The 144,179-nt window shown below is 43.5% G+C and overlaps 5 protein-coding genes and 1 pseudogene across 11 annotated transcripts; 3 read left to right on the plus strand and 3 right to left on the minus strand.

Annotated features, from left to right (window-relative positions):
- Positions 1-772: 772 nt before the first annotated feature.
- Positions 773-31,507, minus strand: LOC129859424 (polyunsaturated fatty acid 5-lipoxygenase-like). 2 transcript variants are annotated; one of them, XM_055929215.1, is made up of 15 exons: positions 31,417-31,507; positions 14,342-14,475; positions 12,655-12,853; positions 12,386-12,467; positions 12,033-12,155; positions 10,135-10,241; positions 9,826-9,998; positions 8,097-8,243; positions 7,802-8,005; positions 7,592-7,678; positions 5,068-5,246; positions 4,361-4,482; positions 3,710-3,810; positions 2,875-3,045; positions 773-2,765 (listed from the first exon to the last, which is right to left on the minus strand). In XM_055929215.1, exons 1-15 carry the CDS (start codon positions 31,490-31,492, stop codon positions 2,586-2,588), a joined length of 2,085 nt encoding a protein of 694 aa, XP_055785190.1. In that variant the 5' UTR covers positions 31,493-31,507; the 3' UTR covers positions 773-2,585. The 2 variants fall into 2 exon arrangements, with proteins under 2 accessions (XP_055785190.1, XP_055785199.1); XM_055929224.1 differs by lacking the exon at positions 31,417-31,507 and having other exon boundaries at positions 14,342-14,988.
- Positions 29,045-41,571, minus strand: LOC129859433 (solute carrier family 25 member 16-like). Of its 2 annotated transcripts, none has more exons than XM_055929246.1 (9): positions 41,157-41,571; positions 40,601-40,735; positions 36,299-36,391; positions 35,838-36,035; positions 35,558-35,679; positions 35,365-35,431; positions 35,091-35,253; positions 34,837-34,905; positions 29,045-32,395 (listed from the first exon to the last, which is right to left on the minus strand). In XM_055929246.1, exons 2-9 carry the CDS (start codon positions 40,695-40,697, stop codon positions 32,239-32,241), a joined length of 966 nt encoding a protein of 321 aa, XP_055785221.1. In that variant the 5' UTR covers positions 40,698-40,735; positions 41,157-41,571; the 3' UTR covers positions 29,045-32,238. The 2 variants fall into 2 exon arrangements, with proteins under 2 accessions (XP_055785221.1, XP_055785213.1); XM_055929238.1 differs by having other exon boundaries at positions 41,205-41,570.
- Positions 41,572-41,928: 357 nt separating this feature from the next.
- LOC129859411 (methylcytosine dioxygenase TET1-like) lies at positions 41,929-94,696 on the plus strand. 2 transcript variants are annotated; one of them, XM_055929194.1, is made up of 12 exons: positions 41,929-42,217; positions 43,156-45,792; positions 72,007-72,057; positions 76,949-79,229; positions 79,435-79,525; positions 82,031-82,124; positions 87,558-87,766; positions 87,977-88,127; positions 88,611-88,838; positions 89,619-89,795; positions 90,280-90,430; positions 90,675-94,696. In XM_055929194.1, exons 2-12 carry the CDS (start codon positions 43,321-43,323, stop codon positions 91,847-91,849), a joined length of 7,080 nt encoding a protein of 2,359 aa, XP_055785169.1. In that variant the 5' UTR covers positions 41,929-42,217; positions 43,156-43,320; the 3' UTR covers positions 91,850-94,696. The 2 variants fall into 2 exon arrangements, with proteins under 2 accessions (XP_055785169.1, XP_055785178.1); XM_055929203.1 differs by lacking the exons at positions 41,929-42,217; positions 43,156-45,792 and adding an exon at positions 71,260-71,501.
- A 4,129-nt stretch (positions 94,697-98,825) lies between these two features.
- LOC129859458 (eukaryotic translation initiation factor 4E-like) lies at positions 98,826-116,568 on the plus strand. Of its 2 annotated transcripts, none has more exons than XM_055929285.1 (7): positions 98,826-98,934; positions 101,104-101,204; positions 110,471-110,566; positions 111,092-111,155; positions 113,963-114,076; positions 114,442-114,581; positions 115,360-116,568. In XM_055929285.1, the coding sequence occupies exons 1-7, from the start codon at positions 98,917-98,919 to the stop codon at positions 115,472-115,474; spliced, it is 648 nt and encodes a 215-aa protein (XP_055785260.1). In that variant the 5' UTR covers positions 98,826-98,916; the 3' UTR covers positions 115,475-116,568. The 2 variants fall into 2 exon arrangements, with proteins under 2 accessions (XP_055785260.1, XP_055785251.1); XM_055929276.1 differs by having other exon boundaries at positions 98,846-98,949.
- Positions 116,569-125,779: 9,211 nt separating this feature from the next.
- On the minus strand, positions 125,780-139,528 carry LOC129859441 (transmembrane protein 150A-like). 3 transcript variants are annotated; one of them, XR_008760165.1, is made up of 8 exons: positions 139,279-139,440; positions 135,638-135,685; positions 135,198-135,260; positions 134,795-134,862; positions 133,702-133,832; positions 128,204-128,381; positions 127,029-127,806; positions 125,780-126,051 (listed from the first exon to the last, which is right to left on the minus strand). XR_008760165.1 is itself a non-coding variant. In XM_055929259.1 (7 exons), exons 1-7 carry the CDS (start codon positions 139,341-139,343, stop codon positions 127,619-127,621), a joined length of 741 nt encoding a protein of 246 aa, XP_055785234.1. In that variant the 5' UTR covers positions 139,344-139,440; the 3' UTR covers positions 126,081-127,618. The 3 variants fall into 3 exon arrangements, 1 of the variants encoding a protein (XP_055785234.1); XR_008760168.1 differs by lacking the exon at positions 125,780-126,051 and adding an exon at positions 126,081-126,568 and having other exon boundaries at positions 139,279-139,528; XM_055929259.1 differs by lacking the exon at positions 125,780-126,051 and having other exon boundaries at positions 126,081-127,806.
- Positions 139,529-141,218: 1,690 nt separating this feature from the next.
- LOC129859295 (NFU1 iron-sulfur cluster scaffold homolog, mitochondrial-like) overlaps positions 141,219-144,179 on the plus strand; it is a 6,260-nt pseudogene continuing 3,299 nt past the window's right edge.

The raw sequence follows: 144,179 nt of genomic DNA on the forward strand, positions 1-144,179 counted from the left end.
ACACATTCCCCAAGACGCTCTGTACAATTAGACAGAAAAAGTGCAATTACCTTAGTTGACCTGGTCAATTCTCTAGTACTGTCGCTGTTTCTAATCCAGAGGTTCACTCTCTGGATACAATATTGCTTAAATTGTTTGTGTTGTATTTATATTTGCGTTAAAAGATACCACTTCAAATTGTGATTTTATGCAACTAACACTATCAGTATCCAATTCCAGACATAAGCTATTTGAGCTTTCTCCCTAGAAATCAATTCTACTTCTTCTGTACGTGACTTTCTCACACTGTCCTAGTTATTGTCAGAGACAAGAGTCTTTGAGAGGGCTAGACTTAATACAGTGAGGCCAGCATTCAAACTGCACTGCACTTGACTTTTAAAGGTAACTTACACTTCAGCTGTCATCTATAGTTCTACCCCTATAAGATATTCAGCCAGCTTTTATCACCACTGTACCCAATGAATACAATGGATCCAAATTATCATTGCTTTTATTGTATTGAGAGAAATATTTGAATGTACATGATTGATAATTTTTTTTAAATTATTGATTTTTGATTATGTATATCTGGTTCTTATAATTGTGATTTTGAGAGAAGAGACTTGTTGATGTTGTCCCTTCAGGCTTCTTTGCATTTTTTACCTTAAGACTTTCATGGACAAGGCTTTGCTTAGCTACATGAACAGTTTTTATTGCTAAGCTCTATAATAACTTTGTAATGGCTACAGTCTCAAAATTCCAGCAACTTTAACCAAATTCCCAGGTTTTGTCACAGATGAAAGATTCCCGGATTTCTTGAAAACCTGAGAATTTTGGGAAAGTCAGCAACATTTTGCAACCCTAAGCCATATTGTATAACATTACATTTTATTTTGGGGATGACCCTGTCAGAGGTCTGTGTGTTCTTTCAAAGTCATTTCAAATGTAAAAGAAAACACAGCTCTTCTGCAGAACATGACATAGGCAGCCATTCCATCCCCCCTCATAATAACTCTTGTTGTGCTGAGAAAGTGTTACTTGCATAAAACTACAGTGCTTTACTACGGACTCGACTTGAACAAACAAGACTGTTTCCCTCCTTCAGATATCATTCCACACGTTTGTCTGAGTTTACTTGTGAATGGTAACTGTAAATATATTTTTTTTAAGTACTTGTTTTTTAAAATTTTTTCATTTGTTTAATTCCCAAATGTTTGAACAAAGTATGTAGAATGAAAAACCAACCAAATAAAAATGAAAACCTAAATGTCTTCTGGATATGCTACTGGATATGCTTATATTTTCATTGTCACCAACAGTTTTACACTACTATAGGGAGAAATAGAAAATAACATTTTGAGCATTTTTATTTGACATTTGAAATGTACACCAATGAAGTTTAATAGATAAATCCACATTATTCAAATGTGGGACTATCTGTAAAAATAGTTAGCAAAAAAGTTGAATGGCATCAGTGGGTATGTGCTTATCATAGCAAACGATACTTAAATCACAGTATGTAAGAAACAACACACTGAGTATACAAAACATTGGGAACACCTTCCTAATATTTAGTTGCACCCCCTTTTGCCCTCAGAACAGCCTCAATTCGTCGGGGCATGGGCTCTTAATCTAGTCTCAGAGCATTTTGTATTATTCTGTATGTAAATCCAATCACATTTTTTATGATATGTTATGAATTATAATTTGCATTATGAATTTGCAAAAAGTACAATATGTTTCATATTTGAAAAATGTATATGTTACGAATTTTAGCTAGGTGGCTAATGTTAGCTAGGCTAGGGGTTAAGTTTAGGAGTTAGGTTAAAGGGTTAGGGGAAGGGTATCTAAAAGGGTTAGGGTTAGGGGAAGGGTATCTAAAAGGGTTAGGGTTAGGGTTAGGGGAAGGGTATCTAAAAGGGTTAGGGTTAGGGTTAGGGGAAGGGTATCTAAAAGGGTTAGGGTTAGGGGAAGGGTATCTAAAAGGGTTAACTGACTTGCCTAGTTAATTAAAAAAATACTTAAGTAACCATCTTTCTAATGTAACCATACCAAACGTATCATTCTAAATGGAGTGTCTTGAGGTTACATACAGAATAATATGAAATGCTCTGAGACCTGGTTGGGATTCTACAAGGGGTCGAAAGCTTTCCACAGGGATGCTGGCCCATGTTGACGCCAATGCTTCCCACAGTTGTGTCAAGTTGGCTGGATGTCCTTTGGGTGGTGGATTATTCTTGATACACACGGGAAGCTGTTGAGTGAGAAAAACTCAGCAGCATTGCAGTTCTTGATGCAAACCACACACTGTTCAAAGGCACTTAAATATTTTGTCTTGCCCATTTACCCTCTGAATGGCACACATATCCATGCCTCAATTGTCTCAAGGCTTAAAAATCCTTCTTTAACCTGTCTCCTCCCCTTCATCTGCACTGATTGAAGTGGATTTAACAAGTGACATCAATAAGGGATTATAGCTTTCACCTGGTCAGCTTGTCATGGAAAGAGCAGGTGTTCCTAATGTTTTGTACACTCTGTGTATATCAGACAATATAGCTATCCCTCCTCCTTGTTCCCTTCCTTGCTCTCTCCCCTTCATTCCTTTCTCAGACAGCCACACTGTTAGGGATGCGGTCGGGAGAGAAGTAGTAGTAGGGTAGTTTCTTGCCTTCGTTACGAATTTTGATGACACTGCTGACCTCTGCCAGTCTCTTCCTGAACGACTCCATGGCCTCCTTCACCGGCTTCTCTATGAAGTGCTCATCTGGGTACATCCCCAGGAAGAGCTGACAGAGAGAGGACACACAGGAATTGGAGGGATTTCTTTATTATTAAGAACAAAATCAGACAAACACCATGTGTGTTTATCCGTACGTGGGCATGTGGTGTATGTACCTCATTCTCCTGGAACTGACTGAGGGCCCAGACGGCCCCTAGGTGCCAGCAGGACCGGCCGCGGTCAGGGAGACTCTGGATGATGAACTTCACATCTACCACCCCCTTCTGTCTGGGAGGGGGCTTACGCATGGTGGGGGGTGCATTGGGGATCCACGAGCACCAGTCATACTGAAATACACAGAGTAGGCAGACATTAACATCTAAGGGAAGCTAGGTGGTGCTCTTGACAATGTACAGGCTCTTGTCTGCAAGCACTGATCAAGCTCATCTACAGGAATGTTGACCAACTGTCCCAAGGCTACCTGACTATATATAGCCTACCTGAGCAAATCTTATATTTCCAAAGCTTACCTGACCAAGTCTTACCTGTCCAAAGCCTACCTTTACAAGGCCTAGATTCAATCAGATCAAGCGTTGCAGACACCAACATAGCGGGTGTTTGAGGTGGAACTACATTGGAGCCGTCAAATTCGGTGAACAGTTGCTAACGAAACCACACCCGCCCCACTTGCATTAAAAGTTCAGAATGAGAAAGTGTAGGCTATATAGACATATTTATGCTCAAATTGAAAAATCATTAAACAAATAATGAGGATTTCAACTATCCTAATTGAAGTGTAGATTAAATCTCACATTCCAGTGTTCGAACTTGGAAACAAGGCTAGATGGGATTTCTTTTAATGCGACTCAGTGCAGCCAAAGCCAATGTCCGTTTCATAATGCCTGGAGCCACTTGGAGTTGACAGCTCTGATGCAGTTCCACCTCAGACACCGCCAAAACAACTGCTAAGCGGATGTTTGCTATCTGATCATATCGAGCCCCGAGCCGTACCTGTCCAAAGTTGACAGCAGCGTGGTGTGCAGAGGAAGTGAAGATGATGACAGTCAGATACTCTGTGAGCTCCTCGCGTGTCTTCAGGGACTTGGGAAACCCTGCAGAAAGGTTTTTTGCGCAACACATGTTTTTTTGACACTTGTTTCACCAGTGAGTCACTGAGGTCAGTCCCTAGACACACATTGTCATGCAATCACAGACTGCAGTATTGCTTAGAAATGCACAACACCAGTCTATGAAGGCTGCATCTCCTGCTGGTTTTTGAGTCCCCTGGCAATTCATGTTGACTGGGCAGAGGTGTACATACACCTGGTTACTCAGTGGTTCTGTCAGATGTAAACCAGCAGAGTGGCCCTCGAAGAGTGGAGTTGTGGCCTCTACTAGCCTGATCAGACCAGACTGAGTTCATCACTCGCACTCCACTGTTACCACAGCAACAGATAAGCACAGAGGCTTTTGACCAACTTAAAAGTGAAGTACATTTCTGCATAGCTAAATATTGATAATGTTACTCCATGGTCAGTTATGTTTTTCAACACAGTCCAGAGAAATAAGAAGTGTGTATTTGTATTGCAGATAACTAAAACAGCCTTTTAAAGCAGGCTAGGCCATTGTAGTGTTTGTTGGTTATAGTGTGTTTGTACCCACCACAGCAGTCAAAGTCCTGCATCCCAAAGCTGCAGACATCTTTAACAAACGCCTGTATCTCCTCATCCTTCTGTACTGTGTCATCACTGTCGTAGTAGATACACACCACATCCCACACAAAACTAGGGAAACAGCAAATCAAATGTAGGGTTAGGGTAATGGCTAGAGCTTTAGGGTTACGGTTATGGCTATAGGGTTAGGGTTGAGCCGGGGTGTGGACATGAAGCTAGGGTTAGGTAATGGCTAGGGCTTTAGGGTTATGGCTATAGGGTTAGGGTAATGGCTAGGGCTTTAGGGTTATGGCTATAGGGGTGGGTTGAGCCGGGTGTGGACATGAAGCTAGGGTTAGGGTAATGGCTAGGGCTTTAGGGTTATGGCTATAGGGTTAGGGTTGAGCCGGGGTGTGGACATGCAGCTAGGGTTAGGGTAATGGCTAGGGCTTTAGGGTTATGCCTATATGGTTAGGGTATTGGCTAGGGCTTTAGGGTTATGGCTATAGGGGTGGGTTGAGCTGGAGTGTGGACATGAAGCTAGGGTTAGGGTAATGGCTAGGGCTAGGGCTAGGGCTTTAGGATTATGGCTATAGGGTTAGGGTTAGCCATCTTATGGCCATTTCATGGCATCTTTTCCTGGTGATTGGCCTGGTTCTCCTCCTCCTATAAAAGTGTCAAGAAGGACACACACACAGACCCCCCACGATCACTGACCTCTTGGTGACATCCCAGACCCGGTTCCCGTCGTCTCTGTAGTAGTAGTAGGGTAGGTCCTCAGGGCTGTCCACCCCGCGGGCCTTAATGGCATCAGGGAAACACAGAGACCTGAAGGTCAGTGACCTCATAGCCTTCTGGATCATCTCTACATGACCTCCACCTCCTGTACCATTGGCCTGGGGAGAGACAGTACACATTAGCTCTCTATGTCTCCGTCTCTAGGCCCATTTTTACCTGGTGCTAACATGCATCCTTTGTCCTGATCGTGTCCACATTCTGATTGGGCCCACATTTTTAGACAGGTTTAGACGATTAAAAGACATATTCTGATCTGATTGTGATCAGATCATCCTGACCACCTCCGGAAGTAATCAGGCCCAAATTGTGTCTGGAGATCTTACAAGTGTAGACAGATCTGGACAGCAAACCATTTCAATCATAATAATCCCCCCTCTAAAACACAGGAACTATTACTGCACGTTATCAATCGGTGCTCATAGTATAAAGACTAGGGTTGCAAAGCTTCTGTAATTTTTGTAATTAACAGGTAATCTATGGTCATTTATACTTGAATAACTACAAAAAAAATGTATTCATGTATAGTATTTATTTTTTGTGTCCATTTTGTCCATGAGTTTCTTGTGAATAGACCACATAGTTCAAGAGAAAATAGCCTAATTAATGGGAAAAAGCATCTAATCAACAACGGCATTATACTCAACTGCAACTCTTCCAACTATTTACTTTTTCCACAACTGCCACCAGTTCAGAGTAAAAACATTTACAACCAAGATATAAACTCATGAATAACATTGGTGTTTAATATGAGGGTTTCAACATGAAATATCTTTTATATATTACATTTTTTACACACTTGTTTATTTTACTATGTCTATGGTTTATATTTAGGATAAGGTTTTACAGCTTTATTTGTTTTATTTAAAAATCATCTTATTTGATTATGTTATATATTTTACATGTGATAAGGCCATATAGAGGGTCAGAGATAATTAGGCACCTGTGATAAACTGAAGTACCCACAAGGGCCACTAGATGTCTTGTGATAAATTACATAAAATCTTTGAAAGTTACACAAATTCAGGTAATTTAGAGGTAAACTTTAAAAGTTTCCAATAATATGAGCCTCCCGAGTGGCGCAGCGGTCAAAGGCACTGCGTCACTACAGACCCGGGTTTGATCCCGGGCTGTATCACAACCAGCTGTGATCGGTAGTCCCATAAGGCAATTTGCATGCTGACTGCAGGAATGTCCACCAGAGCTGTTGCCAGAGAATCTATTGTTAATTTCTCTACAATAAGCCGCCTCCAACGTCGTTTTAGAGAATTTGGCAGTACGTCCAACCAGCCTCACAACCACATACCACATGTACCACACTAGCCTAGGAATCCACATCTGGCTTCTTCACCTGTGGGTTTGTCTGACACCAGCCACCCGGACAGCTGATGAGACTGTGGGCTTGCACAACCAAGGAATTTCTGCACAAACTTTAAGATACCGTCTCAGGGAAGCTCATCTGCGTACTCGTTGTCCTCACCAGGGTCTTGACCTGACTGCAGTTCGGTGTTGTAACCGACTTCAGTGGGAAAATGCTCACCTTCGATGGCCACTGGCATGCTGGAGAAGTGTGCCCTTCATGGATGAATAATGGTCGCAAATGTACTGGGCAGTTGGCAGACAGCGTGTATAGGGTCATGTGGGCCAGCGTTTTGCTGATGTCAACGTTGTGAACATTGTGCCCCATGGTGGTGTTATGGTATAGAAAGGCATGTCACACACAATGAACACAATTGCATTTCATCAATGTCAAATTGAATGCACAGAGATACCGTGACGAGATCCTGAGGCCCATTGTCGTGCCATTCATCCGCCGCCATCGCCTCATGTTTCAGCATGATAATGCACGGCCCCATGTCGCAAGGATCTGTACACAATTCCTCGAAGCTCAAAATGTGCCAGTTCTGCATACTCACAAAACATGTTACCCGTAGAGCATGTTTGGGATGCTCTGCATCAACGTGTACTCCAGCGTGTTCCAGTTCCTGCCAATATCCAGCAACTTCACACGGCCATTGAAAAGGAGTGGGACAACACTGCACAGGCCACAATCAACAGCCTGATCAACTCTATGCAAAGGAGATGTGTCACGCAGCTTGAGGCAAATGGTGGTCACACCAGATACTGGTCACACCAGATACTGCCTGGTTTTCTGATCCACGCCCCTTTTTATTTTTTAGGGTATCTGTGACCAATTCCCAGTCATGTGAAATCCATAGATTAGGGCCTAATATTTTTATTTCAATTGACTGATTTCCTCATATGAACTGTTGCATCTTTGTAAAATCTTTGAAATTGTGGAGTGTATATTTTTTTTCAGTGTAATTTACATACAGGGAGGGACCAGGAAATCTAGTCACAATGAAGACAGATAAGAGACAGATTTTAGTACCATGTGTAGATGCACTTCTGAATATGTCTCAATGTCCCTTTCTCACACACTCACCTTATCGAAGATGCCAAACTCACAGATGAGCTGCTCTCTGGCCTTGGTGTTGATGGCGATGGTGAAACGAATGTGAGGAAGGAGCAACTAGAGGACAGACCATCAATAAATAAACAAACAAACCAATCAACCAACCATCTAACTAAACAATCCATGAATCAACTAATCAGCCACAAAACACAAGCACAGACTGAAGTGTACTTGGTGTACCTTATAAGCAGGGTGTACAGCAGGCAGCTGTCTGAACATGGCCACTCCAAACACCTCAGAGACCAGGTGAGTCCTCAGCAGGTGTGTGACTGTCTGGTGGATGTGGAAGTCAGAGGAGCGGACCCAGATCTTAGCTAGCATCCAGTCATACTGACCATCACTGGGCAGGAAGATAGGGTTGTCCTTCCCTGGAGTCTGACCCAGCTGGGAGAGAGAGAGGAGGAGGAGTATGTTTTGTTAGATGGTGAAGAAACACTGTTCCATGCTCTTTTTCTAACCATGCAGAATAGCCTACCTGTATGGCCAGAGGCAGGATCTTGCTCTGGCTGTTGTTGTACAGCAAACAGATAGGAGCAGCCAGGTACTGTAGAGTACAGGGGTCTGTACTGTTGGGACTGATGTCTTCCATCAACTCATAGTCTGCTATGTAGATGTTACCTGCCTGCAAACAACACGTAATACAAGGTTTTTCATCTATTTTTTATTTCACCTTTATTTAACCAGGTAAGCTAGTTGAGAACAAGTTCTTATTTACAACTGCGACCTGGCCAAGATAAAGCAAAGCAGTGCGACAACACAGAGTTACACATGGAATAAACAAGCGTACTGCCAATAACACAATAGAAAAAAAAGAAAATCTATAAACAGTGTGTGCAAATGGAGTAAGGAGGTGAGGCAATAAATAGGCCATAGTAGTGAAGTAATTACAATTTAGCAAATTATCACTGGAGTGCTAGATGAGCAGATGATGATATGCAAGTAGAAATACTGGTGTGCAAAAGAGCAGAAAAGTAAATAAAAACAATATGGGGATGAGGTAGGTAGATTGGGTGGGCTATTTACAGGTGGGCTATGTACAGCTGCAGTGATTGGTTAGCTGCTCAGATAGCTGATGTTTAAAGTTAGTGAGGGAAATATAAGTCTCCAGCTTCAGCGATTTTTGCAATTCGTTCCAGTCATTGGCAGCAGAGAACTGGAAAGAAAGGCAGCCAAATGACGTGTTGTCTTTGGGGATAGCCAGTGAAATATACCTGCTGCAGCGCGTGCTTCGGGTGGGTGTTGTTATCGTGACCAGTGAGCTGAGATAAGGCGGAGCTTTACCTAGCATAGACTTATAGATGACCTGGAGCCAGTGGGTCTGGAGTCTGGAGTCGCAGTAGTGGGTGTTATAAGGGGCTTTGGTAACAAAACGGATGTCACTGTGCTAGACTGCATCCAGTTTGCTTAGTAGAGTATTGGAAGCTGTTTTGTAAATGACATCGCCGAAGTCGAGGATCGATAGGATAGTCAATTTTACTAGTGTATGTTTGACGCCGTGAGTGAAGGAGGCTGTGTTGCGAAATAGAAAGCCGATTCTAGATTTAATTTTGGATTGGAGATGTTTAATATGAGTCCGGAAGGAGAGTTTACAGTCTAGCCAGATACCTAGGTATTTGTAGTTGTCCACATATTCTAAGTTAGAACCGTCCAGAGTAGTGATGCTAGTCGGGCGTGCGGGTGTGGGCAGCGAACGTTTGAAAAGTATGCATTTGGTTTTACAAGCGTTTAAGAGCAGTTGGAGACCACGGAAGGAGTGTTGTATGGCATTGAAGCTCGTTTGGAGGTTAGTTAATACAGTGTCCAAGGAAGGGCCAGATGTATACAGAATGGTGTCGTCTGCGTAGAGGTGGATCGGGGAATCACCCACAGCAAGAGCGACATCATTGATATATACAGAGAAAAGAGTCGGCCCGAGAATTGAACACTGTGGTACCCCCATAGAGACTGCCAGAGGTCCGGACAACAGGCCCTCCGATTTGACACAATGAACTCTGTCTGAGAAGTAGTTGGTAAACCAGGCGAGGGTGAATGTCTTACAATATGAACCTGTAAACCTTGGAGTCGGTCTGTCTTTCTGCATGTCTTGTCTGTTTGTGTGTACAATAGGTCACAGATTCTGTGAGTGGATGTGATGTATGCATGCATGTGTATAAGCTTGCATAACTGCGTGCATGTGACATGTGCATATGTGTGTCTGTCTCTACCTCAATCTCCTCCTCCAGAGTCATCTCTCTCTCCAGACAATCTGCCACCATTTCATGTGTAACGGGGAACTTCTCTGGCAGCTTGGTGCACTTCTGGATCATCACTGGGTTACAGCCGTTCAGGTACTGGTAACCAAACATAAAGTCTTCTTTCCAGTGCTGCATCACATACTCTAGGATAGGAATATGGAGAGGAGAGGATGATTTTTTTGACTATGATCCGCATTAGCTACTGCTAAAGCAGCAGCTGCTCAAAGAGGAGAGAGGAGTCAGATTCCACATTCTATGGAGAAAACTGAGACCACACACCTGAGATGGTGTTTTTGATCCTGACGAAGATCCGCTCAAAGTCAGCAAAGTCATTCCAGGAGGACTGGAACATGTGCATGAACTGGTTCACACAGAGGTTCTCTATCCTGGGGAGGAGAGAACAACATCATCAAACTGCAGGGAAAGATTTAAGTAGCCTGAGCCACCATCTTGACCGCTGCAATATCATAGAAAAACAGAATGTCATTTTGTGAGATCAGGATGGTCGAACGAGGCTAAGATTTATGTCCAGAGTTATTTTCTTCCATTTTCACTGTGAAAAACTAATGGATTCAGAAAATGTCAGTCACTGACTTACTGACAACAGGGAGTTGATGTTTACTGCACATGTATTACACACTTATCCACGTTATTTTCAATCGTTAGCAGCGTTGGTTGCCACTTTCCAGGGATGAATTTAAGAAAAACAGTTTCTGCTTCCCTTCCTGTCTATGATTCGCACACACGTGTGCAGTACTTTTCCAGTGATCAACACTTGGGATTCTAAGGATGTTGCTGCTAACCTGCTGGTGGGTAAAGTCTGCTGGTCATTGGTACAGTACATTGATACTGTCAATGTAGGTTATTATGCTTTAAATCTAATCCTATCCATTACCAGTCTGTTAATGCTGCATCAAGCAATGCCTGAATAGCATAACGTACTGCATAATAGTTTATACCTTGTGCTCTCTGCAGATGAGCTGTTATCAATGCAAATTCAGCTGCACAAACAAGCCACAAGTAAGCAGCAGAAGCAAAGTCAGTCATAACACTTCTATTAATACACGTCAGTACGTGTCTTGCTAACCCCAGCCACTTCCTCTAGTTCCTCATCAATACATGGCAAGTCTATTATAGATGGTTATAGCGGGCTACTATCCCATAACTGAACTACTATCTATTATAGCGGGCTACTATCCCATAACTGAACTACTACAGAGCAAAGACACACATCCTGTCTGGAAGGTTATTATCCCTCCTAAGCAATCAAAAGAAGAAAAAAAGCATACTAGTACGCTGATAGGTTTGAAGCAAAGTATTTGTCAGAGCACACAGCCAGTCTCATTGAGACAATATGTGTATGTGTTTTGCCTGTTGGTGTGTAGGATACATGCAAATGTCCCTGGTTACTCATACAATGACTCTCCTGATCAACATGATTTCATACAGAGCTTTAAAACAGGCTTCCTTTTAGTCACATCCATATACTCCCGAGTGGCGCAGCGGTCTAAGGCACTGCATCTCAGTGCTAGATGCATCACTACAGACCCTGGTTCGATCTTGTGCTGTATCACAACCGTCCGTGATCGGGAGTTCCATAGGGCGGCACACAATTGGCCCAGTGTTGTCCAGGTTAGGGGAGGGTTTGGCCGGGGTAGGCCGTCATTGTAAAATAAGAATATGTTCTTAACTGACTTGCCCAGTTAAATAAAGGTTCAATATTTAATATATATTTTTAAATACTAGTAGTTCCACATACTACTCACCAACCACCCACCTACTGAACTAAACGCTTCTTTCTGTTTGCCGTTTAGCTTTTATTCAAACCAGGAAGTCCTGACATTTAGAAAATACCATCACTGTAATAAACAAATACTGACCCCAATGAACGGAAAATCCCTACCATGACAAGTATGGGCTTTCTACATGGAAATCTCCACATTAGATAGAGGCCGACTGTAGGTTTAACACTGCTTGAGTGTAAAAATGGAACAGAGTAAAAGACTGTATGGACAATTTTGCAAATAAGGGGAAATAGTTGCAGCAGAGTGTAGCGACAGGACAATGACACTACTCTGCCATAAAACCCCAGAACTCTTGGCAGAGTCTGCAATGCATATAACAAATAAAGGGAGTCTACACTAGGTTACAGAGTGTAGTGTGAATGCAATACTTACGCCTTACTGTAGTTGAGTATGAAGTCCACTCCTTTCTCGCTATCAAACTGGATGTCTCTGGGAAGCTCCTTGTGAGTGTTGGCATCTATACTCATAGGAATTCCAGGCTGCCACTCCCTCCATCTATACACAGGAGGACATCAGAGAATCAGGTTAAGCACTACTACGTAACACTGTGTACAGGTCTTTTAATGATGGTAGGCTACACTATATGTAGCTTCAATGCATTGAATAAACACTAGAAAAACATTTACTAGTTCAATACATACATTTATTTGTTGAATGCATCTTGGTATAACATCAATACGTCATTGTGAGGTAGATGTGTGATACACAATAAACCCAGCTCTTGCCTGTAGGTTTTCCGTCTGCTCTCCAGCTCTTTGTGTCGGTGTTGCTTCACCAGTCTGGTCTTGTCATCCTTTGGCAGCAGTGCTTAAAGAAAAGGGTGAACAACGATAATGAGGATGATTTTAGATTCACTTCTATGTTCCTTAAGCTAAAGACTGGGGACAGTTTATTGACAGACATGAGCAACCGACAGACAGACATGAGCAACCGACAGACCTGACTGACTGACAGACACGACCGACCGGCAGACACAGACCCGACAGACAGGTACCTTTGCCGTTCCTGAGGACCACCTCCTTGTCGTCCACCAGCCAGTGGAAGCAGGGGAACTCTACGTAGTCTCCAGAGGGAGTCTTCACTGTGATGTACTTACAGTACCAGTCATCATGAACCCAGTACTTCTTCTTCTCTATCTTCACCAGCTCCATCTCCCCCAGGTTCTCCCCCACCGTCACATCATACGAGTCCACCTGAGAACAGACAACCAGGTTTAGAGAGATTTGAGCAAAGTGGACAAAAGGGGACAGTTTTCCGGACCTGGATTAAGACTAACCTGAGGACGGACAATGGTCGTTACCAAGTTGGAATTGTTACATAAAGTGCATTTTTTATTAATGACTTTATCAATGCGTTTGTTTGGCTGCCCATTAGCTGTTCCTTTTGCACCAGATACTTTTTCTGAGGTCCTGACACAACCGCCCAAAACAGCAAGAAAGAGACAACATGAGGTTAGTAGCAGCTCATGAGTCATTGATGGTTGGTGCAATATTCAGCCACTTGCATTATGAACTAAAGAGTACAACTGGATGTAGTGTACAGGATTCAGACACTGGTGAAGATTTTAATATCAGAATCAATTGATAGTTTATTAGATAGGGAAGCTTTTGTATTGATCTTCCATGTGGTGTTCATGGGCCATTAGCTGTAATAGAGGTTTGGTAATAGGCCTTATGTTATTATTTTGCTTCATTAGAGTAAAAGCACAGAGAAATACACTCATACACAGAAATTGTGATGGCACTCTGCACTGGAGTTTAGCCTCTTCATCTGTCACTGTACTTGGTAGTGGATAAGGCAAGTTTCTACAAGACAATGTAAAGTGATTTGAGCACCGGGAGAAGTGTTTTATTGAATCCTATCCATTGTATTTCCAAGTGAAAATCAGGTAAAAAGCACTCTGTAAATGGCTCTTATTAAGTGCCTGAGTATCACAGTCCCTCACATAGTAGTATTGAGAGCAATGACCATTTATTTCCTCTTTATGCGATGGATTTACTCCCATTACCTCATATTGCAGTACAGTTTCAAGCACTATTTATTGAATAGAATAGAGGGACTGGGGTTGATCCTGCAATACATTCTGTGGCAGATCTTACACCAGGGAACAGTAAAATAAAACAAATTGTTTATTTGTACATTTGTTAAGGAACTTTGTGCAGTTATTAGCAGTATGCATTTTAAACATTGCACAACATTTTCTGTCAAATGTCAGTCCTTAATTACGTTAAAAAATATTCAAAAAAGAATAATACAATGTTGTTGTAATAAATATGAATATGTCCAAAAGTCAAATGTTATTGTTACAGTACAATTCATTCACCCAGACCGAGGTATTGTGAGGGCTTCCAGAGGGAGATATCTTGTGGTCTAACATGTATGTCATTTTCAACACAAACTAGTAATCAGTCCAATTAATATGCATCATTTGAGTTGAGGCTTCAGGACAGATACTAGAGGAAGTGTGCTTTTTATTAAGCATTGACTGAGAAGTGATGAGAAGTATGCACGTGCACATTGGGGGAAGAGTGAAGAATCAGGATGCAGCCAGAGTTTCAAATCTGATAGTTCTTGGAAATATTTTCTCTCTATCATTAACAAGGTCACCTCTGAGTGTATTTGAAGTAATGCACACACTGTGAAACTTTCAAACGGACTCTTGCCACTGTAACTCAACTCACCGCCCCTCTCTCGAAGTCGTTGTAGAGCGGTTTGTCCAGTAAAGTCCTCTCACTGCATCCCTCTGTTCCCACCAGGGTGATATAGATGTAGTCATCAGTCCCTGCAAACCACTGGCTTCCTGTAGCCACCGTCACTGTGTAGGATGGCATGGTGGTACACACACACACAATGGACAGGAGAACTGATATCCACTGGTTGTCTGCAGGCAGATATGATAGCCTCCTACAAGTGTGTCAGTTGTTGACTCAGAGTCTGGACAAAATTAGATTTCCCCTTTCTAGATCTCCAACTCTCGGTCTCTCTTTCTCGCTCCTCCCTCCCTCTATCTCTAGCTCACTCTCTCATAAACACCCCCTTAAATACTGACACAACACATGTAATGCAAATGCTGTTAAACAGCTAGCTAGAGGATGCAGAGGCATTGGATAATGTTTCACACTGGCTGATGTACTGTTTGATTGAGTGTTTGAAACCACCCTCTTATCATGCCTGAAGGAACGGCCAGATCCCTCTTTCACCCTCTCAATGTTTATGACAATACCAATATACAGTGCATTCAGGAAGTATTCCACATTTTGTTGTGTTACAGCTTTGTTTGTGTTACTCATTCAAGAGTTTTACTTTATTTTTTACTATTTTCTACATTGTAGAATAATAGTGAAGACATCAAAATGCTGAAATAACACATATGGAATCATGTAGTAACCAAAAAAGTAACCAAAAACGGAGATCATCCGTTCACCTACTCTGCGTCTCACAAAGACACGACGGTTGGAACAAAAAATCTCATATGTGGACTCATCAGACCAAAGGACAGATTTCCACCGGACTAATGTCCATTGTTCGTGTTTCTTGGCCCAAGCAAGTCTCTTCTTATTGGTGTCCTTTAGTAGTGGTTTCTTTGCAGCAATTCGACCATGAAGGCCTGATTCACGGAGTCTCCTCTGGACAGTTGATGTTGAGATGTGTCCGTTACTTACTTGAAATCTGTGAAGCATTTATTTGGGCTGCAATCTGAGGTGCAGTTAACTAACTTATTTTTGGTTACTACATGATTCCATGTGTTATTTCATAGTGTTGATGTCTTCACTATTATTCTACAATGTAGAAAATAGTAAAAAATAAAGTAAAATCCTTCAATTAGTAGTAGTAGTAACTTTTAACTGGTGCTATATACACTACCGTTGAACATTTTGGGGTCACTTAGAAATGTCCTTGTTTTTGAAAGAAAAGCACATTTTTTGTCCATTTTTAAAATAACATCAAATTGATCAGAAATACAGTGTAGACATTGTTAATGTTGTAAATGACTATAGTAGCTGGAAAAGGCTGATTTTTAATGGAATATCTACATAGGTGTACAGAGACCCATTTTCAGCAACCATCACTCCTGTGTTCCAATGGCACGATGTGTTAGCTAATCCAAGTTTATCATTTTAAAAGGCTAATTGATCATTAGAAAACCCTTTTGCAATTATGTTAGCACAGCTGAAAACTGTTGTGCTGATTTAAAGAAGCAATAAAACAGGCTTTCTTTAGAGCAGATGAGTATCTGGAGCATCAGCATTTGTGGGTTCGATTACAGGCTCAAAATGGCCAGAAACAAAGCACTTTCTTCTGAAAGAGAAATTAAGGCTATTGCATGTGAGAAACTGCCAAGAAACTGAAGATCTCGTACAACGCTGTGTACAGTACTACTCCCTTCACAGAACAGCGCAAAGATAGACTCCAATGGCAGAAGATTGTTGCAGTGTTACATGTACACTGTATGTCCTACCCGGGACAAAGAGGACTAAGTAAGTTAGGATTGTGTATGTTTGCCATTCAGAGGGTTAATGTGTAAGATAAAATATTTAAGTGCTTTTGAACGGGGTATGGTAGTAGGTGCGAGGCGCACTGGTTTGTGTCAAGAACTGCAACTCTACTGGGTTTTCCACGCTCAACAGTTTCCTGTGTGTATCAAGAATAGCTTACCACCACCCAAAGGCCATCCAGCCAACTTGACAACTGTGGGAACCATTGGCGTCAACATAGGGCAAAGGGAGGGTGCAAATCAAATTAGGACGGTGTTCCTAATGTTTGGTATACTCAGTGTATAAAAGCTTCAGAAAGTTATTAGTAAAGGTTTTAGACATCATATTATCAAATCAACTTCCTTTTCCCCATCACAGTGAATACTTTTTCTATTTGATGAAAACATCACAGCTATTGGTTTCCAAATCATGAGTAGTGCACACCTGTATAGGTAAGCCGACTATTCTGCGGGAACACCCACACAATCACTGAGGAGCCAATGGGAACTTCCAATGTCAATATTCAACCAAATATCTGTACTTACAGGGTTCATTTTACTAATGCTCCCAATGTTCCATTACCAATGAGAGGAGATGGAAACAGGCCGTATAGGTCTAATGGAATATGTTATGCTATATATGGGAGAGGGAAATGCCTCTGTGTTCCAAAATGATTACATTAAATAGTTCTAATATAGCCTGGTCCCAGAACTGATTGTGCCGTCTTGCCAATAAAAAATTACTATAGAAAGGTGGCAAGACAGCAGATCTGGGACAAGGCTAGGTTTAATAAAGGATGGGGAAAACAAGGGTGCAGCGATCATTCCATTGACAGTGAATACTCAGAAAGGCAGAAAGCAGCTCTCTAGCCAGTAATAGGCTACACATATATTTACCAGTCAAATGTGCTAATGTCAGACAACAAGTGTTGGATGGTGTCAAGAAAAATACATGCAAATATGGAATCCCACTATTTCACTGCTGGATACAGTATGATATACTAATATACTTCCATATTGTAGCAGTACTGTATGTGGTTTGGTTTGTTCCAGTCTCTCACTCACAACCAAGGAGTAGGCTGCAGTTGCACTGCCTAGACAGTCATCTGAAGTCAGTTGTGTGTCGATTGGATTAGTGGAGGGTAAACTGATCCTAGTTCAGTTACAGGCAGCTTCTACCTCAAACCATGGAGGAATGAAGAAGCTCAATAATATCCAGCTTACTCTGTGATGTTATGCAGCAATCTAACCTTAATGTTACAGTTGTGTGTAAAGCAATGGGCAAGACAACACCCACAGCAGTCCTACTAGGGGGAACTGCAACATAATGACAGGTTTAGCCTACATATTCAAATTATATATTTATGTAGCTAATTTTGTTGGATCACAATACATTTCTTACTTGATTAGTAAGTGAAAATGTATGCACTCACTACTGTAAGTCGCTCTGGATAAGATTGTCTGTTAAATGACTAATATAAACCACATGACCAAATCATAAGTACTGTATGAGAAATAAGAGCCTTTATTTTCATATTGACTCAATAAGACAACATTTAAGCGCAATTCAGATCTTTTATAATTCATAAAATCAGAACAAGCAAAACTCTCCATTTCTGCCTAAATGGACAAATAAAAAACTGGTAAAAAAATAAAATATATATATATATATTAATTGTTCAGTAGTACCAAACAAATTATTTCCATTTCAGACAAAACCAAAATTCCCTTCCTGATATATTATTATAATATCGTCATATACATTTATCAAAAATAGACAAACCTGAAGACAGGGTAGTTCTAGCCTGGTTACACCAGACATAATGCTGTGCTCACCATTGTCCAGACTGTAAGGTGAGCACAGCGTTTAGTCTGTTTTAACCAGGCTAGGATAGTTCATGTGTAGTCTACTGTCAGGTTACAATGAGCAGCAGTGAGTTGATTGTACTCTTTAGGCCTGAATCCTGACAAGGTTTGGCTCAATTCAATTTTAATTCCGCAGGTAAACCAAAATTCTAATTCTCGTCATTGCTTTTCAATGAGGATAATTGGAATTGGGATTTCAGTTAACTTCCTGAATTGAATTGGAATTGACTTGGACTTCTGTGTAAACCATGTATCGGTATAAAATGGGGGATTTACCTGAACATTTGAGTTACAAACATACAATGGCAAGAAAAAGTATTTGAACCCTTTGGAAATACCTGGATTTATGCATAAATTGGTCATCAAATTTGATCTGATCTTCATCTAGGACACAACAGACAAACACAGTCTGCTTAAACTAATAACACAAACAATTATACGTTTTCATGTCTTTATTGAACACACCGTGTAAACATCGTCCTGTTGCATCACCCAACTTCAATTGGCGGACAGATACACTAACATTCTCCTGCAAAATGTATTGATAAACTTGCTGTCCAGGCCCTGAGGCAGCTAAGCAGTCCCAAACCATGGTGCTCCCGCCACCATACTTTACAGTTGGGATGAGGCTGATGTTGGTGTGCTGTGCCTTTTTTTCTCCACACATAGTGTTGTGTGTTCCTTCCAAACAACTCAACTGTAGTTATCTGTCCACAGAATATTTTGCCAGCGCTACTGGAACATCCAGGTGCACTTTGCAAACTTCAGACGTGCAGAAATGTTTTTTTGGACAGCAGTGGCTTCTTCCATTGTGCACTCCAATGAACACCATTCTTGTTTAGTGTTTTACGTATCGTAGTCTCGTCAACAGAGATGTTAGCATGTTCCAGAGAAGTCTTTAGCTGACACTAGGATTCTTCTTAACCTCATTGATAATTCTGCGCTGTGCTTTTGCAGTCATCTTTGCAGGACGGCCACTCCTAGCAACAGTGCTGAACTTTCTCCATTTATAGACAATTTGTCTTACCGTGGACTGATGAACATCAAGGCTTTTAGAGATACTTTTCTATTAATTAATTAACTTAATTTTTTAATTTTGCCCACCTTTTTCGTGGTATCCAATTAGTAGTAGTTACTGTCTTGTCTCACCGCTACAACTCCCGTACGGACTCGGGAGAGGCGAAGGTCGAGAGCCATGCATCCTCCGAAACACAACCCAACCAAGCCGTACTGCTTCTTGACACTACGCACATCCAACCCGGAAGCCAGCCGCACCAATGTGTCGGAGGAAACAACGTACACCTAGCAACCTAGTCAGCTGTGCCCGGCCCGCCACAGGAGTCGCTAGTGCACGATGAGACAAGGATATCCCTGCTGGCCAATCCCTCCCTAACCCGGACGACGCTGGGCCAATTGTGCGTCGCCCCATGAGCCTCTTGGTCGCGGCCACCAGAGCTGTGCCATCTCTGGTGGCACAGCTAGCACTGCCTTAGAGATACTTTTCTAACCCTTTCGAGCTTTATGCAAGTCAACAATTCTTAATCTTAGGTCTTCTGAAATCTCTTTTGTTTGAGGCATGGTTCACATCAGGCAATGCTTCTTGTGAATAGCAAACTCACATTTTATTAGTTTTTTTTTTTTAAATAGGGCAAGACAGCTCTAACCAACATCTTCAATCTCGTCTCATTAATTGGACTCCAGGTTAGCCGACTCCTGACTCCAATTAGTTTTTAGAGAAGTCATTAGTATAGGGGTTCACATACTTTTTCCAACCTACACTGTGAATGTTTAAATTATGTATTCAATATAGACCAGAAAAATACAATAATTTGTGTGTTATTAGTTTTAAGCACACTATGTTTTTCTATTGTTGTGACTTCGATGAAGATCAGATCAAATTTGATGACCAATTTATGCAGAAATCCAAATAATTCCAAAGGGTTCACATACTTTTCCAGGCACTGTAGATCTCAAGTTAGGATTTCGGACCGTAGCTTTTCAACAGTATGATTTAGGCCTACAGAATAAACACATTACTACATTCATTACAGGCGCTCCACTTATTAATGCAACCAATCTCACTCTAATTAGACATTTACAGAGACAATTATGGTCCTTTTTAGCTCAGGGTAGTGGGTTCGATTCCCAGGACCACCCATACGTAAAATGTATGCACGCAGGACTAATTTGCTTTTATCCAAAGCTAAATAGCATACATTATATGTCTAAAACCCATGTGGGGGTTAACAAAACAGTTAACAGGGCCATGTTCAGTAAACACCAAATAGGATAAAACATTTTGAAACTGAAAAGGAGATGCTACTTCAATCTGAAAAGTGTTTGTCCTCAGACCTGGAGGGAAGCTAAAGTTATTTGACTACCCAAGGTTGGTAATGCGCCCTTTACTGATTCTCACAGCCAACCAATCAGCTTGCTGCCAGCTCTTAGCAAACTTTTGGAAAAAAATTGTGTCTGACCAGATACAATGCTATTTCTCTGGGCAAATGAACACAAACTTTCAGCTTGCTTATAGAGTAGGGCACTCAACATGTACTGAAATTACATTAATGATTTTGTATGTTGTTAGACTTCAGTGCAAACTTCGATATTATTGACCATAATCTGTTACTGAAAAAACGTGTTATGGCTTTACATCCTCTGCCATATCATGGGTTGAGAGCCATCTATCCAATAGAACACAGAGGGTTTTCTTCAATGGAAGCTTCTATAATGTAAAACAAGTAAAGTGTGGTATTCCGCAAGGCAGCTCTTTACTGTTCTACATATTTACTAATGATCTTTCACTAGCATTAAACAAAGCCTGTGTGTCTATGTACTCTGATGATTCAACATTATACATGTCAGTAACCACAGGTAGTAAAATCACTGTAACCCTAAAACAAAGAGTTGGTCAGTTTGGGAATTGGTGGCTAGTAATAAACTAGTCCTGAACATATCTAAAACCAAAAGCATTGCATTTGCATTTGGTACATTTGCATTTGGTACAAATCATTCCCTAAGTTCAGCTGTTGAGCAAGTTGAGGAGACTAAACTTTTTGGTGTCACCTTAGACTGTAAATGTTCATGGTCAAGCCATATTGGTTAATTTGTTTTAAAGATGAGGAGAAGTCTGTGTGATATAGAGATTTTCAGCATTTTTAACACCACAGTCAACTAAAAGTCCTGCACGCTCTAGTTTTATCAAATCTTTACTATTGTCCGGTGATATGGTCAAGTGCTGCAAAAGACCTAGAAAAGCGGCAGCCGGCCCACAACAGAGCAGCACATCTTGCCCTTCAATGTACACAGAGGGAAAATGTCAACAGCATGCGCATCAGTTTCTCTAAGTTCAAAGTAGAGGCGAAATTGACCGCATCAATTTTTGTTTTTGTGAGAAACAATGTGTTAAAAATGCCAAAATGTCTGTATAATCAACAGAGCTATTCGGAAAGTATTCAGACCCCTTGACTTTTTCCACATTGTTACGTTACAGCCTTATTCTAAAATTGATTAAATAAGAAAATCCTGAATCTACACACAGTACCCCATAATGACAAAGCTAAAACAGGTTTTTACAAATACAAAAACAGAAATACCTTATTTACATAAGTGTTCAGACACTTTGCTATGAGCCTCAAATTGAGCTCAGGTACATCCTGTTTACATAGAAACATCTCAAGGATGATCAACAACATGATTGGAGTCCACCTGTGGTAAATTCAATTGATTGGACATGATTTGGAAAGGCACACATATTAGGTCCCGAAGTTGACAGTGCACGCCAGAGCAAAAACCAAGGTGACCAAGAACCCGATGGTCACTGACAGAGCTCCAGAGTTCCTCTGTGGAGATGGGAGAAACTTCCAGAAGGACAACAATCTCTGCAGCACACTACCAATTAGGCCTTTATGGTAGAGTGGCAAGACGGAAGCCACTCCTCAGTAAAAAGGCACAAGACAGCCCGCTTGGAGTTTGCCAGAAGGCACCTAAAAACTCTCAGACTATGAGAATAAGATTCCTATGGTCTGAGTAAACCAAGACTAAACTCTTTAGCCTGAATGCCAAGCGTCACATCTGGAAGAAACCTGGCACCATCCATTCGGGGAAGCATGGCGGTGGCAACATCATGCTATGAGGAGATTCTTCAGTGGCAGGGACTGGGAGACTAGTCAGGAACGAGAGAAAGATGAACAAAGCAAAGTACAGAGAAATCCTTGATGAAAACATGCTCCAAAGCGCTCAGGACCTCAGACTGGGGGGAAGGTTCACCTTCCAACAGGACAACAACCCTAAGCACACAGCTACAACAACGCAGGAATGGCTTCAGGACAAGTCTCCGAATGTTCTTGAATGGCCAAGCCAGAGCCCAGACTTGAACCCGATCGAACATCTCTGGAGAGACCTGAAAATACCTGTGCATCAACAATCCCCATCCAACTTGACAGAGCTTGAGATGATCTACAGTGAAGAATGGGAGAAACTCCCCAAATACATGTGTGCCAAGCTTGTAGCATCATACCCAAGAAGACTCGTACTGTAATAACTGCCAAATGTGCTATAACAAAGTACTGAGAAAATGGTCTGAAAACTTACAGTTGAAGTCGGAAGTTTAAACATTTAAACTCAGTTTTCACAATTCCTGACATTTAATCCTAGTAACAATTCCCTGTCTTAGGTCAGTTAGGATCACCACTTTATTTTAAGAATATGAAATGTCAGAATAATAGTAGAGAGAATTATTTATTTCAGCTTTTATTTCTTTCATCACATACCCAGTGAGTCAGAAGTGTACATACACTCAATTAGTATTTGGTAGCATTGCCTTTAAATTGTTTAACTTGGATCAAACGTTTCGGGGAGTCTTCCACAAGCTTCCTACAATAAGTTGGGTGAATATTGGCCCATTCCTCCTGACAGAGCTGGTGTATCTCAGTTATGTTTGTAGGCCTCCTTGCTCGCACACACTTTTACAGTTCTGCCCACAAATGTTCTATAGGATTGAGGTCAGGGCTTTGTGATGGCCACTCCATTAACTTGACTTTGTTGTCCTTAAGCCATTTTGCCACAACTTTGGAAGTATGCTTGGGGTCAATGTCCATTTGGAAGACCCATTTGCAACCAAGCTTTAACTTCCTGACTGATGTCTTGAGATGTTGCTTCAATATATCCACATAATTTTCCTGCCTCATGATGCCATCTATTTTGTGAAGTGCACCAGTCCCTCCTGCAGCAAAGCACCCCCACAACATTATGCTGCCACCCCCGTGCTTCACGGTTGGGATGGTATTCTTCGGCTTGCAAGCATCCCCCTTTTTCCTCTAAACATAACGATGGTCATTATGGCCAAAAAGTTATATTTTTGTTTCATCAGACCAGAGGACATTTCTGCAAAAAGTACGATCTTTGTCCCCATGTGCAGTTGCAAACCAAAGTCTGTTTTATGGCGGTTTTGGAGCAGTGGCTTCTTCCTTGCTGAGCGGCCTTTCAAGTTATGTCGATATAGGACTCGTTTTACTGTGGATATAGATACTTTTGTACCGGTTTCCTCCAGCATCTTCACAAGGTCCATTGCTGTTGTTCTGGGATTGATTTGTACTTTTTGCACGAAAGTACGTTTATCTCTAGGAGACAGAACGCGTCTCCTTCCTGAGCGGTGTGACGGCTGCGTGGTCCCATGGTGTTTATACTTGCATACAATTGTTGGTACAGATGAACATGGTACCTTCAGGCGTTTGGAAATTGCTCCCAAGGATGAACCAGACTTGTGGAGGTCTACAGTTTTCTTTCTGAGGTCTTTGCTGATTTCTTTTGATTTTCCCATGATGTCAAGCAAAGTGGCACTGAGTTTGAAGGTAGGCCTTGAAATACATCCACAGGTACATTTCCAATTGACTGAAATTATGTAAATTAGCCTATCAGAAGCTTCTAAAGCCATGACCTAATTTTCTGGAATTTTCCAAGCTGTTTAAAGGCACAGTCAACTTAGTGTATGTAAACTTCTGACCCACTGGAATTGCGATACAGTGAAATAATCAGTCTGTAAACAATTGTTGGAAAAATTACTTGTGTCATGCACAAAGTAGATGTCCTAACCGACTTGCCAAAACTATAGTTTAACAAGAAATTTGTGGAGCGGTTGAAAAACGAGTTAATGACTCCAACCTAAGTGTATGTAAACTTACGACTTCAACTGTATATAAATGTGATATTTCAGTTAATACATTTGCTAAAAATAAAATAAAAAGTTTTTGTTTTGTCTTAAAATGGGGTATTGTATGTAGATTGATGAGGGGAAAAACTATGTAATCCATTTTAGAATAAGGCTGTAATGTAACAAAATGTGGAAAAAGTCAAGGGGTCTGAATACTTTCCGAATGCACTGTACTTACCCCACCAGACATCAAATAAAATGTTATTGGTCACATATACATGGTTAGCAGATGTTAATGCGAGTGTAGCAAAATGCTTGTGCTTCTAATTCCGACCGTGCAGTAATATCTAACAAGCAATCTAACAATTCCTAACAATTTCCCAACTAACTTATACACACACAAGTGTAAAATAATGAATAAGAATATGTACAAATAAATATTTGGATGAACGATGGCAGAACGGCATTGGCAAGATGCAGTAGATGGTATAGAACACAGTATATACATATGAGATGAGTAACATAGGGTATGTAAACATTATATAAGGTGGCATTGTTTAAAGTGACTAGTGATACATTTATTACATCCAATTTTTAATTATTAAAGTGGCTAGAGATTTGAGTCAGTGTGTTGGCAGCAGCCTCTCAATATTAGCTGTTTAACAGTCTGATGGCCATGAGATTGAAAAACAGCTTCTGTTTCTCGATCCTAGCTTTGATGCACCTGCACTGACCTCGCCTTCTGGATGATAGCGGGGTGAACAGGCAGTGGCTCGGGTGGTTGTTGTCCTTGATGATCTTTTTGGCCTTCCTGTGACATCGGGTGGTGTAGGTGTCTTGGAGGGCAGGTAGTTTGCCCCCGGTGATGCGTTGTGCAGACCTCACTACCCTCTGGAGAGCCTTGCGGTTGTGGGCGGAGCAGTTACCATACCAGGCGGTGATACAGCCCGACAGGATGCTCTCGATTGTGCATCTGTTAAAGTTTGTGAGTGTTTCTGGTGACAAGCCAAATTTCTTCAGCCTCCTGAGGTTGAAGAGACGCTGCTGCTGCGCCTTCTTCACCACGCTGTCTGTGTGGGTGGACCATTTCAGTTTGTCCGTAATGTGTACGCCGAGGAACTTAAAACTTCCCACCTTTTCCACTACTGTCCCGTCGATGTGGATGGGGGCTGCTCCCTCTGCTGTTTCCTGAAGTCCACGATCATCTCCTTTGTTTTGTTGACGTTGAGTGTGAGGTTATTTTCCTGACACCATACTCCGAGGTGTTCATGTTGAGAGGTTGTTGTCCTGGCACCACACAGCCAGGTCTCTGACCTCCTCCCTGTAGGCCGTCTCGTCGTTGTTGGTAATCAAGCCTACCACTGTGTCGTCTGCAAACTTGATGATTGAGTTGGAGGCGTGCATGGCCACACAGTCATGGGTGAACATGGAGTACAGGAAAGGGCTGAGAACGCACCCTTGTGGGGCCCGTGTTGAGGATCAACGGGGTGGAGATGTTGTTTCCTACCCTCACCACCTGGGGGCAGCCTGTCAAAGTCCAGGACCCAGTTGCACAGGGCGCGGTTGAGACTCAGGTTCTTAATGACGAGTTTGGAGGGTACTATGGTGTTAAATGCTGAGCTGTAGTCGATGAACAGCATTCTTACATAGGTATTCCTCCTGTCCAGGTGGGTTAGGGCAGTGTGCCATGTGATTGCGATTGTGAACCAGGGGTCTCTTCACAGTCCCCAGGTCCAGAACAAATTCAAGAAAACATACAATATTATATAGAGCCACGATTGCATGGAACTCCCTTTCATCTCATAGAGCTAGTAAACCGGGTTTAAATAAAAGAAATAAAGCAACACCTCACAACGCCTCTCCCCATCTGACTTAATTTGTGTGTATGTATGTACTGGCATTTACAGTACCAGTCAAAAGTTTGGACACACCTACTCATTCAAGGGTTTTTCTTAATTTTTTCCAGTAATGTAGAATAGTGAAGATGTCAAAACTATGAAATAACAGATATGGAATCATGTAGTAACCAAAAAAGTGTTAAATCAAAATATATTTTAGATTATTTTGCCTTGACAGCTTTGCACATTGTTAGAATGCTTTTCCAACAGTCTTGAAGGAGTTCCCACATATGCTGAGCCCTTTTTGGCTGCTTTTCCTTCACTCTGCCGTCCAACTCATCCCAAACCATCTCAATTGGGTTGAGGTCGGATGAATGTGGAGGCCAGGTCATCGGATGCAGCACTCCATCACTCTTCTTGGTCAAATAGCCCTTACACAGCCTGGAGGTGTGCTTTAGGTCATTGTCTTGTTGAAAAACTAATGATGATAGTCCCACTAAGCCCAAACCAGATGGGATGGCATATCGCTGCAGAATGTTGTGGTAGCCATGCTGGTTAAGTGTGCCTTGAATTCAAAATAAATCACAGACAGTGTCACCAGCAAAGCACATCCACACATCACACCTCCTCCTCCATGCTTCACGGTGGGAACCCCACATGCGGAGATCATCCGTTCACCTACTCTGCGTCTCACAAAGACACGGTGGTTGGAATCAAAAATCGCAAATTTGGACTCATCAGACCAAAGGACAGACTTCCACCTGTCTAATGGCCATTGCTCGTGTTTCTTGGCCCAAGCAGGTCTCTTCTTATTGGTGTCCTTTAGTAGTGGTTTCTTTGCAGCAATTCAACCATGAAGGCCTGATTCACACCATCTCATCTGAACAGTTGATGTTAAGATGTGTCTGTTACTTGAACTCTGTGAAGCATTTATTTGGGCTGTAATCATTTAACTCTAATGAACTTATTCTCTGCAACAGAGGTAACTCTGGGTTTTCCTTTCCTGTGGAGGTCCTCATGAGAGCCAGTTTCATCATAGCGCTTGATGGTTTTTGCGACTGCACTTGAAGAAACTTTGAAAGTTCTTGAAATTGTCCAGATTGATTGACCTTCATGTCTTAAAGTAATGATGGACTGTCATTTCTATTTGCTTATCTGAGCTGTTCTTGCCATAATATGGACTTGGTCTTTTACCAAATAAGGCTATCTTCTGTATATCACCCCTACCTTGTCACAACTGATTGGCTCAAATGCATTAAGGAAAGAAATTCCACAAATTAACAAGGAACACCATTTAATTGAAATGCATTCCAGGTGACTACCTCATGAAGCTGGTTGAGAAAATGTCAAGAGTGTGCAAAGCTGTCATCAAGGCAAAGGTTGGCTACTACTACTGAAGAATCTCAAATATAAAATTTATTTTGATTTGTTCAACACTTTTTTTTGGTTACTACATGATTCCATATGTTATTTCAAAGTTGATGTCGTCACGATTATTCTACAATGTAGAAAATAGTAAAAATAAAATAAAACCCTGGAATGAGTAGGTGTCCAAACATTTGACTGGTACTGTATGTGCAACTGATAGATGTGCACACACACCCACACATAATTATTTCATATTTTTTGGTGTTTTATTTTTTATTTATTTAATGTTTTATATATAAGTCTGTAATGTCTATGTTAAAGTTTTAAATGTACGTACATTGTAAAGTATTTTTCGTTATGTGTCGGACTCCAGGAAGACTGGCTGTCGTCGGCTAATGGGAATCTTAATAAAATCATAAATCTTTAACATTTTCAAATGAAAATCTTTCTCCCGTTTATACTGAACACAACCCCGGTTTCAGTCAACTATGCACTGTTGTGTAAAGTTTTCTAGCTCCAAAAGAACTAAACACCATAGAGGATAAAGTCTGAGCATCAATGATATGGGCTTAGAAGTGTAAGCAAAGGGCTGGGAGAAATCATAGGTAAACATAATCTCATAGGAGAGAGATGAGCATTGGGACAGGGCATTAGTGCTCCAAAGAAAGTATGGTTTTACTTTTTTGTTATAGCACTGTAACATGTAAGTACTACCTCCCCCTTTGTCACTTGGCATTCATGTATCCACCACCTGTGAAAGTTTGAGGGTGCATCTCAATAGTCTAGTGGCTTTCTCTCCTCGCCTTCATCTGCACTGATCTGAAAACACAGGATGGGTGAAAGCAATATGTAAAGCTGCCTATAGTGTTTTCCCTCACTACACAGACTAGCCAGCCAAGTAGAAAAAGTAGCCATCCCTGGCCGAACGAGCTCCATTTTGGTGGCCTCTGGTACATTCTAATGCCTTGATTACATCTCAAATACACAGCCAAATGATTGAATACTTTTTCGAGTATACATCCCAGATTGGGAAAATTAATTGTGGTATTGTGTAGAAAGACATGACTTTACAATTTAAATTACTGAAAATGTGTGAATTCAGTGTATTGTTGTTTTGGATATTTTCTAGGCCTATATGATCAGGACTATTTTCTAAGTGGCAAACATTAAAACCTTTAACATTAAACCTGTCTTCCCTTAAGATTAAAGTTGTATTTACAGTTTTACTGCAATATATAAATTGCCAGAATGTTTGTTGTTCAAGATAAAGTAAATAAGGCATTATCTTCAAAAATAAATTTAAATAGAAAAAAATAAAAGGGTTATATCAGTCAAGTATTATATATTTCTGATTTTACAGAAATTAATTACAAAGTAAAATTAGCATATTTAGAACAAAATGAGGCTCTCGGTCCACTACCTATTGTTCCTGCAGCGAGGATTCACCTTTCTCTGATTTTTTTTATTTTAATACCAGTATGCAAAAGAGGGAGCCAAATTAAACAGTTCTCTCGCTGATGCGATTCGGTACACTGACTAGTCACACTCAATTTTGCGCCACTATCTGGAAAGTCCCGACATGGACTTCATTTCCTAGGAAAATACAAACGAGATCTTTGGATAACTTGTCCAGGAGCGATCCCATGAACATATAACTACGTTGTTTGATTTATGAATTCCAAAGGGATATAGGAGATCACTTTTATTCAGTCAGTTTGACACGTTTTATAAACTAGTCAACATTTTCTGTTCGGTCGTCAATCAAAGCACAGTAAATAGCCTATGCGTCACGATTACGTGGCTGGCTATAGGAAACACACAAAATAAAACAAATGTGCAAGAAGACAATAATTAGGCTCAGTGGATTTCGACTCATCGTTACCACGATGAAGGCGCATCTTGCTATCTGTAAGAAATTGGACTTCAAACCAACTACAGCGCACACAAAGCCCACAGGTACCTGGAGGTGAGACAGACAGCAGATTGTCAAACCAGCAGTGTTTCCCGGTCATCGCTCACATTGTGACTGACAAGCGCCTGTCCTATCAATATTGTTCATTCTTGCGCAGCGTTTCCCAAACTCGGTCCTGGGGGACGTTTTGGTTTTTGCCCCTGTACTACACAGCAGATGAAATAATCAAAGCTTAATGATTTGTTTATTATTTGAATCAGCTGTGCAGTGCAAAAAAACTAAATGTTTTTGACAGAGTTCGGGCAACACTGTTCTAGTGGGAGAGGGCTCAGACTTTTCTGAATAGCGAATTTAAACTTTTATAAATCAAAAGTAGTTCATTTTTAAAGTGGAATAAGTCTGGGAAAAGAATGTGCCTACCAGGAAGTAGCTTTTACCTATCCAGCTCGTTCAGTGCAGGTGACAGAAAGTACAGTAGATTGGGAAAGGAAGTGACTTGAGACCAGTGAGATGTGCATTATGATTCTTATGACTTCCTTACATCATTTTGCTAAACAAGAGAAGAACAGGGCATATTGTTATGAAGCACTAGTACTGACATCAGGTCCCCCTCTTATTCATTATGATTGAAAAGGCAAAACTGACACTTCATGAATACGGGTACAGAACACAGATGCTGCACAATGTACATTCAAACCAAGAGGAAAATGACATATCCAAAGTCATCATGATGATACATGGACAGATCAGAATACATACGTCGCTGTAGTAGTGGTTATGAAGGCTTCAGCATGGTAATGTATGTCTAGTTACATGCAGGGCAGGCTACAGATGATTGTTGTCGGTAAACGTATTACTGACTCATTGTGGACACCTTGTGGCCACACAGCCACACTACACTTTCATAAATTAACACAAAAAAGCCAAAGGCTCCAAAGTGCTAGTTTTTTCCCCCCTTGAAGTACTTAACTCCATTTGGGTGCTTAAACTATATAGCAACTCTTACATAGGATACATTATATAGCATATCTTTTAATACTAGTGTCTAGATCTTGATCAGTAGCTGACAAATGCTTTCTACACCCCGTGACACACACCTGCACACAGGGAAATGTAGGCAAGAGGTAAAGAAAACACAACATGTTAAAACCACCACTGTCAGTCCACAGCCTACCTCATTTCATTGTCATCTCACAGGAACAATATCAAAATCATCCAACCGGAATATCTGGGAAAGCAGGGCATTTTGGGAAAGTTGAATTTTGCAACCCTGTTAGATTCTTTCCTCAACAGAAATCTCTATAATTTCAAAATCCTCTTCAGGTAGGTACACACCATCATTAGCCTGAGGACATGACTGTTTCTGCACGCTACACCACTGCCTTGTACCCAACGTTAGCCTACATTGTTACGTCGTAGCCAATGACAAGCTGGCCTGGTTAAAGTAAAAACTGACTAGCAGCCATGGTTATGTCCAAGATGACACCCTTTTCCCTATATAGTGCAATACTTTAGGCCAGAGCCTGACTAGTGCACTATATAGGGAATAGGTTGGCATTTCAGACACTATGTGTTCTATGTCTCTGTTGCAATTAGATATATAGATAGATTTCTATCTATATAGATCCGTTGGTTATACAGGTAAAAGATTGGCAAAGTGCACAGAGGCTTTGTGGATAGGAACACAATACATAAATAGCAACTTGTATACAACAAGGCATTGGACCCCAAACCTGCACAGTAGAGAAGAGACTTACTACACACAAAACCCTGAATGGACACAAACACACACACACGTCAATACCAAAGACAACACTCCTACAGATACACACCTGTTAAATCTGTTAAACTGCATGGGGCAAACCTGTTTCAATGTCTGACAATAAGACTTTTTGGAGACCATCAAAATAATACAATTTGATGTTCAGTTTTGAACAAACTGAATGTGATGTTTTGGGATTTTATCCTTTGGATTCTACTAAACTCAGGACGCTCATAAAGCACAGTTCTGTGTTAAACACAAGCTTGGGGAGAGTGTTCTTAATTCTCATAAAATGTAGGAGTTGTCCTATAACTCTTATAAAAACAGACATATTACACATTTAAATCCTTGTTTCATTATTTTATGTGTCTAGGTTTGTACTCACAAGTGTCAGGTAGGTACATGAGGAAAAGAAGACCTCCGATTATGTTAAGGCAGATTGCCCGGTGTGACTTTCCCATCCGTTATTGTCTGTGTGACTTCTTAGCTAGGGTGGGAGGCAGTGTACAGAATTGGGTTGCTATGGCATTACCAACGACAGTTGTTAGGGGTTCATTGCACATAGCCACCCATCGAAGCAGAGGGAGTCATTGTCCATAGGTATCCATGGCAATAGTTGCCGGGGTGTTGTCCACAGCCACAGGTTGGGCGGTTTTAGAACGACATTATAAGAGGGAGAGAATCACAAAAGCAGGAGCTGAGAACAGACGGGGGCACTGGATTGGCACTGCCAGTTGTTTGAGGCATTGCCATGGGGCCCAGTGCCTTCATCTGCTTTCTGACTGGGGCAAAGAGCGACTGGGCTCTGCATGGCTCCAGTGGCTGAGCCCCAATGGCCTCCTCTGGTAGCAGGGTTCAATACCTCCAAGCATATGCCGACCTCCTTAAAACAGAAAAGGTTTACTAGGGTAAATTAACACATCTAATAAGGAATATTCAGGGCACTGAAAGACGTTCAGAAAAATGTTGTCCAATTAATAGTTCCCCGGTCAGTTTGTGTTGAGACGCAGGGAGTTTCTAAGGAAGTTCTTAAACATTTCAGAATGTATAGCCCCAGTGAATGCTCTCGGTCAGGCTGTTTTGAGATAGACCGCTACGAGAGATCTTTCTCACTCTAAACGTTTCAGAGTGTTTAGCCTTAGTGAACGTGCCCCAATCCAGCTATGCAGAGATGAAGGGTGGAGTTGGATGGATGGGGAGGGAGCAGCTAGTTGAGGTGGAGGGTTTGCTTCATGAACTCATAGGTGGTGAAGGCCACAGCCTGAGAGGGCACACAGCGGATGTAGTTGAGAGACAGCCCTCTGTACAGACCCTTCTTCATCCCATACTGACTGTACACATACTTCAGAGTCTTGGTCAGGGTACTGTAGAGGGAGACAAGTAGGAAGACAAAGTTCCTCTTTATTTTACAGTGCGGGGCTTACCAGGTACTTATCTATTACATTGTAATATGTTAATCCATAATAATAACATTTTGCCCCCCCCCCCCCCCAAAAAAATATATTTGTTAAATATGTTCAGAATAGGTTATTCTGCCAGTGCCAGTCTGTTTCGGCATTCTACACCTCAAAGACAGAGCTGCTTAATACAGACACAGTACACAGGCTCGGGACTGACATCATCTAAAACACAAGCTCTCATTGTATGGAGTAGAACAGTCTTACTCTAAGTGAGTAGTCTATTCTTGCCCTGACAACCCAGAGGTTGTCCACCTCTAGAAAATCATTATTACGAGGATAAATTCTAGAAGCATAGTGTCAGGTGGTGAAGTATTTCTACTGCCACTGTGAAGCAGGCAAACTTTGAAAGGCATGCCTGATACACAGCTGTAGTCTTCTGGAAGACCAACCAGGCCTTAGGACTCAATAATACCCTACACTCCACAAAACTCGTATACCTAAGTAATTTTTCTAAGTATTCAAACAAGGTCCAGGGTAGTGTTGGGCAGTATCCAGAGTTCCATACCGTTCCTGTACCATACTGGGCTATGCGGTATAACCAGCAGTGTACACAAGGGGTGTTTTCCCCCAAAATAAAACAAATAAATATAGACCAGTCAAAAGTTTGGACACACCTACTCATTTCTGTGTTTTTCTTTATTTTTACTATTTTCTACATTGTAGAATAATAGTGAAGACATCAAAACTATGAAATAACACATACGGAATTAGAGTGAAGTATTCACACCCCTGAGTCAATACTTTGTAGAAGCACCTTTGGCAGTGATTACAGCTGTAAGTATTTCTGGGTAAGTCTCTAAGAGCTTTCCACACCTGGATTGTGCAACATTTGCCCATTATTCTTTTCAAATTTCTTCAATCTCTTGTCAAATTGGTTGTTGGTCATTGCTAGAAAACTGTTTTCAGGTCTTTCAGATTACAAGCATACCATAACATGATGCTGCCACCACTGTTCTTGAAAATATGGAGTAGTACTCAGTAATGAGTTGTATTTGCCCCAAACATAACACTTTGTATTTAGGAAAAACATTTCTTTGCCACATTTCTTTCAGTATTACTTTAGTGCCTTGTTGCAAACAGGATGCATGTTTTGAAACATTTTTATTCTGTACAGGTCTCCTTCTTTTCACTCTGTCAATTAGGTTACTATTGTGGAGTAAGTACAATGTGTTGTTGTGTTGTGTTGTTGACACATCCTCAGTCGTCTATCACAGCCATTAAAGTCTGTAAAGGTTTTAAAGTCAATATTGGCCTCATGGTGAAATCCCTGAGTGGTTTCCTTCCTCTCCGGCAACTGAGTTAGGACACCTTTATCTTTGTAGTGACTCGGTCTATTTATTTACCATCCAAAGTGTAATTAATAACTTCACCATGCGCAACGGGATATTCAATGTCTGCTTTACCCATCTACCAATAGGTGCCCTTCTTTGCGAGACATTGGAAAACTTCCCTGGTCTTTGTGGTTGAATCTGTGTTTGATATTCACTACTCAACTGAGGTACCTTACAGATAATTGTATGTATGGGGTACAGAGATGAGGTAGTCATTCAAAAATCATGTTAAACACTATTATTGCACAAAGAGGGAGTCCAAGCTATTTACTATGTGACTTGTAAAGCACATTTTTACTCTTGAACCTTAGTCCTGAACACAACAAAATGTGGAAAAAGTCAAGGTGCGTGAATACTTTCTGAAGGCACTAGCAAAGTACTAGTGAATTCCCAAAGCGGACGCTAGCTAAATGCTAACAAGATCAAGCGAATATAATGTGATTTCAAGGACAAAGAACCCAGCTCATACAACTATCTCAAAAGGCTACTCACACTTGATCCAGGAGGGGATGATTGTCTCCACTGTAACCAAGATCTTGCAAGCTAGCCACCTATAGCTAGCAAGTTAGCAAACCAAACGCATGGCTGAAACCCTGACTGGAGAATTAGATAGTTAACATAGTTCTAAGATATTTTGCTGGCAAATATTAGTAGTGAATTTCAAGTGTAACTTGATCACCTCTCTTCTGCTGAACAACAGTGGACCATCACATCACAAAACTTCCATTTGCTCCATGTAGCTCTTTGTAGACAAACATACCATGCGACTGGTTCAATTGACATTATGAATAAAAATGTAAATAATAGAAATTGGGGAGGGTATTGAAAATCATACAGCTATTTCAAAGTACCCCAGTATACTGTATATCCATTACACCCCCTAAGTCTAGTCCAGGGTCTTTTTGCCTTTTAGAATTGGATTATATGGAAAGGGAAACCTGATCCTAGATCAGCACTTCATTTTGTAATAGGAGCTCTGGGTTTGGAGAGGAAGGGGTAAATGGTGCCACTTACAGACATTTGTCAGAATCAGGAAGCACCACTCCTAACTGCATCCTTCTCCTGGCAACATCCAGAGGATAGCTGGGAGAGGAGACGGGGAAGAGAAGGGGGGGACAGAGAGAGAAAGAGAGTGCAAATGAGTTAACCAACCAAATCGATCAACCAACCAATTAACCACCCCTCCACAGAGCAGATGACGTAGGTCTTTAAAATCCAATGAATCCATCAGTCAAACACGCAATCAATCAGTCAATCAATCAACCTACGAAATGGTCTGTGCGATAGCTCCAGCCATCCCTCCACAGAGCAGGTTGACGTGGGTCTTCAGCACCATCACCTCTGGGTTGTCTGAGGACGGTCGCCCCAGTAGCTCTGGGAAGTGGGCCAGACCTAGACTCTTCAACGTGCCGAAGGTAAAGAACGAGAACCCTGGAAGATGAGGGCAGAAGAAATGAGGCCCACAAAACTCAACAGAAAGTTCTTGACAACACTGTGTGTGTGTGTGTGTGTGTGTGTGTGTGTGTGTGTGTGTATGTTCACCTGCGTATGGAGCCATGCCTATAAGGGTTGGGATGAGACCTTTGTAGAAGCCAGGGATGCCTCCTTCCTTTAAAAAGAGAACACCAACAGCTGAGCCTCAACTCAAGATAAACACAAACACGGGAGGGAAACTTGCACACCGCTCTCAAATTACAGGTATAATTTTAAACTGAGAGGAACAAATAAAAGGCACCTTTAGGTATATAGTCTGGAAGGCATTTCCAATGCCTGTGTAGCGATGGTGTCCTTTCACCTGGTATGCCAAACGGGCTCTGATCACATCCAGAGGGTACGTACATATCACTGCTGTCATCCCTAAGCAACAACAACAACATGGTCAGATAAAATATACTTAACTGTTGTTGTATCTACTGTGGAAACTATTGTTGTTGAAAAATAATCAGGAAGTATCTTCTCTGCATTATACAGGCCTCCTATTGTCTTTTTTGGATTCTTCCCACTGATCCTCTCACCTGCCATAGAACCGGCCATTAGCCTGTGGATGTGTCCAGAGATGCCCAGCTGTTTACTGAGGATCTTCTTGTATTTGTCGAAGGCCATGAACTGGATGGCTCCGTAGGGGAATATCCTGACCATCATAGCCCCATTGCCTTTATACAGCCCCAGGTAACCCTCCTTCTTTGGCACAGCACGGAGAGTGGCTACCACTCCTACAGGAGAGAGGAGAGATGGAGGGAGGGGAGAGAGAGCAAAGGACAAAAAGAAGAAAGATCAGTGTGATGTCATTGCCTAGTTTCCGGTGCCATCTGGTGTAAGATAAAACATCTCCGATTAATTAAACGGGACATGATACAACATTTACATGGGAGGGGGAATACATCAGTGGCACTGACAAACCAATTGACAACCAACAGACAAGTTTACAGGAAGAGAAACACTCCATTTCAGAACAGCAGAGTTATCCAAACCTTACCCAGATCTTTGTAGTGGGGGCTATGGGCTTGCAGTAAGATCTTTACTCTGTCCAGAGGAGCGATGGTGGACTTGGCACAGCATCCAGCTACACCTAAACACACCCAGAGAGATACAGACACCCACAACATGAGCATCTCTGAGCTTGACTGAGTATAATAAACATTAAATTAATCTCCGTGCTGTGCCAAATCTGTTAGATGCATGTTTGCTCAAACCGGGAATCGAGACGCGTTAGTTTGAATTAGTGCATATTACACTGAACAACATTTGCACAAAAAGCTTTTCTCTCTCAAATTTTGTGCACAGATTTGTTTACATCCCTGTTAGTGAGCATTTGACAGGTGTGGCATATCAAGAAGATGATTAAAAAGCATGATCACTACACAGGTGCACCTTGTACTGGGGACAATAAAAGGCTACTCTAAAATGTGCAGTTTTATCACACAACACAATGCCACTGATGTCTCAAGTTGAGGGAGCGTTCAATTGGCATGCTGACTGCAGGAATGCCCACCAGAGCTATTGCCACATAGTTTTATGGTAGAAAAATCAACATTAAATTGTCTCCAATGATGTTTTAGAGAATTTGGCAGTAAGTTCAACTGGCCTCACAACAACAGACCACGTGTAACCACGCCAGCCCAGGACCTCCACATCTGGTTTCTTCACTTGCGGGATCGTCTGAGGGGGGGTGCTGAGGAGTATTTCTGTCTGTAATAAAGCCCTTTTCTGGGGAAAAACATATTCTGATTGGCTGGGCCAGGATCACCAGCGGGTGGGCCAGACAGCCAAGTGGGTGGGCTTATGCCCTCCAAGGCCCACCCACGGCTGCAACCCAGCCCAGTCATGTGAAATCCATAGATTAGGGCCTAATGAATTTATTTTAATGAACCGTAACTCAGTAAAATCTTTTACATTTTTGCATGTATATTTATATTCACTATAGATCACTTTGGACTTGTCATGACGTTTCTGGTCATGGATCAAGTTGGCCCATGAAATTGATAGTGGATCTAAATGTTTTTCCTTAAGCCTGGACTATCGGACCACGATCTTATTACGTTTCCAATCTCAACAAATAATTTAGTTGGACACCAACCAAGGACTATCAAAAGCTGCGCTGTAAATTCTCGGAAAACAGTAGTTAAGATGGAGAGAAGTCTGTCCATAATAAAGCGCTGCTCTGCCTTTTAGTTGTGTCGCACCTGGACTACTGTTCAGTCGTATGGCCAGGTGCCACAAAGAGGGACCTCGGCAATTGGCACAGAACAAGGCAGCACGGCTGGCCCTAAATGTACAGGGACAGCTAACATTAATAATATGCATGTCAATCTCTCATGGCTCAAAGTGGAGGAGAGATTGACTTCATCACTACCTGTTTTTGTAAGAAGTGTTGACATGCTGAATGTACCGAGCTGTCTGTTTAAACTACTAGAACACAGCTCAGACACCCATTCATACTGCTAGGACCCCAGATCAATGGAAACACTCAAGTGTTTTACAGCAAATTTCCTCCAATTCTACACATTTTGCCATAGAGTGGAGCGAAACTTTTGCATTTTTGAATATGATATCCGAGTGAGGCTGACTAACAAAATCAAGTGGGGCCCCCTGGCCGGTAATTCGACCATGATTATTATAACGTTTACATACAGTGCTAGATAACAGGAACCTGAGTTCACAAATAACAAAAAAAGTATACTTATTTTATTTAACAAAGTTATGAAATACTCAATCCCGTGTGAAAAAACAATTTCCCCCTTATACTCAAAAACTGGTTGTGCCATCTTTAGCTGCAATGACAGCAAACAAATGCTTCCTATAGTTGTTGATCAGTCTCTCACATCGCTGTGGATGAATTTTGGCCCACTCTTGCATGCAGAACTGCTTTAACTTAGCGACATTTGTGAGTTTTCCAAGTATAACACTATCATAACACTATTTCATTTAGACGTCATTGTGTGTTTTGGAGCATTGTCTTGCTGCATGACCCAGCTGTGCTACAGCTTCAGCTCACAGACGCCTGGCCTGACATTCTCCTGTAGAATTATCTGATAATAGAAGGAACTATGAATTCTGCTCTTTAAGGCAAGTCATCCAGGACGTGAGGCCAAAAAGTTGACTCAAGTTTGTCAAAAAGCACCTGGAAGCATCTGGATGATCACCAAGACTCTTGGAAGAAAGTTCTATGGTCAAATGAGTCAAAGGTCTCACTATTAGGATGACAAGGGGCCCATTATGCCTGCCGAAAACCAAACACTGCATTCCACAGTAAGAACCTTACACCAACAGTCAAGCATGGTGGTGGTAGTGTGATGGTTTGGGGATGCTTTGCTGCCTCAGGAGCAGGACGACTTCCACTTCCGACAGAGTATTTTGTGTAGATCGTTGACAAAAAAATGATATTTAAATCAAAAGAATGTAATCCCACCATGTAACATAACAAAATGTGAAAAAAGTTAAGGGGTGTAAATACTTTATGAAGGCTACAACTTTCTCTGTCTGTTGTAATAGATATTTCAGTTGCACAAGCAGGATGCAGTCCCTACACGTTTGACACATTTTGTGTGATGATGTAAGATCATCTTTATAGCTGCTGCCATATATTAGTTCCTGAAAAAAGAACACTACTTGACTGCCTGTCTGCCTAAAAAGAGTCTGACAATTGGCAAGTTTGTTGTGCGTCGCCCTGTGCCATAGTTATGCCATATATGCTGATATCGTGGCGAGAGTAAATAGCTGCATGTAACTCAGCAGCTAAGAAGAAAATGTAATCACTAGACTGCCTGTTTGTGTCGTACTTATGTTTGTAATACTGACAACAAAGTTTGTAAGAACTCCTGAAAATATAACATGAAATAGTGCCTATGCTTACTGAGGCATGGAATGCAATAGGTCGAACAGTTGTGTGTACAACATGAAGTTTGTAGGCTACATCAGTGACCAGACAAAAACAATCAAGGAGGTGGTAGCGGCTGTGGAGCACTCAGCACTGCATCTAAGTAGGCACCGGAGTGGGAAATCGGCCAAGTAAAAATAAAAATCCTACACATGAACAGAAATATCCATATTTTTAGTCTGGGCAAATTGAGATAGAGAAACTCTGTATCCATAGCCACTCCATATAATTTAACAGTTCCATTTCACGTCATGCTGTTGTAACTGGTGTGAAATGGCTAGCTAGTTAGCGAGGTGCGCGCTAATAGCGTTTCAATCGGTGACGTCACTCGCTCTGAGACCTTGAAGTAGTTGTTCCCCTTGCTCTGCAAGGGCTGCGGCTTTTGTGGAGCGATGGGTAACGATGCTTCATGGGAGGCAGTTGTAGATGTGTGCAGAGGGTCCCTGGTTCGAGCCCAGGTAGGGGCGAGGAGAGGGACGGAAGCTATACTGTTACACTGTTCAAATAAAGAATTATAATATACCGGCTTGACGCAGTTATTTACTCCAGGAAAAGGGAGTGGGTTTTGTCAGGAAATATCTGTGAATCTTCATAACCCTGTTCCAGTTATTCAACCTTAGACTGTACCTATTTCTTTTCTGGATCTCTGGTGAGGTTAAACCATTATTTTAAATCAGGGATTGGCTGCTGGCGGCCCACGGAAGGCCCTCTGACAACTCAGTCGGGGTTTCCACATACTGATGCAAGTAAGAATAGTAGAATACACAGGGTGCAATTTTGAAATTTGGTTGTGCAACAGCAGTTTCTCTCTTTTTATGTCAGTCACTGATAGTCACTCAATTAGCCCATGTCAGCTAACCTTTTTTAGATTGGTAAATTAGTCTAGTGGCCAGCTATCTAAACTTAGTATTCATGGTTGAATAATCGGCCGGGGGGCCCACATTGATTTTGTTAGTCAGTCTCACTCAGATATAATATTAAAAACTGCAAACATTTCTCTCCACTCTATGGAAAAATGTGTAGGATTACAGGAAATTAGCTGTAAAACAGCCAATTTTCCTCTCCAACACATGTTGAAATGTGTAGAATTTCAGAAAACTTGCTTTAAAAATCCAAAATTGTCTCTATGCACCATGGCAAAATGTCTAGAATTGCACAACATTAACAAAAACAAAAAAATCTCTTCCTTCAAGAGGGGGGCTGCTAAAATGTTTTGCTCTCGATGTGGTGGTGTTGCCCATCCCTGATTTAGATTATAGTAGTCCGTTATTGCTGGACAAAAAGCCTGCACGCCATGCAGCTCATCAGAACCAGGGTTTGTGTCACTGGATGTGTACTACTATATGTTCTGTATTGCATTTCTGTATTATAATCACTAGTTAAGTCTGCAGCCACACTTACCTCCAGCTACGAAGGAGCGGACAAAGTGATAGTCCCCCTGAGAGTGGTTGGGGATTGTAGGACGACCAGGGGTGGAGACTGCAGCCTCAGTTGCCATGATGTGTGTGTTCAATCAGGACCCTAATGCATCCATAACTATGGAAAGAATAAAAAACAACAGATATATAATTACCTTTTCACCCACAATTAAAAAGGATATCACTCGACATCACAATTGGACAGCCAATAAGACATTATTGCCTTGCCGGGGAGGCACATAATGATGATGAGGCATAACATTGTATGTAACGTTAACGTCAGTTGATCACTGAAACAAAGTATAAATCAAGACATGGTGTGGTTTGGCTAGCTAAGTAACTACTAGCCGGCTAGTCACGTATCAAAACAAAACTAGCACTAGTAGCTAGTAGTAACTGTCATTGAACGTAGCTAACGTTAGCTATCACTGAAGTCGACCTAACCGTTATCGTGTTACCGTTAGCAGATTAACTTTAACTAGCTAGCTAAATACAATTTTCAATCCCCCATTGAATGGACTGTTCAAATAGTTACTCACAGTTCAATCGACTGTTGCTGTATTGATAACGTATATTAGCCATCTTACCCGCTGCAAGGTCAACACTGTCAGATGAACGAACGTTGCACAATGGAGCTAGCGGGCGCGTTAGCATTTGCAGGCAGCCTCAGGCCCTTCCGGATTCCCCAAGTAAACAAACATGCTTAGTGGGCGCTCGCGGAGACAACTTCACCGAGCGACAAGTCTGTGAGTTCAGTTTTCGGTCCCTGTTTTTGAGAGTCATCCGTAGCTAATTAATAGCCAAAAGTTATTAGAAAAACAGCAACAAAACCAGTTTGCTACCTGGGTTAAATGTATGCAGGGTGAAGGCACGTGTTTTTATGATCACCAACCACTAGTGCCCTTCATCGTGCACAGATCGAGAGTTGCACCGGCGCATGTCAATGACGTCACTGATAAAATAAAATAAAAGTGCACAATAAAACCATAAACGTGTCAATTAATAATAACATGTCAACTACTGCCCAAACACTTTATCATTTGCTAAATATCGGGTCATATAACACTTGTGTGGAGCAGGTTAGTGTTTTTAAAGGTGGTATTATTAGTTGTAAAACAGTTGTAAAACAGTTATTAACTTTAATACAGACTATGAAGCAGAACATCAGCTTGTTTAAGGGTTGTCTAGGGTTTGAAGTAGTTTGATATAAGTTATAAGTATACACGTATATACTTATACTAATTAGAGAAAGTGGACAAACGTGAATTCCATTCCATGTTTTCCCGATAACTCGTTACTCCAGAGCTGAGATGACTCGAGACCATAGGTTGCATCTGGGAGAGGAGGGAGAGAGGGCTGCCCTGAAGGGATTGACACAAGAAGGATTTACTCTTTAAATTGTGTTGTATTCAGTATGGCTACATGCATGTTTTACACTATCAAAAGCCGCTTGATATAAACAGTATTGCTAGATTGTGTCAATGTATCAGTGTGGTAAAGAAGAACCAGACATATTTTCCGAGGGAAACCAATACAATGATCGTCAGTGTCTAACAGGAGTGGAGTATTATTAGCGATTCAGACAGTGCAACTGTCTCTGGTATGTAAAATATTTGAGCTGCCTTTTAAAGTCATCGTGTAAATAAAATCCACACCAACATCACGTAATTAGGCTATGTTCTTGGTTGACATTCACGATTAGCTTAGTCAGCCATCCAATGCCACGAGTGTCACATACGCGATATTTTTCAGACATTCGGTCAACTGCAAGAAAATCTACTCGATCTAATCTACTCAAGCTGGTTACAACATTGTCATTACGCTTCCGTCCGAAACTCGTGCGGAAAAGAACTAGCCAGCTAGCCAGGTCCGGTGCCGTGTAGCAACCTATACTTTTTAAAGAGCTTCACCTCTGCGTTTTAACTGTTAAAGGACTTAGCTTAATTAGAAAATAAATACCACCGCTTGACGGAAGTAGGATCTTTAGCATATATATTGATGAATAATAAAAGCTATATATATTGCAATTAACAATTTATTTATAGGAAATTGTGTAATCTCTTGCATGTGTTTACTTCACGGATAATTGCTTTGACAAGGTCTTGTAGGTTGTGAACTTGTGACGGTGTGTGCCTAGCCAAAAATGGACTCTATTTGGCATGGCAGACCCGCGCCATTCCTTCCGTTAAGGAAGTGAGTGGGTTCACAAGGCCTGTTTATTGAAAATTATAAATTAAAAGTGAAATACATGCCTGGTAACTCGACAAGCTAACCAACTAACCCGTATTGTCACACCTGATACCTCATACATTTCCTATTTGAATAGTCACACACTTAATTCCCTAATGCAACAACATGCAATTTAAGATTTCCAAACATTTGCTACAAATTATACAATTTGGTGCTATAATAATGACTTTTTTTATGTTTTCAGGAAACAAAAAAAGTTATGTTGTCAATCAAACATGGACGTGCAGGCACTAGAGGTGGAACCAATTATTTTAACATATTTTTATTTTCTTTGTCAATTCCCTCCAGGTACTTGTACGGCTTTTTCAACATGGTGGGAAAATAACTCAGAATTATGGTGTCTAAAAAAAATTAAGAAGAGACAGAAAAAAGTGAAAGTTGGAGCAGGGCTAACAACCATTCACCTGGTTCCCATGCCGACTGCCCCATCTCCGCCCTCTCATATCATCCACTATGCCTCCTACCCCCAAACCCCCTAAGAGACAACCCCCACCACTGACAAGGAATGGCCGCAAGGTGATACCCACAACAACCGCCACCTCCACCGCCAAGAGACTGAACTCCAGCAAGCCCAGAGGAAAAGCCTTTGAGAGTCCACAGTCAACTTTAGAGCCACCCCGAAGATCCACAACCAGGACCCAGGCCCAGCTGGCCAGAAGCCCAGGGAGGAGTGCGGTTGGCAGGCTTGGCGGTCAGAGTCCGGGGGCATCCCCTGTTAGGGTTAACCATGCCCCTGTGTGTATAACAGGATCAGTGAGGCTAAGGAGCTGGGATAATCCTCTGCTCCAGCATGGTGTGGGAGAGGACCCCCCTGGGCGCAGGATATCCTTAAGGGGCATGGGGGGCGCCAAGCAGTTTCCTCCCCTGGCAATAAAGCCTAGAACAGGAGGGAAGACAGCAAGGGGGAGGGGGGTGAGGGGAGGGAGGGGAGCGGTGGGTCAGAGAGGGAGCAAGAGCGGGATTGATCAAGGATCTGAGGAGTCTGACACTGTTAGTATAGACCCAAGTGAGATTAACCAAGGGAATAATGTAGTTGGCCATGTTGGTAAGGGCAAACCTCCTAACCTGAGGACTGAACTTGATGTAACTACCTGTGTTGACCAGCAGGAGCTGGGAGTCGGCCATGCTAGTGAGTGCAAACCTCGTAGCCTGAGGACTGATTATTCGGCTAGTGATGACAAACAGGAAGAGTTAGTTGCCCATAATGGTGAAACGTTTGGGACTGACTCACACGATAAGCCTGTCAGCCATAGTGGTGAGGGCAACCACTATGAGCTCGATGAGCCCACCAGTGTTGAACAACAACAGGAAAAGCTAATCAACAATATTGCTGAGGGCAATTCTTTCAACCTGAGCCATGAGCTTGGTGACTCTACCAGTGATGACAGGCAGGAAGAGTCAGTTGGCCCTAAATGTGAAGACAACGCCAAGATAAACCTCGGAGCTGTGCAGATTGAGATGGAGCAAAGAGAGAGAGCTACCCATGCAGGAGAGCAGAGAGGAGGGGAGAGGTTGGAGAAGGAAGGAGAGGAAACAGTGAAGCAGGAAGATGAGAGAGATGAAGAAAAGAAGGAAGCAGACGGTAAGCAGAGAGTGGAGAGAGTCAAGGTGAATGAGACGGAGGAAAGAAAAGAGAAAAATGAGAGACAGAAGGAGGGAGAGGTTATCAGCAGACCTTCAGACACAAGCACCATTATGTCTGTCGCTCAGCCCCAAAAGCCTATTCCGCAGGATGACGCGTTGATGATGCAATCACCTGTCCATGCCTCACCTGTCTCTGAACCAGCTACCTCAGATCTGGCATCACCCCCTCTCCTTCATCTGCCCTCTCCGCCTCACCCCACAGTGTCACATGGTATGAAGGTTCTGAACCAAGGTGTTAAACCAATCCAACCTACCCAAACTGTTGAAATCCATAAACCTTTAAAAGGCCCAACTACTTGCCATGAGACATCACAGGCGAGCCCAATGCATCCAGTATCACTAAGTCTCTCAGTTTCCTTCCTTAGTGAACCCCACAAGGCCCTGTGTGTAATCCCAGCGAAACCAATACCCAGTCAGAGCCTAGAGATCCCTATCTCTCTGGAGGCTAGACAACTTCTCAGACCAGTGGACGAAGAGACCAAAGAGTCATCCAATCACAGTAACACAAAATATATGTCATCTTCATCATCTGCATCATCTTCGTCACACCTGAACACGAACGCGGAGGTTCCCACCACTCTGTCTCAATCAAACACCGACGTTAATATCACTGTGTCTGTACCAGACCTAAGTCCAGTGCCAAAGAACTACAACAACAACCCAGAAGAGCCACCATCATCATCATCACTCCCATACACAAAGATAGACCTCTTCAACACTGGATCTGCACCAGACAAAGACACCGTGTGTGTCTCTGTATCTGACCTAGGTTCTGTTCCAAAGACTCACAACAAGAACAACCAAGACGAGCCACCACCATCACTTCCATACACAAACACTGGATCTGAACCAAACACAGACATTGCATCGGTCTCTGTATCTGATCTGGGTTCAGTGCCAAAGACCTCCTCGATCCCTAACCAGGAGAGTTCTACCTCCAAGTTCTCCTGCAGCTCGGAGAGCACCCAATCCTCCTACTCCTTCGACACAGAGTCAGAGCAAGGCTATGGGGCCCCTAGCCCCCCTGGACACCCTAGCATGGGCCCGAGACCCCTGGAGGAGGGCACATCTCTACCCCGACCCCCACGAGTCAACCAGAGGAGGGAGAGGAAAAAGAGGAGTAGTTGTGGAGGGTGTGAGCCGTGCCTGAGGAAGATCAACTGTGGCCAGTGTAGCTGCTGTCTGAACCGCAGGACTGGACACCAGATCTGTAAGCTGAGGAAGTGTATGGAGCTGAGGAAGAGGAGGCCCATGTCACTGCTCACACTAACATCTGCTCAGGTAAGGCTTCTCTAAGGTGTAGAGTAGACTTTAGGCTAAAACTGGAAAAGACTGCTTATAAACTACTTATAAACCTCATAACTTTTTACCTATTTTTGTCGTTCACTAACTTGTTTATAACTGTTATGAGCAGTTTAAAAGCAGAACTTCAAGTAAAATTGACAAAGACAATTTACTTTTCTTTAGAGAATACTGTACGTGCTGAAAAATAAACATAGTTATAACACTAATGCACATGACCCCAAAGCCACATAGAGTCTAGAGACAGCTTGTTATTGTCACTAATTCTTGAAGTTGTCATGGCCTGGTTGTCATGCCTTTAGCGATGCTATGCTATGGACTGACTGAGAGAATACGTGAGGCGTAGTCTGCTGGTCTGTGGCAGTTTTTGGTGTGTGTGTGTGTGTGTCTGCTCTAGGTTCTCTATAAGATATGGAATGAAGTAGGAGCAGAGAGAGCATGTAAAGGGATAAGGATAGAAAAAGGATGGAGAGTTGGAGAGGATAGAATGTACTGGATGGTGAGATTGCATTGATATACTATATGACAAAGAAAGGGATACTGTGCTCGCAAATTGTGGGAACTGAAGGAGGTGACATAAGGAGGGATTCCCGGGTCCCTGCGGCTGTCCTCCACCCACAAGGGCCTTAAAACATGATGAAGTTGATCCATCCCCGTCGAGGGGGAGCTGATTGTTTGTATATGGCAGTAAACCATTCTTATGATGACTATAACATTTGTTGGCACCTTCTATTTTTGCACATTTTCTCATAAAAAGTACAGTGAGCTCCAAAAGTATTGGGACAGTGACACATTTTTTGTTGTTATGGCTCTGTATTCCAGCACTTTGGATTTGAAATTAAATAGTGACTATGAAGTTAAAGTGCAGACTCAGTATTTTCGTCCATATCAGGTAAACCGTTTAGAAATTACAGCACTTTTTTGTACATAGTCCCTCTATATTAGGGAACCAAAAGTTACAGAGGCATACATTTCATACCCCCCAAAAATGCTAACCTCCCCTTTTATTGTAATGGTGAGAGGTTAGATTGTCTTGGGGGTATGACATTTGTGCGTCTGTAACTAACTAATCATTATTCATGATTCATTCAGGGGTATCCATTATCACGGTAGCATCCACATTAATGTAGAAGGGTTTGGAAACATATTCTATTCTTATTTACAATAAAAGTCACTCCAAAATTACACAATACATTATTTACCATTAATTTCTATTGGGCACAAAATCATCTGAGACACAACCAAAACAAACAGCAAATGCATCCAACAAGTTTGTACAGTCACAAGCTTAATATAGTCATTGCGTGCTAGGAATATGGGACCAAATACTTAACTTTTTACTACTTTAATACACATATAAGTGAATTATTCCCAATACTTTTGGTCCCCAAAAAGTGCTGTAATTTCTCAATGGTTCGCCCGATATGGACTTAAATACCCTCAAATTAAAGCTGACAGTCTGCACTTTAACCTCATAGTCATTATATCATTTCAAATCGAACGTCCTGGAGTACAGAGCCAAAACAACAAACAAACAAATTCACTATCCCAATACTTTTGGAGCTCACTGTATAGCATACATTGTAATAAAATATTATCTAAAAACAGTTGTACAATGTGCTCTGCAATAAGATAATCAGAGTTTGATTTCTTAAGCAGAAGAGTTCTGGAATAGCAGCTGCCCAATACCATGGTGGACATGCATAATGTTGGATGCATTGGAATGTAAGGTATGGAAAATGATAAAGAGCCTGTAGGAATATAGATACATGTTCAGTCAATGTGAGTAGATTTAGGATGGTTTAAATTATTACCTTTCCTACTAAGATAAAAGTTGATGGTGCCAAAATCTTGCCAATACGTTCATTATTCTATTAACCTCTACGACAGTGATTCCCAAGCTTTTTATAGTCCCGTACCCCTTCAAACATTCAACATCCAGCTGCGTACCCCCTCTAGCACCAGGGTGTTGTTTGTAAGCCTGCACACACAAACACTATACGATACATTTATTAAATATAAGAGTGAGTGTGAGTTTTTGTCTCAACCCGGCTTGTGGGAAGTGACAAAGAGTTCTTATAGGACCAGGGCACAAATAATAATATAATAATAATCAAAAATGTTGCTCTTTATTTAGCTATCTTACATATAAAACCGTATTTGTTCATCAAACATTGTGAATAACTCACCACAGGTTACTGAGAAGGGTGTGCTTGAAGGATGCACATAACTCAGCAATGTTGGGTTGTATTGGAGAGAGTCTCAGTCTTAAATAATTTTCCACACACAGTCTGTGCCTGTATTTAGTTTATGCTAGTGAGGGCCGAGAATCCACTCTCACATAGGTACGTGGTTGCAAAGGGCATCCGTGTCTTAACAGCACAATTAGCCAAGGCAAGAAACTCTGAGCGCAGCCCTATCCAGAAATGTGGCAGTGGCTTCTGATTAAATAAAAATTTCACAGAACCGCTTGTTGCAATTTTGATGAGGCTCCCATGTTCAGATATTGGTAAGTGGACTGGAGGCAGGGCATGAAAGGGATAACAAATCCAGTTGTTTGTGTCATCCGTTTCGGGAAAGTACCTGCGTAATTACCTGCCCAGGGACTGCGGTTGAAAATTGTCCGGCTGTCTAAAACCGTCACTTTTACTGAAACGTTGAATAATGTGCACTGTACCTGTAAAAATAAAATAAATTCAAACTCAAATTGCACACCCAGCTCACTCAGGTGCTTCGCTATATCACATTTGACATTGTCCGTAAGCTTGAGTTCATTTGCACACAAAAAATAATACAATGATGGAAAGACCTGTGTGTTGTCCTTGTTAATGCAGACAGAAAAGAGCTCCAACTTCTTAATCATAGCCTCAATTTTGTCCCGCACATTAAATATAGTTGAGGAGAGTCCCTCTAATCCTAGATTCAGATCATTCAGGTGAGAAAAAACATCACCCAGATAGGCCAGTCGTGTGAGAAACTCATCATCATGCAAGCGGTCAGACAAGTGAAAATTATGGTCAGTAAAGAAAACTTTAAGCTTGTCTCTCAATTTAAAAAAATGGGTCAATACTGTGCCCCTTGATAACAAGCTCACTTCTATATGTTGCAAAAGCGTTACATGGTCGCTGCCCATATCATTGCATAATGCAGAAAATACACGAGAGTTCAGGGGCCTTGCTTTAACAAAGTTAAGCATTATCACTGTAGTGTTCCAAACATCTTTCAAGCTGTCAGGCATTCCCTTGGTAGCAAGAGCCTCTCAGTGGATGCTGCAGTGTACCCAAGTGGCATCGGGAGCAAATGCTTGCATGCATGTTACCACTCCACTATGTCTCCCTGTCTTTGCTTTTGCGCCATCAGTACAGATACCAACACATCTTGACCACCAAAGTTCATTTGATGTCACAAAGCTGTCCAGTACTATAAAAATATCCTCTCATGTTGTCATGGTTTCCAATGGTTTGCAGAAGAGGATGTCTTCCTTTATTGACCCCCCCTATAAACATAACGGACATATAGTTGAAGTCGGAAGTTTACATACACTAAGGTTGGAGTCATTAAAACTAGTTTTTCAACCACTCCACAAGTTTCTTGTTAACAAACTATAGTTTTGGCAAGTCGGTTAGGACATCTATTTTATGCATGACACAAGTAATTTTTCCAACAATTGTTTACAGACAGATTATTTCACTGTATCACAATTCCAATGGGTCAGAAGTTTACATACACTAAGTTGACTGTGCCTTTAAACAGCTTGGAAAATTCCAGAAAAGGATGTCACGGCTTTAGAAGCTTCTGATTGACTAAATGACATCATTTGAGTCAATTGGAGGTGTACCTGTGGATGTATTTCAAGGCCTACCTTCAAACTCCTCTTTGCATGACATGCCTCTTTGCATGACATCATGGGAAAATCAAAAGAAATCAGCCAAGACCTCAGAAAGAAAATTGTAGACCTTCACAAGTCTGGTTCATCCTTGGGAGCAATTTCCAAACGCCCGAAGGTACCACGTTTGTCACATTCCTGACCTGTTTTCTGTTATTTTGTATGTGTTTAGTTGGTGAGGGCGTGAATTGGGGTGGGCATTCTATGTTTTGTGTTTCTATGTGTAGGTCATTTGTAATTAGCCTTATATGGTTCTCAATCAGAGACAGGTGTTTGACTTTTCCTCTGATTGAGAACCATATAAAGGTAGGCTGTTCACACTGTTTGTGAGGTGGGTGGTTGTCTTCCGTGTCTGTGTCTGTGCACCACACGGGACTGTTTCGGTTTGTTTGTTCGTTCGTTTGTTGTAGTCTGTACCTGTTCGTGCGTTCTTCGTGTTATATGTAAGTTCTCATAGTTCAGGTCTGTCTACGTTTTCGTTTTGTTCTTTTGTAATCATTTCAAGTGTTCTTCGTGTTTCTTCTTTAATTTAATAAATTAATTATGTCATATACAAACGCTGCGCTTTGGTCCAATCCCTACTCCTCCTCTTCGGACGAAGAGGAGGAGGACAACCGTTACAACGTTCATCTGTACAAACAATAGTACGCAAGTCTAAAAACCATAGGACCACGCAGCCGTCGCACCGCTGAGGAAGGAGACGCGTTCTGTCTCCTAGAGATAAACGTACTTTGGTGAGAAAAGTGCAATTAATCCCAGAAAAAGTTGTTTTGGAGAAATGTCCTCTGGTCTGCTGAAAAAAAATAGAACTGTTTGGCTAAAATGACCATCGTTATGTTTGGAGGAAAAAGGGGGATGCTTGCAAGCCGAAGAACACCATCCCAACCGTGAACCACGGGCAGCATCATCTTGTGGTGGTGCTTTGCTGCAGGAGGGACTGGTGCACTTCACAAAATAGATGGCATCATGAGGAGGAAAATTATGTGGATATATTGAAGCAACATCTCAAGACATCAGTCAGGAAGTTAAAGCTTGGTCGTAAATGGGTCTTCCAAATGGATAATGACCCCAAGCATACTTCCAAAATTGTGGCAAAATGGCTTAAGGACAACAAATTCAAGGTATTGGAACTGGCCATCACAAAGCCCTGACCTCAATCCTATAGAACATTTGTGGGCAGAACTGAAAAAGCGTGTGCGAGCAGGGAGGCCTACAAACATAACTCAGATACACCAGCTCTGTCAGGAGGAATTGGCCAATATTCACCCAAATTATTGTGGGAAGCTTGTGGAAGGCTACCCGAAACGTTTGACCCAAGTTAAGCAATTTAAAGGCAATGCTACCAAATACTAATTGAGTGTATGTACACTTCTGACTCACTGGGTATGTGATGAAAGAAATAAAAGCTGAAATAAATCATTCTCTCTACTATTATTCTGACATTTCACATTCTTAAAATAAAGTGGTGATCCTAACTGACCTAAGACATGGAATTTTTACTTGGATTAAATGTCAGGAATTGTGAAAAACTGAGTTTAATTGTATTTGGCTAAGGTGTATGTAAACTTCCGACTTCAACTGTATACCAGGAGCTGTGCCAGACCTGCCACGTCTGTTGACTCATCCAGCTGTAACGCATATAATTCACTGGCTTGTATGCGGAACAGTAATTGTTTCAAAACATCTCCTGCCATGTCACTGATGTGTCTTGAAACAGTGTTGTTTGATGAAGGCATTGTCTGTATACTTTTTTGGCCCTTTTCCCCCAGCATTGTCCCAGCCATATCCGCGGCAGAAGGAAGAATTAAGTCCTCCACAGTGCTATGGGGTTTGCCTGTCCTAGCCACTCGGTAGCTCACCATATAAGACGCTTCTAGCCCCTTCTTATTAATGGTATATGTTGCTTTTATACATGTCTTACTACTCGAAAATCGTCTTTATTCTCACTCAAAAAACTGGCTTTTTTTCCAAATTGTCATTGTCATGTTTTGTTTCTAAATGTCTGCGCAAGAGTGAAGGTTTCCCGCGAGAGTTAATGTGATTGGATGTTCATTATTTGACTAGGCTACCTGTATTAGACATTGTGTTGTTATTTCGCTTTATTTTTGGCAGTGAAACGAGGCTGCTCAGGCAAGAAAAAAAACTCACCCAAATGTATAGCCCCGTTGGAAAATATAAATGTATTGTTTGAAAATGTGAAGGAATTTCTTTATTTTTTATTTATTTTTTCCTTAAAAAGAAATAATGTGAATCACATATATTTTACCCCCTTTTTTATGGTAGCTACTGTCTTGTCTCATCGCTACAACTCCCATACGAGCTCAGGAGAGACAAAGGTCGAGAGCCATGCATCCTCTGAAACACAACCCAACCAACAACTGCTTGTTAACATTGCGCGCATCTAACCCAGAAGCCAGCCGCACCAATGTGTCAGAGGAAACACTGTACACCTAGTGACCTGGTCAGCGTGCACTGCACCTGGCCCACCACAGGAGTCGCTAGTGCGCAATGAAACAAGGATATCCCTACCGGCCAAACCCTCCCTAACCCAGACGACACTAGGTCAATTGTGCGTCACCCCATAGACCTCCCGATCACAGCCAGCTGCAACAGAGCCTGGGCTCGAACCCAGAGTCTCTGGTGGCACAGCTAGCACTGCGATGCAGTGCCTTAGACCACTGCGCCACCCGAGAGGCTGTGAATCACATTTTTATTTGGCGTACTCCCGACACTTTGGGAATACCTGCTCTACGGGATTGGTGTCCTCCCCGCGGGATGATTGAGGTAACATAGGCTAATGTGATTGGCATGAGGTTGTAAGTAACAATAACATTTCCCAGGACATAGACATATCTGATACGGGCAGAAAGCTTACATTATTGTTGTTCAATTTACAGTAGCTATTACAGTGAAATAACACCATGCTTGAGGAGAGTGCACAGTTATGCACTTGAAAATGTATCAATAAACCAATTAGGCACATTTGGGCAGACTTGATACAACATTTTGAACATAAATGCGATGGTTCATTGGATCAGTCTAAAACTTTGCACACACACTCCTGCCGTCTAGTGGCCAAAATCTAAATTGCACCTAACCTGGAATAATACATTATGGCCTTTCTCTTGCATGTCAAAGATGAAAAAAAATCACGTTTTTTTTCTTTGTATTATCTTTTACCAGATTTAATGTGTCATATTCTCCTACATTACTTTACATTTCCGCAAACTTCAAAGTGTTTCCTTTCAAATGGTATTAAGAATATGCACATCCTTGCTTCAGGTCCTGAGCTACAGGCAATTAGATTTGAGTAAGCCATTTTAGGCGAAAATTGAAAAAAAGAGTCAGATCCTTTTTAACTGAGTGTGAGAATTTTTTCCCAAAATGTACATTTCATGCATATACTGTACATACAAACAAAGAACTCCATATCAAACAGTATTTGTTGATTAGTGAGACAAATAGCAAAGGTGTCTCAGGCAGTATTTGTAGTATCTAAGTATAGTATAACCTACCAATCAATGTATATCAAGTGCCGTAGAGGGCACAATCGTACAGTGTTGCAGTACAGAAATGAGAGCTTTACCATCTATGCCAAAAGCCTGGGCCTCTGATGGAGACTGTAGAACTGTCATCAACGCATGCTTCAGTATTCCCCCTTCTCTCTAGGAGCATTTGTGTGCCCAGGCCCCATAGACGTATCGAAAGGATCCCACTCTGGTCACCAAGGTAGCTGACCGATGTAGAGAGAGACAAGTGCCTTAACAGAATGCAATCTAAAGCTTGTGTGGTCCAGAGACGAGAACTGTACCATCTTTGGCAAAAGCCTGGGCTCCTGACAGAGACAATAGAATTCTCCCCACTGCTAGTTACAATAGTAAAATAATCTGTTTGTCACCTGTTACACTGATTCTACATTTAATTTAGTCTTTGAGATGCTCAAACAAGCACGTCTATCTGTAGTTGGTGTTCTTCAACTCTAAAATGCACAGGACTGTTTAAGACAAAACCCAGAAAAGACAACAGGCAAATGCAAATGTGTTCCCAATGTCCAAATAGTGACTGCAGTGCTAGTTCAAACTAGAGTAGGATGGTTTTCCTCACAGGTGAGTGAATCAGCCAATGCTTGGTGAATAGCACTTGGTTGCAGTGGTGTAAATTCCTTAAGTAAAAATACTTTAAAGTACTACCTAAGTCGTTTTTTGGCAGTATCTGTACTTTACTTTACTATTTATATTTTTGGCAACTTTTACTTTTACTCTACTATATTCCTAAAGAAAATAATGCACTTTTTAGTCCTTACATTTTCCCTGACACCCAAAAGTACTCATTACATTTTGAATTCTTAGCAGGACAGGAAAATTGTCTAATTCACACACTTATCAACATCCCTGGTCATCTCTACTGCCTCTGATCTGGCAGACTCACTAAACACAAATGCGTTGTTTGTAAATTATGTCTGACTGTCTAAGTGTGCCCCTGGCTATCCGTAAATTAAAAAAAACAAGAAAATCGTGCCGTCTGGTTTGCTTAATATAAGGAATTTGAAAGGATTTATACTTTTACTTTGGCTTTTGATACTTAAGTATATTTTAGCGATTACATTTACTTTTGATACTTAACTATATTTAAAACCAAATACGTTTAGACTTTTAATCAAGTAGTATTTTACAGGGTGACTTTCATTTTCTTTTAAGGAATCTTTACTTTTACTCAAGTATGACAATTGGGTACTTTTTCCACCACTGCTTGATCTCTAGGAGCAGGACACAGGAGCACTAAATAGATCATGTAAGACAAAAGTGACAGGCAAGAATGAATGAAAGAAATCATCACAGCAAAGGAATGTAGTTTGTGAGCTAGAAAAGGAACATCCTGACAGTCTAAGGCAGAGTGCTCTGCAATCATTCTTCCAACTATTGACAGGGATAATGTGGCATTTCTTATTTGTCAGTATGAATGAAATTAGTGGGTCCTGCCTTAAAAACAAATCAAATATTATTTGTCACATGTGCCAAATACAACTTACAAGCCCTTAACCAACAATGCAGTTTGAAGAAAAGGACATGTTAAAAAAAAAAAAGATTAAAAAAAAAAAAAAAAAGTAAAAAATACTTAAAGAACAGTAGTAAAATAACAATAGAGAGGCTATATACAGGGGGTACCGGTACAGAGTCAATGTGCGGGGGCACCAGTTAGTCGAGGTAATTGAGGTAATAGAGGTAATATGTACATGTAGGTAGAGTTAAAGTGACTATGCATAGATAATAAACAGAGAGTAGCAGCATTGTAAAAGAGGGAGGGGGGGCAATGCAAATAGTCTGGGTAGCCATTTGATTAGCTGTTCAGGAGTCTTATGGCTTGGGGGTAGAAGCTGTTAAGAAGCCTTTTGGACTTAGACTTGCCACTTGCCGTGTGGTAGCAGAGAGAACAGTCTATAACTAGGGTGGCTGGAGTCTTTGACCATTTTTTGGGCCTTCCTCTGACACCGCCTGGTATAGAGGTTCTGGATGGCAGGAAGCTTGGCCCCAGTGATGTACTGGGCCTTACGCACTACCTTCCTTAGTGCCTTGCAGTCGGAGGCCGAGCAGTTGCAATACCAGGCAGTGATGCAACTGGTCACGATGCTCTCGATGGTGCAGCTGTAGAACTTTTTGAGGATCTGAGGACACATGACAAATCTTTTCAGTCTCCTGAGGGGGAATAGGCTTTGTCGTGTCCTCTTCACGACTGTCTTGGTGTGTTTGGACCATGATAGTTTGTTGGTGATGTGGACACCAAGGAACAGCTCTCAACCTGCTCCATTACAGCCCCGTCGATGTGAATGGGGGCGTGCTCGGTCCTCCTTTTCCTGTAGTCCACAATCATCTCCTTTGTTTTGATCATGTTGAGGGAGAGGTTGTTATCCTGGCATCACACAGCCAGGTCTCTGACCTCCTCCCTATAGGCTGTCTCATCATTGTCGGTGATCAGGCCTACCAATGTCGTGGCATCGGAAAACTTAATGATGGTGCTGGAGTCATGCCAGGCCATGCAGTCATGAGTGAACAGGTAGTAAAGGAGGGGACTGAGCACGCACCCTTGAGGAGCCCCCGTGTTGGGGATCAGCGTGGAGGATGTATTGTTACCTACCCTTACCACCTGGGGGGCGGCCCGTCGGGAAGTCCAGGATCCAGTTGCAGAGGGAGGTGTTTAGTCCTAGGGTCCTTAGCTTAGTGATGAGCTTTGAGGGCACTATGGTTTTGAACGCTGAGCTGTAGTCAGTGAATAGCATTCTCACATAGGTGTTCCTTTTGTCTAGGTGGGAAAGGACAGTGTGGAATGCAATAGAGATTGCATCATCTGTGGATCTGTTGGGGCAGTATGCGAATTGGAGTGGGTCCTGGGTTTCTGGGATAATCGTGGTGATGTAGGCCATGACCAGCCTTTCAAAGCATTTCATAGCTACAGATGTGAGTGCTACGGGGCGACAGTCAGGTTATCTTGGCGTTCTTGGGCACAGGGACTATGGTGGTCTGCTTGAAACATGTAGGTATTACAGACTGGGTCAGGGAGAGATTGAACTTGCCAGCTGATCAGTGCATGCTCTGAGTACGCATCCTGGTACTCCATATGGCCTAGCGGCCTTGTGAATATTAACCTGTTTAAAGGTCCTACTCACATCGACTAAGGAGAGCGAGCTCAGACAGTCATACGGAACCGCTGGTGCTCTCATGCATGGTTTATTGTTGCATCACTATGTGTGCGTGTGTTTATGTTTACACACATCCAGAGAGGTTGGTAATGTTTGGAGACTCCATTCACTCTAATGTAAACACATATCTACAGTGCTGCTGCAGCATACGGTATAACCTAGCATGTCTGGCCTAGCACTGGTTTAGGATCAGCATACCCTCCCCAATTACTTACTGTAACCATTTAAGGGTAAAAGGCACAGAACTGACCTCAGAGAAGTGTTCAGGGTTAGGGTTAGGTTTAGCACATACACTATATATACAAAAGTATGTGGACATCCCTTCAAATTAGTGGATTTGGCTATTTCAGCTACACCCGTTGCTGACAGGTGTATAAAATCGAGCACACAGCCATGCAATCTCCATAGAGAAACATTGTCAGTAGAATGGCCCGTACTGAAGAGCTCAGTGACTTTCAACGTGGCACCGTCATAGGATGCCACCTTTCCAACAATTCAGTTCCGTAAATTTCTGTCCTGCTAGAACTTCCCTCGTCAACTGCAAGTGCTGTTATTGTGAAGTGGAAATGTCTAGGAAGCAACAACGGCTCAGCCGCGAAGTGATAGACCACACAAGCTCACAGAACAGGACTGCTGAGTGCTTAAGTGCATAGCGTGTAAAAATCATCTCTACTCAGTTGCAACACTCACTACCTAGTTCCAAACTGCCTTTGGAAGCAATGTCAGCACAAGAACTGTTCATCGGGAGCTTCATGAAATGTGTTTCCATGGCCGAGCAGCCGCACACAAGCCTAAGATCACCATGCGCAATCCCAAGCGTCGTCTGGAGTGGTGTAAAGCTCGCAGCCGTTGGACTCTGGAGCAGTGGAAACCAGTTCTTTGTAGTGAGGAATCACGTGTCACCATCTGGCAGTCCGACGAACGAATCTGGGTTTGGCAGATGCCAGGAGAATGCTACCATAGTGCCAACTCTAAAGTTTAGTGGAGGAGAAATAATGGTCTGGGCTGTTTTTCATGGTTCGAGCTAGGCCTCTTAGTTCCACTGAAGGGAAATCTTAAAGCTATAGCATACAATGAAATTGTAGACGATTCTGTGCTTCCAATTTTGTTGCAACAGTTTGGGGAAAGCCTTTTCCTTTTTTCAGCATGACAATGCCCCCATGCACAAAGCGAAATGGATTGTTGAGATCGGTGTGGAAGAACTTGACTGACCTGCACAGAGCCCTGACCTCAACCCCATCAAACACCTTTGGGATGAATTGGAACGCAGACTGCGAGCCAGGCCTAATCGCCCAACATCAGTGCTCGACCTCACTAATGTTCTTGTGGCTGAATGGAAGCAAGTCCCCGCAGCAATGTTTCAACATCCAGTGGAAAGCCTTCCCAGAAGAGTGGAGGTTGTTTTCGCTGCAAAGGGGGGACCAATTTCATATTAATGCCAATAATTTGAGATGTTCGACAAACAGGTGTCCACATACTTTTGGTCATGTAGTGTATTTCACAAGGCCATATTTCGAGGGCATAGTTTACCCTAATACATCAGCCTGAATCTCATGGTTTACAGGCAACATAAGGCCCGCAAGTCACATTGTGCAGACTTGCAAAGCGATATATAATTCCTATTGGAATCCATCCAGTGGAGATATCCAACATTTGACATTTTTATTCACCAGCAACCTGCATTCAGAATGACTGCCAGATTGGAAAGACTAAGAAATGAGACTACCTAAAGCATCTAAACTGGAACCATTTCCGTAACGGGTGCAATAAGTCAAAGTAACACATTGGATTAGTTTAACAAAATGTATGTTACTTATATTTGAGTAGCATAAGATTAATTCATCAATCAATTTACATGTAAAAACATAGATATCGAAAACAAAAGGGAAAAAAATCTACCTGCAATAGAACATGCTGGGAAATATGATATGATGCTCGTGGTTATGGTTTATTACTGGTTATTAACACCAACACTGGGGTTCTTTTACACCAATGAGTGTTAATTTAACACTTAGAGTTAATTTAACACCTGAATCAACACTAGAAATGTTTCACTGAAAAATCAACACTAGGCAACACTGGCCAATTTTCTGTGTAGGCAATGTAAGGGTGAACTAGCCTTCGAACTGTGAGATAATAGTTTGGAACACTTGCACCATAGAGGTGAAATGTACTGTAATCATACACATTATGATAGTCATCATCATATGGAATCAATTTCCTCTCTATATTTCCCTCATTTGGTTTTCATTTTATACTTGGCGACTTGTTTGATTGTGGCTCAGAACAGTTTTCCTTCGCTATGAACTGGAAGTCATTTGGAATAAGCCCAAACCTGTGAGCTAAGTCAGTTTGTAAGCTAAACTTGGATTCCCTCAGAAGTCCTGGACACTTCATGTCTGTGTGTGTGTGTGTGTGTGTGCGTGCGTGCGTCCGTGCATGAGTTTATGTGGCTGTGTTCTGAGCGGTTCTGTGGAAATGTTCTTAGTCCCGGAGAAGCTTTGAAGCCGTGCCACTTGATTTGTCTCGGTGAATAGAAATGAGAAATGCTCACTTTGCCCCAAAATACCACTCCACTTTGATTCAGACAATAGCCACCTGGACAAACAGACAGGGACAGTTCAAGCATCAAACTCGCAGACAAAGTTAAGAATATGTAAATCTCCCTTCCCTTATTTTCAGATGCTTTATACCAATTAATGAACGTGGGATTTTTATCCTTGTGAGGTTCATTATTGAGTTACATGTTAGTTAGTGAAATAAAACAAAAGACGTGATCTATCTATCTCTCCTGTTACATCTCCATTCTCTCCCTCTTTCCCATGTCTGGTCATTTATCTGCTGTCACTCCCTCTTTCTCTCCTCTTTGTAGAGAGTAGCCGTAGCCTCACATGCAGCAGTGCGGTAATGCTGGTGTGCCTGAATGTTTGCGTGCATACAGTGGGGAGAACAAGTATTTGATACACTGCCGATTTTGCAGGTTTTCCTACTTACAAAGCATGTAGAGGTCTGTAATTTTTATTATAGGTACACTTCAACTGTGAGAGACGGAATCTAAAACAAAAATCCAGAAAATCAAATTGTATGATTTTTAAGTAATTAATTAGCATTTTATTGCATGACATAAGTATTTGATACATCAGCGAAGCAGAACTTAATATTTGGTACAGAAACCTTTGTTTGCAATTACAGAGATCATACGTTTCCTGTAGTTCTTGACCAGGTTTGCACACACTGCAGCAGGGATTTTGGTCCACTCCTCCATACAGACCTTCTGCAGATCCTTCAAGTTTCGGGGCTGTCGCTGGGCAATACGGCCTTTCAGCTCCCTCCAAAGATTTTCTATTGGGTTCAGGTCTGGAGACTGGCTAGGCCACTCCAGGACCTTGAGATGCTTCTTACGGAGCCACTCCTTAGTTGCCCTGGCTGTGTGTTTCGGGTCGTTGTCATGCTGGAAGACCAACCACGACCCATCTTCAATGCTCTTGACCGTCATCTTGAACTTCCTCCATTTTCTAATAATTGTGCCAACAGTTGTTGCCTTCTCACCAAGCTGCTTGCCTATTTTCCTGTAGCCCATCCCAGCCTTGTGCAGGTCTACAATTTTATCCCTGATGTCCTTACACAGCTCTCTGGTCTTGGCCATTGTGGAGAGGTTGGAGTCTGTTTGATTGAGTGTGTGGACAGGTGTCTTTTATACAGGTAACGAGTTCAAACAGGTGCAGTTAATACAGGTAATGAGTGGAGAACAGGAGGGCTTCTTAAAGAAAAACTAACAGGTCTGTGAGAGCCGGAATTCTTACTGGTTGGTAGGTGATCAAATACTTATGTCATGCAATAAAATGCAAATTAATTACTTAAAAATCATACAATGTGATTTTCTGGATTTTTGTTTTAGAATCCGTCTCTCACAGTTAAGGTGTACCTATGATAAAAATTACAGACCTCTACATGCTTTGTAAGTAGGAAAACCTGCAAAATCGGCAGTGTATCAAATACTTGTTCTCCCCACTGTATGTGTGTGTGTATGTGTGTGTGTGTGTGATTGCCAGCTCTCAGGCCTCTTCCCTGACTAAATTTACACAAACTTGAGGCAAGCTGCTTCCTGTGAGAGGAGGGTGGGCCCCAGTACACACACAGGCAGTGTTTGTGTGTGTGTGGACATCGATTTTCTATGTTCTCATATATCTGTGGTGTATGTGGTTGTGTGTATGTGGCGTCATTGTGTGTGTGTGTGTGTGTGTGTGTGTGTGTGTGTGCGTGCTTGCGTGCGTGCGTGCGTGTATCTTGGAGTTCGCTAGAGTATGTGTGTGCTTGCATCTACGTTGACAGTGAATGATGGAGCACTCATCTTGCTTCTCTCATCTCAAGGTGAGCTCCATGTGAGCGAATCTATCACCCAGCCAGAGTCTCTGATACAGACTAGAGAGTTAGAGAGGAGAGACTAAGATATGTCCAGCTTTGCTACAATGTACGAATCAATCAATGAATCAATCCAATCCAGTTACTGGCGCTTTTCACAAAATGAGCTTTTCACAAATTCTACGGGCTTTTCAGTGAGCTTTTCTCAAATATGTCTGCAGCTGTGTGTGTATTATACAGCGCATTCGAAAAGTATTCAGACCCTTTGCTATGAGACTCAGAATTGAGCTCAGATACATCCTGTTTCCATTGATCATCCTTGAGATGTTTCTACAACTCAATTGGAGTCCACCTGTGGTAAATTCAATTGATTGGACATGATTTGGAAAGGCACACACCGCTCTATATAATGTCCCACAGTTGACAGTGCATGTCAGAGCAAAAACCAAGTCATGAGGTTGAAGGAATTGTCCGTAGAGCTCTGAGACAGGATTGTGTCGAGGCACAGATCTGGGGAAGGGAACCAACAAATATCTGCAGCATTGAAGGTCCCCAAGAACACAGTGGCCTCTATCATTCTTAAATGGGAGTTGGAACACCAAGGCTTCCAGACGGTCAGAGCCCTCACCTCCTCCCTGTAGACTGTCTCATAGTTGTTGGTAAATCTCTCACTCACCTTCCAACAGGACAATGACCCTAAGCACACAGCCAAGACAACGCATGAGTGTCTTCAGGACAAGTCTCTGAATGTCCTTGAGTGGCCCAGCCAGAGCCCAGACTTGAACCTGATAGAACATCTCTGGAGAGACCTGAAAATAGCTCTGCAGCGACGCTCCCCATACAACCTGACAAAGCTTGAGATGATCTGCAGAGAAAAATGGGAGAAACTCCCCAAATACAGGTGTGCCAAGCTTGCAGCGTCATACCCAAGAAGACTCGAGGCTGTAATCACTGCCAAAGCTGCTTCAACATAGTACTGAGTAAATGGTCTGAATACTTATGTAAAGGTGATATTTCATTATTTATTTTTTATTATTAATTTGCGAAAATGTCTAAACACCAGTTATTGATTTGTCATTATGCAGTATTTTGGGTAGATTGACGAGGGAAAAAAACAATTTAATACATTTTAGAATAAGGCTATAACATAACAAAATATGGAAAAAGTCAAGGGGTCTGAATAGTTTCCAAATGCACTGTATAAACTGCCAAATGTGTATAGGGTGACATGAGTTACAACTAACCTACTAGGCCAACCAATCTGAGAGAGAGAGACAAGGTGACTAGACAGAGGCAGAAACACAGAGAGTTTGACTGTGACTAGACCTAGATCTTTTTCCCACTGTCGTGTTTAATTTGAACGCTGTAGTTACTACAGTGTAGTACAGTGTAGTACGATCCGTCCCATGGGTGTCCTGTATGAGCCATTGTCGTCTGTGTTCGGCCTCTACATGGCTTTATTGCCCAACTGTGCCTTTCATGGAGAATTAAGGCCCTCGCTTTTCCTCATACCTGGTCTGTAGGAGTTAATATACAGTTTTAGGGTGTGGGTTGTGTGTGTTTCCGTGCGTGTGTTTGTGTCTGTTTGTGTGTGTATGTGTGTATTTGTATAGCTTTCATTTACAGAGTGTGAGTTTAGTGTCGGGGATGGGGACAGGTCCAGGCATGGAGTCATGTTTTCCCAAGGTTGTCACCACGCGCCCCTAGTTGGCTCCAGAAGAATAGGCAGCTTTTTCCACCGCCACTACAAAGTCAAATGTCCATCTGAGACTTGAGCATGTCTTTCAGTGATATGACAAGAGGAGAGGACAGGAGAGGAGAGGAGAGATGGCAAGAGAGGGCAGAGGAGGGAGAGGGCAGGAGAAGAGGGGGAGAGTAAGAGAGGAGAGAGAGAGGAGACATAGGAGGAGTGAAGCAAGAGAGGAGAAGGGAAAGACATAGGCCAAGAAGCAGAGAGAGACGAGAGAGGAGAAGGGAAAGACATAGGCCAAGAAGCAGAGAGAGACGAGAGAGGAGAAGGGAAAGACATAGGCCAAGAAGCAGAGAGAGACGAGAGAGATGCAAACAAGGGAGGGGAGCTAGGAAGTAGGACATGAGTGGTTCTTGGCATCTACCTTGGGTTATACCTAGCAAATGAGAGACATTAACAGTATATTACATTGACATTACTATTGGCAGTAATGGCGGTCTATTGGCAGTGCACTGCCATTGTCAGCTTTTGGCAGTAACAATGTTTTGCCATAAATCCGATCTGTCCTGTGGAATTGGTTTCCAGATGTCATCAAGACACATTACAGCTTAGCAGCAGAGGGACAACTTTACCTCGCCAGGGTGCTGAGAGAGTGGAGGATGATTAATGCCAGGACAACTTGTGCCTAACGAGGGCTGGACAACTTGTTAAAATATAAACATATGGGACATTTTAAGAGCAGGCTATTAGGGGTCCAGTGGAGGGGGTAGGTGATGGGAGGAGGGGTGCAGGATTAGGGAGAAGGGGTAACTAGTATGGAACAGGAGTTAGGGGTGCTGTAAAGGGGTGGTGGGGAGAGTAAAGGGTATTGGAAGGGGCTGAGTGGTGCAGGACTTATAGTAGTTAAAGTGGTCCATCCACTCAAAGACTTCAGACTTTCAGAAATCAATCTTCAACTGTAGGCTACATTACACTTTGACTGTGTAGATCTTTGGGTTGCAGGTAGCCTAGTGGTTAGAGTGTTGGACTAGTAACCGGAAGGTTGCAAGATCAAATCCCAGAGCTGACAAGGTAAAAATCTGTCGTTCTGCCCCAGAACAAGGCAGGTAACCCACTGTTCATAGGTTCTCATTGAAAATAAGAATTTGTTCGTAACTGACTTGCCTAGTTAAATAAAGGTAAATTTTTTTTTAAAGTATCGGTGAATGTCTGAGGAAGCATTTGGCTATGTGTTGTGGTGTCAAGTAGAGATGCATCCCGTGGGACCTGAGAGGTGGCTCAGTCTGCATTTTTCATTTTCATGCTACGGGCGGGAGCGGGCGGTCAGACAGATAACTTTGGGATGAAAATATTTTGTCCCGCAGATTATTTTGAACGGTCTTTCTGTTTTGAATGGGTTATCTATTGTATTAAAAGCACCTCTTTGTCGCGCTATCACAAACTCTCATAGGATCATTCTGCTTCAAGTTCAGTAGCCTACCTAAACTTGGTGAGCATGTGAGATGAAGTAAAATAAAATACAATTATATTGGTCACATACACGTGGTTAGCAGATGTTATTGTGAGTGTAGCGAAATGTTTGTGCTTCTAGTTCCGATAGTGCAGCAATATCTAACAAGTAATCTAACAATTCCACAACAAATACATAATACACACAAATCTAAGTAAGGAATGGAATAAGAATATATAAATATAAATATATGGATGAGCAATGTCAGAGCGGCATAGGCTAAGATGCAATAGATAGTATAGAATACAGTATATACATATGAGATGAGTAATGCAAGGTATGTAAATATTATTAAAGTGGCATTATTAAAGTGACTAGTGTTCCATTTATTAAAGTGGCCAATGATTTCAGGTCTGTATGTAGGCAGCAGCCTCACTGTGCCAGTGATGGCTGTTTAACAGACAGAAATGTGCCTATGTGTGGTCTCAATTAAAAAGCCTGTAGGCTATGCAAGCATGGGCAGAGAAGCAATTCAATTCACTTCATAAATACTGTATGATAGGCTATAGTTTAGGTTCCGACATTCATAGAAAAATATATTGAAAACACATTTATCTGCAAATCATCCCACTCCTAAAAGTTGTAAAACGTTGCTCAGGTCAAGTAAGTGTCCGGTCTCCTATTTTAATTTGTCTTTCAAACTACGTCTACCCTATTGGCTGATGTAGCCCAATAGAGTCCCACGGTGGAGGTGTCATAATACCCATAAAACCTAGTGGTCAAACAGGGAAATGGTTCCAATTGTTTTTCCACCATTCATTTTCCCATAGGGGATTTTAGAAACACTTCTAATAAGGGCTGTGTTTCGTGTAGACTTACCATGGCGTGATGTTTTGATAACCATGTAAATCTCTCTCGGACAAGGGGACTTTTATCAATGTATAATCATCTCTATTTACTCTCAGAATCGAAAAATGCTAATTAGCGTCAAAGTAAAATCATACAAAAGTACAAATCCCTGCAAGCTCCTGCACGTCATCTCTAGCTGACACCTTTGCTAACAGGTATTGTGTCAATATAAAACTTTGCACAGAACAGTTCACAGACTTGTCAATTTAAAGACATTTTGGTAATTTATTCATTATTACATTTAGCTAACATTAGAAAGTTAATGCAGAGATTCTTATTTTTGCCTTGATTCGGCAGTCCTCATCCAGATCATTATGGCATTTGTAGTTCTTTATGATAGCCACATCAGCAGCTAATTTGCATTTCATTTTTGGGGGGTAAATAGAGGCGATAAATCATATATTAATAAAAGTCACCTTATCCTCGAGAGATGTACAGGGTTATTTGGGTATTATGACTCTTCCTGTGGTACTGATTAAGGGGCCATGTCTCTGGTATTTTTTTGAATGACTTTAAACATATATATATTTTAACAAAACATACACATACTAACAACATACAGATGCACACAAACATCAACGACATCACACCTTCCCAGATCCAGCTCACACCACCATCACCAGTGCCCGCATCATTCTCCGCCACATGGCCTCAAACTGCACCATTTTGTTTCTATCCGTCGCCCATACACTTTCAACATTTAGACAATAAAGCATTTGACCTTTCCATTGTGTTGACAATGGAGGATTGGTTGATTTCTAGTTTTAAGTAAACGTTTTTTCAAGATGATTGACGTTCAACCCATCGGGTATCTCACTGCACCCATATGTCATATGTCATAAGTTATAAGAATGCCCCCCCCCTCTACAGGCCATAAATCATGCACTACAGTCATATTTATAGAGTATGAAATGTAGGGCAAGTCACAGAAAGTGCAAAAGTGTTGTATGCATGGTCATCATAATGCATTTCTTTTCCATCAACATTTAATGTTACATTTACAAGACACTCTCATCCAGAGAAACTTACAGGAGCAATTAGGGTTCAGTGCCTTGCTCAAGGGAACATCAACATATTTTTCACCTAGTTGGCTCTGAGATTCAAACCAGTGATCTTTTGGTTCCTGGCCCAACGCTCTTAACCGCTAGGCTACCAGCCGCCCTGATATTACCTTGAACGCATCCTTCATATGTGCCGCTGATCTATCTCACTAATTTCAAATGGGGGAAAATAAGTTTTAGAACTTGAAAGGCCTAATTTGCTAGGGGCATTTTATGATGTCAGGCTTGAGAATCCGTTCAGACATTTTCGCACAGTGAGGTACTACCCAAACCAGACACATTTGGTTTCAAGTGGCCAAGTCATGTCATGTGATCTTCTAGTGGACTAAGTGGGAATCAGACATGAGATCTAATTACACCGGTGAAAAGGTTACGACTTCAGCTTTCTCCTCGTATGTACATCATTCATGGAAAACAAAAGATTAAGGCATGGCACGTTGCACAATACATATTTGATTTCAAACATAGACTTTCATATCTCTTATTCCTCAAGATGGGGACAATTTGTGTTTGTAGGACTTATAGTGTGAAATCTAAATGTATCTAATGAAGGTAGTTCAGAATATACAGTATGTGTCGCTTAGAGAATGCTGAAGAGTTTAACAGGTTAACCTATTTCTTAGGCTATTTTTGGACATCTTGTTTATGGTGGCAAAATTGCTTAGACCCGGGGCAGCAAAGCGAGCTGTGTCACATATACCTACAATAACATTGCGGGACTGCGGTCGGGTTCGGGACCAGTTCTTGCGGTGGGTTCGGGACCAGTTCTTGCGGCCGGGTTCGAGACCAGTTCTTGTGGCCGGGTTCGGGACCAGTTCTTGCGGCCGGGTTCGAGACCAGTTCTTGTGGCCGGGTTCGGGACCAGTTCTTGTGGCCGGGTTCGGGACCAGTTCTTGCGGTGGGTTCGGGACCAGTTCTTGCGGCCGGGTTCGGGACCAGTTCTTGCGGTGGGTTCGGGACCAGTTCTTGCGGTGGGTTCGGGACCAGTTCTTGCGGTGGGTTCGGGACCAGTTCTTGCGGTGGGTTCGGGACCAGTTCTTGCGGTGGGTTCGGGACCAGTTCTTGCGGTGGGTTCGGGACCAGTTCTTGCGGTGGGTTCGGGACCAGTTCTTGCGGTCGGGTTCGAGACCAGTTATTGCGGGAGCAGGTGGGAGTCGGACAAGAAGTCAGCAGGAGCAGGCGGGCGCTGTATTCAAATCAGTGGGAGCGGGCTGGAGCGGGATGAAGAAATCAGTCCCGTGCAGACCTTTAGTCCAACACAGATGAGCATTGCAGATTATCTGACTGGCATTTGTGGGCTGGTGTTGTCAGAAGGTTTTGCCAAATAGATCTGGTAAGATCCAAGGAAAAATGTAATTGAATAAAACTTACAACTGTTTATGGTGGCAAAATTGCTTAGACCCGGGGCAGCAAAGCGAGCTGTGTCACATATACCTACAATAACATTGCGGGACTGCGGTCGGGTTCGGGACCAGTTCTTGCGGTGGGTTCGGGACCAGTGTTTGCAGTGGGTTCGGGACCAGTGTTTGCGGTGGGTTCGGGACCAGTTCTTGTGGCCGGGTTCGGGACCAGTTCTTGCGGTGGGTTCGGGACCAGTTCTTGCGGTGGGTTCGGGACCAGTGTTTGCGGTGGGTTCGGGACCAGTGTTTGCGGCCGGGTTCGAGACCAGTTCTTGTGGCCGGGTTCGGGACCAGTTCTTGCGGTGGGTTCGGGACCAGTTCTTGCGGTGGGTTTGGAACCAGTGTTTGCGGTGGGTTCGGGACCAGTTCTTGCGGTGGGTTCGGGACCAGTTCTTGCGGCCGGGTTCGAGACCAGTTCTTGTGGCCGTGTTCGGGACCAGTTCTTGCGGCCGGGTTCGAGACCAGTTCTTGTGGCCGGGTTCGGGACCAGTGTTTGCGGTGGGTTCGGGACCAGTTCTTGCGGTGGGTTCGGGACCAGTTCTTGCGGTGGGTTGGAGACCAGTTCTTGCGGTGGGTTCGGGACCAGTGTTTGCGGTGGGTTCGGGACCAGTGTTTGCGGTGGGTTCGGGACCAGTTCTTGCGGTGGGTTCGAGACCAGTTCTTGCAGTGGGTTGGAGACCAGTTCTTGCGGCCGGGTTCGAGACCAGTTCTTGTGGCCGGGTTCGGGACCAGTTCTTGCGGCCGGGTTCGAGACCAGTTCTTGTGGCCGGGTTCGGGACCAGTGTTTGCGGTGGGTTCGGGACCAGTTCTTGCGGTGGGTTCGGGACCAGTTCTTGCGGCCGGGTTCGAGACCAGTTCTTGCAGTGGGTTCGAGACCAGTTCTTGCGCTCGGGTTCGAGACCAGTTCTTGCGGTGGGTTCGGGACCAGTTCTTGCGGTGGGTTCGGGACCAGTTCTTGCGGTCGGGTTCGAGACCAGTTCTTGCGCTCGGGTTTGAGACCAGTTCTTGCAGTGGGTTGGAGACCAGTTCTTGCGGTGGGTTAGACCAGTTATTGCGGGAGCAGGTGGGAGTCGGACAAGAAGTCAGCAGGAGCAGGCGGGCGCTGTATTCAAATCAGTGGGAGCGGGCTGGAGCGGGATGAAGAAATCAGTCCCGTGCAGACCTTTAGTCCAACACAGATGAGCATTGCAGATTATCTGACTGGCATTTGTGGGCTGGTGTTGTCAGAAGGTTTTGCCAAATAGATCTGGTAAGATCCAAGGAAAAATGTAATTGAATAAAACTTACAAGTAAAGTATGGTGTAGAGGACTATCCAAATTACTGACCATGCGTCCTACAGACTGCAACCCTTTCTTAAGTGTGTTATTGTAATGTTTTACACATTCGAAAGTCTCTCAGCCTGTCACACAATGTTATGCAAATTAGTTGCTGCATGTAAGGCATGCTGAGGGAGAGTTTTGGTGAGGCATTTTGTGCAGCGGATAAGTGCTGGGGTGCACTGTCTGTGTTCATCCAAATAAATGAGAACTTGATTATTTTATGGGAAATCAGTGTCCTAGACTGTTTACTCTAGTCAACAAACCGTGCGAGTTTTGGTTGTCTTACAGGCTCGTTACAGTATGTTACTAGATGGTAGTTGAAAGGTGTGGTGATTCATATTAAAGGTGACTGGAAAGCCAACCTGACCTGTTTAGAACACACACAGTCGGTCAGACACTTGCCCAAAAGTTGCCCCTCTCTCTCTCTCTCTCTCTCTCTCTCTCTCTCTCTCTCTCTCTCTCTCTCTGTCTCTGTCTCTCTGTCTCTGTCTCTCTCTCTGTCTCTCTCTCTGTCTCTGTCTCTCTGTCTCTGTCTCTCTGTCTCTGTCTCTCTGTCTCTGTCTCTGTCTCTCTGTCTCTGTCTCTCTGTCTCTGTCTCTCTGTCTCTCTGTCTCTGTCTCTATCTACCTATAGCACTGGCACTAGCTGTTTAAGTCCAGACTTCACTTTAGCCTTGTCTGCATCTAAACTTTCCTTTCTGTGGAGTGTTACACCTGTTCTAACCTGCCTCAATTGCACCTTGTAGTTGAGTGGAATTCTAAAATATATTTTTTCCTCTGCACTTAGATTTTAATGTAATTGTATAGACTGTCAAGTTAGAATAAGGATTCTTATGAACATTAGAACAGTAGTCTGTTAAACACTGCCACATCTTAGTTATGCTTACTATGATGTCCTTTTAATTCAGTGGTTTATCCTCACAAGAGATGTCCGTGTGTGTTTGTTTGGGGTTTGTATGCTGCCTGTTGCTAGAGGTTGTTATGAATACACTGATAAGCTGTTGTCGTAGTACCTGAGCTACACCACACACACACACACACACACACACACACACACACACACACACACACACACACACACACACACACACACACACACACACACACACACACACACACACACACACACACACACACACACACACAGGGAGCCTGCCTGAGTTTATTCCCTTGTCCTGGTATGAACTCCGCCTTGCCGACACCACATGGTCATCTTTAGAGAGGAGAGAGAGAAAAGGGAGTTCTCTCTGAGAAGAGGCTGAGAAAGAGTGGGGAAAGGAAGATAAGTTGCTGGGAGAAAGTGAAAGAGAGGCTAGAGGAGAGAAAAGGGGAGGATCTGGGAGAGATATAGATAGAAATTACAGAGGGAACGAGAGAGAGAGAGAGAGAAGGGCTGGGTGTCTACTCGTCGGAGTCAGGGGTGTGTTTCTTCTCCACCCCAAACACACACAACTCGTGCCACTACTCCTGTATGGCAGGGAGTAGAGAGTTACTGGAGCAGAACCACTGTGGGCTGGTGCTACACTCATGCAGCAGTAGTCGACCACCTGACTGTGTTTTGGTGTTTCACAATGCTGGGTTGTGTTCATTAGGGTACGAAACGGAAAATGTCTGAAAACATTTTGCAACGGAAAACGTACATTTGGGTTTATTGTAAAAGTGCAGGTAGTCCGTCCTTGTTTCAGTCCATTTTCTTCCGTTTCGTGCCTAATGAACACAAGCCTGGAAAGTGTGGTATAGCTTAGGGTGGATTCTGTCATGTTTTGTGTACATTGAGTTAGTTGGAGAAATAACAGCTTAGGGAAATCAAAGCCCAAATCACAGCCTAGGGAAATCACAGCCCCAAATCACAGCTTAGATAATAAAAATACTCTGCAACTCTCGACTTGTTATAAAACTGATACTTTTAATGTATATTTTTTTAAGATTGACGTTTGCTCACAGCGTTATGACACAGAGTTCATAAAAAGCTAGCGTAACGAGACTATAGAGGCTAGGACAAGTGTTTGTAGTTTGAACTGAGGTGACTTGGAGGAATCATTGGAGCTATGACTGATGCCAGACAGACAGGAGTGTGTGCTTTGCATTACAGTCAGGGTCCATTAAGATGCTAAATAATTAAACCAGTGATTTGAATTCAGTCATATGTTCTTGTTGTCCCTCATGCAATATAATCTCAGAGTAATTGTATTTTCTGTCTATCTCCTAGCCTGTCTACTTCTGTATGAATAGAATATAATACAATAGAAAACAATAAAATACATGTGTTAGGCCTAATTTTGTTAATCAACTTTTCCATAATGTTGAATACGCCATTTATAAACATATTTTTAAATAACATGTTGTTTCCCACACCCAGTTTGTGAGTGGCATTTAAAGGGTTAATATCTCAGACAGACACAGCTCAGTGGACACATCTATCTCTTCTTCCTCAGCTCAGCTCCAGTCTGGTGCGTGTACGTTGTCCAGTCCACAGTTTGGGTGTGTCCCCCGTTCGTAGGGGCTAGAGTAAAAGCCCACATAGGAGCTCCTTTGTTTAGGACGGACTAGGCATGGGAGATCATTTACAAGCCGCTGACGCCCTCACCCCATTGGCTGGCGGGGCTCAGTCTATGTCTGCGAGAGGCATGCCGTGTGTGTGTGTGTGTTTACGTGAGTGTGTGTGTATGTCTGTGTTCGTGTCTGCGGCAACAGCAGTTCTCTACACAGTGTCTCGCAGGCAGACAGGCAGGCAGCCTCTCTCTGCTCTGGCGATGGTAGTGGAGAGCTCAGCTCGCCCTCCTCTCAGAGACGGCTGTTATAGTAGCCTGCTATTCTTCTATCTAGAGCTGAGGGGAGCAAAGCAAGATGGCCACCGGTACCTTGTAGGAATATAATGCTACCCAAACTGGAGGTTCTGCCTCTGAGGACAGACAAGGTAAAGCTGCCCGGAGCCTTTAGTAGCCCTGGAGGCTATTGTCTAGCTCCAGACGCATGTTAATACAGTACAGCATTCTAGCAGGAGACTAACCCTGTCTGCTGTGCTGCTGGGCTGTGTGTGGATTTGGAAACAGTTTCAGGATATCAGGACACAAACAATGTAGTGTATGAAAGATACTTTACAGTAGAATGTATTATTATGATAACTAGCTCTACTGTTTTTCAGTGTTTTGTGTCCTGTGTGTTTGCATGTGTTTTGTGTGTTTTGTTTGTATTTGGAAGCAGTTTCAGTATACTATTATTAGAATACAAACAATGTATAAAAGGTTTGATACAAATAGTTGATTGCTATTATTACTATTCCTGTTGGACTGTGTAACCTCTAAATCACTAACGATGTGTGTGTGTGTGTGTGTGTGTGTGTGTGTGTGTGTGTGTGTGTGTGTGTGTGTGTGTGTGTGTGTGTGGGGGGGGGGGGGGGGGGGGGGGGTTGTGTTTTCCAGGTGGCGTGCAAGGACGTGGCCAAAGGAGCGTTAAAGAAACCAGTTTCCACGGTAACAACCACCCTTCTCTTTTTTTCTCTGCATGTCTTCTTTAGCCGTGGTGGGACAAGGATCCTTCTGCGTCCTTCTCTTTCTGTCTATCTATTTTATCGTTTGTGTGAGAGAGGAGAGTTAACAGTAGTTAGACTAGCATCACTGTCTGGTTCTAGTAGAGGGAAATACCTAGTCAGTTGTACAACTTAATGCATTCAACTGAAATGTGTCTTCCACATTTAACCCTCTGAATCAGAGAGGTGCGGGGGGCTGCCTTAATCGACATCCACGCCGTCAGCGCCCGGGGAACAGCGGGTTAACTGCCTTGCTCAGGGGGAGAACGACAGATGTTTGCCTTGTCAGCTCAGGGATTCAAACCTTTCGGTCACTGGCCCAACGCTCCTACCCGCCAGGCTACTGTAGTTGTAGTGTAGTAGTAGTAGTAGTAGTAGTAGTATATGGTATAAGGCATATCATTATATATTTTGGTGAGATGCAGATGCTTCTTGTCTCTCTGTTTGGGGATGCTAGGGATGGATACTCCCTATGTGGAGCTGTGTGTGTGTGCGTGTGTTTGTTTGTTAGGGATGGATAGTCCCTCGGTTGAAACCTCCTTGGAAACCCTCCTCCTCTGAGAGGGGCGTTAGGAGTCAGAGCAGTCATAGTCTTGTTGCTAGGACAGGAGTAGTAGTAGTAGTAGTAGTAACTTTTCATTGAAAAGTGGAGAGGAGTGTTTGTAGGTTGTGCTGTGGTAGTTTTAGCTGCAGTAGTAGCAGTAGTGATTGTACATTATGCAATGTTTTCTTTTTGTGCTACTGTGTTTGCGTGAGTCTGTTTGACTCTGTTTTTAGCCTGACTGGCTGGAAGAAAGAGTATTATTAGTAGCTGCAGTGTTTGTAGGAGTTAATGTATTTGTGCACTGCTCTGTTTGGTCAGTGTGTGTCTGACTCTGTGAAGTTGAGTTCAGAGAGGAAGGCGGCATTACGCTCTATGAATGAAACGAATCCGATGCACAGAACTTCAGAGAAACACACTCACACACTCAGCCCAGGAAGGAAGCATGTTTTTTTATGTCTTATCTTAAGCACAGCACACCGTGGGATAGTTGTCGTAAGACTGTCTGCAGCCTGTGGTCTGGCTTTGAACTCTGTGGATGTTTTTGAGGATTATCAGAGCTGAAAGAGCTACTTTATCAGGAATTACTTTTCAAATACTTCTAAATAAGCCTTTTGAATGCATTATTTTAAGAGAATGTTCTGAAAGGATTGACAGTAGAACCACCCGTTTGCTGTCTGTGACATTCAATGAGGATGTGAAAATGCCTACTGTATTCTTATGATGTCACTTCTTTTTAGAAGTAAAATAAAATGTTATTTGCCATATGCGCCGAATACAACAGGTACCTTACCGTGAAATGCTTACTTACAAGCCCTTAACCAACAGTGCAGTTCAAGAAAAAGAGTTGAGAAAAGATTTACTAAATAAGTTTTTATTTTTTATTTTTTTAAGTAACACAAGAAACAACAATACCAAGGCTATATACAGGGGGTGTGGCCATTTGATTAATTGTTCAGCAGGGGTAGAAGCTGTTAAGGAGCCTTTTGGACCTAGACTTGGCACTCCGGTACCGCTTGCCGTGCGGTAGCAGAGAGAACAGTCTATGACTTGGGTAACTGGAGTCTTTGACAATTTATTGGCTATCCTCTGACATGACCTAGTATATACAGTTGAAGTCGAAAGTTTACATACACCTTTGCCAAATACATTTAAACTCAGTTTTTCACAATTCCTGAGTTTAAATGTATTTGGCTAAGGTGCATGTAAACTTCCGACTTCAACTGTAGGTATTACATACTCGGTGAGATAGAGGTTGGAAATGTTAGTGAAGACACTTGGTCTGCGCATGCTCTAAGTACACTTCATGGTAATTCATCTGGCCCGGCGGCCTTGTGAATGTTGACCTGTTTAAAGGTCTTGCTCACATGGGCTACAGAGAGTGTGATCACACGGTCGTCCGGAACAGCTGGTGATCTCATGCATGCTTCAGTGTTGCTTGCCTCGAAGCAAGCATAAAAGGGAAATCTTTGTATGCATCTCTGTATGTGGAGTGCATTGTATATGGTGTATGGACACTCCCTGTGTGTGTGTGTGTGTGTGTGTGTGTGTGTGTGTGTGTGTGTGTGTGTGTGTGTGTGTGTGTGTGTGTGTGTGTGTGTGTGTGCGTGTGCGCGTGTATGTATTGATGCGTATCTGTGTGTGTGTTTTTATGGATGGATAGTCCCTCGGTTGAAACCTCCTTGGAAACCCTCCTCCTCTGAGAGGGTCGTTAGGAGTCAGAGAGCAGTCATAGTCTTGTTGCTAGGACAGGAGTGAAGATTTGTGCAAAGCTGTCATTCAGGAAAGGGTGGCTACTTTGAAGAATCTCAAATCTCAAATATATTTTGATTTGTTTAACACTTTTTTGGTTACGACATGATTCCATATGTGTTATTTCATGGTTTTGATGTCTTCACTATTTTTCTACAATGTAGAAAATAGTAAAAATAAAGACAAACCCTTGAATGAGTAGGTGTGTCCAAACTTTTGACTGGTACTGTATATTTTACAAAAAAATTACAGACACCCATATCTACAGTATATGTCAAAAAATATATTAATGTACTGTTATATGAAATGTTATGATACATACACACTGCTGGCGTACTGCTGGAACCCAGCCACTAATGCTTTGTTAAGAAAAGCAGGTTAACGTGAGTGACACACTGCCTTTACCCCTTTCTTTCTCTCTCTCTCTCTTTCCTCTCCCTATTTCTCTCCATCAATTTCTCTCTCTCCTACTGTCTCCTCTTTCTGTATCTGTCTCTATTTCTCTCTCTGTCCCTCTGTCTCTTTCTCCTTCCCTCTCTCTTTCTCTCCCTCTCGCTCCCTTTTTCTCTTGCTCTCTCTCTTTCTCAATAGTAACTCATTTCCACATTCTCTGTGATGTCTCTCTCTCTCTTATGATTACAGCAGCAGTCAAGATGTTGCCTCAGCCTCCTCTCCCGCTATCAGTAGCAGCATGCTCTTAGTGGTAAGGGAGGGTCACGAGACCAGGAGAGGAGGGGAGGAGGGGTGGTCTGAATACTACATGACTGTAAATAGAGTTGGGGTTTTACTACAGTGTATTGGGAGGGTATTATTGTGTATAATTCTCATCTCTAGTGGAAGGAGAGAAGAGGGCTTCACCCCGTAATTGACAGACAGACTGAGTTTTCTGTTTGGTGTGTGGGTTAGAGAAAGTGTAGACAGTGTTTTAAAGTTCACATTTACTGTGCTCTGATCAATGTAAAGTGCATTTTTCTTACAGTATGCTTATGGTGATGATTTTATGTTGTATGTCTCCTTTCTATTGTTGTTGTTGTTGCTGTAAGCAATGTCCCTCTTGCTAATCTAATTTAATATCAGTGACCTACAGTAGCAGCTCAGACTATTTATAGGGTTGTTGTAGGGTTTGTAAGGTTTTAGAGTACCACCAACACTGTAAAAGTATGTTCACACTTCATACTACCTGCCTACCCTTTGTCTGTCACGTAAGGGCGTCCTTTCTCCATTAGATAGACAAGTCTTGATTTACCCAGCAACAGAGATGTGATGATGATGTGAGCTGCACTGGTCCTCTGTGAGATAGACCTGTCTCTGTGCCAGTAACAGCAGTAACACAAACCCTCGTGTGTCTTATTAGCCCAGTTAATCCTGTACTACAGCAGTGTTTCTCAACTCCAGTCCACATTTTTGTTCCAGCCCTGTACTAACACACCTGTTTCAACTAATTGAACTAGGATTGAGTCAGTTGTGTTAGTAGTGGCCTAGAAGAAGGATGTGACCTAGACTAGACGGCTGGTGGCTGTCCTTTCTCACAGGGCATGTTGGGTACTGTAGGTCTGGAGGCTTTAAAACAGAGAGTGCGTGCTGGGTAGTGTAGTCTATAAAGAGTGGTTAAACAGTGAGTTTAATGACAGTTCAGACAAGGTAAACAAGTAGCTGACATCCACCCACCTCCAGGCTCCCTGTAGTTAGAACAGTTCATTAGCTTTACATAAAGCAGGCACACACACAATTTAGTGGGTGGAGTCTTGGCACTGTGGTGTTTTTATCTGCCATATTGTTTTAATCAGATTGGATGTGCCAACGACATTATCATTAGTTATGGAAAGTGTTGCAAGCTCCTATTAATATAGAAACTCTGGGGTTCAGCAAAGATTTGGCCTTGCTCCATGACAGTATTATGGTATGTACACTACTGTATCAATACACACACACACACACACACACACACACACACACACACACACACACACACACACACACACACACACACACACACACACACACACACACAAAGCAGTAAGGTACAGATCTGCTATCTTAATTCAACCAGTTTCTCACAGCAGGAAAATAATCCTACAGCAACAGGAAATTTGAATTATTATGTGGATTATAATTAATGGAAATGTTTGTAGGGGTCGATATATTTGTCTTTAAGGCAAATCAAGTCTGACATTTTTAAGTGGAAATTACAGATTCAAATCTATCTTTCTCCATGTGTCTCTCTGGCTTTCTCTCTCGCTCTCTCTCTAAATTCAATTCAAAGGGCTTTATTGGCATGGGAAACATGTGTTCACATTGCCAAAGTAAGTGAAATAGATAATGAACAAAAGTGAACAATAAACATCACACTCACAAAAGTTTAAAAGGAATCGATACATTTCGAATGTCACATTATGGCTATGTACAGTGTTGTAACGATGCGCAAATGAAGTACAATAGGGAAAAGAAATAAACATAAATGTGGGTTGTATTTACAGTTGTGTTTATTCTTAACTGGTTGTCCTTTTCTTGTGGCAACTCTCTGTCTCACTCTCTCTCTCAGGTTGTTCCAGAGGGTGTCGCAATAAATGGCAGAAGCCCTGTCCAGATGGTAGAGGAAACCTATACGGCAGAGGAGGAGGAGGGTCACATACCTCCCACACACCCCCAGACACATCCTCACACACACCCTCCCCACGCCCACACTCTCACCCCAATCCTAGATGGCCGACCAGCAGTACTTATCAAGAGAGAGCCTGGCCTGGAGGACACCAACGATGCACTTCTTCTGCAACACCACTACTCTTCATCTGGGACTTTTCACAATGGTGCTGACGAAAACTTGTCTAAAACCAACGGTGCTCCAGTGTCACCAGATTCCCAAAAAACTACAAGACAATTAGAGTCCCAAAGGACTACAAAAACCACATACCCCAAAGGCAGCTCTGAGCCCAATGATGCACTTCCGGATGACACCATGGCCATTCCTCTGAAGAAGATCAAGTTGGAGGAGCCGTGGGTGTGGTCTACGGACCAGTCCTCCACCCTACTAGGGGGCAATGATGACGATGTCTATGTGGACGCTCTGTCCACACTAGCAGCAGTTGTGTGTTTCTCTATCACAGACAGGAAGGGACTGGAGGACAAGCTGTTTAGCTCCCGTTCCCCGGTGCTACACTCGTTAAAAACAGAGCCGGAGGACTTTAAGGTAGACCTTCTCCTGAAAAGCACTTCCATCAGTCCACGGAAAGCTCTTGACATTATTGTCAAACGAGAGCAACCCTCTCCAGATATCTCTCTGCCAAGCATCCAGTCGTTGGTGCAAGAGAGGAATATTAGCAGTGACCAAGCTATCGCTATCGAGGCGCTAACCTTACTGGCATCTATCCCCCAAAACCTCCCCGAACCCTTTAGAATGGACGCACATGGTCAAAACCCCACCACACCTTCCATGCACTTATCCAGTAGAAACACCTCTCTCCAGGATGTCAAACCCCCTACAGGTTTCCTCCCCAACAAAGTTCTAGTCATCAGCTCCCCTCTGCACCAGACCTCAGTCATACGCTCCCCTCTGCACCAGACCTCAGTCATCAGGTCCCCGGTGGCCAGACAGAGTCTTGTCATCCAGTGTCATTCCCGTAGTCCCGCAGCCACTGGCAAGCTGTCCCTACAGAACCTGCTAGATGCCAGCTCGGACTGTGGCAGACTTCCCTACGACAGCACCGAGAGAGCAGGACAACACCTGTACAGCAGAGCAGAAGACCTTGGTTCTCACCATAACAGGTCCGAAGGCACTTTCAGAGAGCGGAAAGACATGGAGAGGAATAGTAAGGAAACAACAGAGAGGACGGTGGGTAAGAGCGGGAGGAACAGGGATGAGGAAGAGGTGGCGGCTCAACTGGCCGAGTTGGCATTCATCATCCAATCACGTCACAAACAGCAGGGTTTCCAACCCTCCCAGCACTCTGAGAACAACCCTCCCAGAGGAACGCCAGTCTCGGCCATCAAGTACAACTACAATTCCCAGCATGCACCACCCAACAACAAGAAAATCCCTGTGAGGAAACCAAGGTCCACGCCTTACAAACCTAGGAAGAAGAAGGGGATGGAGGGGGTTGAAGACCCCAGTGGCAAGACCCCCCACAGAGCCAGGGTCCAGAAGGTTCTGCCCCAACCAAAGACATTGTCGCTCAGCCACAAGAGGAGCCTGTTCCTGCCTCAGACTCAAATGGATCTAAAGAGATACCTGGCTGAGGCTCAGGAGGAACAACGGCAGCTCTTTTACTACAGCAACAGCCACAGTGGGGTCAAATACCACAAAACCTCTGGAGCCATCGATCGTGGTCAAGGTTATGGTCATGACAACCAACAGTGGTCGCATTTGAACGGTCACCACAATGGTCCTCTGAACGGTCACCTGGACCCTTTACAAGGACAAGGAGTTGGACAGGGACATGAGTGTGAAAGACAATTGTATTCTCAGGTATCGCCGCCCTACGTTTGGCAGCAGCACGGTGCTAACCTAAAGGCTAGCTCCACCAACCCCAGTTTTACCAGTTTAGACTCTAACAACCACAGAACCGGGTTGAACCATAGTTTACCCAACGGCTACTCCTCTGGGGGTCAACGGCAGGGGTATTACAAGGTGGAAAGGTCCGGTCCGGTCACCATCTTGTCCACGTCAACTGACGGCGCTTTGGACCTATCAGAGGAGTTGACGCCAACCAAACACAACGTAAACAGCTTCCTGGAATCGCCCCTCATATTCCTGGACACGCCCACTAAGAACCTGCTCAACACCCCCTCCAAGAAACTCTCTGAGATCCCCTCCTGTGGCTGCATGGGTGAGTCACCTTGATGATGATGATGATGATGGTAGTGGTGGTGGACATAATAATGATGAGGATTATGATGATTATGAATATGATTTTCTCTGCATGCCACAACATGACTGGTTAACTGGGGCTGTATTTGTCACATCCATGTACATAGCATTTGCTTTCCGAGAAATAAGCTGAAACTTTATTCTAAAAACGACTCTCTCCACAGAGCATATCATAGAGAAGGAGGAGGGTCCGTACTACACTCATCTTGGTGCTGGACCCAGTGTGTCAGCCGTCAGAGAGATGATGGAGAACAGGTAACAACAAAAACTAACAAGCCAAACTGCATCATTTTTTTTTTATTCCATTCCACAACCAAGCTTGGGGGGAAAACAAGTGTTTGTTGCTGCCTAGCCATTTTACTTTATGCATTCATATTTCCATTGGGACTGCAAACCTGTGAGGTGCTAATCCACTTCTGTTTTCATGACAAATCTATTGGCTGTATAATACTGCTATGGTAAGAGTTGATATGAAAACAGGAGTGGCTCAGTGCCTCACAGGCTTACCAATAGGCTTATAGAGCTAGGCTAATATGTACCACTATGTACCACTACCACTACTACTATGTAGCTGTATATATTTCTAAAAGTCTGGTACATACTCTTATTAGACTACTGTATGAACCATTTGCCCTGCCAAAGGCCTGGTTTCCCAAAGGGCTCTTGGTGTTCATGGAATGAGGTGGGGCTAACAATCATATTATAGCTCATATATTATAGAGCCTGTCATTGAAGGAAAGCAGCACTCCGCTGGCAAAACACACACTTGTACACACACACATTCACCAATAGAAAAACACACCCTGCGTGTTAGAACAGGAAACCCCTAGGGCCAAGTCGAGAGGCACATGAGGAGAAATGACAACCTCTACAACAACCACACACTCACAGTCTCTCTGCTCTGTAGTAGTCTTTTTTGAACTGTTTTTTTTTAACTGTTTTGACAGTTATTCCAAAAACTATTGCTGCATTTTGGCTAGTGATGTAGTCTCACTGTCCCATTGTATTTTGATGAAGTTCTCAAAATGTGATTTGTTGTTGTATTGGCATTCATTGAAAGATGTTGGTACTGGTGGTTGCAGATAAAGGGAGAAATGCTTGATACAGTATGTCCTTGCTTAAAGGATTGTGTTTGTGTTCTAAGATGAGAAGTGTGAAATGTCATGAAGATGTGATGTACGTTATCAGGTCCGTATTAAGAAATCACAGGCCCCGGGGCTTTGTTTTTAATAAAGATCTAATTAAAATGGCCAGTGGCACACTGACTCACCTAACACGGAACCCAAACCGGCTGCACGCGTGCGCCATCCATCGTGCATACATTTATTTTGTCCCCCCACACCAAACGCGATCACGACACGCAGGTTAAAATATCAAAATAAACTCTGAACCAATGACATTAATTTGGGGACAGGTCAAAAAGCATTAAACATGTTTGGCAATTTAGCTAGTTAGCTTGCAATCGTTTCTAGTCATCTCTCCTCCTTCCAGGCATTTTCATATTTGAACTTATATGGTGATTGGCATCTACACTTTTACCACGACAACCGGCAAAACATTTTGTCTTTCAATCACCCACATGGGTATAACCAATGAGGAGATGGCACGTGGGTACCTGCTCCTATAAACCAATGAAGAGATGGGAGAGGCAGGACTTTCAGCGCGATCTGCGTCAGAAATAGAATGGAGTTCTATTTTAGCCCTTGGCATCGCAGACGCTCTTTGGCGTGCGCGAGCAGTGTTGGTGCAATAATTGAATAACATGGATTTCTACATTTATTTTGCGATGCTCGCGCACGCGACGTGTCCGGTTTGGTCAGCATGTGAGGATGAAGATGAACCCATAGGCTACTCACGGTGATGGCCAATGGGCTCATCGTGGCAACAGCCTATTTTAAGATGAGCTACTTTGAAAAACAGTGCTGCTGTTAGCTACAAATTAGGAGTTGTTGAGAGAAATTATTTATATTGGTTCTACATACAGATTCATCTTCTCTTTTCAGCAGTAGGCATTTGCTTTCCAAACTGTACGTTTTTCCCACGATTGTATTTTGAAATCTGCAAAAGGAAACTGACAGCCGCAACCAAGCATATAAATATATTCCACAGATGGATACTACAATTCAAGTCAGGATTGGCATCCATTGCTAGTGTACCCATGACTTTTAACAGTCAAATTGCCAGGGTACGGGGTTACAAAACCCTTCTATGGATTATATGTCTATGGCCACAACGCAACAAGCTGTAGCCTATTTGGCACGCATGCTGTCCAAACTGCAGCCTTCCCGACTGTAGGCATACCAGTAAGTGCCAAAATAAAGGAAACACTTGAGTAAACAAGGGATACAAAGTATGTGTTATGGTGTGGGGTGCATTTTCCTAGCATGGTTTAGGTCTTTTAGAATCTATGCCAAAGCGCATTGAAGCTGTTCTGCAACACCCTTTTAAGACAATTTATGCTGGTGTTTCCTTTTTGGCTGATACCTGTATGAGTTTGTGACTTAATCCACAGTTATTTTATTTTTATAAACTGTTTATCCTCTATGGGTAAATGATGCTTTCTGGTGTATTTTTAACATTGAGAGTGGGCTGTGGTTGGATAAAAAATTATAATATAAAAAAAGGAACATATTGTATATACATATATATCTTTTTTTTGCTGCCTTTTGTGCCCCCCATTGGCCTGGACCCAGGGGCTTCATCCCTAGTAAGCCCCTGCAATAATCCGGCTCTGTATGTTATTGCTGTGTTTGTTCAAAGGTATGGAGAGAAAGGGAAGGCAGTAAGGCTGGAGGTGGTGGTGTACACTGGGAAAGAAGGACGCAGTTCCCAGGGTTGTCCCATCGCCAAGTGGGTAAGTACCTCCTGTGTGTGTGTGTGTGTTGCTGCGTGCGTGCGTGCCTATGTGTACACCGCTGCGTGTGTGTGTATGTGTGCCTGTGTGTACACTGCTGCATGTGTATGTGTGCATATATGGCTGTGTGTGTGTCTGTGTCTGTGTTTGTGTGTGCGTGCCTGTGTGTACACTGCTGCGTGTGTATGTGTGCGTATATGGCTGTGTGTGTGTGTGTGTGTCACGATCGTGTGAGGGATTGACGGACCAAAACGCAGCATTAGGAAAATAAGCCACCTTCCTTTTTATTATGAAGAAGGAGAACCGAAAACAAAACACTATTACAAAACTAACAAAACAAACAAACGACCGTGAAGCTATGAACGTAGTGCACATACAGGCTACAAACGTATAACATAGACAATTACCCACAAACAAACTAAAGCCTATGGCTACCTTAAATATGGCTCCCAATCAGAGACAACAGAAATCAGCTGTCTCTAATTGGGAACCCATTCAGGCAACCATAGACTTTCCTAGACAACTACACCCAACATAGACACAGCTAGACACATACACTCAACACAAACCCATACACTACACCCAACACCCCCTTTACCATATAACCACCCAAAACCGACAAAACACAAACGTTCCCCATGTCACACCCTGACCTAACTAAAATAATAAAGAAAACAAATAATACTAAGGCCAGGGCGTCACATAACCCCCCCCTTAAGGTGCGAACTCCGGGCGCACCAGCACACAGTCTAGGGGAGGGTCTGGGTGGGCTTCCTTCCACGGTGGCGGCTCCGGCACTGGTCGTGGTCCCCACCCCACCACAGTCACTAACCGCCTCCGTAGCTTCCTCCAAATGACCCCCCTCCACATTAACCCCACTGAATTAAGGGGCAGCACCAGGATGAGGGGCAGCACCGGACTGAGGGACGGCAGCTCCGGACTGAGGGACGGCAGCTCCGGACTGAGGGACGGCAGCTCCGGACTGAGGGACGGCAGCTCCGGACTGAGGGACGGCAGCTCCGGACTGAGGGACGGCAACTCCGGACTGAGGGACGGCAGCTCCGGACTGAGGGACGGCAACTCCGGACTGATGGACGGCTCTGGCTGCTCATGGCTGGCTGACGGATCTGGCTGCTCATGGCTGGCTGACGGATCTGGCTGCTCATGGCTGGCTGACGGATCTGGCTGCTCATGGCTGGCTGACGGATCTGGCTGCTCATGGCTGGCTGACGGATCTGGCTGCTCATGGCTGGCTGACGGATCTGGCTGCTCATGGCTGGCTGACGGATCTGGCTGCTCATGGCTGGCTGGCGGATCTGGCAGATCCTGTCTGGTTGGCGGCTCTGCCAGATCCTGTCTGGTTGGCGGCTCTGCCAGATCCTGTCTGGTTGGCGGCTCTGCCAGATCCTGTCTGGTTGGCGGCTCTGCCAGATCCTGTCTGGTTGGCGGCTCTAGCGGCTCCTGACTAGACGGACGGCTCAGACGGCTCGGGACAGACGGACGACTCAGACGGCTCGGGACAGACGGACGACTCAGACGGCTCGGGACAGACGGACGCCTCAGACGGCTCGGGACAGACGGACGACTCAGACGGCTCGGGACAGACGGACGACTCAGACGGCTCGGGACAGACGGACGACTCAGACGGCTCGGGACAGACGGACGACTCAGACGGCTCGGGACAGACGGACGACTCAGACGGCTCGGGACAGACGGACGACTCAGACGGCTCGGGACAGACGGACGACTCAGACGGCTCGGGACAGACGGACGACTCAGACGGCTCGGGACAGACGGACGACTCAGACGGCTCGGGACAGACGGACGACTCAGACGGCTCGGGACAGACGGACGACTCAGACGGCTCGGGACAGACGGACGACTCAAAGACGGCTCGGGACAGACGGACGACTCAGACGGCTCGGGACAGACGGACGACTCAGACGGCTCGGGACAGACGGACGACTCAGACGGCTCGGGACAGACGGACGACTCAGACGGCTCGGGACAGACGGACGACTCAGACGGCTCGGGACAGACGGACGACTCAGACGGCTCGGGACAGACGGACGACTCAGACGGCTCGGGACAGACGGACGGCTCGGGACAGACGGACGACTCGGGACAGACGGACGACTCGGGACAGACGGACGACTCGGGACAGACGGACGACTCAGACGGCTCGGGACAGACGGACGACTCAGACGGCTCGGGACAGACGGACGACTCAGACGGCTCGGGACAGACGGACGGCTCGGGACAGACGGACGACTCAGACGGCTCGGGACAGACGGACGACTCAGACGGCTCGGGACAGACGGACGACTCAGACGGCTCGGGACAGACGGACGACTCAGACGGCTCGGGACAGACGGACGACTCAGACGGCTCGGGACAGACGGACGACTCAGACGGCTCGGGACAGACGGACGACTCAGACGGCTCGGGACAGACGGACGACTCAGACGGCTCGGGACAGACGGACGACTCAGACGGCTCGGGACAGACGGACGACTCAGACGGCTCGGGACAGACGGACGACTCAGACGGCTCGGGACAGACGGACGACTCAGACGGCTCGGGACAGACGGACGACTCAGACGGCTCGGGACAGACGGACGACTCAGACGGCTCGGGACAGACGGACGGCTCGGGACAGACGGACGACTCGGGACAGACGGACGACTCGGGACAGACGGACGACTCGGGACAGACGGACGACTCGGGACAGACGGACGACTCAGACGGCTCGGGACAGACGGACGACTCAGACGGCTCGGGACAGACGGACGACTCAGACGGCTCGGGACAGACGGACGACTCAGGCGGCGCCGGGTAGACGGACGACTCAGGCGGCGCCGGGTAGACGGACGACTCAGGCGGCGCCGGGTAGACGGACGACTCAGGCGGCGCCGGGTAGACGGACGACTCAGGCGGCGCCGGGTAGACGGACGACTCAGGCGGCGCCGGGTAGACGGACGACTCAGGCGGCGCCGGGTAGACGGACGACTCAGGCGGCGCCGGGTAGACGGACGACTCAGGCGGCGCCGGGTAGACGGACGACTCAGGCGGCGCCGGGTAGACGGACGACTCAGGCGGCGCCGGGTAGACGGACGACTCAGGCGGCGCCGGGTAGACGGACGACTCAGGCGGCGCCGGGTAGACGGACGACTCAGGCGGCGCCGGGTAGACGGACGACTCAGGCGGCGCCGGGTAGACGGACGACTCAGGCGGCGCCGGGTAGACGGACGACTCAGGCGGCGCCGGGTAGACGGACGACTCAGGCGGCGCCGGGTAGACGGACGACTCAGGCGGCGCCGGGTAGACGGACGACTCAGGCGGCGCCGGGTAGACGGACGACTCAGGCGGCGCCGGGTAGACGGACGACTCAGGCGGCGCCGGGTAGACGGACGACTCAGGCGGCGCCGGGTAGACGGACGACTCAGGCGGCGCCGGGCAGACGGACGACTCAGGCGGCGCCGGGCAGACGGACGACTCAGGCGGCGCCGGGCAGACGGACGACTCAGGCGGCGCCGGGCAGACGGACGACTCAGGCGGCGCCGGGCAGACGGACGACTCAGACGGCGCCGGGCAGACGGACGACTCAGACGGCGCCGGGCAGACGGACGACTCAGACGGCGCCGGGCAGACGGACGACTCAGACGGCGCCGGGCAGACGGACGACTCAGACGGCGCTGGGCAGACGGACGACTCAGACGGCGCTGGGCAGACGGCAGACTCTGGCCGGCTGAGGCGCACATTAGGCCTAGTGCGTGGTGCCGGAACTGGTGGTACCGGGCTGGGGACATGCATCTCAGGGCTAGTGCGGGGGGAAGGAACAGGGCATACTGGACCCTGGGAGCGCACATTAGGCCTAGTGCGTGGTGCCGGAACTGGTGGTACCGGACTGGGGACACGCATCTCAGGGCTAGTGCGGGGAGCAGCAACAGGACGCACAGGACTCTGGGGACACACAGGAGGCTTGGTGCGTGGTTTAGGCACTGGTGGTAAAAGGCTGGAGACACGCACCATAGGGCTAGTGCGTGGAGGAGGCACTGGTGGTACTGGGCTGGGGACTGTCACAGGAGAGTTAGTACTTGGGGCTAATACAGGAGGTTCAGGACTAGGGAGGCGTACAGGAGACCTGGTTCGTGGGACTGTCATTCCCAGACGGTTAGCACGCACATCAGGACGAGCATGGAGAGCTGACTCAGGTAACATTACATCCCGCACACGCTCTGTCGGGTGGATCTTGTGCCTCACGCACCAACACAGCAGCTCCCTCATTTCACTCTCTTCCAACCTCCCCAATAAATACTTAACAGTCTCTGTATAATTCCCATTGCTCACCTCCAATATCAGCCCGACTGGCTCAGGTTCCCTCTTAGAGTCCTCACGGGTAGCACGGGAAGTTGACGCAGATCTCCCATCTGGACTCGCCACACTCCCCATGAGCCCCTCCCCAAGAAATTTTTGGGTATTACTCACGGGTCTCCAGCCTTGCTTCCGTGCTGCCTCCTCATATTGCCTCCTCTCGGCTTTCGCTGCCTCCAGCTCTTCACGAGGGAGGCGATATTCTCCCGGTTGTGCCCAAGGTCCCTTACCATCCAGTATCTCCTCCCATGTCCAAGAATCCTGTGTAGGTGGGTCCTGTTGCCGCTTTACATGCCGCTTGGTCCTGTATTGGTGGGTAATTCTGTCACGATCGTGTGAGGGATTGACGGACCAAAACGCAGCATTAGGAAAATAAGCCATCTTCCTTTTTATTATGAAGAAGGAGAACCGAAAACAAAACACTATTACAAAACTAACAAAACAAACAAACGACCGTGAAGCTATGAACGTAGTGCACATACAGGCTACAAACGTATAACATAGACAATTACCCACAAACAAACTAAAGCCTATGGCTACCTTAAATATGGCTCCCAATCAGAGACAACAGAAATCAGCTGTCTCTAATTGGGAACCCATTCAGGCAACCATAGACTTTCCTAGACAACTACACCCAACATAGACACAGCTAGACACATACACTCAACACAAACCCATACACTACACCCAACACCCCCTTTACCATATAACCACCCAAAACCGACAAAACACAAACATTCCCCATGTCACACCCTGACCTAACTAAAATAATAAAGAAAACAAATAATACTAAGGCCAGGGCGTGACAGTGTGTGTGTGTGTGTGTGTGTGTGTGTGTGTGTGTGTGTGTGTGTGTGTGTGTGTGTGTGTGTGTGTGTGTGTGTGTGTGTGTGTGTGTGTGTGTGTGTGTGTGTGTGTGTGTGTGTGCATGAGTGCCAGCGTGCCTGTGTGTACACTGCTGCGTGTGTATGTGTATGGGTGCGTATATGGCTGTGTGTGTGTTTGTGTGTGCGTATACACATCTGCATGTCTGTGTAGTAAACCTTCTCTCTCCCCCAGGTGATCCGTCGGGGCAGTGAGGAGGAGAAGCTGCTGTGTCTGGTGAGACACCGGGCAGGGCACCGCTGTGAGAGTGCCGTGGTGGTGATCCTCATCCTGGCATGGGAGGGCATCCCCCGGGGGGTGGCAGACAGTCTGTACCAAGAACTCACCCAGACCCTCTGTAAATACGGCTCGCCCACCAGTCGACGCTGCGCCCTCAACGAGGAGTGAGTTACTGAAACAACAGACCTATCCGTATTATTCAATTACAGGCTTACACATACCCATTTAGATTCATAGAACAAAGGAGTTAATTCTTTCCTTTCTAGCATTTAGTCTCTCTCCCTCTCTCTCTCTTCAGTTGCACTTATGTGCCAGGATCTAAATGGATCTTCTTCCCCCTCTCCCCATCTCTCTCCCTCTTTCTGTCTCTCCAGTCGGACGTGTGCGTGCCAGGGTTTGGACCCAGACTCTTGTGGCGCCTCGTTCTCCTTCGGCTGCTCCTGGAGTATGTACTTCAACGGCTGCAAGTTCGCCCGCAGCAAGATCCCCAGAAAGTACCGCCTGCTGGGAGACATGCCACAGGAGGTGAGGACCAGGACACTCCAGTCAAACTGTGTCAAACTCTAGTCCTCTAGGGCCGGACACATACCTGGTTTTCCTGGTCTAAATTAGAACTAGCTTAAGGGAAAGAGTAAAAAAACTGCAGCCAATTTGACTCTCTAGGAATTGAGTCTGACACCCTTGAATTAGATTTGAGAGCCAGGTCTGAAAAGAACCCTAGCCACTTCCCAATATGCCTAAACTCTGGCTATTTGCTTTGCTAATCTAAGCCTTGTTATAGCTTTACAAACATTGGTTTAGAATAGATATTCCTCTGTGAATAGAATGACAGTCAAAGCGTGACATGGAGGATAGTGACTTAAACATTACTGGTATTATCTTAAACACTCCCAGATTCTCCAGGGGAACTCTCCTTTATTTCCTCACACCTTTTCCCTCATCTGTTCCTGTCCCTTTTTGTCCCACTCTTCCTCTGATCTGTGTGTTGTCTGTCTGTGGGTTGTTCAGGAGGAGAAGCTGGAGAATCGGCTGCAGAACCTGGCTACAGACCTGGGTCCTGTCTACCAGAGACTGGCCCCGGAGGCTTTCCAAAACCAGGTGGATCAGGAGCAGGCGGGCCAGGACTGCAGGCTGGGTCGGAGGCCGGGCCGACCTTTCTCCGGGGTCACGGCGTGTGTGGATTTCTGTGCCCACGCTCACAAAGACACACACAACATGAACAATGGCAGCACTGTGGTATGCCGCTCATATGACTGTTTGTCAATGGACACACACACAGGTGCACACACATTCACTGTCAAACACACAGAGCCATAGCCACAGATACAAACGCACGCTCGCTCAATCGCGCACACATACACACACTCACTGTCACACATAGAGAGAACCACAGACACAGATACTTAGACACTTGCTTCTGATTGCGTGCCAGCATATTAATGGACATATCATATATTTTTTATTTTTTGGGGGCTGGGTAAGTCAGCTTTAATACTGCAGAGAGATTGTAGCATTGTACCATCAATGTAATTGTCTGCATAATTTCCAATCCCCCATATATTATTTTGTAAATATATACAGTATATATACACATATATATTTTAAATAAATAAATAATATCTTAGACAAATGTCAATATCAAATCATTAACATGTTTCCATAGTTGAAACAAAAATCAATATCAGCTATCTTATCACCTCGCGGCACAACGCCTCTCCCCTATTTGATAGTTTGTCTGTATGCACTGAGATGTAGGCTACTTGTGCCTTTTTAAAAATGTATGTAGTTCTGTCCTTGTCTAATGATGTTCTGTATTATGTCATTCTGTATTATGTTTCATGTTTTGTGTGGACCCCAGGAAGAGTAGCTGCCGCTTTTTCAACAGCTAAGGGGATCCTAATAAAATACCAAAAATACCTGTTTTCACTTCCACCAAGATAGGCATTTTTTCCCGGAAAACTGCCAGATACTGTGTTAGTCTTTTCCATTTACGTAAAATGTCTCACCCTCCTGCAGGTTTGCACTTTAACCAAGGAGGACAACCGTGCGGTGCGTAACGTCCCTGAGGACGAACAGCTCCACGTCTTGCCCCTTTATAAGATCTCACAGAGGGATGAGTTTGGCAGTGCCGATGGCCAGTGGGCCAAGATCCAGACTGGGGCCCTGCAGGTGCTCTCAGCCTTCCCCAGAGAGGTAGGTTCCTACACTCCAGGTTAAAGTCTCCCCTGGGTAAAGATCTATAAGCAGCTTCCTCTCCCCCAGTCCTAACCTTATTAGTGGGGAAAATCTGAAACTGACCCAAGAGATCAGCACCTAGGGGCAACTTCACCCTAAATCGGTTCGTACCCCCTGTAGCAACCAGGAGAACCAAGAGGCTATAAGATATTTTGGCCAACCCTCCTCTTATAGAGTTACTGGGTGTGCAGGCTTTTGTTCCAGTCCTGCTCTACCACACCTGATTTTACTAATCAACCTGCACATCCAGTTGCTCTCCAGGGTGAGGGTTGGTCACCATTGCGCCCTTTGAGATTGAAATTAGTTGGTGTCAAGGACATGTCAATAGGAGAGTTTTGGGTTTGATTCTTGCATGAGTCACATTTGCGTGTTTACTTCAAGACACTTGATAAAAGCATCTACTAAAAGCTCTCCTTAATGACCATGTTTATATCATCACCAGGTGCGTCTGCTGGCTGAGCCGGTGAAATCAGCCCGTAAGAGGAAGCAGGAGGCCAAGCTGAAGGCCCAGGCTGACAAACAAGCTGCAGCTCAGAACAGGAAGCCTGGACAAAGTCCACTAACCCCGGGCAAGGTTAAGACTGCCAATAAAGGTAGAGATCTCTAGTTCATTGGTTGGTTGGTTGGTTGGTTGGTTGGTTGGTTGATTGGTTGGTTGGATGATTAGTCAATTGGTTGATGGGTGGGTGATTGAGTGGGTGGATGGATGGGGTGGGTGCATTAATTGATTAATTGGTTGAATGATTTTTGCTACAAAATCATGTACAAGAAAAAGCTTGAAAAATGTGGTATGTAAATACTCATCATTAATCCCGGTTTGTATGTTTAACTTGACAGGTTTGAAAAGTGCTTCTTCAGCAGATCAGTCCCCCTTGTTCAAAAGAGAGCCTCAGTCCTTCAGCTCTTACAGACCAGGAAATGTAGGTGCGTATGTACCAGACTCTAACTCCCCTAGCGCTTACAACCACAGCACCCCCACCTACCCCACACCTCCTGGAAGATCCACACCAGGGATGGAGGATCTTTCCCCCCATCACCCCGGCCTGCCTACCCCCCAGTACAGAGGGCCACCAGGGACCCAGAGCAATGGTTCCCCATTCCATTACAAGACAATGGAGGAGGCTGTGGCTGTGAATGGTTACTCCCCAGGACTCAGCAGAAAGCAGCTGGTGGACCCTGAGACGTGTCGGACCCCCCCAGGAATGCCCCGGGGTGGCGACTACCCCACCAGGATTTTTAAAACAGAGCCCAATGAGGTGCACTGCTCCCCTCTCCTCAGACCCCCTCACAGCCACAGCACTCCTCCTCCCTCATCCTCCACCCACACCCACCCAGAGGGCCTCCACAGCAGACTCAATGGGCTCCTCAGGGCGGAGGGGGAGCTGGGAGTCAAGGACAGGGTTAGAGGTCATGTAGGTCATGTTATTCCTCACAGTGCCCCCCATCCTCCTCATCAGGCCCCTCCCCCTCTCTTCCCCAACCCAAAAGAGGTCAAACAGGAACAGGAAGAGGTGTGGTCGGACAGCGAGCACAACTTCCTGGACAGTGACATCGGCGGGGTGGCGGTGGCTCCCTCCCACGGTTCCATCCTGATCGAATGCGCCCGCCGAGAGCTCCATGCCACCACCCCCATCCTCCGGCCCGACCGCAGCCACCCCACCCGCATCTCCCTGGTCTTCTACCAGCACAAGTCCCTCAATGAGCCCGACCACGGCTTGCACATGTGGGAGGCCAAGATGGCCCGGAGGGAGCGGGAGAGAGAGGAGGAGGCTGAGAGGCTGGGGATGGGCCTAGACCTGGAAGAGGTTAGCCCGGTCAAGGGGAAGAGGGGGAATGGGGCCGGCGGTGAGAGTGTGGAGCCTGAGGAGGTAGAGGAGGAGGGCCCGGAGGAGAAGAAGGGTGTGTTGACGGTTCCTACCCGGAAGGCGGTGACTGTCCCGCGGGATGGGGTGGTCACTGTTTCCCCTTATGCTCTGACACAGGTCACGGGCCCTTACAACCGCTGGACATGAGATGATACTGTTATGTACACACACACACAGACACATACGACAAATATATTTCAACACACACCACCATACACACACACACACACACACCACCCTGTGCTACTGCCTTACCTCAATCAACATTACACTTCTAGTCTCGTTAGGTGTTTTTTTATTGTGTTACTTTTTCTAATGTATGTCTGTTTATTTTTGTTTCTCTTTGTTTCTGATTTTAAAGTGATGAGGAAGACTATCGTTTGTGGGGTTTTAACTGTGAGTTTTGGTATTTGATGATAAAACATTTTGGTCTGGTTTTTCATGTAAAGAGATGGTGCTCAGAACCAATTTTTTAAACTGGTTTTATATAGGAATTGATTAATAAGAACAAACAAGATGTGATTATTTATTCTGATTATTTTTGTATATTTTTTGGTGCAAGGCTATTTACTGCAATTTTACTGTCAACCAGCATTTTACACTAGTAAACACTCATGTTAAGTCTCTGTGGTCTTTGTTTCAACCAAGAGTGCTCTTTTCACAAGATGAGTTTTATCAATGATTGATTTATATAAAGGTGCCATTTGTAGCAGCAACTTTTGATAAACAGACCACATATTACACATTTGACACAGTATGTAGTTTTATGTGAAAATAATGAACACATGTAGCATGGTGCTTTTCCTTCCCTTCCCCGTTCCTCTATTGGTGGTCATGAAGGAACAGTACTTCCCCGTTCCTCTATTGGTGGTCATGAAGGAACAGTACTTCCCCGTTCCTCTATTGGTGGTCATGAAGGAACAGTACTTCCCCGTTCCTCTATTGGTGGTCATGAAGGAACAGTACTTCCCCGTTCCTCTATTGGTGGTCATGAAGGAACAGTACTTCCCCGTTCCTCTATTGGTGGTCATGAAGGAACAGTACTTCCCCGTTCCTCTATTGGTGGTCATGAAGGAACAGTACTACCTTCGTTTTTGTTTTGGTCTGGATAGTTTTAGTCTTTTTGTTCAGTGTATATGATGACATATTGAAAAAGCACTTTTTTATTTTTCATAACTTGAAAAAGGTCCTGTTCCAATATGTACAGATCGAGAGATATATCAGACAGCTTGTGTGAAACCTCTTCTCCTCTTTATTCAGTAGTTCTGTGTTTATTTGTTGTTGTTTTTTTGTCGTAGAATGATAAATTACATATCAGTCTCACACAAAACCAAGCTTACCAAGCAATTATGAAATGCTGCATATAAAGATTGTCAGATTACGGTGCTTATTGTGAACCGCACTTGATTTATATGAATCTGGATAATCATGTTTGTTCACTGTCTTCTAGAGTGTTTTAAATAGGACATGTTTTTATACAGACATAGCTAAAAAGACCACATAAAACCTGTTTAAATGGTGACTATATTAATGTATATTTGTTACTGGTGCTAACAAGATCTGTACCCTCTTTTTAACTGACTAGGGCATTGATTGACAGTTATCTTTTTCCATATGCTGGGTATAAATACATTATACAAGTGGATACCAAACCAATCAAACCCCTTTGTTGTTTCTCATTGCCTCCTCTTCAATTTTTGGGAGACGCTGCTCTGACAAAATAACACACTCCTCAGATCGTTGCACCTCCTCAGATCATTGCATCATCATAAATTGTAGGCTTATCACGTATTGAGTCAGACAGTAGACCTCTACAGATTATAAACCTTCTTCTGATAGGGGCAAACATTTTGAGTAGTAATTCATGCTCACATTAGTCAATCATAACCATGTAATAATAGGCCCATTCACTAATACTCAGTGCTTTGCCGGGGTAGGAGCGAACTGGAGCTGAATACCGGCACCTCAAATGTTCAACAGCTTGAGCTCCTGTTCCTCTTATAGACTATTAGATCAAAAGTATTGTGGAGCTCCTACAAAATACATATTAACAGTACCGGCACCCAAAAGGGGTACCGACACCTAGTGCAGTCCAAGTCAAGCACTGCTACTAATGTAATGGATTAGGTATCTGTTGTATTGATTTGTCTTAGCATATGCTGAATCTAAATCAGCTCAACGCAGATAAACATTTCACTGGTGCTTTCATTTTAGTAATACACAGAGCTGGAAATGTTTGTTTGTTTGGTTTTTGTCATCTTTTTTTTCTGTTGTTTTTCTCTTTGTTTCTCAGGTGTGAGTGAGGTTGTTAATTTACCCAGTCTTCAACCCAACTAGGGCATTACCCAGGCTTCAGCCCAACTAGGGCAAACACAGTCTACTAAAAAACTCTGTCTTCCAATAATGTCTTTAACAGATTCACAAAGTCAAACCATATACTTAGACCTTTCCTAAGAGATAAGTATATTGACACATAGATTGAATACATTTTATACAAAGTAGAAAGGTATATACAGTACATATATAGTCTATTACATTATATTGAATGTAGGCCGTTGCAAGTTACTGATGTGGTAGAAAACAGTCACTTAAAAATGTTTCCACCTTTACATAAGACAGTTTGTAAGAAAAATATGATCCTGTAAACTTTTGTAATTGCTTCACTTGAAGATTTCTCGGATCTTCCTTTATGTGTGACTTGAAAAATGTAACTTACATTAAGGAGGAAAAACTAGCACCAGCATTTAAAACTCAAGGTTTTTATTGGAATAAAACTATATAAAATACACATGTGAAACTGACTGTTTTTACTGTACTATTCATGGTTTGTAGATAACGAGCAGTCTTGCTATTTTGAAATTGATTGCCAAAATTACTGTACATAACTGAAAGGTGTGTATATCAATTTGACAGACTTGAAAAAAATAGTAAATTCAGCATTCCTGTCAATGGCTGCCCTCTGATTTTGAAATAAAGATGTATTTATATTTTGGACTTGTGTGTCTGTTTTTGCTTTATTGACAATAAGCTACTTCAAACTGTACAAGCTATAATACAACATTGTGTGTGTGTGTGTGTGTGTGTGTGTGTGTGTGTGTGTGTGTGTGTGTGTGTGTGTGTGTGTGTGTGTGTGTGTGTGTGTGTTCGTGCGTGTGTGTTCTGTCTGTACTGTGTCACATTGACCCATTTAGAAATGTGAATTAAACTCATTCAGACCAGAGAGGAAGAGGCGAAGCGAGAGGGGTAACCGGGCCCAAAATCTGTCTTCTCTAGCAGGTGGCGTTTTTGTTTTGTTTTGCTCACCAAGCTAGGAGTTTTTGTATGGAAGTTAATGAGAGTGTCAAATTTGGTTTAACAAAATATTATATGGCTTATTTTCTACCTGTGGCTTATTTGATCAAATATATGTTTCGTAATGCTTAGGTTGTTGCGAGTGTACTGATATAAGTAGGCAAATAAAAAATAAAAAACACTTTATATCGGAGTCATAGTACAGAAGTCCAGAGATGACATTTACATTTTAGTCATTTAGCAGACGCTCTTATCCAGAGCGATTTACAGTAGAGTGCATACATTTTATTACATTTTACATACTGAGACGAGGATATCCCTACCGGCCAAACCCTCCCTAACGACGCTATGCCAATTGTGCGTCGCCCCACGGACCTCCCGGTTGCGACCGGCTGCGACAGAGCCTGGGCGCGAACCTAGAGACTCTGGTGGCGCAGCTAGCACTGCGATGCAGTGCCCTAGACCACTGCTCCACCCGGGAGGCCGGGTGACAGATGACATATTAATGCATTTTTTTAAATCCCTTGTTTTGTCGAGATCACAAGATAAACTCTATAAAGTAGAAGTGGACTTACTGATGATAGATTGACACTGAAAGTATAGCTGAGGAGGCAGAGTCCACGGGGGATCACCACATCCATTTTATTTTGTTCAGGGATTAACCCAGGCAAAAATTACATTATGTCTGTCAATTATAGATGTCTTCCAATTTTGTCTCCAATCTAATTTTAAAGACATGTAAAAGTGTGGTTGCACTTCTATTTTAAATGGATTGAATGTGGAATGTTCAGTGCAAGAAAAGTTAACATTGAGGTCTGTGGTTGCAAACTAGCAATGAAAGTTTACCAAAGTTTACCAGACTACCAATAAAAGTTGATTTTAATATTTTTAACAGGGAGGTTGTCCTGTTAATAGCAGCAAAAACACTGTCACAAACGATAATTAACAAGTTGCACAGAAAAATACAAAGAGTAAAGCAGGTGAAGTGAATCACATGTCGAGGTTTCTAAATTATCCAACATTTCAGGTAGGCTACAGTCTATTTGTCATTTCAGCCACAAATGGTGGGCAAAATGTTGTGGTGCTGAAGGACAACTCCTCCATTCATCCAGCTATAAAAATTGTATCACTGACTAGACACATACTGTAACACGTGCAGTTTGTTTGGAATTTGTAATTCCTCAGTTTGCCTTTTATTTCTGGAGCTTTGATAAGCAGGCCCAAGCCTATAGACAAACACATGGCTACTTACAGTACAACACTATCATCCACTTACAGTACAACATTATCATCCCCATGCCCAAGAAAAGGAAAGTAACTGAACTGAATGATTACTGACCAGTAGCACTCACTTCTGTCATCAAAAAGTGCTACAAGAGGCTAGTCAAAGACCATATCACCTCCTCCCTCCACGACACACTCGACCCTCACTAATTCGTCTAACGCCCTGACAGATCCACGGACGACACAATCGCCATTGCACTGCACACTGCCCTTACCCACCTGGACAAAAGGAATGCATATGTGAGGATGGTGTTCACCTACTACAGCTCGGCCTTCAATACCATAGTGCCCTATAAGCTCATTACAAAGCTCACCGTCCTGGACTTCCTGACGGGCTGCCCCCAGGAGGTGACGGTAGGCAACACTATCTCCTCAACACTAATTCTCAACACGGGCCCACAAAGGTGCATCCTCAGTCTCCTCCTGTATTCCCTGTACCCACGACTGCATGGCCTCATACCGATCAAATCAAATGTATTTATGAAGCCTTTTTATATCAGCAACTGTCACATAGTGCTATACAGTTCCAACTCCATCATCAAGTTCGCTAATGACATGACAGTAGTAGGCCTAATTACCAACAACGCCGAGATAGCCTACAGGGAGGAGGTAGGCACAATTGAGGTGTGGTGCCAGGTAAGCAACCTCTCCCTCAACGTTAGCAAAACAAAAGAGCTGATTGTGGACTTCAGGAGGAACCAAGCTGGACCACCCCCATCCTCATCAACGGGGCCGCCGTGGAGACGGTCAATAACTTCAAATTCTTCGGCATACACATCTCAGAGAAGCTGAAATGGTCTAACCACATGGACACCATAGTGAAGAAGGCACGACAGCGACTCTTCAACCTCAGGATGCTGAAAAAATGTGGCCTATCCCTGAGGGCCCTCACAGTGTCCTACAGGAGCACCATCGAGAGCATACTGTCGAGGTGCATCACAGTCTGGTACGGCAAATCCACCGCCACGGACCGCAAGGATCTTCAGAGGGTGATACATGCAGCTAAACACACCATTGGGTGCACACTGCCCGCCCTACAGGATACCTACAACACCAGGTGTCGAAGGAAGGCCAAGAAGATAATCAGGGACCCCAGCCACCCAAGCAATGCCCTTTTCTTCCTGCTTCAATCACTCAGACACGGGTAGTACAGGAGCATCATTGCCAAAACTGAAAGACTGGTCAATAGTTTCTAACCTCAGACCATCAGGCTGCTGAATAGCCACCACTAGAACTACATTCTCTCTCCTGCTGCCGAAAGACAATCCCTTCTTACCCAGTATCAAACCTTAGATCAAATACGAACTCAGACGGCTGATTCAGAGGTAGCTGGTTTTAGATACTTACAATAGTCTATCCACTCAGAAATCATGAAATTCAAGATTATGAATCAACAACATGCATCACTGTTGCAGTTGTTAATATGTATATTATTACAATTTAACTACAATTTTTTTTATTTCACTTGGTCCCCACACCCCCTCAATGGTCATACTGCTCCCCCTATGGGCCACTTGTGCGCCGCCCTATGGGACTCCCGATCACGGCCAGTTGTGATACAGCCCTGGATCGAACCCAGGTCTGTAGTGACGCCTTAGACCGCTGCGCCACTCGGGAGGACCAACAAACAAACTTTTGTTACATCATGATCACGAGATAAATAAATTGTCATCTCGACATAATTAGGGATGTATTGTATTTTATTCATTTGTTTTCTCTGAACTTCCGTAGTTGCTCCGCGTATCTGCCCTCTCATTGGCTAGAGTGATCCCACCTGATCTTGCCCCCTCCCGATGGTGGCCAGCTCCCGACAGTGAGGTAATTATCAGAGATATTTTTAAGGAGATAGGAAACTTAATTGGAGTCGTATCAACAACCATTGTGTGAACGTTGCCCATGCTACGTCAACAGGCCGCGCGGTGCATTCTGGGCTAGTTTGGGACAAGGCGAGCGCTCCTCCAAGGAGTGAATTGGGCGCCAGCTCAAAAATCAAACATTAGCATCAATTTCGTCAACCAGAAGTACAACAATATATGAGATAATTAACTTTCTATCTGTAACATTGTACAGCTTTGGAATCGTGACATTACGTACTTTCGAGCAAAATAGGCACGTTTCATGACTCACACCCTGACTTTGAGAAGGAATTGCCTGCGATTCGTTTATCAACCGCGTGAACACGATTGGTCGACAGTTTGTTGCGTTATACGTTTTTCCACTCTTGTCCATCGGGATTCCCATCTCCTCCTTTCTCTAAAATATCTGGTATAATTAAGCCTGCCAACTACCTTCCATTTTTTAAGACATTTATTTTCATTGTTAGTTAGAGCTGCCACTTGAATATCAATCTGGTCAATATAATAGATCATCTTTCTTCAGACACAACCTATAGCAAGACTCCTGATATATGTGTAGGCCTACTCGATATGTCAGGAATTTTCTTTTGTGAACAGAAGTCAACATATTTCCCTATCAGTCTGTAATGGATATTGATAGAGTTGTTATAATTGGCCATAAATAGAGTCCTGCGTGCGGAAAGTATACCCTCACATATAGTGGGCTTACTCGGTTTCCGTAGATTTTTTTAGTGGTTCGTGACGCACCAGCGCCGAACGGACAGGATAATTTTGACAGGCAAGATGGCGACTTCGGAGCCGGTAAGCGAGATTGAGGTATATGGACATTTCGTGGTACCACACGACACATAAAACAAAAAATAAAATCAATAATGTTTTTATATTAAGTTTAATCTTATGGCAGTTAAATATACCCGGTTTTATTTTAATATTTGGCTTCGGAAGCTGTGAAACCTCGGGTGTCTGGTTCCAACATGCTCAGCAATGGATGCTAACGTTAGCGATGGATTTAGGGGTGGCATTGGTGACAAGGAGGGACTGGACATCGGTGATTCACACTTGGAGCTTTAATTCAATATAATTTGATATATCACACTACCTATCATTTTAATTGTGTCCTTTCAAATATATTGATCGTATTTGTGATCGGTTTTATTTAGACTAATCATAAACTGGTGACATCTGGACACGTGTGTCCGTGCTGCCTGTGCTAGCTAAGTTTTACATTAATTTGCTAACTAGTTGCTATGGGGCTACCTAGACCATTTTGAATTGGAATTATTTTTACAAATGTAACTACCTGTTCTGGGGCCATGGGGCTACCTAGACCATTTGAATCGGAACGATTTTTACAAATTTAACTACCTGTTCTGGGGCCAATCGCAATGAATTTGCAACTGATCTATCATTAACTCTTCGAATACCTGTAGCTGACAAGTTAGCTAATTATTAGCTTCCTTTCTAGGCTAGATAGCTAACGTTAGCTAAATGGTCCTCCTAATTTGAATTAGCTAATGTTACCTAGCTAGCTATGTAAATTAGCTAACGTTAGCTACACGACATACTCTGACATTAATTAATTAGTGCCAACATTAGTGTTTGAAAGTGTATTAGCTAGATAACGTTAGTGAGTCTCCCAGTCAAATGAAGTACACTACAAGACAAAACTTATGTGGACATCTCATTCCAAAATCATGGGCATTAATATGGAGTCCCCCCTCCCCTTCTGCCATAAGCCCCCCCCCCCCCCCCCCCCCCCCCCCCCCCTTTGCTGCTATGAGTCTCCAATCTTCTGGGAAGACTTTCCACTAGATGTTTGAACATTTCTGCAGAGACTTTCTTCCATTCAGCCACAAGAGCATTGGTGAGATTGGGCACTGATGTTGGACGATTAGGCCTGGCTCGCAGTCGGCGTTCCAATTCATCCCAAAGGTGTTAGACAGGGTTGAGGTCAGGGCTCTGCGGGCCAGTCATGTTCTTCCACACCAATCGCGACAAAACATTTCTGTATGGACCTGCACAGGGGCATTGTGATGCTGAAACAGGAAAGGGCCTTCCCCAAACTGTTGCCACAAAGTTGGAAGCACAGAATCGTTTACAATGTCATTGAACGCTGTAGCGTTAAGATTTCCCATCACTGGAACTACAGGGCCTAGCCCGAACTATGAAAAAAAACAGTCCCAGACAACTATTCCTCCTTCACCAAATTTTACAGTTGGCACTATGAATTCGGACAGGTAGCATTATCCTTGCATCTGCCAAACCCAGATTCGTCCGTCGGACTGCCAGATGGTGAAGCGTGATTCATCACTCCAGGGAACACATTTCCACTGCTCCAGAGTACAATGGCGGCGGAGCTTTACACCACTCCAGCCAATACTTGACGTTGCGCATGATGATCTTATGCCTCCATCACACCTACAGTGTCATTGTGCATTGCAGTTGACCAGGGCGGAAATTTAACGAACTGAATTGTTGGAAAGATGGCGTCCTATGACGGTGCCACATTGAAAGTCACTGAGCTCTTCAGTAAGGCCATTGAGCAGACTAGCTACCCAATGTCTCCTCACCCAAATTAGGGCAGTGTGTCAGTCGGAGCTTGTTCTTGATCTTTCAATAGTGAAAGTCTAGATCTTCACCACTCCTACAAAGATGTTGGTAGATATTCAGTAGGCATGTTGAGTCATTGTATGCATCATTCAGTAGTAGAAATGGCAGATAGTGACCTAAAATTCTAGGTTTGGCTTGAATCAAAATTGTATATTCTAGTCAGACATGGATGGAATACCTGCACATTTAGTATTGATCTACTATCAGAAGTAGTTAGTATACATGATTATCCTTGATTTTGATATGTTTATAAATGTTTAGAACTATTGGCAGGATGGGTCTAAGGATATTATTATTGTCAGATTTCCTGCAAACAGCTTATATTGTATTGATTCATGTTTTTGGTGTCATCCCATCCAGAATGCACCTGAAACAGAAGAGCCCCAACCTGAAGTTATACTCACTGCACCACCTGTGGTTGCTGGTTCTCAGCAGTACATCAAACACCCCCTGCAAAATAAGTATGGACACCGCTGGGTGTGTGTGTGTGCTTCTGTCTGTCTCTGTTTAGGCATTACAATTAGTGCATTTTCCAGTGAGACGAATTGTTGTGGTAGTCAGCACATGCAACAATCAGTGACAAAGGTAGCCTGAAACATAAGCTTATTACTTTGCAGAATAACAGGTTTATATAGCATAACAGAAGAGATAGAATGTGTCCTAATTGAATCTACTCTCAGTGATTGCCATATTATTCACCATAGGTTAATACGCAGAGAAACTGCATAGTCTGCCACTGTATCCTGTGACACTACAGCAAGTAGCTGAGACTTTCTCTCTGACCCAGGTGGTATACAGTAGCTGTGTAAGACATATGACTTACAGTGCATTCGGAAAGTATTCAGAACCTTTCGCTTTTTCCACATTTTGTTACCTTACAGCCTTATTTCAAAATGGATTATATAAATGTTTTTCCTCATCAATCTACACACAATACCCCATACTGACCAAACGAAAACAGGTTTTTAGAAATTGATAATCCTTGAGACGTTTCTACAACTTGATTGGAGTCTGCCTGTGGTAAATTCAATTGTTTGGACATGATTTTGGAAAGGCACACACCTGTCTATATAAGGTCCCACAGTTGATAGTGCCTGTCAGAGCAAAAACCAAGCCATGAGGTCGAATAAATTGAGCGTAGAGCTCTGAGACAGGATTGTGTTGAGGCACAGATCTGGGGAAGGGTACCAAAAAGGTCCCCAAGAACACAGTGCCCTCCATCATTCTTAAATGGAAGAAGTTTGGAAACTCTGAGACTCTTCCTAGAGCTGGTTGCCCGGCCAAACTGAGCAAGCGAGAGAGAAGGGCCTTGGTTGGGGACGTAACCAAGAACCCGATGGTCCCTCTGACAGAGCTCCAGAGTTCCTCTGGGGAGATAGGAGAACCTTCCAGAAGGACAACCATCTCTGCAGCACACCATCAATCAGGCCTTTATGGTAGTGGCCAGACGGAAGCCACTCTTCAGTAAAAGGCACATGACAGCCCGCTTGGAGTTTGCCAAAAGGCACCTAAAGGACTCTCAGACTATGAGACACAAGATTCTCTGGTCTGATGAAACCAAGATGGAACTCTTTGGCCTGAATGCCAAGCGTCACGTCTGGAGGAAACCTGGCCTACGGAAACCTGGCCTACCTACGGTGAAGCATGGTGGTGGCATGATCATGCTGTGGGGATGTTTTTCAGCAGCAGGGACTGGGAGACTGGTCAGGATCGAGGGAAAGATGAACAGAGCAAAGTATAGAGATCCTTGATGAAAACCTGCTCCACAGTGCTCAGGACCTCAGACTGGGGAGAAGGTTCACCTTCCAACAGGACAATGACCCTAAGCACACAGCCAATTTGATATTTCAGTTTTTTAAATGTTTTATACATTTGCAAACATTTCTAAAAATCTGTTTTTGATTTGTCATTACGCGGTATTGCGTGTATATTGATGATAATTTTTTTAGATGTGGAAAAGGTCAAGGGGTCTGAATACTTAACGAATGCACTCTAAGTGGGTCCTGTAGATGTTTCAGCTTGAAGCAGTGCTTGTTTGGTACAATAGTTCTACTTTTTTGATAACTGGCTGCTGATTACAACACACTTGCTACTCATTGTTGACACCAGGGTTGTGTTTATTCATTAGGCGTAGGCACCAAATGGAAGGAAAAGGACAGATGGGCTTGTAAAATATAAGTTTTGATTTCAGTTGCAAAATGTTTTAGCACATGCTATTGTGTGCCCAAATGAACACGACCCAGTTATGATACTAGGGTCACGGTCACTAGGCCAATAAAACGCTTTGGTGCTTCCCAAAATGTTTTGTCCATATTTCCCTTTACATTCTCACAGCTAGCTTTAACCCTAAACCTAGATGAAGAACAAAGCTGATCATACTTGCGCTCTAAAGATGTGACATTGTGATACCACCACTTTTGTCTCTTCTAGCACATCCCATCCAGTGGCTGTCTATTCAATAGGGCGCTAGGCCGTAGACTACTGTAGGCAGTTCAGCAGGCTGAGTAGAACTGCTGACGTAGAGCACAGCCTCAGGATAGACCTTCTCTAGACCTTTCCGTCTGTTCTGTCCCTGCCTCTCAGGTGGCGGCTGTTCCTCCCTAGCCACCGATTCTGGACTAGTATGATGCTTTAAAAACTCCATTGTTCTGGTCTTTTTTCCTGTTTGAAAAAGTGATCTTAGTCCAGTGGATTTCAGATTCTATTGGTTTTGGTGTTGGTACTTTACAGCTCTCTGAATGTTACTTTGGGGTGTCTTTGCACCAGAGAAAAAACAAGGCCAAACACTGCCTGGTGAAACCTCTTCCTCATGTTTATTATGTTTTTCAGGGTGATAGCAGGGATAGGAAGTTTGGAGTCACTCAACACACACTGTGTGACTGTAGTAGGAATTACCTAGTGGAGGTAATTCCTACTAGTCCATAAGTCCACAGGCTTTACCTCAAGTGACACATTAGTGTTTGTTTACGCATCTCTCTGTGACCTCACCCTGGTTAACCAGACGAGTCATGGCACACGTCGTCTTGTTTCTTAACATTATTGATGATTTGAGAAGGTCGCTAAAAAAGCTTGCGCTCTGTTCTCTTTCTAGTATTCGTTTCAGTATTTAACTTCTTGGATACGACCCCAGCCTATTCATCAGAAGCCTTTATTACACCATGTCAGCCATGATTGGGTAAGGGAAATACCTAGTCAGTTGTCCAACTGAATGTATTGAACTGAAATGTGTGTTCTGCATTTAACCCAACCCCTCTGAATCAAAGAGGTGCAGCAGGCTGCCTTAATCGATGTCCACGTCTTCGGGGAACAGTGGGTTAACTGCCTTGCTCAGGGGCAACCGATTAATCGGCCAATTTTTTAAAAATGTATTTGTAATAATGACAATTACAACAATACTGAATGATCACTTATTTTAACTTAATATAATACATCAATAAAATCAATTTAGCCTCAAATAGATAATGAAACATGTTCAATTTGGTTTAAATAAGAAAAAACAAAGCGTTGGAGAAGAAAGTAAAAGTGCAATATGTGCCATGTAAGAAAGCTAATGTTTAAGTTCCTTGCTCAGAACATGAGAACATATGAAAGCTGGTGGTTCCTTTTAACATGAGTCTTCAATATTCCCAGGTAAGAAGTTTTAGGTTGTAGGTATTATAGGAATTATAGGACTATTTCTCTCTATACCATTTGTATTTCATATACCTTTGACTATTGGATGTTCTTATAGGCACTTTAGTATTGCAAGTGTAACAGTATAGCTTCCCTCCCTCTCCTCGCTCCTACCTAGGCTCGAACCAGGAACACATCGACAACAGCCACCCTCGATGCAGCGTTACCCATGCAGAGCAAGGGGAACAACTACTCCAAGTCTCAGAGCGAGTGATGTTTGAAACGCTATTAGCGCTCACCCCGCTAACTAGCTAGCCATTTCACATCGGTTACACCAGCCTAATCTCGGCAGTTGATAGGCTTGAATTCATAAACAGCAGAGCTGCTGGCAAAACGCACGAACGTAACCGTTTGAATGCATGCTTACGAGCCTGCTGGTGCCCACCATCGCTCTGTCAGACTGCTCTATCAAATCATAGACTTAATTATAACATAAAAACACTCAGAAATACGAGCCTTAGGTCATTAATATGGTAGAATCCGGAAACTATCATATTCTTTCAGTGAAATACGGAACCGTTCCGTATTTTATCTAACGGGTGGCATCCATAAGTCTAAATATTCCTGTTTCATTGCACAACCTTCAATGTTATGTCATAATTACGTAAAATTCTGGCAAATTAGTTCGCAATGAGCCAGGCGGCCCAAACTGTTGCATATACCCTGACTCTGCGCGCAATGAACGCAAGAGAAGTGACACAATTTCACCTGGTTAGTATTGCCTGCTAACCTGGATTTCCTTTAGCTAAATATGCAGGTTTGAAAATATATACTTCTGTGTATTGATTTTAAGAAAGGCATTGATGTTTATGGTTAGGTACACGTTGGAGCAACGACAGTCCTTTTTCGCGAATGTGCACTGCATCAATTATATGCAACGCAGGACACGCTAGATAAACTAGTAATATCATCAACCATGTGTAGTTATAACTACTGATTATGATTGATTGATTGTTTTTTATAAGATAAGTTTAATGCTAGCTAGCAACTTACCTTGGCTTCTTACTGCATTCGCGTAACAGGCGGGCTCCTCGTGAGGCAGGTGGTTAGAGTGTTGGACTAGTTAACCGTAAGGTTGCAAGATTGAATCCCTGAGCTGACAAGGTAAAAATCTGTCGTTCTGCCCCTGAACAAGGCAGTTAATCCACCGTTCCTAGGCCGTCATTGAAAATAAGAATGTGTTCTTAACTGACTTGCCTAGTTAAATAAAGGTGTAAAAAAAAAAAACGGTGTCCAAAATTACCAATTTCCGATTATGAAAACTTGAAATCGGCCCTAATTAATCGGCCATTCCGATTAATCGGTCGACCTCTAGTTTTAGGTGACATGCCAAATTTCTTCAGCCTCCTGAGGTCAAAGAGGTGCTGTTGCACCTTCTTCCCCACACTGTCTGTGTGGGTGGACCATTTCAGTTTGTCAGTGATGTGTGCGCAGAGGAACTTGAAGCTTTCCACCTTCTCCACTGCGGTCCCGTCGATGTGGATAGGAGGGTGCTCCCTCTGCTGTTTCCTGATATCCACGATCAGCTCCTTTGTTTTGTTGACATTGGGTGAGAGGTTATTTTCCTGGAACCACACTTGTTATCTACAAACTTGATGATTGAGTTGGAGGTGTGCGAGGCCACGCGGTCATGGGTGAACATGGCGTACAGGATGGGGCTGAGCACGCATCCGTGTGGGGCCCCAGTGTTGAGGATCAGCAAAGTGGAGGTTTTGTTTCCTACCTTCACCACCTGGGGGCAGCCCGTCAGGAAGTCCAGGACCCAGTTGCACATGGCGTGGTTGAGACCCAGGGCCCCAAGCTTGAATTCATGAGCTTGGAGGGTACTATGTTGTTGAATGATGAGCTATAGTTAATAAACAGCATTCTTACATAGGTATTCGTATGGTCCAGATGGGATAGGGCAGTGTGCAGTGCAAATGGCGATTGCATCGTCTGGATCTATGTTGGCAGTAATCAAATTGAAGTTGGTATAGGATGTCAGGTAAGGAAGAGGTGATATGGTCCTTGACTAGTCTCTCAATGCACTTCATGATGACAGAAGTCAGTGCTACGGGGTGATAGTCACTTAGTTCAGTTACCTTTGCTGTCTTGGTTACAGGGTAAATGATGGAAATCTTGAAGCATGTGGGGACAGCAGACTGGGATAGGGAGAGATTGAATATGTCCGTAAACACTCCAGCCAGCTGGTCTGCTCATGCTCTGGGCCGGCAGTCTTGCGAGTGTTATCACGCTTAAATGTCTTACGTCGGACACGGAGGAGGAGAGACCAGTCTTTGGTAGCAGGCCGCGTCAGTGGCATTGTTAAGGTACAATACCAGTCAAAAGTTTGGACACCTACTCATTCAAGGGTTTTTCTGTATGTTTACTATTTTCTACGTTGTAGAATAATAGTGAAGACATCAGAACTATGAAATAACATATGGAATCATGTAGTAACCAAAAAAGTGTTAAACAAATCAAAATATATTTGAGATTCTTCAAATGGCCACCCTTTGCCTTGATGACAGCTTTGCACACTCTTGGTATTCTCTCAACCAGCTTCATGAGGAATGATTTTCCAACAGTCTTGAAGGAGTTCCCACATGTGCTGAGCACTTGTTGGCTGCTTTTCTTTCACTCTGCGGTCCAACTCATCCCAAACCATCTCAATTGAGTTGAGGTCCGGTGATTGTGGAGGCCAGGTCATCTGATGCAGCACTCCATCACTATCCTTCTTGGTCAAACAGCCTGGAGGTGTGTTTTAGGTTATTGTCCTGTTGAAAAACAAATGATAGTCCCACTAAGCTCAAACCAGACAGGATGGTGTATCGTTGTCAGAATGCTGTCTTGAATAAATCACTGACAGTGTCACCAGCAAAGCACCATCACACCACCTCCTCCATGCTTTAATGGTGGAAACCGCACATGTGGAGATCACTCATTCACCTACTCTGCGTCTCACAAAGACACGGCATTTGGAACCAAAAATCGCAAATTTGGACTCATCAGAACAAAGGATAGACTTCCAGTCTAATGTCCATTGCTCGTGTTTCTTGGAACAAGCACCTGAGTGAGTTGGGTGCGCAATTATGCAGGTACTTTCCCGAAACGGACGACACAAACAACTGGATTAGTTATCCCTATCATATTTTTAAACAGTACGTTTATATTTTCCAATGGGGCTAAACATTTGGGTGAGTATTTATTCTCTTTTGAGTAGCTGCGTTTCACTGCCAAAAATAAAATGTAACCATCTAGTGTTCAGCGAAATAACACAATGTCAAATACAGGTAGACTAGTCAAATAATTAACATCCAATCACATTAACTGTTACTCTCTCGCAGGAAACATTCATTCTTGCGCAGACATTTAGAAACGAAACATGACTATTTGAAAAATAAACCACAGGAGTTTTTTGAGCGAGAATTAAGACGATTTTCGAGTAGTAAGACATTTAAAAGTAACAGATACCATTAATAAGAAGGGTCTAGAAGCGTCTTACATGGTGAACTACCGAGTGTCTAGGACAGGCAAGCTCCATAGCACTGTGGATTACTTAATTCTTCCAGCTGCCGTGGATATGGCTGGGACAATGCTGGGGGAAAAGGTCAAAAAAACGATACAGACAATGCTTGCGTCGCGAAAGTGTCGTTTGATGAACCATTGACATGGCAGGAGATGTTTTGAAACAATTACTGCTTCGCATACAAGCCAGTGAATTATATGCGTTACAGCTGGATGAGTCAACAGACGTGGCAGGCCTGGCACATCTCCTGGTATATGTCCATTACGTTTATGTGGGGTCAATTAAAAAAGACATCCTCTTCCGCAAACCACTGGAAACCATGACAACATGAGAATGTTTTTAAAGTACTGGACAGCTTTGTGACATCAAATGGACTTTGGTGGTCAAGATGTGTTGGTATCTGTACTGATGGCGCAAAAGCCATGACAGGGAGACATAGTGGAGTGGTAACGCGCGTGCAAGCAATTGCTCCCAACACCACTTAGGTAGGTACACTGTAGCATCCACGGAGAGGCTCTTGCTGCCAAAGGAATGGCTGACAGCTTGAAAGACGTTTTTGATGCTACAGTGAAAATGCTTAACTTTGTTAAAGCAAGGCCCCTGACCTCTCGTGTACCTTCTGAACTATGCAATGATTTGGACAGCGAACATGTAACGCTTTTACAACATACAGAAAGAAGTGAGCTGGTTATCAAGGGGCAAAGTATTGACACGTTTTTTTTTATTTTTATTGAGAGACGAGCTTCAAGTTCTTTACTGACCTTAATTTTCACTTGTCTGACTGCTTGCATGAGGATGAGTTTCTCACACGACTGGCCTATCTGGGTGATGTTTTTTCTCACCTGAATGATCTGAATCTAGATTTACAGGGAGTTTCCGTAACTTTATTCAATATGCGGGACAAAATTGAGTCTGTGATTAAGAAGTTGGAGCTCTTTTCTGTCTGCATTAACAAGGACAACACACAGGTTTTTCCATCATTGTATGATTTTTTGTGTGCAAATGAACTCAAGCTTACGGACAATGTCAAATGTGATATAGCGAAGCACCTGAGTGAGCTGGGTGTGCAATTTGAGTTTGAGTTTATTTTATTTTTACAGGTACAGTGCACATTAATCAACGTTTTAGTAAAAGTGACGGTTTTAGACAGCCGGACAATTTTCAACCGCAGTCCCTGGGCAGGCAATTACGCAGTTACTTTCCCGAAACGGATGACACAAACAACTGGATTTGTTATCCCTTTCATGCCCTACCTCCAGTCCACTTACCGATATCTGAACATGGAAGCCTCATCAAAATTGCAACAAGCGGTTCTGTGAAATCTTTATTTAATCAGAAGCCACTGCCACATTTCTGGATAGGGCTGCGCTCAGAGTTTCTTGCCTTGGCTAATTGTGCTGTTAAGACACGGATGCCCTTTGCAACCACGTACCTATGTGAGAGTGGATTCTCGAACCTCACTAGCATGAAAACTAAATACAGGCACAGACTGTATGTGGAAAATTTATTAAGACAGACTCTCCAATACAACCCAACATTGCAGAGTTATGTGCATCCTTTAAAGCACATCCTTCTCATTAACCTGTGGTGAGTTATAAACAATTTTTGATGAACAAATACGCTTTTATATATAAGATGGCTAAATAAAGAGCAAAATTATTGATTATTATATTATTATTTGTGCCCTGGTCCTATAAGAGCTCTGTCACTTCCCACGAGCCGGGTTGAGACAAAAACTCACACTCACTCTTATATTTAATAAATGTATAGTGTTTGTGTGTGCAGGCTTACAATGATGGCAGAAAACAACATTTGAGAGTGCGCTGACCCTGGTGCTAGAGGGGGTACGCAGCTGGAGGTTGAATGTTGAAGGGGTACGGGACTATAAAAAGTTTTGGAACCATTGCACTAGAGGAATGGCTACGTCCAGTTAACTTTTAATACGTTTGCTGAATTTCTAAAAACCTGTTTTTGCTTTGTTATTATGATGTATTATGTGTAGATTGATAAGACAAATATATATTTTAATACATTTTAGAATAAGGTTGCAACGTAACAATGTAGAATAAGTAAATGGGTATGAATACTTTCTGAATGCACTGTATACATGTCTGAGCTATGTGTATGCATAAACTCTAATATGCGTATGCGTTTTTAATTAATCATCATCTTAGAAAGCTGTCCATTTCGTTGTTAGGCTTTGAAACATCAACAACCATATTTTCCACTCAGTTTCAAACAGTTGTTGAACTATTTTCTTCAAATTGATCAATCACGGTGAGGTGAGTTTTTGAATGCAGTTGCATTGTCAGAGTGGTTAGAGGGACAATTGAGCACTGAGTACTAGCCTATTAGCTATCTGATGGTCATTAGTGAGTTAGGTACTACCAATGCATGTCCAGAGTGCATAAGAGGAGATCACGGTGACTCAACGGTCACGTGGAATTTTACTGCGATCAGTTCTGTTGACTGATCGTCCAACCTGTTCTGTCTTGTGGGTACTGGGGAGCACGATAGGGAATCTCTGACTGAGTCTTTTCTCCTCAGATGGGCCCTGTGGTATTTCAAAAACGACAAGAGCAAAAGCTGGACAGAGAACCTTCGTCTCATCGCAAAGTTTGACACAGTGGAAGACTTCTGGGCGTGAGTACTCGTTCTCTTCTCCTTATCCTCTTTCTCCTCCACGCTATGACGTAACCATGACAGAGTGCGTTGTACAGAATTGAGACAAGTTTCTATGTGGAGTAAAGGACTGGCAGTTCTATGCATTGCTATCTGTGCCTCATTTATTATTATATATATATTTAACCTTTATTTAACTAGGCAAGTCAGTTAAGAACATTTTTTTTCTCTTTATTTTTTCCCCCCCCAATGACGGCCTACCTCGGCCAAATCCTAACCTGGATTTGGGAGTCCCACCCTATGGGACTCCCAATCACGGCCGGTTGTGTTACAGCCTGGAATCGAACCAGGCTCTGTAGTGACGCCTCTAGCACTGAGATGCAGTGCCTTAGACCGCCGCGCCACTCGCGAGCCCAAATTAGTCATTAGTTCTCTCCAAATAGAAATTATGGAGAATGACATGGACATTGATATTTACAATCGTGGTGTCTAATATTGTTGCATATGGGCCTTTGTTTAAGTGTGCCTCTTGGTTTTGTGTTGTAGATTATATAACCACATACAGCAGCCCAGCAAGTTGGGCTTCGGCTGTGACTACTGCTTATTTAAGGTAAGTTCACTTCTGAAACAAACAGTATCCCTTCAGAGGACTTGTCGCTGTTCTGTTAAATGAAAAACATCAGGGCCCGTATGCATTAACCATCGCAGAGTAGGAGTGATGATCTAGGATCAAGTTTCTCCTGTCCATTTAAATCTTATTATGATCTGATAGGCAAAACTGATCCTGGATCGGCACTTCTACTGTAAGACACTATGAATACGGGCCCAAGATCAGGGTTTCCATTAACAAAATGTGGCGCCGGACAATATCGCCGGGAAGATTTTAATTTACCGGCCATTTTGAGAAATGTACTGGACCCATATGCATTGGGTGCATAACTCATTAGGGCGTCTACCCATGGTGATCCGAATGTCAGAAATCACATTTAGATTATGGTAATGCATCTTAACAGAACATGCAGCTCATGTAATGAAGCAGCCAATAAAATGTTATTTTCAAACATTTCCCAAAATACAATTTGTCAAAACAGCACACCTGGGAAAACACCATTGTAAACAGCGCACCTGATAGTGGTTCCATTTGTGACAGAGACAGAAAACTGAGAGGGGGAATCTAAAGATGCAACAACTAGATGTGTTGCTAATATGACTAGGATTGTGCCTTTGGCTTCTGGACAATGAAAGAAAGTTTCTATGAAAACCAGTAGAACAGGAGAGAAATGGCATAGTCCTGGGTCTAATAGGGAAGCAAATGGAAATACATTTGCCAAAATTATATAATTTCTCCTGTCTATACAGAAAAATAAATTAAATAATTCCAAATACTTCACCAGAAAGCAGAACTTAGCCACAGAGGAATTGAGGATCATTAGCTTCTTGTAAACAAATTGCTGTCGATTCTTTCAAATCACAAGCCCGTAGGCCTATGCCTATTTGGGAAGCCCGCCGTTTGGGCAGTGTGCCTGGCAATAGGCCTAACTGATTATTGAGTTAGGGCTGTCAGTGAAAAGCATCTAAAATATGTGTGAAGAGAATTTGTCTTGAGTATAATTTAAACTTTTGAGACAAGAAGGGGAGGGGTGTGTGGCGAAGATATAGACAAGCCTCTCCAGAATGGCTCAGCTAGCTCCTGCCAATACTTGTACATTCATTGTAAGAATTGTTTGCACTTAGATTTAAAAAAAATATATAAAACAATTTCATATATCATAGATGTAATAGTAATCCCCATTTTGGTTACATTTATTTTAATGCATGTATTAGTCATTTTCCGTTCTCATTCTCGGAGTGGAAACGTTATTTGAGGAGTTCACAACCGGCTACACTTGTGAGAAACAAGTTTTGGTTTATTTCATAACCATCATTAATGAGATTTGTAAATGTTTTCATTGTCTTTTATTTGGAGTGCTCCATGTGAGCAATGAGCATGCCTGGTTTCTCTGTCCTGATAATGTTGAGTACCTGGCCTGCTGTGCAGACATGAAGGAAAGTGTTGTTGTTTTTTACATCCATTGCGAATGATAATACACAATGAACAAAAGTATAAACGCAACATGTAAAGTGTTGGTCCCATGTCTCATGAGCTGAAATAAAAGATCCCAAAAATGTTCCATATGCACAAACAGCTTATTTCGCTCGAATTTGGTGCACGTAATGTATTTATATCACTGTTAGTGAGCATTTCCCCTTTGCCAAAATAATCCATCCACCTGACAGGTGTAGCATATCAAGAAGCTGATTTAAACAGCATGATCATTACACACGTGCACCTTATGCTAGGGACATTAAAAGGCCACTCTTAAATGTGCAGTTCTGTCAACACAATGCCACAGACATCTCAAATTGAGACAAATTAAGAATTGCTGCTCAAACTGTCAGAAACCGTCTCAGGGAAGCTCATCTGCGTGCTCGTCGTCCTCACCAGGGTCTTGACCTGACTGCAGTTCGGCGTCATAACAGACTTCATTGGGCAAATGCTCACCTTCGATGGCCACTGGCATGCTAGAGAAGTGTGCTCTTCATGGATGAATCTCGGTTTCAATTGTACCGGACAGTTTGCAGACTGTATGGTGTTGTGTGGACGAGCGGTTTGCTGATGTCAACGTGGTGAACAGAGTGCCCCGTGGTGGCGGTGGGGTTATGGTATGGGCGGGCATAAGCTATGGATAGCAAACAATTGCATTTTATCGATGGCAATTTGAATGCACAGATATACTGTGACGAGATCCTGAGGCCCATTGTCATGCCATTCAGCCGCCACCATCACCTCATGTTTCAGCATGATAATGCATGGCCCCATGTCGCAAGGATCTGTACACAATTTCTGGTTGCTGAAAATGGCCCCGTTCTTCCATGGCCTGCATACTCCACCAGACATGTCACCCATTGAGCATGTTTGGGATGCTTTGGATCGACGTGTACGATAGCGTGTTCCAGTTCCTGCTAATATCCAGAAACTTCGCACCGCCATTGACGAGTGGGACAACATTCCACAGGCCACAATCAACAGCCTGATCAGTTCTATGCGAAGGAGATGAGTCGCGACACAAGGCAAATGTTCACACCAGATACTGACTGGTTTTCTGAACCATGTCCCTACCTTTTTTTAAAGTTATCTATGACCAACAGATGCATATCTGTATTCCCAGTCATGTGAAATCCCTAGATTAGGGCCTAATGAATTTATTTCATTTGACAGATTTCCTTTTATGAACTCTAACTCTGATTTTACTTATGTCTTACCTTGCCTTAAAGTAGATAATGTCTCAAAATTTGCCGGCTAACGGATACCCTGCCCAGAATGTAGATTGGGGTCAAGTTACCTAACGTTCCCCTACTGCTCTCTGTGTGTTTCAGGATGGGGTGAAGCCAATGTGGGAGGATGACAAGAACAAGCTGGGTGGGAGGTGGCTGATGACCCTCAGCAAACAGCAGAGACAAATCGACCTCGACCGCTACTGGATGGAGACGGTCAGCATCATTATCCTTAAACCTGGGTCCTGTTCTTAGACACCAAACGGAAGAAAATGGGACTGAAACAAGGATGGACTACCTGAACGCTCATTTTCATTGCTAAATGTTTCCCGTTGTGTGCCCTGACGAATACGGCCCTGAGTTTTGAATAGTTCATTAGGACACACAAAAATATTTTTGGATGGTCCAGTTTTCTTTCATATGGTACCTAATGAACGCAACCCTGCTGGAACTGTCCATGACTATACTTCCAAAGTATTGTCAAATAATCTAATGTATGGGATGGATTGCTAGAGGGCAACTTAACACGTAAATAACATTTGATTAATTCCATAATATCATGTACTGTGTGTGTGTTGTAGCTGTTGTGTTTAATCGGTGAGTCGTTTGACGAGGCCAGTGAAGATGTGTGTGGAGCGGTGGTCAACATCCGACCCAAGGGAGATAAAATATCCATCTGGACGGGAAACTGTCAGAACAAGGAAGCCATCGTGACAATAGGGTAGGTCATCTCTCTGGCCTTTTGTCAATTGGCCAAAAGTCTGTCCTTTCCTCCACTCCTCTGTGACTTGGAAACAAAGTGTTTACTTTGTTAATAAGTGAAGAGGATTTTCTTCCTCGAATGCCTTCCTCCAGTAGAGGATGCTCAGGTATATCCTACCGCTGAAGAGTTTTGAAATTAGCCACACACCCTTTGAAACCACAGTTGTTTTCTTTAAGGAGAAACGCGTGCAGACATTGATTAAAAACAATATGCTGCTTCTTATTTTATCATAAAATGTCTAGCACAACTAGCTAATTTCTTTTTACCACTTTACACATGTATTTTGGGATTGCACCCCTGTAAACGGAATTTGCTTAATTTCATATGTGCGCATTGGTTTCTATGTCCATTGGTTTCTCTTACCATTGACCTTTTTCAAAAGGAGGTGAGGAAAGAACGTGAGGAGTTGAGAACCCAATTGAGTCTCTCGTGCGCACACACTCTTTTATCCACCAATTACACATTTCATTTGGCACATAAGCAAATTCTGTATATTAAGTTAATTGAACAAGTTCATATAATCATACATGTATGTTATTCAAGTGTGAAACTTTTCAGATGAAAAGGTTTTCTTTTAAGGTAACCCGGGAGTGCAAAAAGTGTGTAGTTGGCAGAAATGCCATCAGTTCTGAGACTAACAGTACTGTGCTGTTTCTAGTTCCCCACTAAGTAGAGACAATGCATGTAAGACTGTACTGAGAACCTATTCAATATTATCTCACTCATCTCTCTCCAGACAACAGTATAAAGAGCGCCTGAGTATCCCCATCAAGCTCCTGATTGGCTACCAGTCACACGACGACACGTCTAGCAAGAGTGGTTCCACCACCAAGAACATGTACTCAGTCTGATCAACAACACCCCATCTCAGCTCAACTATCAACCCCCTGCATCACCAACCCATTAATACTTTTCAGTTGTCAACTGCTGTTAGTATCCTTTTTACAGACGAGAGAATTGTTGAAACGTATACAAAATTAGAGCCGCCCCACTGACACCCGATGGACCGGCTGGCTAACCTCCGGTTCTTGTCGGAAAGAAAGGACAGCGTCAGCTGAAGCTGTTGGGATTTGAGCTAGAAGTTCGTTAAATGAGTTAATTTTAGAATTGGAGAGTATATGTGACTAATAATACCAGTGGCTTTCCCCCTACTAACGTAACTGAGGAGAAGATCTGTTGTTTAAGGCTTGATTAAAAGACAGACAACTTTCTTAGCTGTACAACCTTTTCCTTTTCTCATGCAGAGTTTATGATCATTCCCTGTTATGAAAGTGTTTCTCACCAACCACCCAGGATAGAAAAGTAAACGAGATTCATTCATTCAGCAGATTTTAAAGGGCAACCAGCGTTTTAACCTTCTTTAGTTGGAGGTGTTTGGCATGAGAAGGGATTGCAGATGCACCTGTTGCAGAAAAGACAACGGTACCATAATTATTTCTTGTGTAAAAGAATAGTAGCGGTAACAGAAGAACGGCCACACATAGTTTCAGCCATGCTGGGATTGTGGATCCTCTGCTTGTAGAACTATTTTGAACTTTTGTTTCCCTTACATGCATTTATGATATATGCATTGCAGTTGAACTACATAGTTGGAGGACAACCATGGGGGAAAAAACTCAAGTTCCTTACCATTTTTTTGTTTTTGAGGAGGTTAACGACATGGACTACTGCTTAATAATATAGATTTTTTTTTTTACAGTGTATCATACTAAGTAAAGATGCCTGGACAAGTTTTAGGTCTGCTTCTTACCGTTTTCTTCCTAACAAACTGTAGAACATTTCGCACTACTCTGGGGCCTGTGCGAGTGGAGAAAAAAGGATAATCTATCCATCGTGAAATTATTTAGCTTATAATGTATCTTTATTATCTGTAATTCCAGGATGTATATTACCTTCTTTCAAGTAAAGGTTAAGTGCTTTGCATTAAAACCAGAACCACACGGTCTCCTTTTCTGTGTCGTCTGTTTAGCATCACTTCCTATAGTGTCATGGGGGTGCGTTCAATATACAGATTATACCTAGATCAGAGCCTTATACCACATACAGTGCATTTGACTTTTTTCACATTTTATTAAGTTACGGCCTTATTCGAAAATGTATTAAATTGTTTTTTCTCAATCTACACACTACACCATAATGACAAAAGTTAAAACAGGTTTTTAGAAAAAATGTATTCAAAGTATAAAAAAAATAATTATGTTTTACATAAATATTCAGACGCTTTACTCAGTACTTTGTTGAAGCACCCCTGGAAGCGATTACAGCCTTTAGTCTTGGGTATGATGCTACAAGCTTGGCAGACCTGTATTTGGGGAGTTTCTCCCATTCTTCAATGCAGATCCTCTCCGGTTGGATGGGGAGTGTTGCTGCACAGCTATTTTTCAGGTCTCCAGAGATGTTAGATCGGGTTTAAGTCCAGGTTCTGGCTGGGCCACTCGAGGACATTCAGAGATTTGTCCCGAAGCCACTCCTGCGTGCTTAGGGTCATTGTCCTGTTGTAAGGTGAACCTTTGCCCCAGTCTGAGGTCCTGAGCGCGCATCAAGGATCTCTACTTCGCTCTGTTCATCTTTCCCTCAATCCTGAATAGTCTCCCAATCTCTGTTGCTGAAAAACATCCCCACAGCATTATTCTGCCACCCATGCTTTACCGTAGGGATGGTGCTAGGTTTCCTCCAGACGTGATGCTTGGCATTCAGGCCAAATAGTTCAATCTTGGTTTCATAGGTGCCATAGTCTGGACTCTTCATAGTCTGAGAGTCCTTTAGGTGCCTTTTGGCAAACTCCAAACGGGCTGTCATGTGCCTTTTACTGAGGAGTAACTTCTGTCTGGCCACTCTACCATAAAGGCCTGATTGGTGGAGTGCTGCAGAGATGGTTGTCCTTCTGGAAGGTTCTTCCATCTCCACAGTGGAACTCTTGAGCTCTCTGAGTGACCATCAGGTTTTTTGTCACCTCCCTGACCGAGGCTATTCTCCCCCAATTGCTTAGTTTGGCCAGCTCTAGGAAGAGTGTTGGTGTTTTCAAACATCTTCCATTTAAGAATGATGGAGGCCACTGCTTTCTTTGTGACCAATGCTGCAGAAATGTTTTGCTATCCTTCCACAGATCTGTGCCTCGACACAATCCTGTCTCGGAGCTCAACGGACAATTCCTTTGACCTCATGCCTTGGTTTTTGCTCTGACGTGCTGTCAACTGTGGGACCTTATATAGACAGGTGTGTGCCTTTCCAAATCATGTCCAATCAATTGAATTTACCACAGGTGGAGTCATATCAAGTTGTGGAAACATCTCAAGGATGATCAAAGGAAACAGGATGCACCTGAGCTCAATTTCGAATCTCATAGCAAAGGGTCTGAATACTTACAGTGAGAAGAATAAGTGTGTGAAACACTGCCGATTTTGCAGTTTTTCCTACTTACAAAGCATGTTAGAGGTCTGTAATTTTTATCATAGGTACACCTCAACTGTGAGAGATGGAATCTCTCAACCAGGAAAGACTGGCATGCATGTTGTTGATGTTCTGTATGTGCAGTTAAGGGCAAGGCATGCTGCTTTGTTTTGAGCCAGCTGCAGCTTTGCTAGGTCTTTGTTTGCTGCACTTGACCATATTACCGGACAGTAATCCAGATGGGACAAGACCAGAGCAGAACCTGAACAACTAGTACAGTTGATTTGTTATAGCAGACATACCCCTCCCCATCTTTACAACTTTGTCAATTTATGCAAAACTCCGGTTTAGGTCTTAGAGAATGTTTTGAACCAAATACAATGCTTTTAGTTTTAGATGTATTTAAAACCAGTTTGTTATTAATCACCCACTCTGATACTGACTAACAAATTATTTCGAATTTAAGTGAGCACTGGCTTTGGGTGCTGACAAAAGTGTGGGATCATCAATATACATATTCATTCTAGCTTTGTGTAAGACCAGTGGCAAATCATTTGCAAAAATAGAAAACAGTAACAGCACAGCGCACTGTACATATCTTATGTAAGCTCCAATTGAAGAACACTGGGTTATATTGGATAAATAACTCCAACCATGTGATGGCAGTTTTTTCAATAACAATTTATGATCAATGACAGACTACACTGAAATCTAACAATGCAGCTCCAACTACAGTATCACCTTACAAAAAAATATTGCCATTTTGAAACCGCAGTAACGTGCAGTAACTGCAGTCTACTGTGGTATTTTGGATGCAGTAAATGCAGAATAACTGCAGTTATACTGCACTGTAACTGCAGTTATAATGCAAAATTACTTTGGTAAAAAATTGTGTCATTTTGGATGCAGTATTTGCAGCATACTGCAGTTAGACTGCACTCTGACTGCAATCTTTTTTTGTAAGGGTATCCATTTATTTTAACCAATCATCAGTCACCTGAGTCAGTGCAGTACAAGTTGAGTGCCCTTCTTTATGCATGCTGAAAGTCAGTAGTTAACGTTTTCTCTGAAAAATGTTGAATTTGGTCAAACACAATTCTCTCCATCAGTTTACTAAAAACAATCCTCAAACTGATTGGGTGGCTGTTAGAGCCAGCAAAGGGTGCTTTAATATTTTTAGGCAGGGGAATTACATTAGCTTCCTTCCACGCCTGTGGACACACATTCCTTTAGGCTTTGGCTAAAGATATAGCAAATAGGGGTGGCAATACAGTCTGCCTCCATTCTCTATAGTTTCCCATCAAGGTTGTCTGTACCTGGTGGCTTATCATTATTGATGGATAACAATAGTTTTTCCACCTCTGCCACACTAACTGTACCATTTATCTTGGTTTGGTAATATAATTTCTTATTTTTATTTATTTATTCGAACTATAGTGTTTTATTCGTCATCAATCCAGGGGGCTCTAACAGTTCTCAGTTCATTTCTTGAAGTGCTTGTCAACAATTTGCATGAATAATTGTACAAATACTTCAGCGCTGCAAGTTCAGGATAAATTAAATCAGAACCCCTTCCTCTTGCAAAGATTGCTTCATCATCCCATTCATTTGAGTAAAACGGCTGATTCAATAGTTTAATATTTGTGTGTGTGTGTTTTAAACATTTGTAATGTTAAAATACCTATCACATTACACATTTAATGATAGAATGCATTTGAAACTTGACAAAGTAAAACTAGTGTAGGACATAATACTGTAACGACCCTGGGTTTATAAGCGCGGAAATCGACTCTGCCGTACGAGCATGCTTTTGCGGCACAGTCGATAGCGCGCCGGACCTCGGGCTAGAAGGTCGAGGGTTCGAGACCTGCTCCGTGCTGTTTCATTACAATACATTAATTTTATTAATATGAGTGGGGATAAAATTGCTTGTGAATAGATAAGCACGCCAAAGAGTTAACAGTAGATATTAACGATAAGTAATAAAATAAAGACGGCACTTCAACATTTCACAGCATAGTCTGCGGAATTTTCAAGAGCGCTTGTCTATGTGGCACGGAGTCGCCCATAGATTGATGTGTCAGCATTGTGTCAATGAAGTGTTCAGCGTTCGTCTAGCCACTTGCGACATGCCCGCGCTACTGGATAAGTAATATGGTTATCGTCAAGAAACCAGACATGCTACGGATATGCATTGATCCTAAACACCTCAACCGGGATCTGCGATGTTCACATTACATTATGCCCACGTTGGAGGATGTTCTTTACAAGCTCCCAAAGGCCAGAGTCTTCACGCTCGTGGATGCCAGAGATGCCTTCCTGCAGTGCAAGCTCGACGAGCCCAGCAGCTACATGACCACCTTTTGGACACCCTGGGGCAGGAAGATGTGGTTGAAGCTTCCGTTTGGTGTCTCCGTGGCTCCAGAGGTGTATCAGCGGAAACAGCATGAGCTGTTGATGGGACTCAGTGGCGTGGAACCCATAGCAGATGACATCCTCGTAGTGGGCTGTGGGGACAGTGATGAGGCAGAATGTGACCATGACGCCAAGCTGCTGGCCCTGATGGTCAGATGCAGACAGGTCAAGCTAAGGCTAAGCATAAAAAAGCTTCAGTTTAAAGTGCCAGAGGTCCGCTTTCATGGGCACATCTTGTCCTCCACCGGATTGAAGGCGGATCCTGAAAAAGTGAAGGATGTCTTGGAAATGCCCCACCCATCTGATGTGAAGGGAGTGCAGCGCTTTGTCGGATTCGTCACCTACCTGGCCAAATTCCTACCGCGGCTCTCTGAAGTGTGTGAGCCACTAAGGAGGCTCATGGACAAGGACACCATCTGGCATTGGCTCCCAAAACATGACGCAGCGGTGAGGGAAATAAAACAACTGGTCACCCAGACACCTGTACTGCGATACTACAATGTGTCAAAACCTGTCACGATTCAGAGTGACTCGGACTTGGCTGTTGCCTCATGCAGGAGGGTCAGCCTGTGGCATTCACCTCTAGGGCACTCACCCCAACAGAGCAGAACTATGCCCAGATAGAGAAGGAGTGCCTCACCATTGTGTTTGCATGCCAACGCTTCCACCACTACCTGTACGGGCGCGACAATATTACCGCAGAGACAGATCACAAGCCCCTTATTGCTATATTCAGCAAGCCTCTTCTGAATGCCCCAAAACGACTGCAGAGCATGCTACTGCTAAAACTACAACCTCAAGGTGGTGTATAAGCCAGGGCCAGAGATGTATGTGAGTGACACGCTCAGCAGGGCTACTGCATCAGGCACTCGCACACGCTCCATGCATGAACAACACGCAGTGTGCAGTTTACAAACAGAGCAAGTGGATGTTGAACACATCAACCAGGCTGACTACCTCAATGTTACGGACCAGCGCCTAATACAAATCAGACAGCACACAGACAGGGGCGAGCAACTCCAGGCATTGAGGTCTGTGATTCTGATGGGCTGGCCCGACTTCAAGGAAGAAACTGCTTTAGCCGTCAGAGAATATTGGCCAGTCAAAGAGGAGCTCAGTGTTCAAAACGGAGTAATATTCAAGTGTCAGAGAGTCTTTATTCCCCGATCTCTGCGTCCTGAGATGTTGGCGCGCGTGCACTCAAGTCACATAGGAGGTGAGGCCTGTTACAGACAAGCACGTGACACACTGTATTGGCCAGGAATGCAGAGTGAAATCAAAGACTATGACAGTAAATGCACAATCTGCAATGAATATGCCATTGAGCAACAGAGAGAGACGATGATGTCCCACGAGCTACCGATGCGCCCCTGGCAGATAGTATGTCTAGATCTCTTCCAGCACAGTGGCAAAGACTTTCTGCTGGTAGTCGATCATTACTCAGACTTTTGCGAGATTGACCCCGACCTCTCAGCAGAGACAACAATCAAATGCTGCAAGGCTCAGTTTGCCCGCTATGGCCAGCCAGATAGGGTAATTTCAGACAATGGACCCCAATTCTCCGGAGTTGAGTTCTGAAAATTTGCTGCAGGATGGGAATTCGAGCACGTCACTTCATCACCACAACACCCAAAAGCTAATGGGAAGGCAGAGTCCACAGTAAAAATCGCAAAGAACCTCTGCAAAAAGGCTCTGCAAGAGGGCAAAGATGCCTGGAAAGCAATCCTGCAGTGGCGCAATACCCCGACAGAAGACATGGATAGCAGCCCGGCCCAGTGCCTCATAGCACGGCGCTTAAAAGCAGCTCTGCCAGTAGCCAGCACTCTCCTGGAGCCATGTGTGGTGACAGACGTGCTGGTGAAGCTACGTCACAGAAGACAGGTCTCCAAGTTCATCTACGACAAATCAGCAAAATATTTACCTGAGCTCAGGGTGGGTGAAACGGTGCGAATGAAGCCACTACCAGGGGACCGGACGGGCCTCTGGAGACTCGGATCCTGTGTACAGAAAGTGGCACCACGCTCCTACTTGGTCGAAGTGAATGGATCACTGTACCTTCGCAACAGGGTTGACCTTCGGATTGCTGAGCCAGCACCTACTCAGAACCCTGATGGTCAAAGGGGTCGCATGACAAATGACGGAACCCCAGCAAGTCACATGGGGCCTGAGGCACTGGGCAAAGAGCCAGGGGATCACAGGTCGGCCGCTCCTTTGCCCATCAATACTCCCCTTAGACAGTCAGGTGACACGCCTGTGCGGGAACCCGCAGTCCTCGCAGACAAGCCCCCTGTCTTTTCACGCTGCGGGCATCTGTCTCAGCCACCAAAAATACTTAATCTGTAGGTTTCCCATCAGGGATTGTTGACAGACAGAGATAAAAGTGAAGAGAGTATCAAAATTTGTTGTTACCTGAGAAAAAAAAAACTAAACTGTTCATGTTGGAAATTATTACTAGGTTTGTTTTGTTAGTGAATGGACACCTGTCCTATTTTATTAAAGGGAAGATGTTATGGGTGTAAAATGGCACAGTGATGCCATCTGTTGGTAAATGTTCATTACTGCAACTCCTGTGTTTTACCGGTGTGCTTGAGATACCCGGATGTATTGTGATGTACGGAACAAGACTGGTTACTCGCATCAATGCCTCTGTCTCGTCATTTAACATTCAAACAGAGTACGCTTCGAGGTCGTTATAAAGTGCAGAGCGTTCGATTTGCCTGCTGGGGGACAACGAGACTCCAAGCTCCGCTAAAACCATTGACAGCTGCGTGCCAGCAGAATGTCGCATTTGTCGATGTGCGGTAGCTTATAGGCATAATGTTAACAATGCCATCTACCGGTAGGAACGTTGTACAGTTGGCTAAACATATTGGTAAGTTAAGTAATGCTCATGTATTTTTTTCTCCAACCAACGTAGGCCTACCTAGCGAAGTTAGCTAACATTATTTTATCCCCTTTTCAACATTGTGAGTGTTTAATCACGATTTATGTTAACAGACGTGATAGGCTAGCTACGTTAGCTAATAACAGATCACATCCATATGGCAAGTTAGACAAGCTAACTTTCAGGGGATAAACTAGATGGCTAGGCTATATTTGCTTGCCATCTAGGGTGATGACAGTATTCCGACTGACAACTATCAGGATGACGATCAATGGATGTTTACTGATCATGAAAAGCATGCAGTTACTTGCTGTGCAACTGATGATAGAGCTAAATGTGGAATAATCGGAAATGTGTAGTTCTGACTACTATCCTCTTCAAGAGGGGATATTATTTAAAACCAAATAGTTAACATTTATTTAACAATCCCTTAAACGGTACGTAGTTGTCATTGGTTTTAGCAACGCTGGGGGTCTCTCATCAAATCAAATGTATTTATATAGCCCTTCTTACATCAGCTGATATCTCAAAGTGCTGTACAGAAACCCAGCCTAAAACCCCAAACAGCAAGCAATGCAGGTGTATTGGCTAGGAAAAACTCCCTAGAAAGGCCAAAACCTAGGAAGAAACCTAGAGAGGAACCAGGCTGAGGGGTGGCCAGTCCTGTTCTGGCTGAGCCGGGTGGAGATTTTAACAGAACATGGCCAAGATGTTCAAATGTTTTTCAAATGACCAGCATGGTCAAATAAAAATAATCACAGTGGTTGTCGAGGGTGCAACAAGTCAGCACCTCAGGAGTAAATGTCAAGTGGCTTTTCATAGCTGATCATTGAGAGTATCTCTACCGCTCCTCCTGTCTCTAGAGAGTTGAAAACAGCAGTTCTGGGACAGGTAGCACGTTAGGTGAACAGGTCAGGGTTCCATAGCCGCAAGCAGAACAGTTGAAACTATAGTAGCAGCACGGCCAGGTGGACTGGGGACAGCAAAGAGTCATCATGCCAGGTAGTCCTGAGGCATGGTCCTAGGGCTCAGGTCCTCTGAGAGAGAGAGAAAGGAAGAAAGATAATTAGAGAGAGCATACTTAAATTCACACAGGACACTGGAGAAATACTCCAGATATAGCGGACTGACCCTAGCCCCCCGACACAAATTACTGCAGCATAAATACTGGAGGCTGAGACAGGAGGGGTCAGGAGACACTCTACAGATGAAGCCTGAGCTGGAATGGGAAGATGGTAGCCTGCTAGCTTTGGAAAACCCTAGGTAGAACTAGATTCAATCATAGTATACCGCTCTGGTCTGAATAGATAATCAGATCTGTACAAAGCCTGGAGAAGTATTTAATACCAATCCCAGGAAACATATTGTATGAACATCATATAATCTCCCAATAAAATGCACAGAATCTGTATCTGAAATGCACCCAGTATCTACTTTTGCTCTATGTTGAAATCCAGATCGTTCCCTACCTCTACAATGTATGTAGATCTCAAAGGATTGGATATAGTAGCTTCACCTTGCCATATTGCTTACCTGGTGGTTGGAGTGTTCGTCGCTGGTTCGAATACCCGAGCCGATAAGGTGAAAAATCGGCCAATGTGCCCTCGAGCAAGGCACTTAACCCTAATTTGCCCCAGTGGACCTGTACTACTATGGCTGACTTTGTAGAACAACACATTTCACTGCACCTATCTGGGGGAAGGGACAATAAAAACATATTTATATATATTTTTTATAATTATGCACCCTTTGTACATAAAGTAGGCTAATCAATTTCAAGTACTTCTTGTTCTGTACATTCCCAAGTCATCCTCAGCCAGTGCACACACCCAACAGACATTCATTCTTCCAAGACCCTACAATTCAGACAGCTATCAGTCCGCAGTGAGAGTCAACAACACAATGACTAGGTTTCCCAAACATCTCCGGTTCAAACTCCACCTGAGTTACCTGTGCGCCTACAGTACACACCTGTCCCCACGCAAATACCACCTGAGTTACCTGTGCACCTACAGTACACACCTGTCCCCACGCAAATACCACCTGAGTTACCTGTGCACCTACAGTACACACCTGTCCCCACGCAAATACCACCTGGGAGCCAATAACTGTTAACACCCCACAATGCCATAGTAATTATATAATGATGGGGCAACACCTACTGTACCGAACACCACTGATATGAGTCATGCCTGTGTTCTAAGAACACTTAATACTTGTCGCTCTGGATAAGAGCGTCTGCTAAATGACTTAAATGTAAATGTAAATGTGTTCCAGAGGTATGCATGTTTTTGACATTCATTGTGTTTGTACATTTCCTCAGACAATTGAGCAAGCGTGAAGAGACAGCACTACTTGTTTCCACATATGAGTGAGGCAAGGGGGATGTTTCTGTGGACACAACTCATATACAGTATCAGGGTTGACCCCAGAATTGACCCCAACTCTGTACAGTATACCCCAGGAATAGCGAAGTCAGACTCCCCTTAGATATGTTAACATTACATGCTTTTTACTGACTCCTGCCTGCATTCCTACACACACACCTATAATGAACGGCCCACACACTGTCCCCTTTGGAGCATTACTTAAACACATGACAGACCCTGGAGTGAGTCGTGTTGATGCGGAAACCATGCGGTTGAACTTGTCAGAGAAGTTTTCACGTCACTGATATGACAGCTTAAGGGATGTGACGACTAGATCTTGTTATAAAGTGTGTGATATCATGAGACAGTCCTGCAGAGGAATCACAAATACAACAAGGATTAGATTTGATCTTCCACACGTTTTATTGTTCAATTACACTTGGCAAAAGAAATGCCTCCAAAAATTAAGAGCCTTTTAAGGAAACCTTCCAAGTCGATATTTTCATACTGAATTAGGCTAAAGGCTTTTATTTATTTATACCCTTAGTAAACATCAGTTTGTCACTATTTATTTATGTACCACTTTGTTAAGATGTAACCATATAGTCCATGATATATTGTTGTTGTAAACAAGTGAATCATCATTGCACAAATCCTTGAATAGGAACACTGTAGAAAAGCAGTAGAAAATGAGACCGATACATAAGAAGAAAGGAACAAATACAAAGTAATATGCCTTGCTAAGAAATTTGTTCTGTTCATAACATTTTCAGTTACATTGTTTCTGGATGAATGATTGCTTATGTTCGGGTTCTTCTCATCTGACAGGTATGCAGTAAAACTTGTACAACCAGCTGTTCTGCCATCAAAAAGCTTTCCAGAATGATCTATCACAAAAGACAGAGGCCTCTATTAATAAATCTTAACCACCACACCTGCCTGAATTTCCTGCCTCCTTCACATTACATCACCTGTTCTATCACAAAGGTGGAATCATCACTGGCTTCTAATCTCCACACCAATAACCAAATCAGCTACTTGATCATAATTTTTATGTTAAAGCTGTCGAGAGATTACTGGCCTCAGATTCCATCACAACATTACACCTCAATACTTCACTTTGCAGACAGTTACATTTTTATACACAATATATATGAAAACTTTGTTCTGTTGTTGCCTGGCATACTTCAAAGGCAGAGTAATGCCCCCCAGACTTTACGTTTTAGACATATAGACAAAACATTGAAAGAATAATATCATTCACAATTCTCCATGGCCCATAAAATAGGAAATTTCACCTTGATCAATTCAGAACATGGGAATAGAAATAATGATTTTAGTACTTACAGTGACTACTACTCAAATGCTAAGGTGTCCTGGTATTGGTCCATCAGTGGCTATGAAAGTTGTAGGATTGACAGTTTTCCTTTTCCAAAGCTTTCAGAAATACTTTGATTTGACCCGAATAACTCATCTTTCGTTTTGTATTTAGGGACTGCATAAGAAAAATGTTTTCAGCCCTGATTATTATTTTTTTTTAAATCATCCTCAATAATAAGACTTGGTCTGAGAACGAGATCAAAGGTTATGTATGATCCCCATCTTTGACGCCACTAGGTCCGTGTTTCCCCAAACGGTGGGTCGTGGACGATTCAGCTGATTCGTTTTTTGGTCGCAGCCAGAACCGGTTACAAACAATTGTTCCCTTTACTTGGTTGGTCCAATTCCACAAGCTTTAGATCGGTCACAACATAGAAAAGTTTGTAAACTACTGGGTTATTTCATTAGGGCACAACGTGATTTTTTTTTTTAACCGACTCTTAAATGGACAAGTCCAGCTGGTCTCCGTTTTGGAACGTTTTCTTCCATTTCATGCATCACATGACCCAAGTGTCTCTTACAGTGGGTCTCCCCCAGCCCAGTAGCATCTTATCTTCTCAGGCCAGAAGGATAGGCTGCTCCTCATCTTTCTTCCCCAGCAGCATACACAACATGGAGGAGGAGAAGAAACAGAACTCAACAGCGAAGCTGAGCTCAAACAGCTCCAGGTTGACGCTCAGTATCCACTCAAACACGGCCGCTGAGTGCTTGTACATGTATTCCTCCTGTACAAACAAGATTGCATCTGTCGTGGTCAGAGGTCAAGGAGGGAGAACTGTAGTTGTTAATAGTAACCCTACGCATATGTTCAAAGGAACGTTGAAGATGTTCAAACATTACTCATCAGTAAACAGACAAAACACACAGATAGGCAACCTCACTGTCAATGTTCTGGACGGTATCTTCTTGTTATCAAATACCACTACTACCTAGAACGTCCTGTGCCTTTCAGGGCCTGTGAGCGTTTGCAAAGTTGAAGACGTATGGAAGAGGACACTCCTGTTCTTGTATATTTACTCTTGCACTGTGTCATCCCTATAATTTTCCTGAGTGTATGCACACCCAGCAGAGTTTAATAGGTTCAGGGGTTATAAGGTCAGGGGTAAGGCTTATAGTGTTCATCAGAGCAAGTGAAAGGATACAGCCAATAGTGACAATGATTTGGACCGCAGTAGACATGACCCGTGCTGGGTAGAGGAACCACTCCATCTGGGTCAGAACACACTTCCCTGTGAGCACCGTGAGGAGCAGGCTGTAAAAACAGATACACAGGAAGCTCACCGCAGCCCCCAGGTAATGGGCCAGCGTTAGGTACGCGGGCTGGAGGAGAGAGGACAGGTTACAGTTAGTATCAGGTACCTTGGCTAGAGGAGAGGCTTAAGACAAGGTTCCATTTAACTATTCTAGCTGCAAATGACAAAGCCAAAGCACTTCTAAGAAACCATTATGTCACACAATACTCCAATTCCTCAATGATGGATATGTTTGTGTTACAGAGAACATTCTCAAGCTCCTGGGTTATTTTAATACTTTTTGTAATATTTGATGAGAGGTGTTGATGTCAATGTTTTATGAGATGAAATAAAAGATCCCAGAAATGTTCCATACGCACAAAAAGCTTATTTCTTTCAAATTTGGAGCACAAATTTCTTTACATCCCAGTTAGTGAGCATTTCTCCTTTGCCAAAATAATCAATCCACTTGACAGGTGTGGCATATCAAGAAGTTGATTAAACAGCATGATCATTACACAGGTGCACCTTGTGCTGGGGGGCAATAAAAGGCCACTCTAAAATGTGCAGTTTTGTCACGCAAGACAATACCACAGAAGTCTCAAGTTTTGCGGAAGTGTGTAATTGGCATGCTGACTGCAGGAATGTCCACCAGAGCTGTTGCCCGAGAATTGAATGTTCATTTTTCTACCATAAGCCACTCCAACGTCATTTTAAAGAATTTGTCAGTACGTCCAAATGGCCTCACAACCGCAGATCATGTGTAACCACGTCAGCCCAGAACATCCACATCCGGCATCTTCACCTTCTGGATCTTCTGAGTGGATGCTGGGGCATATTTCTGTCTGTAATAAAGCACTATGTGGAGAAAAACGAATTCTGATTGGCTGGGCCTGGCTCCCAAGTGGGTGGGTCTATGCCCTCCCAGGCCCACCCATGGCTGCGCCCTTGCCCAGTCATGTGAAATTCATAGATTAGGTCCTAATGAATTTATTTAAATTGACTGATTTCTTTATATGAACTGTAACTCAGTAAAGTACATTATTGCATGTTGAGTTTATATTTTTGTTTAGTATAATTAATTATCTGCTTAACGTGGACAGATTTTGGGCGGAGTAAACCCTCTCGCTTTGTCTTTTCCTCTCTGTTCTGATTGTGTCTTTGTGGCAGCTCTAGAGACAAACGGAAAGGTCGTACCGTTCAACTTAATAGGTGTATGTGTGATTCCGGTTGCTAACTAAGGCAGTACGACCTTAAGAGCACAGGTCACGGCGTCTCCCATCTTTTGGCCTATACAGACTTTTGGTGTGTTCCTCTGCCCAGGTGTTGCTGATGCATGCCAGATCTTACAATGCCTGGATAGTTATTTTAAGTATCAGCTAACCACATCATAAGTTTTAGCAATGGGCGGATTGGATTATGCTGAGCCGCAGGGAACACACCAGTCTATGGCCTGCAAAAGCAGTGAGGGAGGAGCTCCCTTCTCAGTAATCTATGCCGCTCTGTCATGTTGTCAGCCAGGCAGCATGGTGTATCGTCCAGAAACATACAACATCTCTTTTCCATCAAATATACAGTATGTTTGAATTTGGGAAGGCAGATGAAGCGTTTTTATCAAAAGCAATCACTTTTGCATGTGAAAACACAGAATCCTACTCATTAATACATCACTTTTGTTTTGAGCCAACTTCACCTTGGGCTTTGAATGTGGCACCTGGCTCACACCCAGGAGTTAGCCCGGTTCCAAAACGAATGGTGCAAAACATGCCTACCCGGGTGCCCGAGCCAGATTAATCGAATCCCCTCAATCTGTCAGACGATGACACAGTCGATGACATGGCACATAACCATTGGTTGATGCATGCAACGTCTGAGCATGTGAACTGGCTGCATCACCGCTTGGTATGGCAAATGCACCTCCCTCGACCGCAAAGTGCTATAGAGGGTGGCACTGGTGCCGTCAGCCCTGTACATCACTGGGGCCGAACTCCCTGCCATCCACAACCTCTATACTGTATCAGGCGGTGTCAGAGGAAAGCCCGAAAAATTGCAGAAGACTCCAACCACCCAAGCCCTAGACTGTTCACTCTGCTACCGTCCGGCAAATGATACCGGAGCAACGGCTCTCGGAACAATAGGCTCCAAGACAGCTTCTACCGACAAGCCATGAGGCAGTTAACAGTTAATTAAGTGGTTACCCGGATTATCTGCACTGACTCTATGCACACTCACAAGACTATACACTCAGTGTCCAGTTTATTAGGTGCATCCATTTAGTACCGGGTCGGACCCCTTTGCACCCAGAACAGCCTGAATTCTTTGGGGCATGGAAACGTTGCTCTATTGGTATCAACAGCCCTAACGGGTGGCAGGAAAACATTCCCCACATCATTACACCACTGCCACCAGTCTATACCGTTGACACCAGGCAGGATGGGTCCACAGACTCATGCTGCTTACGCCAAATCCTGACTCTGCCATCAGCATGACGCAACATGAACTGGGACTCGTCGGACCAGGCAATGTTTTTCCACTTTCCCACAATTGTCCAGTGTTGGTGTACCCACTGGAGCCGCTTCTTCTGCGGTCTCTTCACACTTGCTCAATTGTCTGAGGAAATGTACAAACACAATTGGGGTGTTGACAGCTGATAGGAGTGGAATCCAGTGTGGTCGTCTGCTGCAATAGCCCATCCGTGACAAGGACCGATGAGTTGTGCATTCCGAGATGCCGTTCTGCACACCACTGTTGTACTGCAGTTATTCGTCTGGTTATGGCCCGCCTGTTAGCTTGCACGATTCTTGCCATTCTCCTTCGACCTCTTATCAACGAGCTCCTTTCGCCCACAGAACTGCCGGCGACTGGATGTTTTTATTTGTCCCACAGTTCTCTGTAAACCCTAGACACTGTCGTGCCTGAAAAGCCCAGAAGGCCGGCCGTTTCTGAGATACTGGAACCGGCGAGCCTGGCATCGACGATCATACCATGCTGAAAGTCGCTGAGGTCACTCGTTTTGCCCATTCCAACATTCAATCGAACTGTAACTGAATGCCTCAATGCTTGTCTGCCTGCTTTATATAGCATGCCACATCGACGTGACTCACTGTCTGTAGGAGCAAACCATTTTTGTGAACGGGGTGGTGTACATACACACTCACACACACTACCACTCTCACATAAAACCCACACACATTCACACACACTACATATACATACTCACACAAAACACACACACACACGCATACCGACACAACACAAACACACACCAGTGGAGGCTGGCTACAATGAGGGAAAAAAGTATTTGATCCCCTGCTGATTTTGTACGTTTGATCAGTCTATAATTTTAATGGTAGGTTTATTTGAAAAGTGAGAGACAGAATAACAACAACAAAAATCCAGAAAAACACATGTCAAAAATGGTATAAATTGATTTGCATTTTAATGAGGGAAATAAGTATTTGACCCCCTCTCAATCAGAAAGATTTCTGGCTCCCAGGTGTCTTTTATACAGGTAACAAGCTGAGATTAGAGCACACTCTTAAAGGGAGTGCTCCTAATCTCAGTTTGTTACCTGTATAAAAGACACCTGTCCACAGAAGCAATCAATCAGATTCCAAACTCTCCACCATGGCCAAGACCAAAGAGCTCTCCAAGGATGTCAGTCCAAGGATGTCAGTGACAAGATTGTAGACCTACACAAGGCTGGAATGGGCTACAAGACCATCACCAAGCAGCTTGGTGAGAAGGTGACAACAGTTGGTGTGATTATTCGCAAATGGAAGAAACACAAAAGAACTGTCAATCTCCCTCGGCCTGGGGCTCCATGCAAGATCTCACCTCGTGGAGTTGCAATGATCATGAGAACGGTGAGGAATCAGCCCAGAACTACACGGGAAGATCTTGTCAATGATCTCAAGGCAGCTGGGACCATAGTCACCCAGAAAACAATTGGTAACACACTACGCCGTGAAGGACTGAAATCCTGCAGCGCCGGCAAGGTCCCCCTGCTCAAGAAAGCACATATACATGCCCGTCTGAAGTTTTCCAATGAACATCTGAATGATTCAGAGGAAAACTGGGTGAAAGTGTTGTGGTCAGATGAGACCAAAATGGAGCTTTTTGGCATCAACTCAACTCGCCGTGTTTGGAGGAGGAGGAATGCTGCCTATGACCTCAAGAACACCATCCCCACTGTCAAACATGGAGGTGGAAACATTATGCTTTGGGGGTGTTTTTCTGCTAAAGGGACAGGACAACTTCACCGCATCAAAGGGACGATGGACGGGGCCATGTACCGTCAAATCTTGGGTGAGAACCTCCTTCCCTCGGCCAGGGCATTGAAAATGGGTCGTGGATGGGTATTCCAGCATGACAATGACCCAAAACACACGGCCAAGGCAACAAATGAGTGGCTCAAGAAGAAGCACATTAATGTCCTGGAGTGGCCTAGTCAGTCTCCAGACCTTAATCCCATAGAAAATCTGTGGAGGGAGCTGAAGGTTCGAGTTGCCAAACGTCAGCATCGAAACCTTAATGACTTGGAGAAGATCTGCAAAGAGGAGTGGGACAAAATCCCTCCTGAGATGTGTGCAAACCTGGTGGCCAACTACAAGAAATGTCTGACCTCTCTGATTGCCAACAAGGGTTTTGCCACCAAGTACTAAGTCATGTTTTGCAGAGGGGTCAAATACTTATTTCCCTCATTAAAATGCAAATCAATTTATAACATTTTTGACATGCGTTTTTCTGGATTTTTGTTGTTGTTATTCTGTCTCTCACTGTTCAAATAAACCTACCATTAAAATTATAGACTGATCATTTCTTTGTCATTCGGCAAACGTACAAAATCAGCAGGGGATCAAATACTTTTTTCCTTCACTGTATAGGAGGAAGGGCTCATTGTAATGGCTGGAATGGAATAAATGGAACGGTATCAAACACGTCAAACATATTGAAACCACATGCTTGACTCCGTTCAATTCATTCCATTCCAACCATTACAATGAGCCCATCCACCTATAACTCCTCCCACCAGCCTCCACTGACAAACACATACACATACATACCAACACCACAAACACACACACTTTTGCACTCATCATGTGCTGCTGCTACTCTGTTCTTTATTTTATTCTTATTATTATCATCTATCCTGATGACTAATCACTTAGGATAGATGATAACTGTACATATCTACTTCAAATACCTCGTACCTCTGCAACTTGAACTGGTATTGGTACTCCCTGTATATAGCTCCATTATTATTTGTATTTATTTTTCCTTTCTGCATCGTTGTGTACAGTGTAACCAGCCACGCAGGCCTAAGTCGCCTGTAAGTCACTTTGGATAAAAGTGTCTACTAAATGGCATATATTATATTTACTGTATGTAATACATGAAGTACTAACATTGCAGTTCCCAGCCACGAAGGCCCCGATGGCTGCCACTCCACCAAACACCAGGGCGATTCTACTGAGCATGGAGTGGACACTGTTCCTCTCCAAGATGTGAGCATGGTGGAAGATACAGAACACCATAACTAAGGAGGAGAGAGTAAAAATGTATATTATAATGCATCTATAACAGTATAATTGATCAAATGTTCATAAGATGTTTATTACATGTTTATACAATAGGTGCAACATCACATCTGATCTAAAACAATGTGATTATATGATTATTATTCAATAACACAACAATGACAATCAACTCGTAATAACTTTTCTTTCAGGAAGATGTTTTCTGAGCAGGACAAGCAACACATTTGATATGAAATATGACTAGGGCCCTGTGCTTTGGTTAATCATGTCCTATGACCTGGATTTTAACCTTCATTTTAAGCCTTTTCCAGAAACAAGAATTCAACAAAAAATATAAGCAATTGTCTGAGGATGGTGCTGGACCATCTGATGTAAAATGAAAAGGGGACAGTTTGATGAAAAAGATTTAAATAAAGGTTAAAATCCAGGTCATGTGACATGATTATCCAAAACACAGGGCCCTAAATATGACATACCAAACCCTTTTATATTTATTGTAATTTTTGGTACTTTTACCACTTTTTCTCCTCAATTTTGTGATATCCAATTGGTAGTTACAGTCTTGTCCCATCGCTGCAACTCCCGTACGGACTCGGGAGAGGCGATGGTCGAGAGCCGTGCGTCCCTGAAACACGACCCCGCCAAGCCGCACTGCTTCTTGACACACTGCCCGTTTAACCCGGTAGCCAGCCGCACCAATGTGTCGGAGAAAACACCGTACACTTGGCGACTGTGTCAGCACGCATTCGCCGCGATGGGACAAGGACTTCCTGGCTGGCCAAACCCTACCCTAACCCGTACGACGCCTCATGATTCTCCCATTACATTACAACATTATGAGCACATACTCGCACACTCTCATCTTTGTGTCAGTATAGACATCTGCATAGTGCATAGAGATCCAGGTTGACCTGTGTATGTACAGAGTGGGTAATCTGTACAGTCACAGAGGTAATCTTACACAGAAATGAAGCAGCATTGATGGTGGCTGTGAAGAAAGAGTTTTCTGGTGAGCTTGTTCCACTCGTGCTGCAACAAGGCCAAAGCATGTGAAAGAAACTATTATTTCAAACAATACTCAAATTCCCCAGTGACAGAGAACAAACTAGGAATGTCTGTTAAAAAGCTGACTAAGTGTTCTGATGTGAATGGAACAGAGTTAAAGTTCAAATTCTAATTCTAATTCAATGTTAAATTCCATTTTAATTGACAAACTTAAAAATGAAAGTCTAATTCAAAAAATGTATGTTCAGTAAATATTTGTATAAATGTTTTACTATAATTTCAATTATTTTCTTCACTTTCTGAAATGAGATTCAATTCTGTTAGTTGAACCCAGCCTTGGTATAGTGGTCTATGGTTACCTTATGGTGGGAACTTGACAACATGCCATAGTTGTATTGTTTCCGCAGGGGTTCCCAGGGGCCCTGAAGACAGAGGGGAAATAATCATGGTTACAGACCTGCCTTTTATGTATAGTGTGTATACAGTATGCAGTGGTCTTCACCCCTGGTCTTGGAGGGCTACAGGGTGTGCAGGCATTTGTTCCAACCCAATAGCAGCAACACACCTGATTCAACTAATCAAGTTGATGATTAGTGGATTCATTTAATCAGGTGTGTTGGTGCTGGGCTAAAACAAAGAGACTGGACACCCTGTCAATCTCCAGGACTTGTGTTGAACAATACTGCTTTATAAATATGCTTGTGTTACATTAAAGCAATGTATTTCATTGACATATAATTGGCTGAGATAACCATTCACAATGTTCTGTAGGAGTTCTCACAGACAGAACACAACGTACCAGTTGTTGAGGGAACACACATGGTCATAGCTGTAAGCCAGGCCATACCTGAAACAACAAAACAAACACACCCATTTGATATGATTGAAGTGCCTAATTATCTATGTTAGGGCGTATGTTTTTTCAATGTATAATATTGTACTAATATTGTAATATTGTAATAATTATTTTATGAGCATTTATATTTTGTCAAAATAACCTGTTCCCTTTATACACATTGCTTACAGTATATGTGGTGAATTGGTCTTTTAGGAAATAACTGTTTACCTAATTCTTTACCTAGTAACTAATTACCTGTTTTCTTATTGGCCAATGCATTAATTGTGTTGAATACGCTTTATTGAAACAGAAAGTGACAGTCAGTTCTAGTGTGGTTGCTGATGGTGTTCAATGTCGTTTGACCTTTAAAGCTGCTAAATAGTTATCCATCTCCATCCAGAAAAGTCATCCATCCACTTGTACTCGCACCCTCAACTTACAATGTGATATACAGTACGCTCGCAGAAAAAAACACTGATAATCTTGAGAGGTACAATGGGTAACCAGGAACTGATTAGGGTGACTAAGCAAGAGTACACAGTTGGAGGTCATTAGAATATTATTAGCATGAAGGTTAAATAAAATGTCTCACAATGTATGAATCAGTGAAACAATTGGTTTATATTTTGCACGTTGTGAGGTGGGGTGTAAGGTGGTGGTTCTGGCTCTACAGGCATCTTAAAAGATAACTCAACCGAATAAAAATATTTAGTATCAGCATGGGACTTTCTTTCTGGAAAGTTTTGTTCAGCGTCGGCCCTAGCCACTAAGCGACATTTTATTTATTGAACCTTTATTTAACTAGGCAAGTCAGTTAAGAACAAATTCTTATTTACAATGATGGCCAACCAAAAGGCCTCCTGCGGGGATGGGGGATGGGCACAACATGGCAGCAGCACAACATGGTAGTAGTACAAAACAGGTTACAAACATTATTGGGCACAGACAACAGCACAAAGGGCAAGACGGTAAAGACAACAATACATCATGCAAAGCTGCCACAACTGATCCAGAGGCGGCGCTCCTAGTGGCTGGGGACTTTAATGCAGGGAAACTTAAATCAGTTTTACCTCATTTCTATCAGCATGTTAAATGTGCAACCAGGGGAAAAAAACTCTAAACCACATTTACTCCACACACAGAGACGCGTACAAAGCTCTCCCTCGCCCTCCATTTGGCAAATCTGACCATAATTCTATCCTCCTGATTCCAAGCAAAAATTTAAGCAGAAAGCACCAGTGACTTGGTCAGATGAAGCAGATGCTAAACAACAGGACTGTTTTGCTATCATAGACTGGAATATGTTCCGGGATTCTTCCGATGACATACACCACATCAGTCACTGGCTTCATCGATAAGTGCATCGATGACGTAGTCCCCACAGTAACTGTACGTGCATACCCCAACCAGAAGCCTGCTATAAGAAATTCTGCTATGCCCTCCGACGAACCATCAAACAGGCAAAGCGTCAAAACAGGGCTAAGATTGAATCGTACTACACCGGCTCCGACTCTCTCGTCTCAAACTATTACAGACTACAAAGGGAAGCACAGCCGCGAGCTGCCCAAATGACACGAGCCTACCAGACGAGCTAAATCCCTTCTATGCTCGCTTCGAGGCAAGCAACACTGAGGCATGCCTGAGAGCATCAGCTGTTCCGGACAGCTGTTCCGTGATTACGCTCTATGTAGCCGATGTGAGTAAGACCTTTAAACAGGACAACATTCACAAGGCCGTGGGGCCAGACGCATTACCAGGACGTGTGCTCCGGGCATGTGCTGACCAACTGGCAGGTGTCTTCACTGACATTTTCAACATGTCCCTAATTGAGTCTGTAATACCAACATGTTTCAAGCAGACCACCATAGTCCCTGTGCCCAAGAACACTAAGGCAACCTGCCTTAATGACTACAGACGCGTAGCACTCACGTCCGTCGCCATGAAGTGCTTTGAAAGGCTGGTAATGGCTCACAACAACACCATTATCCTAGAAACCCTAGACTCACTCCAATTTGAATACTGCCCAAACAGATCCACAGATGACGCAATCTCTATTGCACTCCACACTGCCCTTTCCCAACTGGACAAAAGGAACACCTATGTGAGAATGCTATTCATTGACTACAGCTCAGCATTCAACACCATAGTATCCTCAAAGCTCATCACCAAGCTAAGGATCCTGGGACTAAACACCTCCCTCTGCAACTGGATCCTGGACTTCCTGATGGGCCACCCCAGCTGGTGAGGGTAGGTATCAACACATCTGCCACGCTGGTCCTTAACACTGGGGCCCCTCAGGGATGTGTACTTAGTCCCTCCTGTACTCCCTGTTCACCCACCACTGCATGGTGCCAGGACAACAACCTCTCCCTCAATGTGAGCAAGACTAAGGAGCTGATTGTGGACTACGGGAAAAGGTGGGCTGAACAGGCCCCCATTAACATCGACGGGGCTGTAGTGGAGCGGGTTTAGAGTTTCAAGTTCCTTGGTGTCCACATCACCAACGAACTATCATGGTCCAAACATACCAAGACAGTTGTGAAGAGGGCGCAACAAAGCCTCTTCCCCCTCAGGAGACTGAAAAGATTTGGCATGGGTTCTCAGATCCTCAAAAGGTTCTACAGCTGCACCATCGAGAGCATCCTGACCGCTTGCATCACCGCCTGGTATGGCAACTGCTCGGCATCTGACCGTAAGGCACTACAGAGGGTAGTGCAAACGGCCCAGTACATCACTGGGGCCAAGCTTCCTGCCCTCAAGGACCTATATAACAGGTGGTGTCAGAGGAAAGCCCATAAAATTGTCAGAGATTCCAGTCACCCAAGTTATAGACTGTTTTCTCTGCTACCGCATGGCAAGCGGTACCAGAGCGCCAAGTCTAGGACCAAGAAGCTCCTCAACACCTTCTACCCCCAAGCTATAAGACTGCTGAACAATTCATAAAATCGCCACCAGACAATTTACATTGACCCCCCCCCCCCCCTTTTGTGCACTGCTGCTACTCGCTGTTTATTATCATGCATAGTTACTTCACCCCCACCTACATGTACAAATTACCTCAACTAACCTGTACCCCACACACTGACTCACTACCGGTGCCCCTTGTATATAACCTCATTATTGTTATTCTTATTGTGTTACTTTTTTATTATTTATTTTTATTTTAGTCTACTTGGTAAATATTTTCTTAACTCTTCTTGAACTGTACTGTTGGTTAAGGGCTTGTAAGTAAGCATTTCACAGTAAAGTCTGCACTTGTTGTATTCGGCGCATGTGACATATAAAGTTTGACTTGATTTGATATACAATCCATGTCACCTGTCTCCTCCCCTTCATCTACACTGATTGAAGTGGATTTAACAAGTGACATCAATAAAGGATCATAGCTTTCACCTGAATTCACTTGGTCAGTCTGTCATGGAAAGAGTTCCTTATGTTTTGTACACTCAGTGTAACGTAACATACTAATTTGAGTGTCCCGGATTTACGTTTACTAAATTACATCTAGTCTATGAGACCAGGCTGGACAGAAATCTAAGTCAATAAACTCAAGAACATGTTATTCTTATAAAACATTAGAAGAAAATATAAATATAACTTACGTCACCCATGTGCCAATGAGAGACACCAGGGAGAGGGAGATTGGGAGTAGACTCCAGAGGACCATGTCTTGGTAGTTTAGTGAGAGCAGCAGCAGAAGTACAGTAGTGACGATCTGGGTCCAGACACGGTCTGTCTTTCTGGCACTTTGAAGATTTCTGCCTCTAGATTCCCCCACAGTAGAGTCAGTCACCCATAAACCTGATGCCTCATCGTAACTGTAGAATCCCAATAAGTATGTCCTGTCACCAAACTAGATCATTCAAGTATATCCAGCAGATTGACGTAGCACCAGTTTGTCTGTGTACCTTCCACCACCCAGGCAACATTCCTGCCATTTGAGAGCAGCAGAGGAAACTAAAGGTCTAACCACTATTGCCACTCCTTTTGGAAGGGAGTACCACCTTGTCCTGTCAGAGTACAGACGTGAGGTAACATGGGGTGGGCCCTCTCGACGCTATCTCCCTCTTTGTTTTAAATTACATAGCACACACTCTAGACTGCATAACGGTCAAACTCTAGTTCCCCAGGGGCAGTGTGGAGCTCTATCCAACTATATGTTTCTTAGATTCCTTTACTGAACTGTAAACTAAAACTATAACTTTCAGATGAGCTTAAAAATGTGTTATTAAAGTTGTCCAGGAATCAAACTTTATGCTATGGTAAATGATGAGATTGATTTGAAATAATTGGCCAACACAACTCGTGAAAGTGGAGTAGAGAGGGAGGGGGGAGAGAGAACTGCAGCTTGGTAGTAAATGGGCTTTCGAAGTTCTGCCTTGAATGCATGTCTTGTCATTCCTGTGTTTAACATCTTGTTACAAATTCCAGAAACTATAGTGGCAAATTTGACAAAATGCATACCAAATTTAGAGATTATTATTTATGTAGCCTATCACACATATTCCCACTTCAGTGATCATTTACATTAAATATCTATATTTTGCTTTAGTAGCAGCAACAAAATCCCAATACATTCCATGCAAGAATTCTGATTTATCATTGCATAGTCTGCAGAACCAACAGTTAATTCATCTCAATAGTAGCTGGCTGTTCAGATGCCAATATTCGTACTTTCTATAAATGTATCTAGCTAGCTATATAGGTTGAATGTATGTTTATTTATTGTAATGACTAAGAATATTTACTTAGCAAACGTACGATTAATAAACAGTAGAGCAATTGGAATCCATTTTAAACAGGATATGTCAAGCCAGCTGTCTGGAGTCCTCATTTTCAAAACAAATAAAATCATGGCGGCCCGCGTAAAATTGAGTTTTCTACCGTTGATTCGGTCATGAAATACATTACATTTTAGGTTTAAGTTTCAAAATGTTCTATTAAATTAAGAGTTATACTTGGGTATATCAACTTAATGAACGTCTTGCTGTGATTTCAGCTCGATTGGTTGCCAATATCTTTAGGACGTTAAAGTAGCTAAACCCTAACTGCCACATCATCGATGTCAAACCAGGTCCTAGCCTAATCCCATCTTCATGTTGCGCAGCTGAAATTTCTCTAAATGTATTAAGGATAAAGTTCAGTCAACAATAACGATGGGCCAAGAAGTATAACAAGAACTCTGTTTGCCTGGGTCTAATTCAGTTAACGTTATCTAGCTAACGTTAAACCCGTCATCAGCAACTTGATTGAGTGAAGTAGCTAACGACGTTAGCTAGCTAGCTATCTAAAAACCATTCCGTTTTGTTCTGCAGTCTGGTCATTGAGGCATTACCTAGCCTAGTCAGTGTCACTGCACAACCATAGGTAGCTAACTTTAGCTGCTTTTGTAGTTTCTTTGCTTTTTGACAGTCTCAAGTTAATGTTTCAAGACCATCGGACATTCATCCAACAGAGTCGGTTTGTAAGGATAAACCCACTCTGTTGAATGAATGTCCGACCATGACATAACTGTGTTATAGGTTTACAATTAAAACGATAAACTAGTTCCACACACAATACACATTGGCCAGAACTTCAGAAAACTTCTGTCTCTGACGGGACCCACACAGTTCGCAGGTGAGAAACCGTCCTTTCTGATCACATTTACTAACTATAAGAACCACATTCAAAGGCTACAGTTGTCACGTTTTCTGTAGTACATACAGAGTAGGCCTACAAGTGGAACTACAGGTAACTGCCAAAATAAAGGAAACACTTGCGTACATTTTGGATGCAAAGTATATTGAAAGCAAGTACTTCCACACAGGTGTGGTTCCGGAGTTCTTCATGTGAATTTCTGGCAGACTGGACGCTGTGTTGCATATTTCTGCCTTTTGCAGGTCGGAGTGCAGATTGCACAATTTGGTCCCCCAAAAAAGTGGAAGGGGAAACTCTTAAATTGCACCACCATCTAACCCCTTTTCTCAAAACTCCCTGTAGATCTTCTGCACTACAATCTCTCACCCAAATATTTTTCTGCCGATGCGACTAACACATCTATGTTCTGTGATTTGCAGTCCATCAGTGCAGTGCAGTTGATCACCATTGCTATAAACGCAAGAAATCCAACCTTACTGAAAAACTCATCCTCTCTGGGTCTTTCTTCAGGCCTACTCACTGGGGAACTCCCAGTTGAATCACTCCCCTTTGGGCTGTCCTCTAGTCTCTTCACTGCCTCATAGGAAACTTTCTGCCCCACTCAACCGGTCTCTCTCTCACAGGGCACTTCGGATCTCCAACTGCATGGGCGCCCCCACAGTTGACACACAGTGCTTTTTCTAACCCAACTTTACACTCCCATTGACTATGCCCTTCTGCACATTTCTCACATTGTGGGATCTCCTTTCTACATACTGCTGCAACATGTCTGAATCCGTGACACCTAAAGCACCGTAGCGTGTTTGGAACATAGGCCCTCACAGAACAGCAAATATAACCTAATCAGGTAGAAACTCTCTGTTAAAGTTCAACAAGACATACAGGGTATTCTCAGTTGCATTGCCACTGGGTCTACATCTTACCAAAAGGTGGGTGTCACAAACACCAGGAATATTATTTTTCATTTGATCCACCTCTACGCTCAACACTACCCACCAGTCACCCCTTTGAGCACGACAAAGGTTGAGCCACGAGATGCGAGACGCACAGCGCCTGCTGCCTCTGGGCAGAGGATGCAGAAAAAATCTCAACAATTCCACTACTCTAAACTTTCAAAGATGTAAACGCTCCCAGTTTGTCCTTTACCGTGCCTGAAACAATGTACGGTTTGGCCAAAATGCAGGAATCCACCCATGGCAACCACTGGAAGTGTCTACCACACCTGTAGCTGCAGGTACTTCATCCTGGTCTGGCTCGACTTCAGAGCACTCACTACTGCTGACCGATGTTCTCAAGAGCACAAGTAGATTTATAGGTCATTTTACTTGGTTTGTATTCAGGAGAAGAAAATGATTGAACAAAGGTTTGTACTCAGGAGACGTAGGTATGTACTTAGTGCCATTTTTATGCTTCTGTGTCATCGCACCCTGGTTCCCGAGTTAATTAAGAAACCATCATGCTTAGGGTCATGTATAACAATGCCCAGTTGCCCATCATTTTGGCTACCATGGCTAGAAGAAGAGATCTCAGTGCCTTTGAAAGAAGGTTCTCAATGGAGCATAGTGGGATTAAAGGGTGTGTGTGTGTCTCTGTCACCAGATCTCAACCAGATTGAACAGTTATGGGAGATTCTGGAGCGGCGCCTGAGAACGCGTTTTCTACCACCACCATCAACAAAACACCAAATGAGGGAATTTGTCATGGAAGAATGGTGTCACATGCCTCCAATAGAGTTCCAGACACTTGTAGAATCTATGCCAAGGCCTGTGGTGGCCCAACTCCCTATTAAGACACTTTATGTTGGTGTTTCCTTTATTTTGGTAGTTACCTGTAGCTATATGCTCAAAGGATTGCGGTTACAGTTGTATTGATAGCAATATAGATTTATTGATGTATAATGTATTGAGAGTCTGGGAGAACAACTTATGGGAATAGGATAGGTTGACTATCTCTTATTTTAAATGTATTTATTCTATGCTGTGTAATACCGTTTTTTTTTTACTGTAGGGATTACTGTCGTTTTCTGGTTTTGTCTATATTTTGTTTATTCCATTGGGGATCACGTTGGAAACAAGTGGAATTGCTTTAATGTATTATTCCCTGGGTTGTACTCAGTGCATCTTTTCCCCATATTGGAAATGTGAACAATGAGCAGTAACCAGGACAAACCAGACAGTGTGAATAAACTGAGGTTTTCCAACGTGAATCACAAATTGTTCTCTAAACATCAGCTTGTTTGCTTTTCAGAGTGTGGGAGAACCAGTGACGTTTGTACATGAACTGCTGTAGGAGAACTCGAACCGAAAATGATCATTTGTGCTCTAGGAACATATTTCTTAGAGGTTTACTGTACTGATTAGCCTAAGTTACAGTTCTGTGCATGCCTCAAGTAAAAATCTAATGCAACGTGCAATGTGCTTCTCCACTGTTTGGTGACCCCCCTTGGTTTTCACAGGAACCTGTTTGAAATGGAAGGAGTGAAAAGTGCGTTCTATGGCCTTGACTTCATCACAGTTACCAAGGTACCCAATAAATACACTTTAAAGTTTAATCCCTCATTTACCAACCCTATCCATTTACTCTGGGATATTGTGTGCAATTAGACCATGATGACTGAATGGATCATGTCACAAATACAATTTAACTGACATTTTCTGATTCAATTCATGGGCCATGTCCAAATTTTTGACATTCTCCCAAATTGTGCACTTGCACAATCCTTGTCATTGATTTGAAAACATAGGATTGGTATAATCATTGGCAAGAGTGAGTTTTCACCATTGCTAAATCCATGCAAGAAAGTGTGCAAGTGCAGAATTCGGGAGAAGGGTGGGGTATCGGGCCATGTTCATTTACTAACAGG

The sequence above is a fragment of the Salvelinus fontinalis genome, chromosome 1 (genome assembly GCF_029448725.1).
Source record: "Salvelinus fontinalis isolate EN_2023a chromosome 1, ASM2944872v1, whole genome shotgun sequence".
Taxonomy (NCBI): domain Eukaryota; kingdom Metazoa; phylum Chordata; class Actinopteri; order Salmoniformes; family Salmonidae; genus Salvelinus; species Salvelinus fontinalis.

Coding starts and splice junctions, on each gene's coding strand:
- LOC129859424 (XM_055929215.1), bottom strand. CDS start 31,492: ATGGGAAAGTCACACCGGGCAATCTGCCTTAACATAATCGGAGGTCTT. Junction 12,854..14,341: donor ACGACTTCGAGAGAGGGGCG/GTGAGTTGAGTT, acceptor GTCTGTTCTCAG/GTGGACTCGTATGATGTGAC. Junction 4,483..5,067: donor GTCTGGGATGTCACCAAGAG/GTCAGTGATCGT, acceptor CTGTTTCCCTAG/TTTTGTGTGGGATGTGGTGT.
- LOC129859433 (XM_055929246.1), bottom strand. CDS start 40,697: ATGGCAACTGAGGCTGCAGTCTCCACCCCTGGTCGTCCTACAATCCCC. Junction 35,432..35,557: donor TCCAGACTATATACCTAAAG/GTGCCTTTTATT, acceptor CTCTTTTTAAAG/GAAGGAGGCATCCCTGGCTT. Junction 32,396..34,836: donor CCTGATTCTGACAAATGTCT/GTAAGTGGCACC, acceptor CTCCCTCTACAG/TACCCTGACCAAGACTCTGA.
- LOC129859411 (XM_055929194.1), top strand. CDS start 43,321: ATGCCTCCTACCCCCAAACCCCCTAAGAGACAACCCCCACCACTGACA. Junction 45,793..72,006: donor TCACACTAACATCTGCTCAG/GTAAGGCTTCTC, acceptor TGTGTTTTCCAG/GTGGCGTGCAAGGACGTGGC. Junction 79,230..79,434: donor CCCCTCCTGTGGCTGCATGG/GTGAGTCACCTT, acceptor CTCTCTCCACAG/AGCATATCATAGAGAAGGAG.
- LOC129859458 (XM_055929276.1), top strand. CDS start 98,917: ATGGCGACTTCGGAGCCGGTAAGCGAGATTGAG. Junction 101,205..110,470: donor AAACACCCCCTGCAAAATAA/GTATGGACACCG, acceptor TTTTCTCCTCAG/ATGGGCCCTGTGGTATTTCA. Junction 111,156..113,962: donor GTGACTACTGCTTATTTAAG/GTAAGTTCACTT, acceptor TGTGTGTTTCAG/GATGGGGTGAAGCCAATGTG.
- LOC129859441 (XM_055929259.1), bottom strand. CDS start 139,343: ATGGTCCTCTGGAGTCTACTCCCAATCTCCCTCTCCCTGGTGTCTCTC. Junction 135,261..135,637: donor GTGTGTTCCCTCAACAACTG/GTACGTTGTGTT, acceptor CTCTGTCTTCAG/GGCCCCTGGGAACCCCTGCG. Junction 128,382..133,701: donor TCGTGGCTGGGAACTGCAAT/GTTAGTACTTCA, acceptor TCTCTCCTCCAG/CCCGCGTACCTAACGCTGGC.